General features: G+C 35.5%; 3 protein-coding genes across 3 annotated transcripts in view; 1 reads left to right on the forward strand and 2 right to left on the reverse strand.

Annotated features, from left to right (window-relative positions):
- Window positions 1–16,880: 16,880 nt before the first annotated feature.
- LOC129397890 (uncharacterized) lies at window positions 16,881–41,226 on the reverse strand. The gene is made up of 4 exons (XM_055113103.2): window positions 40,992–41,226; window positions 39,234–39,301; window positions 33,570–33,928; window positions 16,881–18,661 (listed from the first exon to the last, which is right to left on the reverse strand). Exons 1-4 carry the CDS (start codon window positions 41,224–41,226, stop codon window positions 18,655–18,657), a joined length of 669 nt encoding a protein of 222 aa, XP_054969078.1. The 3' UTR covers window positions 16,881–18,654.
- SRFBP1 (serum response factor binding protein 1) lies at window positions 41,019–113,419 on the forward strand. The gene is made up of 8 exons (XM_003826702.5): window positions 41,019–41,277; window positions 53,424–53,512; window positions 54,542–54,614; window positions 73,859–73,930; window positions 94,431–94,512; window positions 95,259–95,970; window positions 97,531–97,568; window positions 102,114–113,419. Exons 1-8 carry the CDS (start codon window positions 41,242–41,244, stop codon window positions 102,296–102,298), a joined length of 1,287 nt encoding a protein of 428 aa, XP_003826750.1. The 5' UTR covers window positions 41,019–41,241; the 3' UTR covers window positions 102,299–113,419.
- A 27,546-nt stretch (window positions 113,420–140,965) lies between these two features.
- The window catches only part of LOX (lysyl oxidase), a 13,870-nt gene continuing 10,656 nt past the window's right edge, over window positions 140,966–144,179 (reverse strand). The window contains exon 7 of the mRNA XM_003826701.6: window positions 140,966–143,211. Within this exon, the coding sequence (XP_003826749.1) occupies window positions 143,205–143,211 (7 nt within the window). The 3' untranslated portion in view covers window positions 140,966–143,204. The remainder of the gene's footprint in view (window positions 143,212–144,179) is intronic.

The raw sequence follows: 144,179 nt of genomic DNA on the forward strand, positions 1-144,179 counted from the left end.
CATCCCACACTTCTCTTGGAAAACCATTCTCCTCCTTGTGGTTTTAGCAGAACTATAAACCATCCTATTGCTGCTAGCCTTATCTAAGGTATAACCACATGACTCACATTAAAGCAATCATATTCTCCCAACCAGGAATTTGAATATTGAGTGGAGAGACATAAAGGTAGAAGACAGATGAATTTGGGCAATTTCCAGTGGAAATAATTGTGAGTTTTTGCTACTGAGATCCCTGAAGTTACAGTGGGTTTCTGTTCTTTCCTGAATCCTTCTTGAGCCTATCATTTTATATCATGAGTAATGCACTATCCTTCTTATAAATTCTTTTTCTTCTCTTTTCTTTTATTTGTGCTTAAGTTGATCAGTTGGTTTATTTTGGTTACCACCAAGAATCCTAACCAATGCAGTAATCTAAACAAAACTAACCCAAAGTCACACAAAATTCAGAGGAGAATTTGAGAAATTGAGAAAAAGTATTCAAGAGCTTACAGAAAGATAAGGAAGATGAAAGAAAGACCATGTATAACAGTTTCTTTCCTTCTCTGTCTGGTTTATAAGTTTTGAATTCACTTATTAATACATTTTGAAACTGATATTCTGCTCCATAATGTTTCACACCTGACCAAATGTTTCTTGAAAGCAAGAAGTAATTCATATTCATGTGATATCCTAGCATCTCACAGAAGGCTTGGCAAGCATAATAGGCAGTCAATAAATATACTTTGAACTGATAAGTTTCATCTCCAAGGTTTACAGTTATACCAGTAGGTCAGTAAAGAAACAGTTTTTAAAATTTATCAAGTTTCTTGTAAAAAGAGGCACAGGTGAGTTTTCCAGTTACTGGAGAATGATCTTTAGTATTACTGCCATAAACATCCTCCAGTCTACAGTAGGCTGCTTTAAGTTAGAAAACGGTGTTTACCTTTGTACCTCCACAAGCCAAAAAGTGCCTGGTACTTAGCTGTCACCTCAATCACTGTTCAGTCAATTACTGTAGACTGAGATTAGATCTGTCATTCCAGAATTTATTTTCAGGATATAAATCAATGTGACTTGAATTTGAAGACAATGTTTACATCATATTCTAGTTTACACATGTTGTTGTTCTGCTGAAATTGATATCAAACTATCTCTGTTGCTTACCAAATTTCCTCCTTTAAACTAGCATGCCATACAGCAACGCCAGTTCTTCCAATTGTCTATACTAGGTCTGTTGAGGTCTAAGGTGAGAACCACTGAGCATTGAACAGTAAGTTAATTGGTAATACTAACTCTTTTGGGTGTACCATCATTGCCAACATCTTTACTAAAAGATTTAAGTCATTTTTGCTGAAGTACATGATACAGAAGAGATCACTTTCACCTGCGCACTGGTGACCTAGCTAGTTTTTCATAGAGCATTAAGCATGAGCTAGCCATGCCCTTACCTCTCCCCACTCCATCCCCATTCCACTCCCCTCAGCCCAAAAGTGTCATTTTTATTGGCCACTAAGCAGAGATAAGGCTTGGTCTTATGCAGATTCTGCTTCATTTAAGGATGAATGCTGGTGAGAAGAGTTTAAAGGAAGTCATCCTAAAGACTGAACAAAGATGTGACAAGTTCCATATGAAATTTAAAGTAATTTTTTCTAATTCTGTGAAGAAAGTCAATGGTAGCTTGATGGGGATAGCATTGAATCTGTAAATTACTTTGGGCAGTATGGCCATTTTCACAATATTGATTCTTCCTATCCATGAGCATGGAATATTTTTTCATTTGTGTCCTCTCTTATTTCCATGAGCAGCGGTTTGTAGTTCTCCTTGAAGAGGTCCTTTACATCCCTTGTAAGTTGGATTGCTAGGTATTTTATTCTCTTTGTAGCAATTGTGAATGGGAGTTCACTTATGATTTGGCTCTCTGTTTGTCTATTATTGATGTATAGGAATGCTTATGATTTTTGCACATTGATTTTATATCCTGAGACTTTACTGAAGTTGCTTATCAGCTTAAGAGATTTTGGGCTGAGACGATGGGGTTTTCTAAATATACAATCATGTCTTCTACAAACAGTGACAATTTGACTTCATCTCGTTCTATTTGAATACCCTTATATTTCTTTCCCTTGCCTGACTGCCCTGGCCAGAACTTCCAATACTATGTTGAATAGGAGTGGTGAGAGAGAGCATCCTTGTCTTGTGATGGTTTTCAAAGGGAATGCTTCCAGCGTTTGCACATTCAGTATGATATTGGCTATGAGTTTGTCAGAAATAGCTCTTATTATTTTGAGGACATTCCATCAATACCTAGATTACTGAGAGGTTTTAGCATGAATGGGTGTTGAATTTTATCAAAGACCTTTTCTGCATCTATTGAGATAATCATGTGGTTTTTGTCATTGGTTTTCTTTATGTGATGCATTGTTTATTGATTTGCATATGTTGAACCAGCCTTGCATCCCAGGGATGAAGCCGACTTGATCATGGTGGATAAGCTTTTTCATGTGCTGCTGGATTCAGTTTGCCAGTATTTTACTGAGGATTTTTGCATCGATATTCATTAGGGATATTGGCCTGAAATTTTCTTTTCTTGTTGTGTCTCTGCCAGGTTTTGAAAGCAGAATAATGCTGGCCTCATAAAATGAGTTAGGGAGAAGTCCCTCTTTTTCTATTGTTTGGAATAGTTTCCGAAGGAATGGTACCAGCTCATCTGGTAGAATTTGGCTGTGAATCTATCTGGTCCTGGACTTTTCTTGGTTGCCAGGCTATTAATTATTGCCTCAATTTCAGAACTTGTTATTGGTCTATTTATGGAAAACAACCTGTATAGCCAAGACAATCCTAAGCAAAAACAACAAAGTTGGAGGCATCATGCTACCTGACTTCAAACTATAATACAAGGCTACAGTAACCATAACAGCATGGTACTGGTACCAAAACAGATATATAGAACAATGGAACAGAACAGAGGCTTCAGAAATAATGCCACACATCTACAACCATCTGATCTTTGACAAACCTGACAAAAACAAGCGATGGGGAAAGGATTCCCTACTTAATAAGTGGCATTAGGAAAGCTGGCTATCCATATGCAGAAAACTGAAACTGGACCCCTTCCTTACACCTTATACAAAAATTAACTCATGATGGATTAAAGACTTAAACATGAGACCTAAAACCATAAAAACCCTAGAAGAAAACCTAGGCAATACCATTCAGGATATAGGCATGGGCAAAGACTTCATGATTAAAACACCAAAAACAATGGCAACAAAAGCCAAAATTGACACATGGGGTATAATTAAACTAAAGAGCTTCTGCACAGCAAAAGAAACTATAATCAGAGTGAACAGGCAACCAACAGAATGGGAGAAAATTTTTGCAATCTATGCATCTGCCAAAGGTCTAATATCCAGAATCTACAAGGAACTTAAACAAGTTTACAAGAAAAAAAACAACCCCATCAAAAAGTGGGCAAAGGATATGAACAGCCACTTCTCAAAAGAAGACATTTATGCAGCCAACAAGCATAAGAAAAAAAGCTCATTATCACTGGTCATTACAGAAATGCAAATCAAAACCCTAATGAGATGCCATCTCACACCAATTAGAATGGCAATCCTTAAAAAGTCAGGAAACAACAGATGCCGGAGAGGATGTGGAGCAACAGGAATGCTTTTACACTCTTAGTGGGAGTGTAAATTAGTTCAACCATTGTGGAAGACAGTGTGGCAATTCCTCAAGGATCTAGAACAAGAAATACCGTTTGACCCAGCAATCCCATTGCTGGGTATATACCCAAAGGAATATAAATCATTCTACTCTAAAGACACATGCACACGTTGTTTATTGCAGCACTATTCACAATAGCAAAGACTGGGAACCAACCCAAATGCTCATCAATGATAGACTGGATGAAGAAAATGCGGCACATATACACCATGGAATACTATGCATCCATGAAAAAACGATGAGTTCGGCTAGGCGTGGTGGCTCACGCCTGTAATCCCAGCACTTTGGGAGGCCTAGGCGGGCAGAGTACAAGGTCAGGAGATCAAGACCTGGCTAACATGGTGAAACCCCGTTTCTACTAAAAATACAAAAAAATTCGCCAGGCGTGGTGGCGGGCGTCTGTAGTCCCAGCTACTTGGGAGGCTGAGGCAGGAGAATGGCGTGTACCCGGGAGGCGGAGCTTGCAGTGAGCCGACATCGCGCCACTGCACTCCAGCCTGGGCGACAGAGCAAGATCCCTCTCAAAAAACAAAAAAAGATGAGTTGATATCCTTTGCAGGGACATGGATGAAGCTGGAAACCATAATTCTCAGCAAACTAACACAGGAACAGAAAACCAAACACCACATGTTCTCACTCTTAAGTGGGAGTTGAACAATGAGAACACATGGACACACGGAGGGGAACATCACACACTGGGGCCTGTTGGGAATTGGGGCCTAGTGGAGGGATAGCATTAGGAGAAATACCTAAGGTAGATGACGGGTTGATGGGTGCAGTGAACCACCATGGCACATGCATACCTATGTAACAAACCTGCACATTCTGCACATGTAACCCAGAACTTAAAGTATAAATAAATTTTTAAAAAAAGATGTGGCAAGCACACTGCCCTTCTGAACTCAGTGATGTTGTTATAACTTTGAGAGCTGTGGAATTTGAAATTCATGAGTGGAAACTGAATTAAAGACTCCTTGTCCTGAGGTATTAGATTTCCCCTAAAACAAAAAACCTGTTTTGTTTTTGTTTGTTTTTTAAAAAAACCTGTTTTGTTTGTTCTAGTTCTTTCTCTACCATTAACTAGCTCTATTACCTTAATTAAGTTATTTAATCTGTCTGAACCTGGCTGTCATATCTATCCATCTATCCATCTATCCACTTTCAGATGGAACTTTTTTCTTTGAACATATAAGGCTCTTTATGCCTTTGTACATTTGTATATGTTGGAAACATGCTCGCCTCCTGTAGACTGTCTGGATAAATTTTTATTTAGTTAGCTAACACTGGCTCAATCCACACTTCCTCCTAGAAGCCTCCAAGACTGCTCTAGTGGCTTCTCTCTGTGCTCCCCATCCTGAACACATGGTAACTCTGATCACACCACATCCTTAGTGCTTTTGTTGATCCATCCATCTCTAATCTCGGATTAAGAACTCTTTGAGAGTACAGACTATGTGTATTCCTAATGCTATTTTTATCACTTAACAGTGACTGTGAATATTTGGAGCTCAGTACATTAACTAATAGAAGGATGAATGAATAAGTAAACAGATTCTCTTATAATATTTGTGTCTTTTCGTTATTCGTTGGAATAGTTTGGCCTCATTAAAATGTAAAAGAAGGATAGGAATTTAGCTGCATACCTTTCTGACAGAATAGGATTACACACAAGATTTATTGTTTTCGTGGCCCTTAGATTAGCTTCATTACAATGCAGTTATCCATGTAAGCACAATTATGCCATTTGTAGTCAATTCATTATTAATGATTTCTTTTGATTGAATTCACCATTAATGTTTTCTTTTGATGATTGCAGAAGTTAAAGAAAAAATGAGCATCATTACCAGCACAGCAATTATTATAACTGAGTTTTGAATAATAAACAAACAATATACAAAAGTATACTTTAAGAGTAGTTTATTAGGCACATTGTTTCTCTTGATATATTAATTTTCAATGTTTTATTGCTAAAATGGTATCAAATGTTGTGTAACCAAGATGTCAATATTTGCAATATCACTAAATTTTAGTTTTAAAATATAATTTCATAAAATTATATTTAAAATATTCTTTACTGTCAGTGTAGCAAAATAAAAATATATATTATTTGAAGCCTGAGAAGAAACCACTTACCAAGAAGGCTTTAAATGTTTGTTGTGTTTGGGATTTTGCGCCATAACAAATAAACAAGTCATATCATTCATATTAATGTTTGTTTGGTTGGTTGTATCATCCCTGTATATTTCATTTTACAATAGAAAGATAAGCCTGAAATTCAGGCTTAGACTAGGAAGTATAGTCTAAGCCTGAATTGCACTGTTTCCAATATATCAAAGACATATATATCTGAAAACTAAGAATGTGTCAAAAAGATAAAATTTTATTTTTGACGATGGTTATAAATGGAAGAAAAAAAGAGCTGAAAATTTAAGAATCTAAATGATTTTCTTATTTATCAAAATAGTTAACATTATGATGAACAATGTTCTAAAAGTAAGGTAGACTATAAGTTTCCAAAAAACAATGCATAAGCAGGGAAAAAAAGGGAGGAAATACATAGCCAAAAAGTTTCTTTCTCCCAATCACCACAGTTTTCCTGGAGCAGCTGAATAATATAGATGCTACCATCTGGAAAACCTCTAAAATGCATTCTATGTAAATAATTTTTCAATTACCATTTATTCCTTTGCCTTGTATACTATCTTGCATATGTGTATATTTGTGGTTATTTATTTTCACTGCTCCATACCTGTCCCTTAAAATTTACCCTAAGAATGAGTAGATTTAGGAATTAAATATATTTTTTCTCTAAAATTTAGAACAGCTCAGGGTGACTATAAGTTTGAAGAGAGATATGAAGGCAGCAAATCTGATCGTACATATTATGCAAAAATAAAATGTCAGAATGAACTAGTAAGCAAACAGTGAGTCATCATTTTATAGCAGAATTTAATTGACCAGTGCAGCTCAAAATATCATGGAGTTGGTACCTAAAGAAAGTCATGGCATCAATTTTTAAATTAAAAGCTCATTTTACATCTTCTAAGCAATTATCAAAGGATGTTGATAAGTTACAGAAATTATAGCATCACCATTTGGCATTCACAGTTCTGATAGCTATCTTTGTGGCTTCCCAATAAGAGAGCTGGTTAACATAATGAGTGGATGCTTGAAATCCATTGTTCATAGTTTTATCAACATGGTAATGATAATAATAACCAGGAATCCCTCATCAGTTATGTATATACAAATTTTATGTATTCTTGAATTATATAATGTTTTGTTTTTACTATTTCTATATTATTATTTAAAATAATAGTTGCTATCTATGGACTACTTACTATATTCCCATCACTATGCCAAGAACTTTATGGAAATCATCTCATTTAATGCTTACAGTGACCAAATTAAATAGATGCTATTATTATTTTCATTTTATAATTAAGAGAACTGAGACTTTGACATGACTTTTTGACCTAATTATTGGCAGAACCTGAACGCTTCCCAGATCTGTCTGATTCCTGAATCCGCATTCTTAGCCACAAACTTACACTGCTTGAGTAAAGAAATATTCAAAACCATACCATTCAAAAATCTCATTTTCATGAGCAACGTGGTTCATAATTTTTTAATTTTGTCTTAACTAAAAACAGGAAAAAATGAAATTCTTGAAATGCAAATAGAAGACACTTGCTTTATTGAGCAAATCTGCTGTTAAACCTTGATCTTGAATTCTGCTGACTCTTCATAGCATTACCACTAGCAATGCCAGATTGATAACATTGTGTACCAAGAACTAGAGCAAGTTTTTCTCTTCAACTCAGTCTATTTTACCAAAATAGAATGTTTTATTCAAACAGATGCGCAAAATAATCACTAAACATTAGTTTCTAAATTATAGGTATGTAATTTAGAGTAAGAAAAAAAGAATATTATACCTATATAATCAAATCTCAACAAAAACGTTAACAGGAATCAAATCCTGCATAGTTCCGCACAGTATTCTCTAAGCTTGATGATATTCAATATATTAGAAATCTCTTAAATCATACACAGCACATCCCATGGGCTTCCCTGAATTGTGTAACTTACAGATTTTTTAAAGATGGCTTTACGTCAAAAGCATTTTCAGTTTTCCTCCTCAGGACCTTCAAATTTTATCTAGATACTTTTTTACAACTTAGGGGAGAATATAACCTTGGTTGTTTGTATGGTATCCCATTTACCCACCACTTTCACATCCACAGAAGTAGAAAATTAACAAGTGCCATGAAAATCTGGTGTTCGTAAGAACCCTTTGATGGCCTTTTCTTTAGTTATTAATATCCAAGGTCACCATTCTTCCCATTTTGAGAAACTTTGTCTCCCTTTTTCTGATTCTTATTTCTGCCCACAAAGAGCTAAATATGACACTACTGTTAGTGGACTATATTTTATTCAGAATTTCCATAGAAATAATATATATTTTGTGGGATAATTTCCCATTTATTCAGACCATAGTATCTGAGTTTATATTTTAACCTAAAACATCATTTTTAAACAAAAATTTAAGTGACTTGTCTATATTTGTCTAAGATTCCAACCCACAATCCTTTTATCCGATTGTAGAAATCCCACAATTGCCAGGTTCCAAGACTGTAGTCTTTCATGGCAACATACACAGAGGTGTAGATATATTAAGTACCTTGTGCCCTCATAACAGAATAATGTATAATATAATACAGTCATTCCCAAAATGTGGAACACTCAACATTCAGAGTACTTGATATAATTTAGTTGGTACACCGATAAAACATTTTTAATTTTAGTGGTAGTGTGTTTATTGAACATATATCAGAACATATTAATAATATATTAAAACTGTAATATTAAGTAAATAATAGGAAGGGTGATATATGAACGAGGCAAAACTTATGAAATTCCACAGGAATTACGGAGGTTTGAAAAACAGTGATATAATTGTAATATAATTGAAACTTGACTATTCTCCAAAGAACATCAAAATTAGGCCAAGCTAAGGTATGATAACTAATTCATAGTTTGTACTTAAAGTAGAAAATACAGGAATAATTTCTTGCTATATTAATGAATAATATCTTCAGGCATTCTCAAAGCTAATGTTTTATTAAATGTGACATTATAAACATTAACTTTTACAAACCTAGCCAAGAAGTAAAATATGCTGCATTTTAAATAATGTGTAATATTTATAGATTTTTCTCTCGCTCAAATTTGTAATTTACCCTGTAAGGACGATAAATAACAATGGCTTGAAAAAATTTGTAAGTACTTCTTATAAGGCTCTCCAGACATTTATTTGAGACAGAAATATTAAGAATCATGTAAAATCAAGCAAAACTGATGGTAAGTTCTATTCCTAACGGCACGCCTAATAAGCAAGTTTTATTTATTTGAATGTGAAGGAGAACACAGTAGAATTTCTGTTCAATTAGGTGAAGGTTTGAGCTTTGCCCATTCTTAGCTCCCTCAAATTGTGTGAATTTGTGGCTTTAAAAAAAAGTTTAAATGAAAGTTGAGTTATTTCTTTTATTTTGAACATAGGCTTCGCTTTGAGCTATTATTTTCAGGAATAATGCCAAATCACAAATACCATAAACATTGCAGGAAAAGGAAACCAAATATACCATGTTCTCGCATTTAAATGGGAGCTAAACATTGAGACACATGGACATAAAGATGTGAAAAACAGACACTGGAGACTGCTAGAGAAGGGAACAAAAGAGGTGGGGGTTGAAAAACTACTTATGAGATACCGTGCTTACTACCTGAGTGACGGGATCATTTGAACACTAAACCTCAGCAACACACAATTTATCCATGTAACAAACCTGCACATGCACACCATGAAACTAAAAGTTAAAAAGTATATAAATATAAAATACATTACACTAGAGTATTCTAAACACAAGTGGTTCAATACCAAAGGTCGGTAGTATCACAATCCAGAAGCAAATAACAGATACATAATTCTGCAATTAAAAGTTTAATGTATAATTTACTGTATATAAATGATATCTCAATAAACAAAGCTTAGTGGGAAAAACACAGGAAGACCTATGTAGTGAAACTGATAAAAGAATTACAGAATTAACCAGCACCTGGTAATAATGAGTGCTGACTGACAATTATTTCATGGAATAACACAAACATATAAAATTATACTATGCAAAGCTTTGTCATAAAAATTATGACAGACAATAGCTCGGAGGTAAATTAGACAGCTGAGCCTGAAGCACTCTAGGCAGCTTGTAAGAAATCAAATATATGTCCAGTGAGACTAAAATATATACAGCTTCAACACAGTAAAGGGACTGGCAAAGTCACTAAGAATTATTGTTAGAGGTACACAGCATCTGCACAAAATAATAATCATAATCAGAAATCCATCATGTTGACTGACCTTCCTCTCCACTATCTACCCAGAGGAAGAGAAAGTGTTTGTTTAGGGTGCGGGAATTAAGAAAAAAATTCTCTCTCGGTTGGGGGTTTTGTGGCTCACACCTGTAATTCCAGCACTTTGGGAGGCCAAGGCGGGTGGATTGCTTGAGCTCAGGAATTCTAGACCAGCCTGAGCAACATGGCGAAACCCCATCTCTACACACACACACACACACACACACACACACACACACACACACACACACACACACAATTAGCCAGGGGCGGTGGCACACACCTGTAGTTCCAAGTTCCAGTTACTTGTGAGGATGAGGAGGGAGGATCACCTGAGCCTGGGGAGGTTGAGGCTACAGAGAACCATGATCATGGCACTGCACTCCAGCCTTGGTGACAGAGTAAGACTCTGTCTAAAAAGAGAAAAAACAAAAATCTGTCTGCCTCCAAATTTAGAAAGGATTTACATTGAGTACTCATTCTTACCACACTGATTTTTTTCTTTTTTTTTTTTTTAGCTTTTTGGTTCAGGGGTACATGTGCAGATTTGTTACATAGGTAAACTTGTGTCATGGGAGTTTGTAGTACTGATTATTTCATCACCCAGATATAAGCCTAGTACACATTAAATATTTTCCCTGATGTCTGTTGTTCCCCTCTATGTGTCCATGTGCTCTCACCACTCTGATTTTGTATTTGTAAGTATTTATTTCTCCTTCTCACATGTTTTTTTCAGTCTGCCTTTTCCTCCCTTTTCTCTTTCCAGTTTAGTTCTGACTATATTCAGTTATTTACAGTATAGTGTTCATGACTATCATGATAATCACTGGTCCTTATGAGTCTCCTTAGTTTCTGTATCTGTTATATCTGTATCAATTATTTCCAGCACCATTCATTTATTCCCTTCAACTAAACTTCCAAGTTGCATATAGATTTATCTATGATATATAGTAGCGTTATATGTGACCATAACTTGCCAATTTAAAACAATGGTGTTCAACAAATTTTCTCTTTTGTACTCTTTCCATTCACATTATGTTTCTTGATATCCATGTTGCTATACAATCTAAGTCTATTCCTTCTGTCCTGTACATAGTATCCCAAAGCATGCAGATGGCGCATTTGCTTATCCAATACACCTAGCAGCAACAAACATCTGCATATCAGCCTCCTTGCACACCATAGGAATGTGTCCCAGGAGTAGATATCCAATAGCAAAATGACTATGCTTTGCAATATGCACATATATCAACTGATTTTTTTGACTTAATATTACTCTCACTCTCACAAATAACTGTACAAATTTAAACTCCTACTAGTTACACATGAAGTCTTATTTTTCCTGCATCCTAACCTGTCCCTGATTTTTACTTGATTTTTAATTTTTACTGAACAGACAGATGTGTACTGATATATTACTGCTTTTTAATTAGCATTTTCTGATGACCATTGATGTTAAAATGCTCATTAAGTATTTAATTTTTCCCTTCTAAAAATTGTGTCTTTACATTCTTTGCCCAGTTTTGAACTGACTTTCCTGACATTTACTGATGTGAAGTAGTTCTATGTACATAATAAATATTGTATTTGTTGAACATCAACTTTTCCATCACCTTTGTGAGCCTGTTAACCTTTGCTTTGATTGATCAAAATGTTAAATTACATTGTAAATATTTATACTGTTAATAATTCTGATTATTGGTTTAGGTCTTATTTAAGAAATTATTTCCCAATCTCAAAATATTCCCTGACATTTTTTTCATTAACATCATAGTTACATTTAGAACTTTAATTGATTTTAAATTTATTTTTGTATCAGTTTGAAGTTGGGATCCAACTCCAACTCAATTTTTCTTCATATAGCTTGCCAACATTCCCTCTTTTTCCCTTTTATAGTAATTTATCCTTTCACACAAGTTTGTAATCCTATACTCTTTTTATTGAAATTGTATATCCTTTAGCAGAGTTTATAAAAGTTAATCAGTTTATAAACGTCCTATATAGAAGTTATGTTTCTTGCTATATTAATTCCTGGATACTATATAATCTTGTTTTCTATTCTATGTAGCACTTTCTAATTGGTTCTTGTTGATATAAAGAATGTTGCTGCTCTCCATATAGTATTTTTAAAACTGGAAATTTTTTTTAAAAAATCTTAGTTTTGGCCGGTCGTGGTGGCTCACACCTGTAATCCCAGCACTTTGGGAGGCCGACGCGGGCGGATCACCGGGTCAGGAGATCGAGACCATCCTGGCTAACACGGTGAAACCCCGTCTCTACTAAAAATACAAAAAAAATTAGCCAGGCTTGGTGGCGGTCTCCTATAGTCCCAGCTACTACAGGGGGCTGAGGCAGGAGAATGGCGTGAACCCGGGAGGCGGAGCTTGCAGTGAGCCAAGATCGCGCCACTGCACTCCAGCCTGGGCGACAGAGTGAGACTCCCTCTCAAAAAAAGAAAAAAAAAAATCTTATTTTTTTCATAAGAAGTACTTGGATTATTTTGATTTTTCAGTGTAAGTAATCAAATGACATATAATTTGAAAATAAATTGTCCCTTCCTCTCAAATATTGTGGGTTTTTAAAATTTCTTCCTGTTGTTTTGCAGGACCCATCTAAAATCTCTCCATTTATTATTATGCTTGCTATAGGGTTTTAGTTTATAGCTTTTCTTAAAGAATTTCCCTTTCTGCCTTTTTGGGGGTGGAGGGTGGAACGATCAGGAAAAATAACTAATGGGTACTAGGCTTAATACCTGAGTGATGAAATAATCTATACAACAAAGCCCCGTGACACAAGTTTACCTATGTAACAAACCTACACGTGTACCCCTGAACTTAAAAGTTAAAAAATAAAAAATAAAAGAATTTCCCTTTCTAATCCCAGCTTTCCAAGAGCTTTCTATCATCTATAATTTTTTTATTTTATTGTGGTTTTATTCATCTATGGACTTGATTATAAAGAGGTTTTTTAGTCTTTTATGATTAATTGCATTGATAGTTTATATAAATATTTATTATTTTTGCTGATAACACAAATGCTCATGGTAGAAAATGTATAACATATAGCCAATTTTAAAAAGAAAATAGTCACTAATAATCTCAACACTCAGAGAAAATGTCTTAATAAATTTGTATATTTCCTTCCAGTTTTTTTTTCTTATTTACACACATATACATATTTTTTAGATAAAATTTGAAATACATGTGGCCTGGGAAGCTTGTACTCCTTTGTCCATTTAACATTGTATTGTGAAAATTTTGCAGAATCATTACTGGCATTATACTTGTGTAGCCTGTATCAAAGATATTTCAACAATTGCTTATATTAAATATTTAGGTTACTTCCAATGCTGATAGTTAATGCTCTTTACATAAATGCTTATTTAAACAAATCTGTTGTTCAAAAACCCTGGCTAGGGAACATATTTATTGAGACCATGTCATATGAGTTTTCAAAAATTTCTTTAGAAATACTACCAAGTTCCTTTTCAAAAAGATAATAGCAAATACAGCATTTAGCTGGGCATGATGGCATGCACCTGTGGTCCCAGCTACTCAGGAGGCTAAGGCAAGAGGCTCACCTGAGCCTGGGAGGTCGAGGCTGCAGTGAGCCATGATCATGCCACTGCACTCCAGCCTGAGCGACAGAGTGAGACTGTGTCTCAAAAAATTTTTTAATGTTATATGTGTATAATATATATTATATATTTATAATAGCAGTTAACAATGATTCCAGCCAAATACAAGAGTGCTTATGTAATCATACTTGTCAAATTTGAGTTAGAGCAATAAAGAAGTTATTAACCAAAATCCTACCCATAAATATGACACTATTTTACATTTTGAAAGAATGCTTAAAACAGAATTACATATTCATAAATGCAGAAAAGAAATTCAATGCTAAATAGCCTAAATGATGCAGTACTTTGAAAACTATTAATATATTTGTGGTCTCAGAAAAAACATATATCAACAATAACTAGTTAATACATTGCCAATTGTGTTTAATATTCAGTAACCTGGCTCTCTCCCTCTAGCTCTACATAATCTGAGTTTTGGCCCTTTTTTAAATAGCTGTTATCTTTCACTTGTGTCTTCACCAGTACTGTCTATATTTTCAGTTGTTCAAAGACCTAACTTTTGGCTGTATTTATCATCTGTATTTCGTGTTTGCTTCCTGTTACATTAGTTTCTGCATTTCTCTTCATCATTTTCTTCCTTCTACTTATTTTGGCTTTATTCCTTGAGTCTTTTTTCACTTTTTAAGATACTTAGCTTATTAATGTTAAATCTTTTACTCCGATATAGGTATTTAAGACTATAGACACCCTTCTAAATATGACATTAATAGCAACCTACAAAATTTTAATGATAAATACTACTAAAAACACACTGTTTTAGATTATAGACTGGGGGCTACTAATGCTCAGAAATTTAATGAGGTTCGCTTTATACCCTATGTGAAACATGAACTATCTTAATAAATTTTCTGCATAGGCTTGAAACTAGTACATTCTCTAATTCTTCAATTTAATATTATGCATGTCAGTCTGAACAAGTTTAGTAAGTATGCTGTTCAAATTATCTGTAGTTTTATTGGTTTTATTACACACCTAGTTGAGTAGTTACTGAGGTGTTTTAAAATATTATAATATGATGGTAGATAGTCCTTGTGAGTTTGCAAATATAGGCTTTATGTATTATTAGACTAAGTTATTTAGTGTACACCAGGTTAGGACTGTTGCATCTTCCTGGACTATATAACTTTTTACTATTTTCTAATGATTTTTGTCATATATACATATACATGTATATATTATCTGTGTCTGTGTGTGTGTATAAACAGAGAGAAAAATTTAGATGTCTCTTAGGAAAAAAAATTGTATTCTTGATCCTACTTGACAAACCTTGTATGTTACTTTCATCCTTTTACATTTATTGCAACTAACAACATATTTTAGTGTAGTGCTGCCATTCATATTGTACTATTTGCCTTCCTATTTCAATTTATTTTTCTCTGTTTCTGACTATTTATAGATTGATTGAGAGGTTCTATCCTTTCTTTTATTCCACTCCTACAAATTAATAAAATATATTCTCTAAACATTTTTTTGTGAGTGTGCCTTAGATGTTTTAACAGACACACTTAATACATAAATTTAATGATCTTTACCTTTCCTTCAAGCAACAGATAGATCTTTAATGATTTAACTCTGTTCATTCTTTGCCAATTTATGTTATTTTTTCCAGTATTTTAGCTTCATCTTTTACTTAAACCCCATAAGTCAGACATTATTTTATTATTTTATAAGGTCATGGCTAATTTAGATGTACCCATATATTTTTCAACATCTTTGCTTATCATTTTTTCCTCTATTTTTAGCATCTTTAGATTATTTTCTTTTGTATCAGGCCAGTGATGTATTTTTAAAACTTATTTTTATGTTTAATCTAGCATTTTTTAATTAACGGATCTCCCAGAGTAATTAGACTCTTGTTTTATCTGAAATTATTTGTAATCTTTACTTTTTTACATTATTCAGATAAGTGTTACTTGAAAACCAGATGCTAATTTTTAAATACACTATTTGATTCAATTAGCTAATATGTTATTGAAGACTATTGCATCTATGTTCTTAAGTGAAATTGGCTACTACCATATCCAGTTTTGCTACCAAATTCTACTATCCTCAAAAAATACTTTCTTCTTGTCTTTCACTGAGCCTATTATTTAATTGAACTGTGAGAAAACATGCAAACCTAAAATATGAAGCCAAGTGAGAGATAGATAGAAACTTGAGGGAGTTTAGGAGTTTAAACAGTGCTTGACAAAAAAATGAGCCAATATTTGCAAAGAGAAATTTTACTGACATTCCCAATTTACTGTTCTTCATTATGAAATACGACTCTACTATATACCAACTTTTCAGGAATATCAAATATTCAATAGGAGACACACACTTGTCTGAAACATTTACTCTTTCATAAACTAGGAAAGATTATCAAAATTTATATGTTCATATAAATATAAACATAAATTTATATATTTAATATGTTAAAATTATATATTTAATATGTTAAATATTAATATAATTTATTAGTATTTATAAACATAAATTATAAAATTTATATATTTAGATGAATGTAGTCAAACATTCATCTAAATAGAAATACAAATTTGGGAAAAGAGATACTACAGAGTATAGCTTTTCCATTTCTTAAAAAAAAGTATCAAACTAGCTCTTAGAAGAGTTTTTAAATTCCCAGCTGATATTCACAAAGGCATGATTTAGCACAGTATTCTCTTTTCCTGTGTTGGCACAGTATCTGGCACGTGGAAGTTACTACGCATTCATATACTGTTATTGTGATAGCATCCCTCACCTTTTCCCCAGCCTTAGAATAACAGTCAAGAAACTATTGTATATTTCCTATCATTTAACTATTCCAGACATACTGGTACTTGTTCAATCTCTCTCTCTTTCACTCACAAATCACGAAAATGTCTTCTTAACCTCAGTTTTTCTTCTTGACAATAAAAAAAGCTAATTGTAGTATGACATAATATATTGACTCACTAATTAGCCTTAATTGATCACAATTGATTAGTTTGACAAGCATGTGACTTAATAGAAACAATTCTATAAGCAGTGATAAGTAGAACTAAAGTTACAAAATTATGAATGTGATTAAAAATGCTTTCACCATGATCAAAAAAAAAATCAAATGAGAATACAGTAGGTGTTTAGTTTTAAGGTCTCTGTGTAATAAGTGGATTTAAAATATTTTCTTTCTTTCTTTGTTTTGTTTCTGATGCCAGGGCTGCAGTGCAATGGCAGAATCACAGCTTATTCCATCCTCAAATTCCTGGGCTCAAGCCTTCTTCTCAAGCCTTCTTCTGCCTCTGCCTACTGAGTAGTTGGGACTACAAATGTGCACCACCATGCCCAGCTAATTTTTAAATTTTTTGTAGAGACCGGGTCTCACTATATTGCCCAGGCTGGTCTCAATTTCCTGGACCCAAGCAATTCTCTCTCTCCACTTCCCAAAGTGCTGGGATTACAGGTGTGAGCCACCACGTCCAGTAAAATATATTTTCTTATTGTTCTACAACAGGTAGATGGACCATTAAATTGTGTGATTAATTTTATGAGAAGCAAAGTAAAACTACAACAAATAGATAGCTGCTGAAGTAGTAAATAGAAAACTCATACTCACTTACAAGAGAATTCTGGAAACCAACTAATAACTTTAACTCTGATTTCTTTTCCTAGATAACTTTTATTCAATACATGGAAAATGAAACAATTCAGGTGGAAACAAATCAAAACATTTGAAGAAAGTAGTGTCAGGGAATTTATGAGAAAGGAGCGCTGAATAGTGAGAGGGAAAAGAAGAAGAAAACTGAAGAATTACGTGCCTAAATACTTCACCCTGAATACTAATCATGTTATACAATGGAAAACTGTGGATGAATCTTGACGTTATTTATCTGGCTTGATATCTCTCTCAATACAACAGATTTTGAAAGCCAACTTCTGTTTGAGGATATAAATACATATTCTTCCTTTTTGTCCCAGTCAAGGAAGCATCAAGCACTTAAATAAGAGACACTGAAAATTGTCACTGACCATACCACACAATATAAGCACCAACCCTTTGATAAACTAACTTGTAAATTTTAAAATTTTTAAAAAATTACAGGTAGAAGCATGGATCCAAAGTAATACCAATGTATTACAGATGTCGATTGTTCTAAGTATAGTATAATGAATATCCCATCATTGTCATCATCTTCTATTCTCTAGGTACCATAGAAAACCAGAATTAAGCAATCTCTTACATTCCATATGTATTTGTGTTGGAATTATTTTGATATAATAGAATTTGGTGGTTAAGGGTATGGCTTGACCCACATTATCCCTGTTCAAATAGTGGCTTCAACATTTCCTCACTGTGTGACATGCTCTGATGAATTAATTTGCTCACTGTGCTTCAGTTGTTGAAACAATTGGGAAACTTTTTTTCTTAATAATGGTACCACACTTAAAGGGTCATTTTGAGGGTAAAATAAAGCACCTCAAGTGCTTAGAGACATATGGCACGTAGAAAACAAATTTTGCTGTTTTATTATTGTGAATGCTAGAATTCATTATTATTTTTTATTACTATTAACATTGTTCTTAATCCTTAACTTTTCTCCCTTTTTGTCCTTCCTGGGAGATAGAAATATTAACAATTTGAGGTTGTTATAACTGTGGCATAACTACACAACTTGCTGATTCTGAAATAATGTATTCTTTCTCACTTTCTACCCCTGGAGCCTATAACAAGTTAAAGTCTCTTGTTTTTGAAAGTAAAAAAAAAAAGATATACATAATGAATAAATAAAGCATATAGTTAATATTTCACAACTAACCTTTAGCAGAAAAAGATTGTCAAATTATCTTCCATGTAATTCATCACTGTCCTTTATGTTCTGAAAAAATGGAGCGATGTCCTTGATCCAGACAGCTTCACAGGACATATTTGATTAGTTCCTAAGGATACATATGAAATGTCAAGGAAATATTACCACTAGGCATTTTAATACCTTAATGAGATCCTTTTATTCTCCCTTCCTCTGCTCTATTACCTTTCCTTATAGACTCCAGTTGCTTATTACTTTGGCAACAATAGATGATGTTACTGATACGACTACAGAGTCTCTAGACTAAAATTTAAGTTCTTTAGCTGATGATAAAATTGTCAGAAATTCATTGTAATAAAGATGTTCATTTTTTCTCCCACTTCTTTGTTCTAAGGACCTTTGCAAAGGCTTACTCTACCATCTCCAAGTCCCACCAGAAACTTGAATTCAGAAATATGAGAAAAGAGTATGCACTTGGGAACCATACAGGCTGAGCTAACTTAATGCTGTGGTGGGTAAATAAAACATATTTGAATAGTTCCTAGTATAATGTTCAGTTTAAAAAAATTACTCAATTAACCTTAATTTCTTTTTCTGCTTCTTTTCTTTCGAAGTCTCACTTTTTTGCCCTTAATTATGCTCTGTATTTTAGATGTCTTCCAACTGTCAAAAGTCTTATCTATCCTTCTTACCCAACTCACCTTTCCCCTTCTTAACTAAGCCTCCTAATATCACTATTAAAGAATTTTAATTTTTTAGTTCTTTGAGAGTAGTAACAATATCTCCTGTCAGAATTTCTAAAAGAGTAAGTGGCTTGAACACAATGAAAAAGTAAATTCCTTTGAATGAACTATTTGAAACTGGAATGTGAGTTTGGGTGTGAGGTCAAGAATACTGGCATGCATAAGGATACAACTTGTGCTGCGTATAAATCAAATAGGCTGTATCAAAAGTAAACCAAGATGCAGCTGGAAGCCATTACCCTAAGCAAATTAACGCAGAAATAGAAAACCAAATACCACATGCTCTCACTGATAAGTGGGAGCTAAGCATTGAGTACACATGGACATACAGATGAGGATGATAGAAACTGGGACTACAAGGGAGAGATAAAAAGGGGAAAGGGGCTAGAAAACTACTTATTAGCTAATTGAGTACTATGCTCACTACTGGGGTACTGGGATCATCTGTATTCCAAACTTCAGCGTCACAAAATATTCCCATGTGACAAACCCACACATATACCCTTAATCTAAAATAAAAGTTGAAATTTATTTTATTTTATTTTAAGTTCTGGAACACATGTGTAGAATGTGCAGGTTTGTTACATAGGTATATGTGTGCCATGGTGGTTTGCTGCACCTATTGATCTGTACTTTAAGTTCCTTCCCCTCGTCCCCCACACCGCAACAGGCCCTGGTGTGTGTTGTTCTCCTACCTGTGTCCATGTGTTCTCATTGTTCGACTTCCACTTAAGCAAACATGCGGTGTTTGCTTTTCTGTTCCTGTGTTAGTTTGCTGAGGATGATGGCTTCCAGCTTCATCCATATCCTGGCAAAAATATGTTCTCACTCCTTTTTATGGCTGCGTAGTATTCTATAGTGTATATGTTCCACATTTTCTTCATCCAGTCTATCATTGATGGGGATTTGGGTTTTTTTTTAAGTAAACCAAGGTTCTAATATCAGGGGGCAACCACATAATAAAAGCACAAACTTTTAACTATTAACTGGGAGTCTCAACATGGACCTTTAGCCTTAGAGAGCAAAACCAGTGCAGGGAAATTTTCTTAAACTTGAATAGCACATGGTTCATATACTATGACTCTGCTCTTTCTACTAAATCTTTCTATTGCTCTGCAGCTAGAAGGTACTTATTTAGACTTTATGTAAATAATATTATTTCTACTTACTGAACTCCTGCTAGAATGGCCTGCTAGCATTTGTAGTTCTATATTCACATAATTATAGTACTCATACATTCCAGTTTGCATGACAAATAAATCCTACAGTTTTCTTAGCAGGGGCTTCTAAGATAAGGGGGGAAAATACCTAGGGATTTGACTGAAATAACTACATTGCAGAAATAACTAAAAATGAGACCACCAAAACTATGAACATTGATTCTATACAGGAAATAAATTATTCTGAAACAAAAATAAATTTTCAGAAATATGTACAATGAATATCAGGGTAATAATAAATAACAGAAAAATCATAATGCAATTATGTAAAATGTTGTTTTGGCACTGAAAGATTAAACAACAGCTATATTATGAGAAGGATTGGATTTGCAAAGAGTGAAATGTAGGGAAGATTTCAAAAGTAGTAGGATATTCAAAAGTTAACAATTGTTGCATGCAGGAGTAAGGGAGATGAAGAAATTAAAATCACTTCAAGTATCCATGCAACCACTGAAAGGATTCATTTTATTATTTGTCAATTTATGAGTGTTGGTTGTAAAATACGTAAGCAAGCCAAAAATAAAAAAAATCAAATTTTTGAAAGCATACAGACCCATTGTTAACAGTGTTTTGAGATTTTCTGTGTTTGTTTTTCCTTGTTTTGTTTGTTTTTAGGCATTTATAACTGTTTGATAGTTTCAGGTTCCTTTCAACAAAAAGATAAGCATAAATGGGACATTTTTTCAACTTTTTTTATGGTGCAATAATTATTTTATTTTCAATTTTTCACAATTTGCAAACAAGATTAGAGTACAATAAATAACTTGGAACATATATGACTATATATATGTCTATGTACATTTGCGAAGTTTACCTATAGTTTTAGGAATAAAACTGCTGAAATAAAAGGTAAAAACATTTTACATTTTAATATATTTCACAAAATTTCTGTAAAAATTATTAGAATACTAGAGTATTACACACCTACTAGAGTAGTGGCCCTCTGCTCATATTTTCAGTAACCCAATAAATATTTTTGAAGGTTGATTTTAAGTGTTGTTAAAACATTCCAATGGAAGCATTTCCTCGCTCTCCAGTAGAGCAAAAGTGAAAGGATTATTTCTATAACAAGGCCAGCAAGAGAGAAGACATACATGCAAATGTAAATCCCAACTAAGAAAACAGTTCAAACTCTCACAGGAGAAGGGTTATTGCGAAAAACGTAGTCCACATAATAATTGAAATAATATTCTATTATGCATAAATTCTTTGTAGGTTTTCTCCAACTAGTCCAAAGATGAACTTTTCCTCACTTTAGACAAAAATTGTGCCGGATCAGAAAATAATTTCCAACTCAAATATTAGTCTTATTAAAAATATAATAAGTTATCTGATGTCTGTGATAGTAAAAATTAACAATGTCTTCTGAGTATAGACTAAGTTTTTGTGTGCCTTTCTTAATATGTTTTAATTTAGAATCCACTGACTAGTGTTCATTAATTTGCCAATTTAATTTTTCCAGTTTTTTCAAACAAAATATCGTATGATATAATGATTGAAATAAGGACTCTAGGGATGTTGTATTTTCTTTAAATTTAATGTAAAGGAGTGATTAACTAGAAATAAAATTATATTGAACTTACAAAATTAAATTTAAGACCACCACTTACCTGAGTCCTTCAAACACTCATTTAATCAATATGTGTTTTTAATGCTAACAGTTACATGCTTACTCACAGGGCTTAATTAAGAAATACAATGATGAAATTAGCAAAGGTACTAAAAGAGGCCATCTGGACATTTAGTCTTTCAGCCCATAGACTATCTGTATTGATTTTATGTTTTTAAAATTCATCTAGGAACAATTTAGAGAACCAATATAGCAATACCAGATGTACTTTGCAAGACGATTATGAAGCAGATGGTTTTATGATCACATTTGTGTTTTAAAAGGTGTTATTCTATTATATAAGGTTCACATTTACGACACATGCTTCTTGTTTAATATCATGGATGGTGTCATCCCACCAGAGCTTATCACACATTTCTCTTCCTTGTATCTGTTCACTAAGTATGCAGACTGATTCTCTTAGCAGGGGGTATAAATTATCTCATTACATTGTTGGAAGAATGGTATATTATACAGTCCTAATTTTCTTATTAACATGATAATATCAGTAAAACTTATATGATAGGCAACCATGGAAAATCAACATGGATGCCTAAAAGCCAACTTGAGTTGTGTCCAGTTAGATTTGATGTGACATTTCACTCCTTGGTGATATCTTTCTGCTATGTACAATAGAGTTTTATTTAACTAAGCTCAAAGGTACAACATACTCTGAAAGTAATTCTATATTAAGAGACTATAACTGTGATTATTCTTGGCATACTCAACTAATAATAAAAATATTAGGCTTTAGTTAACCATGATAGAGAATAAACGTGATTATAGTAATAGGCGTGCCCTAGCGAAGAAAGCAATTAAGTATTATGCCCTTTGTCATGTACTAAATTTTGATTTTTCTCACTTTTTTAGGATATAGTTAAATGTAAGAAAAGCATTTCAGAAAAAAGCTTGCATTGGCTATAAACTCAGTCTGTGTCCTGACATCCTGTCATTGTTCCCTGCCTGACTTGTGTAAGTAACCTAATTTTGGATCTGAATGATCCAGTGGGAATGATCCTATTACCTAAACTGACTAGATTAGTGCTACTGTGAGAAGGTAACTTCATTCATTCTACCATTTATTTATCACCTGCTAAATTGTCCTAGGCTAGCCATTGGGAATGCAGATATATGTAGATCATTGCACGTGCCCTCAAGGGGATCATAGTCCAGTGGTCAAGTAGGCATGCAAGTAATCACATGGATATGTATGTATTCAGAAATATGTATTTCAGAGAGAATAACATATTGCACGTATATATTCTATAATTACACAATTATTATGTACAATAATTGTTTTAATATAATAATTTTAAAATATACAAATAATTACATGTATCAGAGAGAATTACTATTATTGTAATAATATTACAATAATATTAAAGTTTGGTTAATGACATTCATTCTGAGGTATTAAAGGGGAAGTTTACGGACATCTGAAATTTACTTTAAAACGTACCTAAAGTAAGATGGATTAATGGTGGACAGATAAATAGATAGATGATAGATAGATAGAGAGATAGACAATGTTATAAAGCAAATATAGTACAATGTTAATGATAGAATCCAGGTGGTGGGTTACATGTATTTACTCTCAACTTTTCAGTATGTTTGAAAATTTTTTCATAATAAAATGCTAGAAAGGAAAAGAAAGTAGGATGGCTGATAGTGATCAGATGTTTGAGAGTGAAAAATATGGTAAATGGAATCAAGAAACAGTTTGCTGAATGTATTAGTCCGTTTTCATGCTGCTGATAAAGACATACCTGAGACTGGGAAGAAACAGAGGTTTAATGGACTTATAGTTCCACATAAGGGAGGCCTCAGAATCATGGCAGAAGGCAAGGAGGATCAAGTTATGTCTTACATGGATGGCAACAGGCAAAGAGAGAGAGCTTGTGCAAAGAAACTCCCGTTTTTAAAACCATCAGCTCTCATGAGACCCATTCACTGTCATGAGAATAGCATGGGAAAGACCCACCCCCATGATTCAAACATCTTCCACTGTGTCCCTCCCACAACACATGGGAATTATGGGAGTTACAAGATGAGATTTGGGTGGGGACACAGAGCCAAACCATATCACTGAAGCTTTCGCAAAGTCTCCTAGTTCCTCTAGCACATTTGCCCTTGCCTCACGGTATTCTGAATTCCTTCTTTTATCTGGTCCTGCACTCTATTTATACAGTTTGTCCAAGCAAGAAGATTAACATTTCCATGTGTATTCTAGGACTTCTGAATTCTGCTTTGACCAGTGGCCTTTTTATTTTCTTGCCACATGTGCATGTGTGTGTGTGTGTGTTTAATACTTTCTGTAGCCTTTATCCGTGTTCTTTGATTTTTGGCCTTTTGGCTGGGGAAGAGAAGAGACTCTCAGCATCCAGGTGTAAGTATTACATGGGATGTGAAAAGGAGGCAGATATTCTTTTTATTTTTATGTAAATTTGCTATTTCATAATATTATCTCGCCAAACTGCATTGAGTGCTTTTGAGTAGATAGGTAATTGTCTGGGAGGAAAAGTGACCAGTTGCTAGGCAAATCAGCAGAAACTTTTTAAAAAGATGGTTACCATTATCATTATATCAGAGAAATTTAGGTTGACCCAACTGTTACAGAAAATAAAAATCAACAATGGCTTAAACACATAAATTTTTTTGTTTATTTGGTTGGTTGGTTATTGTTTTCTTCAAGGAAAAGCCAAAAGTTGGTATGATAGTTTGACAAAGTAATCAAGGTCCCAAGCTCCTTCGAAACTTTACTTTGCAATTTTTATATGTGGACTCATCTGTATGTTTGCAAATATTGCTGAAGTTCATACCATTGTATCAACATTCCTGTCACCAGGAAGGAGGAAGACTTGGAGGCACATTCACTTCAACATAAGTTGTACCTACCAATTCACTTATATTCCTCTAAAGGATTCAAAATGAGTAAGCATGCCAACCTTTCTGTATAGGAGGCTAACCTGTAGTCTATACTCTGGGCAGGTGAATATATTTTTAGTTGTCCCAGCTTTTTAAAAAAATCAATGATTCTCTTAAAATATCACATGAGGAGAACAAGGAGTAGAAAAAACTATCAATCACAGTTACAGAATTATCAATAGAATAATATATAATAAAATAGAGAACTTGAGAGTCCTGCAATCAATATTTCAAAGAATTTAAAAAATGAAACCAACTAGAAGTAAAATATAGAGGGAGACAGTAGAGTTTAGTGGCCCAGGAGCTAATTCAATGTATGCTGAATCCTCAAGGACATACTGGTGTTTCATTGTACTAGATTTGGTCTGAAACAGAATAAGCAGAAATGCAAAGTAGGAAACACCTTGAATTATCCTTGACGAATATTTCTTTTTGATTAATTAGAAGATAATGATGGTAAGTGGTAATTTGCCATTTCCTCACATTGGGAATTGGACAGAGAAAGCATAACTTCAATTTGTCAAAAAAAATCAGAAGTAAATTTATGAAGCCTTTGGGGCAGGGAGTGCTGCTGTACCTTTTGTCTTGTGGAATTAAGATAGTCTATGTAGAGATCTATCTACCACCCTAGTTTTACAGGTGACGATCCTGAAGTTCAGGAAGATGAAGTGACTCTCCCAGGGCCACAGCAGTAATAAGTTTTCATATTGGCACTAGACACAGAAGCATTCTGATTCATAGTCCCTGGTTCTTAAATCTCTTTAAAATTTTCTTGGCAGCATCTAGCTATTCATCAAATTCTCAATCTTGGAAAGGTATCAGCATGTCAATGTAGAATTATTTTCAGATCTTTGTAACATGGAGTCAAAAAACCAGTTTAACTCAGAGTCCCTTTATAATTATCTAAATTCTGCATTTTTATGAGGATTCATTTAATCCATTGCTTAGCCTGCCTTTATGTTCATACTGATGTAGCTTTTTATTCATCTTAGTGACTACTAGCAGTAGTCTTGAATATTAAGAAAATCTGACTTTGCTATTTTTATTAATAATATTCTCAATTTAACAAAGTACTCAATCCCACCATGCGCAAAATACATGTAGTAGTCCCTGTTAATAGCACAGATATTCGGCTAGATGCAGGGAATAAGATGGTGAGCAAAATCAGACATGGTTCCAATTAATACTGGGCTTAGAGTTTAGTGGGGAGACAGACATTTAACAAGCACAGTAGTGGTCACGTAATTTTAAAAATTACAGAAAATAACATGGCCCAATAAAAGCACATAATAAAGACCTTCAACAAATATTTGTTGAATGAATTATTGGACACTGACCATATATGGGAAATGGTAGACTGATCTGAAGTGAGATGGTAATGTTAAGATGCACCAAATTGTTAAGGGCTTTGAATGGCAGGATAGGACTTTAGACCTTGTGCAATAAAATGTATGGATAAAGAGAGTCATTAAAGATTATAAAATGAAGAAACAAAATGATCCTTTTATGTTTTGGGAAGAAGGTTTTGATATTAATTAGAGAATGGGATTGTAGGGTGTAAAACAAGAAACATGGAGACCAGTTTGCTGGCAATTTTGACAGTTTAGGTAAGAGATAATGAGAGACTGAACAAAGGTAGTGAGATAGAGGACGAGGAATGAATTTAAAAGACATTTCATGGATACTTATGACAGAAATTGGGGACAAATAATCCTTTAAGGTGTCAGGGGTAAGATAAATGAGATATTAAAATTAATCAAATGTTTCTGGTTTAGATGACTAAGATTACATCCGTAAATAAGATAGAACAAAGAATAAGTTTTGTAAATAGAGCTGAGGAGGAAAAACAGCTGCTCCTGATACTGGAGAACTGATCTAAAACAGTGTTGTTACAAGTTGGTTTGATGCTCTAAACTAGGCCATATTGTTATGCTCTTGAACATAAACAGTCTCACAGAATATCAACATCAAATGAGATAACTCTGAGACCATGACTAAGTGAAACTAAAAAATGGTCATTGTTCAACCACAAAATACCAAATATTCCTTTCCCCAGCTAAAATGAGTGACTGTTTTATAAAGCAATTTCAACTTTATCTTCACTGTAGTCAGCCTTCCCCTATACATAAGGTTTATTGATATTCATGGATTTTCCTTCTGCTTTCTGAAAGCACCTAATTTAGATCTAACCCCTGCTTCATCAGATCCTCTCCAAAATTACTCAAGCAAACCCCTAATTCTACAGATGCTTTCAAACACCTTCTTACCGAGACCCTATAGTGTGCATTCTCCCTCATTGAAACAAGTAATAAATCTAACTCATTTAACTACAGCTGTGCTTCTGGTGGTCTTTGGCTCAAGGTCATTGCATGGCAATAGGCCTAATATTAGACAATGTAATCTTGAAGTGTTTCTTGGGGTATAAGATACCATGGAAATACAGTTGCTGTGTTGTGTCATTCATTTTCTTTTGGTTCATTAAGTTCTTAGAGATACACTTTTCTGAGAAAAATCATTCTGCAGGAACCTAAAAAGGAATCAAAAATTTCAGAATTGCTTAAGAATCTACTGTCAGTGTCTTTTGATAAATTCTGTGTATCCAAACAGAAAGCAACCATGTAAAAGGCTAACTTAGATAAAAGTAATGTAAATATCTTTGCGTATTAACATACTATGAAAGGTACCATTCAAGACAAAAAATAAATAGGAGGAAAAGAGGTAATTTTTATAAAAAATTGGAGCAGTGAGGTCTGCTTTTTATTAAAAAGATTTTCTAAGCTTTATCATAAATATTGTCATTTTTGCAATTACAGTATGATATTATTTGGTAACTGGTCATATATAACAATCTACTGCATAAATAGAATGACTTGGATTAATCTGGTATGTCATGTAGCATACATACAGTTAAAATCTAGCATGAAAGGTTAAATAGGAAATTTTGCCCAATATTTCTTAAAAGTGAAATGCTCCATTGTGATGAGATTATTTGGTTTAGTATCACATTACTCTCTGATATCTTTTAAACTTTTCGGGAACAGGGATAATTCGTAGAAAAATCTTGATTTAGGTTAAATATAAGTTTTTAAAACTATTAATGTTGTCCTTTTTATACTTTAATAAGAATGTACAAGGAAATTACTTTAGAAGAAAATGAGCTTCTATTTAAATGTTGAAATATTTGTATGCTGTGAGTTTAAGAAGGCTTTAATTACCTGTAAGTTTTAGAGAACCATCTGCTTTCTATGATTGTAAAAAAAAAAAAACTATGAAAGCATCATTTTAAAGGCTCCCTACAGATTATATTGATTTTCAAGTATATTTAATAAATTATTAATCAAACACAAAAAGTAGAGACATTCCTACATATTGGTGTGTCACATAACTCCCTAACACCATTATTGTCTTTGTTTTTAAGTCCAAACTTCTGCAGATTTTATCCTCTCCCACAGCCCAGCCCTTGGTACTTCATTGCACTATACAGTTGGTTGTTATGGACATAAACATAGATCAGGGGTTTTCAACCTCAGCACTATTGACATTTGGGCTGGATAATTTTTTGTTGAATTAATAGTGCCCATGTGGCTAGGTTAGGTATGAAAAAGTCTGGTGTGAAGCAACCACTACCTGATGAGGCTCATAGCTTAGATAGTGATACATGTTGGGAGGCAAGAGAGGAAGCGGTCACTGGCTCAGCCAACACAGTCAAGTCTGTCAATCAATGGCAAAGGACTGGGATGATGATCTTATACTAAAGCGCTCTGAAATCCAGCTTAGTGCCTAGGAGGTCACTGGTGACATTGAGAAGTAGACTTGCAGTAGAGTGGTAACAAGTAGTTACTAAAGTTCAGTGAGCACACTGAGGAATCTCTGTAAAATAATGAAGCAGAGATATCATGCTTGACTATGAATTGGGCAAAATAACAGAGCTTCTCTCTCTTACTCTTCTTCTTACTAGAGAAACAGCATTTGATTTCTTCAAGGAGAGGCTAGGTGACCTGCTAATTTTACCTCTCCAGGCCATATATCTTGCCTCTCTCGGTCTTGATGGAGAAGTGGACCAATAAATTTGTTACAAATACTTTATTCCTTGATGGACAAATTAAAAAAGTTTTCTCTGAACAGGCTTACATTATAAACCTTAAGTAAAACTATTTATAGTTGAATTTCCAAATAAACAATTTATTTGGGAATAATATACAAGGATTAAAATTGCAATTCAATGCACACAATCCAGAGTAGCTCTTAGATGTGTCTGAAAAACAAAAAGAAAGGCTGGAATTTTATTGAGAAAAAGAGAAAAGTTATGTACATTGTTTTGAAAGAAAGTTCATTGGCACTAGCAGTGTTGAACTGAGTGAGTGTAGGAGCTTCTGAGCTCTAAGCAGTAAGTGGCAGCAGTTACTATGTAAGATGTAATCTTAAAATGATGTTTGTTTTTCTCTTGAATTGCAAAAATAGTTCCTGGAAGGGATTTGGGTGTCCTTCCCCATGGCTTCCCAATTCCATTTTAGTTGGGTATGACAGGAATGTCTCCATTTTGAATAATTAACTTTCACAATATCATTCACTTTACTTTCTTTCGAACTTCTATCTTTATGTTTAAGTATAATGCAGCAAAATTTCCTTCAGAGATTACTCAATCATTTACAGATCCATAAATTTCCAGGTATTCTGAAACCTACTTCTATCAGTCTATTAAGATTCATGTATTTTGTTTTTTGCCTTAAAACACCATACTTCAGTTTTTTCAAATGTTTAATAACTTAAGAAAACTATCATTTTTTAGGAGGGACGTGTGTAGAAAATATATTTAAGAAATTAAAAAGGTTTTCATTGCTAGGCCTAACAATGTTTTTGGAGATTTTAGGGGTTTATGAAAAATCCTTTGGAAGCTTTATTCTATTTGTGAAATAGTTTGTCTTCTATTACCTACTTTTATCTAACTAATGTCCTCCAGTGGAAACTTTCTCTTCCTATTCTTCAGCTTCCTATTAAAGTGCTTCCTTCCTTGAAAATGAAACTCAAATTCCACCTCTTGTAGGAAGCATTCTCGTCAAACTGCTTGTTCACTGCCCCGTTAGACTCCAATAGTGCCTCACACTCTTACTACAGTACTTAATGTAGTCTATCTTGGTATTAGAATCATTTAAGTTACTACTCTGTAAGTCCACGGTGGACATGGACAATGTCTTCATCATTTTTGTATCTCCTACTGAACCTAGTACAATACTTTGCAAAATAGACACTCAAAAACGTTTATTAAAATGAATCAAAGCCAATCACTATGTTGAAAAGAATCTGAACTGGGTTTTAATAATGTTTTCTGAACTTAACTTTAAATTATTACAGGCTTTGTTGCAATAATCTTGAGCCTATTTTGGGCTAATTGGCAAATAATTAAAAGAAGTAAATTGTATATGTGAAGGAATGTATAGTTTATAAATTATATTACCTCATTAATTATGATAATAAATAATTAGATGAATGGGAATTAATGATATGGTGGCTACAAACTATTAATGTAATTTTACATTCATATCATAGAGCTGTTATAAAATTGCTACCAGTGATTTTATGTCAAAAGACTTGGACTGCCCCCTTATTACCTCTATGACCTTAGGTATATTTGTTATTCATAAGACATGAATCCCTCTTATGTACCATGCCTATCTCACAAAGTTACTGTTAAGATCAAATGAAATAATAAAAATAACAGTAAATTATTTAGAGGTAAATATTCATCAAGAACTCTATACTGTGTTTTCATTTAAACATCACAACAATCCTGTGAGATAGATTATCACTCCTATTTTCACAAATAAAGACGCCTTGGCACAGAGATCTTACATAATTTCCCCAAGATCATATAGCTATTAAGAGGTAGAATTAGAATTTAGTATCAGATAGTCTGATTCCAGAGCCAAAGCTCTTAGCCAAAATGTTAAATTGCTAAGTACATGTTAGCTCTATCACTTTGAATTTTATAAAACTTGGCTTCATGACATTAACTAGCTACTGAAATTTTTAAGATATAAAATTTCTAGAATAAAACTTTCTTAGATTTCCTACAGACATAAAGTAACAAATCTAATCAAAATTCTCCATAAAAATTAAAATGCAATTTATGCCAGAAATATGTTAGAAGATTGATTTAGTAAAGCTATTAGCTTAGTGACTTCTGAACTACCTGCCTCTTATACAGTAGCTGTTTACACTCTTCAGTTTGTTATATATTTTTAAAAAACAGAATCTTAAATGAATCCATTAATGTTTCACTTAGACACTTTATTATTGTTTAGTGACTTACTTAAAATCAAAGTTTGAAACCTTAAGCTGTTAATACTAAGCATTAAATAAATACAAGACCTGGTATATCCATCTATTTTCTTTCTAATTCAGAAAATGCTATCACATATCATATTTAGATTGCTTTCCTCAACATCTGCAATTTGGATTACAATGTGCAATTTGGAGAACAACACTGCCACCCAGGGGATAGACGACTGAAAGTGCAGAGTCAAAATAAAATTTTAGAGCAGTGGTACTGGATTGTGGATCAAACACTCAGTTGTGTTGCAATCTGTTGTGAGCTGAATTACTAACACTAGTTCACATGCTAAAGGTTGTAAACAATATGCTATAAAAAAGATAGGATTCTCAATAATAACTTCTCTTTTATCTATTCATTTAAGTAAAAGAAAAAAATATAGAGCTACATCTACTTTCTTAGTAATGGCCCATAAGTTTCTGACAGCTGCGATACAATCAGAACACATATGGGGAAAATGCCTTAAAAAGAAAAACAACATATCAAAGCAATTAAGGCCTCTAGCAAAGTAGAAAAAAATACCTGAATTTGATTAAATTATTCACCATGAAAAACACCAAATATCATTTTAAGTTGTGAAATGTTAAAGCTCTTCCCATTAAAGTCAGGACAAAGTAAGGGATATTCACTATCACTGTTATTACTTACACTGTTAATATATTTGTTTGGAAATTCTAATAAATATAATCATCCAAAACAAAATAATTGTTATAAATACTGAAAGAGGTAACTATCTTTCTAATAATATGATTGCAAACTTAAAAATCCTTCTCACTTCCAAAAAATACTTGAAAAGTGATTGGATAACATACACAAAAAAATTCATGATTTATAGTTTGCATCTATATTGGCAATAACCAGCTAAAGTATATGGAAATGAGAGAACATATTCCTTTCACAATTGCAACAACTATGAGACTATGTTTTAAATTTTATTCGGTTTAAAAGTTAATAACACATGGTGCAAAATTTATAAGATACAAAAGGAAACATGGTAGAATTTACCTACATTTACCCAGCTCCTGACTTCCCCTATAAAGAACAAAGATACTATACAAACAAGTAATTGTGGTTTGTGTGTGTGTGTGTGTACACATATCTCCCTCCTAACACACACAAACAATAGCATACTATTGCGTAGTGATACTTGATTTATTCATTATGCAATATATCATGAAAAGCCTTTCATTCCAATAAAGAGCTTATTATTCTTTTTAATGGACTATTAGTCAGTTACAGGTTGATGGACAAGTTCCCTCCAATCTTCTATTATTACAAACACTTATATACTGAATAGCTTTTTACATGCATCAATAATTTGTACCAATGTAATGTTACTATATTTTTCTAGAAGTAGAATTGCTAGTCCAAGGGTAAATATTTATTTAAGAGCTTTATTAAGCTTTAATTGACACACAATTTGCTACATATATATATACAAAGTATACACTTTGATAAGTTTTGACATACGTATCAACTGTGATACCATCACAAATTGATACGAGGAACATATCAATTACCGTCCAAAACTTCCTCATGACCATTTGCAATTTTTTTTCTGGCATCCTTCTATCCCCTCTCTCTCACTTCTGCAGGCAACCATTGATCTATTTTTGTAACTATACATTAGTTTGCATTTCCTAGAATTTTATATGAATGAAATAATGCAGTATGTACTCTTTTTGTCTTGATTCTGCCACCCAGCATAATTATTTTAAAATTCATCCATGTTATAGTGTGTGCCATTGCTTTCTTTTACTGAATGATGTTCGTGTGTGTGCATGTGTGTGTATGTGTATGTGTATCATAGTTTATTCATTTGCCTGTTGAATAAAGTTTTGTATTATCATTTGGCTATTAAAATTAAAACTTCTCTGAACATTTAAGCACAAGATTCTGTATGTACACGTACTTCCATTTCTCTATTAATCTAGAAGAGAAGGCCTAGGTCATATACTAGAAACTTCTTAAGAAACTCTAAATTGTACCGCGTTACATTCCCACTAGTGATGTTTGAGAGTTCCAGGTACTCCACATCCTACTTGGTATGATCAGACTTTTTATTTTAGCCATTCTAATAGGTATAGAAAGAAATCACATTGTGGTTTTAATTTGCATTTCCCTGATGTCTAACTGTGTCCGGAATTTTTTGTATTTTTATTAGAGATGGGGTTTCACCGTGTTAGCCAGGATGGTCTCCATCTCCTTACCTCGTGATCCGTCCGCCTCGGCCTCCCAAAGTGCTGGGATTACAGGAGTGAGCCACCGCGCCCTGACCCGCAGGGAGGAGGCTGAGGCCTGGAGAGAATTCCAGCGCCGCGCGGGTGGGCCGGCAGTGCTGGGGCACCGGGGCGCACCGTCCGCAGCTGCTGGCCCGGGTGCTAAGCCCTTCGCTGCCCGGGACCAGCGGCGCCGGCGCGGGCGCGTGCCGGCCGCTCCAAGTGTGAAGCCCGCCAAGCCTGCGCCCACCCGGAACTAGCGCTGGCCCGCGAGCGCTGTGCGCAGCCTCGGTTCCCGCCCGCGCCTCTCCCTCCACACCTCCACGCAAGCAGAGGAAGCCTGCTCCGGCCTCCGGCAGCCCAGAGAGGAGCTCCCACAGTGCAGCGGCCGGGCTGAAGACCTCCTCAAGTGCGGCCAGAGTGGGCGCCGAGGCCGAGCGAGGGCTGCCAGCACGTTGTCACCTCTCATAAAGATGCTGAACATATTTTTATGTGTTTCTTTGCTATTCACATATCTTTTAAGAGTGAAATATCTGTTCAAATATTTTGCCTGTTTTCTTAACTTTTGTGTTTGGAGAGTTCTTTATATAGTCAAGGTTAAAGTGCTTTATAAAATATGTAATTTTCAAAATTTTTCTCTCCATGTGTGGTTTCTCTTTTGGCTATCCTCCCAGTGTCTTTTGAAGAGTAGAAGTTCTATTGTTGATTCAGTCCAATTTTCAATGTATTTTTATATGGATTCTGCTTTTTGTCTAATATCCTAGAAACTTTTGCCTAACCCAGGGTCACAATATTTTTTTCAATTGTAAAGAGTTTTTTCTTAATTTTTTGTATTGTTAATTTTTATGGATACATAGTAGGTGTATATATTTATGGGGTACATGAGATATCTTGATGCAGGTATACAATGTGTAATAATCACATCAGGGTAAATGGGGTATCCATCACCTCCAGCATTTATTATTTCTTTGTTTTATGAATGTTCCAATTATACTCTTTTAGTTATTTTTAAATGCACAATAAAATATTCTTGACCGTAGTCACCCTGTTGTGCTATCATATACTAGATCACATTCATTCTATCTACCTATATTTTTGTACCCATTAACCACCCCACTTCCCCCATCCACTACCCTTCTCAGCCTCTGGTAACCATCATTCTATTCTCTATCTTCATGAGTTCAATCGTTTTAATTTTTAGATCCCACAAGTAACTGAGGACATGTGAACTTTGTTTTTTCTATGCCTGGCTTATTTCACTTAACATCATGTCCTACATTTCCTTCCATGTTACTGAAGGTAACAGGATCTCATTTTTATGGCTGAATGTATTTCATTGCATGTATGCATCACATTTTCTTTATCCATTTATCTGTTGATGAACATTAGGTTGATTCCAAATCTTGGCTATTGTGAATAGCGCTACAATAAATATGGAAATGCAGGCATCTCTCTGATAGTCTGATTTCCTTTCTTTTGAGTATATACCTAGCAGCGGGATTGCTGTAACATATGGTAGTTCTATTGTTAGTTTTTTGAGGAACCTCCATACTGTTCTCCATAGTGGATGTACTAATTTACATTCCCACCAACAGTGTGCAGGGGTTTCCTTTTCTTCCCATTCTCACCAGCATTTGTTATTGCCTGTCTTCTGGATAAAAATCATTGTAACTGGAATGAGAAGACATCTCATTGTAGTTTTCATTTGCATTTCTCTGACGATCAAGATATTGAGCATCTTCTTATACTTGTTTGCCATTTTTATGTCTTTTTTGAGAAATATCTATTCAGATATTTTGCTCATTTTTAAATCAGATTATTAGATTTTTTCTACTAAGTTGTTGGGGCTTATATAGTCTGATTATTAATCCTTTGTCAGATGAATAGTTCCCAAATATTTTCTCCCATTCTGTGAGTTTTCTTTTCACTGTGTTGATTGTTTCCTTTGTTGTGTGGAAGCATTTTAACTTGATATGATCCCATTTGTCCACTTTTGCTTTGGTTGACTGTGCTTGTTGACTATGACTCAATAAATCTTCGTTCAGACCAATGTCCTGGAGAGCTTCCCCAAAGTTTTCTTTTAATAGTTTCATAGATTCAGGTCTTAGATTTAAGTCTTTAATCCATTTTTATTTGATTTTTATATATGGTGAGAGAAGGGGGTCTAGTTTCATTATTCTGCATATAAATATCCAGTTTCCCAGCACATTTATTCAAGAAAATGTCCTTTTCCTAATGCATGTGCTTGGCACCTTTGTAAAAATTGAGTTCACTGTAAATGTGTGAATTACTTCTGGGTTCTCTACTCTATTCCATTGGTCTGTGTGTCTATTTCTGTGCCAGTACCATGTTATTTTGCTTTCTATCGCTCTGTAGAATAATTTGAAGCCAGATAATGTGATTCCTCCAGTTTTGGTCTTTTGCTTAGGCTAGCTATGGCTATTCTGGGTCTTTTGTGGTTCCATATAAATTTTAGGATGTTTTTTCTATTTCTGTGAAAAATGCCATTGATATTTTGGTAGGACTGCATTGGATCTGTAGGTTGCTTTGGGTAGTATGGACATTTAAAAAATATTGATACTTCCAATTCATAAACATGGAATATCTTTCCATTTTTGTGTGTGTCCTCTTCAATTTCTTGCATCATAGTTTTTTTTGCATTATAGTTTTCACTGTAGAGATCTTTCACTTCTTTGGTTAAGTTTATACCTAGGTATTTAATTTTATTTGTAGCTATTATAAGTGGTATTACTTTCTTGATTTTTCACATGGTTCACTGAACACAGAAATGCTGCTGATTTTTGTATGCTGATTTTGTATCCTGCAACTTTAATCAATTTATCAGTTCTAATAGCTTTTTGGTGGAGATGTTGTTTTTTCAAATATAAGATCATATAATCTGCAAAACTAGGATAATTTTACTTTCTTTCCAATTTAGATGCCCTTTATTTCTTTCTCTTGTCTGATTGCTCTAGCTAAGACTTTCATCACTATGTTTAATAACAGTGGTTAAAGTGAGCATTCTTGTCTTGTTCTAGATCTTAGCAGAAAGGCTTTCAGGTTTTCACCAATCATGATACTGTTTCTGTCATATGTGGCTTTAATTATGTTGAGATATGTTCTTTGTATACTCTGTTGAGTTTTTATTGTGAATGAATGTTAAATTTTATCAAATGTTTCCTCAGCATCAGTTAAAATTATATTTTTTTCATTTATTCTGTTGATATGATGTGTCATATCAATTGATTTGCATATGGTGAACCATCCTTGCATCCCAGGGATAAATCTCACTTTGTCACGATGGATAATGTTTTAATGTGTTGTTGAATTCAGTTTACTAGTGTTTTGTTGAGAATTTTTGCATCAATGTTCATCAGAGATATTGGTCTGTAGTTTTCTTTTCTAGATGTGTCTTTGCCTTTAGTATTAGGGTAATACTGGCTTCCTAGAATGACTTTGGAAGTATTCTCTTCTTTATTTCTCAGAATAGTTTCAGTAGGGCTGTTCTTAGTTCTTTAAGTGCACAGTAAAATTCAGCAGTGAAGCCGTCAAGCCCCAGGCTTTTCTTTGCTGGAAAACTTTTTATTAAGGCTTCTATTTTATCACTTACTGGTTTATTCAGGTTTTGGGTTTCTTCATGGTTCAATCTTGGTACACTGTATGTGTCTAGGAATTTATCCTTTCTTCAAAGTTTTCCAATTTGTTAGCATGTAGTTGCTCACAGTACAAAGTTTTTGTCCTGTGATTTCTTCTTGAAGTTTTGTAGGTTTTACATTTAGATATAACTCAACCATTTCGAGTTGTTTTTCTAGGTGGTGTTACATGTGGGTGAAAGTGGTGTGTGTGAACATGTGTGTGTTCCATATAGATATCCAATAATTCAGGCACAGTTTGTTGAGAAAACTAACTTTTCCTCACAGAATTGCCTTGAAACTTTCTCAAAAATCATTTGTTCATATATGTGTGAGTATGCGTTTCTTAATTCTGTTTGCTAAACATCCATGTTTAGTTGTAATCTAGAATTGTATGAATAAAACTTAAGAAAAATGCAAAATGAGAATAATGGCAGTAATCCAGCATGTTAGATAAGAGATTACTTTGACATAATCACAGAAGATTTCTCAAGGAAAGTGGGTGTTGTGAAATGAATTGTTTTCCCTGCCCTTCAAATTCATATGTTGAAGACCTAACCCCCAATATGATGCTATTCAGAGATAAAAATCTGTAGGGATGTAATTAAGTTTAAATAAGGTCATAATGGTAGGACTCTAATCCAATAGGATTGGTGCCACTATAAGAAGAGGAAAACACCAGAGAGCTCTCTCTCCACATGTGCACAGCAGAAAGGTTACATGGGGTTGTGGCCACAAAAAGGTGGCTATCTGCAAGCAAAGAAGAGAGCTCTTACCAGAAACTAATCCTGATGGTACCTTGATCTTGGACTTCAAGTATGCTAAATAAATTTGTGTTGTGTAAGTTATCCAGATTGCAGTATTTTATTATGGCACCCCAAACCAACTAACACAGTGGGACTAATACAAGTTCCTCTTGAGGAACTTGACACTGAAAAACTTGAGTCTCTATTGAATGTGTTTGTGGACCCTTAGTTCCACTAATTGGAGCACTGTAATAAAAAGAAAAAAAGTCTCAAACTAGGTGCTTTTGATTATTATAGCTTTGTCATTTCATACATCTGACAGCAGTTAATTGATCCAGTTCAGCCCTCCATGAATAAAACAGGGAGACAGTTTGCTTTCTAGAGAAACTTTCAACCTAATTATCACAAATGCATTGTTATTACTGGATAAATTGGGCATTGCTTAATGAAAGCCAGCTAGTAGAACTTCCTTTGTTATCAAACAAAATAATTTTTGAGATTGTGGCATCAAAAGAGGTAGGAAGATTGACTTGGAGGTGATATATCTGGAACAAATGATTTCACATTAATATTGTGAAAATGGAACAATACTAGTCTCTTTAAAAACAGGAGTATCTAAGGTTGTTGAGAGCTTTTAATATAAAAGAATAACCAGTACACAAATGATTTCAAATTAAAGTAGACTATCATAAATACTATAAGTATGACCCACTGGTAGACTATCATAAATACTATAAATATGACCCACTGGTGGGCAAAATTAAACTTATCTTTGGGGATGTGGAAATAATTATTAAAAGAGATGGATGGAATTTGACCTGGTCTTGAGAAATAGCACTTGAGCAAGCTGATGTAGCAGAGGAAGCATCATAGCTAAGGGAGACAGCATGGGCTAAGGAGGAAAACTAAGCAAGTGCTGATCCTGAGGAGACTGGTGGTTTAAGAACTGAGATTTTAGGGAGCAAAAGAAGTAGTCAAGAGAAAACACTGCAAAGCTTTTCAGAGTTACAGGCAAATTTTGTATTAGTAATACATTTTCTGAAGCATTGTGGGATCATAATAACTCCTTTCTCCCAAATTCGAAGACAGATTTTCAATAAAGCTCTCTATTTATCTTGATTATTTGACATTCCTTCGTACGTATTTATATGCAAAGTGAACACTACCCACCTGGAGCTGAAAAAGCTCCTACACTCCAGGAGTTCAGCTTTGATGACAGAAGGTAGACAAAGGAAACAATTACAATTCAGCATACTATTTAGTAGTGGCAAATCTACCTTCATGTAACACTGGTCCAACAGGAAGTCATCTGTTAAATCCATTTGTGTCCAAATAATGCACCAAACTAAAAGAATACCAATTTCTTTTACCAAGTCAGAGCTATTCAAAGTGGAGTTCAGTTTTATGAGATAACAGCATGGGTTCTGGACAAGGCTGGTTTCTTGGGCAAAGGCTCAGAAGTGGGCCTTGGTTAACTAAGCTTTGGGCACAGTCTTGAAATTATTAGTGATTTCATTTTGGAATTTGAGTTTTGTAAGTGAAGTCTAGTGGGATAATGGAACATGTGCCAAGGCCTTGTTGTCTCAGGTCATGTGTGGTCCTGTCCCCAACAGCTCCTCAGGTGGATTCTCTGGTTTCCTGCTCTCCTGTCTCCACCCAGCAACTGCTGCCACCTTGCTCCAGTGTATACACTCCTACCTGAGTCTTGGGGCAGGGGTCTCAGGCACCTTTGAGGGTCTGCCCTGACAACCTAATGTCTCTGTGCTTTAGGGAGCATCGTATTAAATAGTAAATTAACAAACACCATGAAGAGTCAAGAGACGCTATGGAAGAAACTTTTTTTTTTTTTTTGAGACAAAGTTTCACTCTTGTTGCCCAGTCTGGAGTGATCTTGGCTCACCGCAACCTCCGCCTCCCAGGTTCAAGTGATTCTCCTGCCTCAGCCTCCCGAGTAGCTGGGATTACAAGCATGAGTCACCAGGCTCGGCTAATTTTGTATTTTTAGTAGAGACAGGGTTTCTCCATGTTGGTCAGGCTGGTCTCGAACTCCCGACCTCAGGTGATCCGCCCGCCTAGGCTTCCCAAAGTACTGGGATTACAGGCGTGAGCCACCACCCTCCGCCGGAAGAAACGTTTTTCCTGCATTTTGAATAAAGGGGCCTGGATTTTCATTTTGCACTGTACCCCAGGTATTATGTAGCTGGACTTGAAGTCCTGTAGCAGTGGACAGTCCCAGGCAAGTGACTCTGGGCGAGGCACTTGGTGCCTCTGAAGTCACTTTCCACATCTGTGAAATAATAGTTCAGAGCAGAGTAGGGTGGCTCACTCCTGTAGTCCTAGTTATTTGGAAGGCTGAGGTGAGAGGATGGCTTGAGCCCAAGAGTTTGAGGCTGCAGTGAGCTATGACTGTGCCACTGCACACCAGCCTGGATGACAAAGAGAGACTGGGTCTCTAACAAAATAATATTAATAAAAGGATAATAATTTCTATCTTGTTGGATTTCTGTGGAGATTTGGAGCTAATTTATGTAAAGCTCTTGGACCACCATTTGACACATTTTAATGGTCAGTACTAGAAGGTGTTGACAATTACACATTACCTAATTCAAACACACTCCCTTACGTCTCCTATGCCTGCCGGCTAATAAACAGCCATTCCCACAGGCAGTACCAAATGTGTATCCTGGTTTTGCTTCAAATGTTCATTCCCTAAATTTAAACCCTTCTATAGTGTGCAGGAAAAAAATGTCCGCACCTCAGCTATAATGCGAGGTTGGAACAAAAAACTGCGAGGATTTAAAAAGGTGTGCTTGTTAGAAAAGCAGAAATCTTCACAAATACTAGATTTAAAAAAATGGAAGCAAAAAATCGTTCATTCAAGTGATCATTTCAGAAGAGCTCTTTCACCGCCGTTCAGAGCCCCCCTAGCCATTAGAGAGAAAAACCAAGGCCGGTACAATGCGAGCGCAGTGTACCAAGGGAACACACACACAAACAAAAACCGAATCTTGAAAAACTAGACGTTGCCCAGCTACCAGCCCCCATCTGGTTTCCATAGGAACGCGCAATTCCGTTGCGTAGTGCTCTGCGCCGGTAGTTGTTCTGTCTCAGTTCCGGTTTTCCCTTCCAAGAGTCAATATTTCTTGTTCCCAGGCGGCAGCTAGAGCAGAAGGCGGATGAGTTTTGGACAGAAGAGGCTTCCGTTGAGGGGCGTGGCGACGCAGCCGCGGTCTGAGAGACCCGGTTCACGTGCAGGCAGCGGCGGATCATATTCCTTCATCTACCATGGCTCAGCCGGGAACTCTGAACCTCAATAACGAGGTGAGCGCCGAGGAACCTATGGGGCTGACTTTAAGGGTCCTCAAAACCAGCTCTTTTGAGACGCGTGGTTGGAGGCGGGCATAGAGGGTGCGGTTGGAGGAACTTTCGTGGTGGGCCCAGGCGGGTTTCCCGCAACTTGGAGTTTGGCAACCGGTAATTTCCCTTTTCGGTCTCCAGGTGACTGAAGTGAGAGACATGTGTCTGGCCCCACGAATTTATGTCTGTGGGACTTTGGGAAGACCCTTTAGCCTGTATGTTCAATATTCTCGTCTGTAAAGCGGAGCTCAAGATAGTTCGTCCCAGGGTTGTGAGATTAACTGAGATACGTAAAGTATTTGCAAGTGCCTGACCCTTAATAAACTTAGTACACAGTACCTGCTCTTTATTGCCTGTCGAAAATGAAGAGAGAAAGTAAGAGCTGTAGCTTCTAAGAAATTGGTGGTCTTGAATGAGACTGTATGCTCAGTACTTCGTTTCCTCTTCCAGTTAGTGTCCTATTTCTTTGCTTCCGTTTACAGCAGAACTTCAATAAAGAGCTGTTTATACTTGCTATCCTCAATTCTTTTTTCTGCTTTTTCAGTCCATTCTCATCAGACATTTGTTCTCACCACCGTCACTTCCATAGTGTGCGGTGTCGACAAAATACCATTTCTACCACTTATCCCCCTTTGGTTTCTGCTTCTATTCAACAAAGTAATGTCATCCAAAGTCTTAAAGTAAGCTGGAAACATAAGGATCGAGTAAGGACCTCACAGTTAGATACAGAAAGGAAATTCTTTATCCCGTTTATGAGCAAGTCACTGTTTAGATTATACACAGTAGTGTAAGGGATATTTCATATTTTCTAGTAACCTATACTCAAGTAAGACAGCTAAGCAACACTCACCTGTGTTACAGAACAATGTGTGAAGAATGCCCCCAAAACCTAGTAATGCAGAAAAGTTTCCAAAGGCGGCAAAATGAAGTGGGTGATACTTGTCCTTGGTCTTTAGGGATCTTGCACAGGAATTGCAGTCAGTGATTCAGGAAAGGGGAAGAAGTCATTCCAGGCAGAGGGACTGGTATAAACAGGAAAGGGCTAGTAGCAGAAGAACCCGTGGGTAATACAGGGATAGGTAACTCTTCACTGATGGGAACTTGTGAGATGAAGAAGGAAATAAAACTGAAATATATTCTCTGCTGCCAGATTAACGAGTCAGGATTTCAGTTGACAGTGGACTACAGGATATGCTGAAGAGGGAAGCTGAAAGCAGTCACTATTTACTCATAAACATACATTAAGCTTATGCTTTGTGCCAGAAAGCGTTTGGTGGGCTATTTTGCATTAGGTTACCTGTGATGTATGAAAGATCAGAGTAATGTCCCTGGGATTTCAACCCCAGGGAGCTTCATATCAAATTTTGTAATGACTTTGATGATGGAAATGACAGGAGATGAGTCATTAAAGAGTCTTTTAACACTTAGCTAACTTTTGTTCTTCTTCAAAACAGTTAAAATTTGACCTTTAGGAAACCTTCATTAACTCCTCTCGGTCTGGGTTAGGTGTCTATTCTTTGTGCACCCAGATTGCTTTCTCCTCTGGAAACACTTATGTAACTGTTTCTGTCTTCCTGTGTTTATGTGTCTATCATGTGTAGCACATATGTTTACTAGGTGATTAAATGAATTTATGAAAGCAGGAACTACACACATCCACCACTGAAGTCTAGTGTGTTCTAATGTGAAGGAGATAAAAAGGACAGAAAAAAGTGGAGATGATGGAGGATATTATAATTTAAAATTAGTGGGAAAAAAAACCCACAAAAGGAAAGAGAGATTTATCTACATAAAAATTGAATAACCTACCAAAGAAAAGAAAAATGACAACAACTAGAAAAAAAATACAGCAAATATGACAAAGGGCTAATGCCCTTAATAGGAAATACCTCATAGAAATTAAAAGAAACTATCTCAGAAAATAGGCAGAAGAAATGAATTAACTTCTTCAAGGAGGAAATGTATCTGAAAAATAATTTGAATTCGCTTTCAATCTTTTCACTTCTTTTCCATCACCACTAGAATCCTAGTACAGCTACTGTACTAGCTTCCCAACTACTTACATTGACTCTTCTCAAACTTTAATCTTTTTTTTTTTATATGTATACTTTAAGTTCTGGGGTACATGTGCAGAACGTGCAAGTTTGTTACATAGGTATACATGTGCCATGGTGGTTTACTGCACCCATTAACCTGTCGTCTACATTAGGTATTTCTCCTAATGCTTTCCCTCCCCCTTTCCCCCCACCCGACAGGCCTTGGTGTGTGATGTTCCCTTCCCTGTGTCCATGTGTTCTCATTGTTCAACTCCAACTTGTGAGTGAGAACATGCAGTGTTTGGTTTTCTGTTCTTGTGTTGCTTTGCAGAGAATGATGGTTTCCAGCATCATCCATGTCCCTGCAAAGGACATGAACTCATCATTTTTTATGGCTGCATAGTATTCCATGGTGTATGTGTGCCACATTTTCATTATCCAGTCTATCATTGATGGGCATTTGGGTTGGTTCAAAGTCTTTGCTGTTGTAAACAGTGCCACAATAAACATACATGTGCATGTGCCTTTGTAGTAGAATGATTTATAATCCTTGGGTATATAGCCAATAATGGGATTGCTGGGTCAAATGGTATTTCTATTGCTAGATCCTTGAGGAATCACCACACTGTCTTCCACTATGGTTGAACTAATTTACACTCCCACCAACAGTGTAAAAGCGTTCCTGTTTCTTCACATCCTCTCCAGCATCTGTTGTTTCCTGACTTTTTAATGATCGCCATTCTAACTGGCGTGAGATGGTATCTCATTGTGGTTTGGATTTGCATATCTCTAATGACCAGTGATGATGAGCATTTTTTCATATATTTGTTGGCTGCATAAATGACTTCTTTTGAGAAATGTCTGTTCATATCCTTTGCCCACTTTTTGATGGGGTTGTTTTTTTCTTGTAAATTTGTTTAAGTTCTTTGTAGATTTTGGACATTAACCCTTTGTCCGATGGATAGATTGCAAAAATTTTCTCCCATTCTGTAGGTTGCATGTTCACTCTGATGATAGTTGCTTTTGCTGTGAAGAAGCTCTTTAGTTTAATTAGATCCCATTTGTCATTTTTGGCTTTTGTTGCCATTGCTTTTGGTGTTTTAGTCATGTAGTCTTTGTCCATGCCTATGTCCTGAATGGTATTGCCTAGGTTTTCTTCTAGGGTTTTTATGGTTTTAGGTCTTATGTTTAAGTCTTTAATCCATCTTGAGTTAATTTTTGTATAAGGTGTAAGGAAGGGGTCCAGTTTCAGTTTTCTGCATATGGCTACCCAGTTTTCCCAACACCATCTATTAAATAGGGAATCATTTCCCCATTGCTTGTTTTTGTCAGGTCTGTCAAAGATCAGATGTTTGTAGATGTGTGGTGTTGTTTCTGAGGCCTCTGTTCTGTTCCATTGGTCTATATGTCTGTTTTGGTACCAGTACCATGCTGTTTGGGTTACTATAGCCTTGTATTATAGTTTGAAGTCAGGTAGCATGATGCCTCCAGCTTTGTCCCTTTTACTTAGGATTGTCTTGGCTATGCAGGCTCTTTTTTGATTCAATATGAACTTTAAAGTAGTTTTTTCCAATCCTGTGAAGAAAGTCAATGGTAGCTTGATGGGGATAGCTTTAAATCTATAAATTACTTTGGGCAGTATGGCTGTTTTCACGATATTGATTCTTCCTATCTATGAGCATGGAATGTTTTTCCATTTGTATGTGTCCTCTCTTATTTCCTTGAGCAGTGGTTTGTAGTTCTTGAAGAGGTCCTTCACATCCCTGTAAGTTGTATTTCTAGGCATTTTATTCTCTTTGTGCAATTGTGAATCGGGAGTTCACTCATGATTTGGCTCTCTGTTTGTCTATTATTGGTGTATGGGAATGCTTGTGATTTTTGCACATTGATTTTGTATCCTGAGACTTTGCTGAAGTTGCTTATCAGCTTAAGGAGATTTGGGGCTGAAACAATGGGGTTTTCTAGATATACAGTCATGTCATCTGCAAATAGAGACAGTTTGACTTCCTCTCTTCCTATTTGAATACCTTTATTTCTTTCTCTTGCCTGATTACCCCGGCCAGAACTTCCAATACTAAGTATGTTGGAAAGAGATTAAGATTAAAGTTTGTTGTTATTCTTGCGAAGTAAAGTAAAAATTTATCTTTACTCTTCTAAAAAATAAACCATCACTTTTTACTCTATCTTGATGATTACTTATTGCATATTTTTGGTACTTTGAAGAGAGAATTTTTAATTGCTTTTATAGCAGCTTCCCTAACCTCCAGCACAGTACCTTGTCTACAGGTAATAAGAAGTAGGTATATAATGGGCAGATGAAAGCATGGATAGCATAACTGTCAACTAATGTTCAAATGAGAGGGAAAATCTCCTAAATGCTTTTTTTCCTCCCTTTCCATTAGAACTAGAGGAGAAATGCACAATTGAAAACAACAGTGCCATAGCATTTAGTGCGTAAATAATTTGCAAAACTAGAGCTAGATTTTCTCAAGTCATCTGTTTTCTAAAATTTAGGCAGCAGTGATATGTAAAAATCAGATTTAGGAGGTGTAGCAATCTGATGGAGTGCTTTAATTTCATAGGAAGGCCAAAGGCCTATATGTACAACTGACATTTTATTTTTATTTTTTATTTTTTATTTTTTATTTTTTTTTGAGATGGAGTCTCGCTCTGTCGCCCAGGCTGGAGTGCAGTGGCAGGATCTCGGCTCACTGAAAGCTCCACCTCCTGGGTTCACGCCATTCTTCTGCCTCAGCCTCCCGACTAACTGGGACTACAGGCGTCCACCATCACGCCCAGCTAATTTTTTTTTTTTTTTTTTGTATTTTTAGTAGAGACAGGGTTTCACCGTGTTAGTCAGGATGGTCTTGATCTCCTGACCTCGTGATCCGCCTGCCTCAGCCTCCCAGAGTGCTGGGATTGCAGGCATGAGCCACCACGCCCGGCCTATTTTATTGTTTGATAGCACATTACCATTAAGCCCATTAGAAAATTGCTTTTCATTTCATGTAAGACAGTAAAGGTAGAAACTAAAGTGCCAAAGAACAAAATGAGTTTCCTCCACATATTGTAAAACATAAGAATGTCAAGAACCACGTTTGTATGCGCTTATGAAGTTACAAAACACTTGTGTCATGATTAGGTGCATAGTACTTTTTAATAATTTTTTTCTGAAATATTAAATTAGGGCCTTTCCGTAAGAACCAATTTGTGTTTAGTTATTAAACTATTCTGGGAAGTTTTGCTAGGTGGCAGCATATGCCCAATAATGGTTAAATCGTAGATAATCACTGAGCACTCTAGGTATTTTAAAAAATTGTTGCTCATCAGAAATAAAAAGTAAAATCAACAATAAGTTATCATCCATATGATAAAATTAGGGTCCTCTTTATACAAAAATAATTTTGGCCAGGTGCAGTGCCTCACTCTGTAATCCCAGCACTTTGGGAGGCTGAGGCCGGCAGATCACTTGAGCTCATGAGTTTGAGACCAGCCTGGGCGATGTGGTGAAACCCCGTCTCTACAAAAAATACAGAAAAATTAGCCAAACATGGTAGTACGTGCCTGTAGTCCCAGCTACTTGGGAGGCTAAGGTGGGAAGATGGCTTGAGCCCGGGAGGGGGATGGAGGTTGTGATGAGTCGAGATCACTCAACTGCTCTCCAGCCTGGGCAATAGAGCCAGACCTTGTTTCGAACAAAGACAAGAAACCCAATAATTTTGTTAACTATGAATTACTTCAAACGTATGGAAAATAATGTAACAGATCTTCTTATAATCTACTTCCTATGTTTAGGAAATGTCAGTGTTTTGCTATATCTTAATGTTTAATTCCACCCATCTTCTTTTCTACCTCAGAGGTAATTATTCCTCTTGGTGTGTGTTTTTCTCTTCTATATTTTTCACAATTTTAGTAACATACATATCTATACCCAGTGTATAGTATTGTGTTGTATACTTTTAAACTGCATATCGTTTTACAAATTATAAATTGTGGTAGTCTCCCTTTATCCATGGGGGTTATGTTCCAAGAGCCCCAGTGTATGCTTAAAACCTCAGATAGTACCAAACTCTGTTATTATTATTATTATTATTATTTTCTGTACAGTAATGGGCAGGTAACGGATACAGCAGAAATACACTGGATGTATGATTTACATCCCGTGTGGGATGGAGTAGTATAGTGAGAGATTTCATTATGCTACTCAGAGTGGTGCACAATTTAAAATTTATGAGTTATTTATATTTGGAATTTTGGCTAACCGCGGGTAACTGAAACTGCTGACAACAAAATTGTTGGTAGGGGGGGACTACTGTATTTTATTCACCAAATGTTACTTTTCAGGTTTTATCCATGTAATACCTACAGATCTTTTGCATTGATTTAAAATACTACATTGCTATATGCTTTATTTATATATGTTATTTTCTCTCTCATGCTACATTTTGTTAAAATGATGCAATGAATAATCTTGTGTGTAGCCTTTTCCTATTGTTGAGAATGTGTCTTCTGAATAGATTCCTAGAAGTAGGACTTTTGTTAAAGTACAGCATGGTTTCCCCCAAAGGAGTAAATCAGTTTGCATTTCTACCAGCAGTGTATTTGTCTGTTTCCTCACAACTTCATACAAAGAATGTGTTGTCATAGTTTTTTTGTATTTACTAATCTGATAGGTAATTAATGAATAAGCAGAAGTATTAGTATTCTTAGAAACACAGATATACTTAGATTTTTCTTAACACTGCAAGTTCCCCTGGAACAATACTAGCTCTTAGAATAACTATTTTCTAATAACTATAGATTTTTGTTACAGGCTAACTCAAAATCATGGTAAAGTTGGTGAATTATCAGAGGCTAACTGGTTAGCCAGCTATCCCATAGCCAGCCAAAAGTCAATTCAAGTAGCATTTAATTTTGTCTTTGGACCAAAGTCTCCTGTCTGCTTTGTATATCAGAAACTTGCTGTCATTGTTACCCCAGAAATAGAGCTCATTCTCTAAAAAGCGAATTCATGTTAAACCTAAGTGTATAAGAGATTGTGTGAATGAGAAAGCTAGTTTATTAAAAAACGTGTCTAATATACATAATAAATGCTCACACTGTAAAACACATTCTTTTCCTGTATACTGACCATCAGCTGCTTGTTATGTAGAAATACAGAAAGGGGTTTTAGTTGCATGATTCATGTTGAACTGTGATGCGTCTGTTCCCATAATTGAGTTATTCCAGAACAGATTAGATTTCTCAAGTCTCTGAGCTGGGGAACCCTTTCTTTGGAATTTCCTTGAGCTGGACACTGCCAACTTTTGCCTCTCTGTGGTTTCCTTTCCTGTGTTTATGTTGACTCTTCTGAGTCATCTCACATGGTCTTTTCTCAAATAGCTATATTAGACTTCCACTTTATTTATAGTATTTTTATACTGTCTATGCAAGAGATGCCCTATGTTTAGATTTTGCCAGGTTAACTTTAAAGGCTTCTGTATGTCTAATTTCTAGGCGATACTTCACTGTCAGTACATATATATTCACTGGGTATGTAAGTCTTAATTCTTTTTCTTCAGATCTTATAGATTGTCTTAAATGCGTTCTCTTGCTGTTTGGAAGACCCTCGGCTTGGCTTAATCAGTCTTGTTGGTGATGGCCTCAGATTTTCCCTTCAATTTCTGTCTTCAGACCCATTCCTTCTACTTCTTTTTCATTTTCTTTCTTCTGTGTCAGCATATTTTATTTACATTTCTATGCCTCTGTTTTCTCTGTGCTCACACTATTCCTCTGTTCTTTCTGTCCCAAACAATAATCATACTGTTTTTACAAATCTAACAATGATAGTTCTTGCTTTTGGTTAGAGTTTTGCCAAAATGTACTGCCATTAAGCAGTGCACTTGGACTTCTGGCAGTATTGGTGTGTTAGGCCTGTTCATTGACTTCTGGGTTGTCAGCCAACTTTACAATTCCTGGGTGACAAATAAATTGGCAGCCTTTTAAATCCTAACTTAAAGATTATATTTGTCATCATATTGCAAAAATCTAAGTGCTTGGGGAAACCTAAGTCTTAAGTATATGAGGTATTCCTTTTGCTTTTAGAATTCCCTTATCCATTAATGACAAACATAGTATTTCTTAAATTGGAATTTTAAAATTGGAGACGAGCTTTGTTATGATTGGAATGTAACCAAGGACCAACTCTGCCCACTGCAGTTTATTAGTTTAGTTAACAGTGGTTAGCAAATGGTATATTATCATTTCATGCACCTGCAAAGTTCAGCAATTAGAAACATTTGTTAATATATTTTAATGTGCAGTTCATCGCTTGCTATTAGTTTATTTTATGAATAACTTAACTTTAAAAAATGTATCATGACACTGTATAATTCTGTTTATGCAACGTGGCAGTTCTTTTTTTTTTTCCTTAAGCCTTGTCTGTGTGCCTTTTCATTTATGCAAAGTATGATTTTTTTTTCTAAATGGGTCTTTGAAACAAATTCCTAAGAGGTTAACTTATCTAGCGGGAAAGAAACCTGATTACTGTGCATTTTTAAAATATATTATGCATTTGAAACAGTGAATAGACAGTGTGTATTGCTACATTTCTGGTCATTTATTTAACCAATATTTATTGGACACATACTGTGTGCCATGCACTATGTTAGGTGTTAAGATGCAGTGTTGAATAAAACCAGATACTTGATCAACTTCACAGAATTTATAACCTACTGGGGAAAGACACATTAAAAATAATCAGATTAAAAGTAAAGTATTAAGTTACCAATTAAAGGTACTTGTGACCCTCTCAGGGAAGCCAAAAAAGACTTCACAGAAATGACAATTGGTCCAAAATCAGGATGAATAGATGTTAACAAGTTGACATGGGTAAAAAGAACATTCTGACCAGTGGAAATGGTAGGTGTAAAGGCTTTGTAGTAGACGTGAGCATGGTGAGGACAGGGGACTGAAAGGCCAATGTGATTCTTCTGAGAGCAATTGGAGACCGTTAAAGAGAGTTACATAAAGGTGCGACATTGGATATATACTTTAAAAAATTTTATTGTGATGGCATTGTGGATAACTGATTGGAGAGAGGCAAGAAGAACAGGTGTGGAGAAACCGGTTAACAGTAACTCAGCCAAGATTGCAAAAAGGTCAAGATAGGGAAAAAAGTGGTACAATTTGAAAGATAATTAGGATTTAAGATTAATAGGACTTGGAGATTCATTGTGAAGGATTAAGAGAGCTACCTCTAAAGACCTTTAGGTGTGTAACTAAAAGGATTGTTCCATTCTCTGACATATGAAACCCCTCCTCCCCACAAAAGAAGGGAAGGGTTTTATTGGAGGTGAAAAACATGAATTTAGGTGTGAATTTGAGGTGATTTTGAGCGCACTCAGAAAGAAATGTCAAGCAGGAAGTTGCACATTTGGGCTTGAAGCTAAAAGGAGTGATCTCAGCTGAAGGCAAAATGTTTGACTCCTCTTTGTTTAGGTGGCAAATTAAATATGCACACATAAGATCTCTTAAGGCTAAATAATGTATTGTGAAAAGAAACACTGGCTTGGGACTGCCCCTTCAACTCTTAACATTTTATGACTGGGTAGAGGTGGATGAATTTTCAAAGAAGATCAAAATAGAGTGAGTAGAAAGGAAAGAATAAAACTAGAGTGAGTAGAAAGGAAAGAAGAAAACTATCTTGGAAAACCAAGGGAAGAATGTTTGAAGAAAGAGAAAGTGGTCAAAAATGTCAAATTTTTATTGGATTTCAGGGGCTTTTTTGGAATTCATTGGTGTCCTTAGTGACATCTTTTAGTAGACCGATGAGGATGAAAATCAAACTGGATTTGTGTGGCATGCAGAAATAGAGATACTGAGTTTGGACGTCTCTTTCTAAAAGCTTAGTTCTCCACACAACTGAAGAGGGAGTGGTCCTAGTGAACTATGTAATGAGGATGTTTATTTAGTCTCTAATGAAAATGACTCAATCATGTTTAAAAATCAGTGGGAAACAAGTGCATTAAAAGGAAGAGAATGACAATGCTATGGTAAAGGGATAATCCATAGTAGAGGTTCTAGGAAGGCAGAAGAGAATGGGCTCTAAAAGACAGTTAAAAGATAAACTCAGATATGTGTAGTGGTATTTCTTATATTGTAACTTTATTCATAAAGGAAGATGGGTCATGGAAGTACATTTGCATTCATGGTAGAAGAAAAATGATGGTTCCCAACTGATAATTATTTTCTCCACACGATTGAAAGAGAGAAAGGAGGACGGAGACTAGAGGATTTAGGAGAGTAGGCAAAAGCTTAAAACAGGCATTGTAGAGTGAACTGAACAGAAAAATATAGGATGGCTAGGAAGAATGGGGGTCCACTTGAGGTTAATTATGATGAATTTATAGTAGACAGAATGTTACAAGTATTTGCTGTTGGCATATGACAATGAAGAACTCAGAGTGTTTTTTTCATTCAGGACTATGGTTTCCTCACCAGAAGGACAGGAGTTTAAGAAATTGGCAGATGTTATCATGTATCTAAACTGCATAAAAAGAGGAACATTAAGTGTAGGAGTCAGTGGATTGGTGGTCCTAATGAAGTCAAAGATGGTTGTGGTGGGTGGAGTTGAACAAGCAAGCTGATAGAGGTTGTGATCACAGTGTGGAATATTTGAATTAATGGTTTTAGAAATTGAATATTATGAGTGATGACAAGGTTGACAGTGTGGCCATGGAAGTGGATGGCTGAGATAGAATAGATTAGGTCTTTAGAAAATAAGTAAAGAAGTGAAGATATAATTATCAGATGGGCTATTCAAGTGGACATGTAAGTTACACAGAATGATGGCAGAACTTAGGGTGTAAAGAAATTGTAAGTTGGTTGCTAATATCTTCAGTGAATAAGGGAGTGAATGACATGAAGGGTAAGAGAAGATATTAATTAAATGGAAGAGCCTTAAAGAAACAGGATGATGTTGATAATGTTATTTTGGCAAGAAGAATTTGAGGAATTTTGTGTGCCAGGCACTCTTGCAGGACAAAGAAAACACTATATAAATATTACAAGACTCCTGTTTTCTAGGAGCTTGCTGTCTATAGAAAAAGACAGCCACATGAGCCATTAGTAACAGTGCAGTGAGGTAGATGCTTTAATGACAGAATCTGTATAGTGGGGACCCCAGGGATGGAGTGGTTATCCTTAACTGAAGAAGTCATTGAAGGTTTCACTGGAATGACTATATCTGAACCTGAATTTTATGTAGTTCCTAAAGTGAAGAAGGGGAAGAAGGACATTCCAGGAGTAATTTTTAAGATGTATGCCTCCTAACTGATAGATGAAATATAAACTCCGTAATTACATGCCATTGCACTGAAAGCTGTTATAATGTGTATTTTTTATAACTATAATTTCCATTTCTTGGCCTATAGCTCTGCTTTTTGTTCTTAGAGTTAAACATTGTTCTCTAGTAGGGTGATTTAAATTATGTATTTGTATGTGTGTGCATGTGTGTGGGGGGGGCATTTATGTTTACATGCACATATGCTTGCACACAATGCCCTTGTGTTTGTGGATCTTCTTTTAAAATTATACTTGAAATAATTTGTTACTAAAAATAATGAAAGATTTGTTTTATAAATATGTAAAATAAATTGCTAGTTAAAAGCTAATTTCCTAATTAAAATAGTCATTCAACAAATTAAATTCCTACCATTATGAGTGAGGCTTTGTTTTAACGGTGGGAATACAAAGATGAATATGACAGGCTGTGATTTCAGGGAACTCACTGTTTATTATATTCCAAGCCCAGCAAGATATAAGTGTAACATTAAAATACTTATTTCGGGTAATACTGTGACTTTTTAAAAAATTATAACTTGTTTTTCTTAAGCTCTCAGACACATTTTTAGACTGTTGATTTATTCCTTCACTATTTATGGAAGAGGTTTGATTTCATCAAGCTACGAATATAGTTAGACAAAAAAAGTAGTTAAAGTGGTAGACTAAGTCTCAAATATTAAGACTCAAAATAAAGTGTGTTTGTTCCTGAAGTAAGTGCCTTTCTTCTAATTATTGCTTTATTCTTCAAAGGTTGTGAAGATGAGAAAAGAAGTGAAGAGAATTCGAGTTTTAGTTATCCGAAAACTTGTCAGGAGTGTTGGCCGACTGAAGTCAAAAAAGTTAGTCATTTAAAGTAATGATCTTGTGACTAATAAAATGTCAAAAGTTGTTTTTATTTGATACTTTAAAATGTTTAGGGTGGGATATAGAGAAGTAATTAAATGTCTTACTTATACACCATTTTTGTTTTGTATGCGGAGATGATGTGAGTGAGATAGAATGTGCTGTGTCAGCATGCCCTTCTATGGTTTGGACCATTATTGCTCAAGATACAGGATGAATTTTTTTGCTGCTTTTGCAAAACTCTCTTTTGGTCTTTTTAGAATGCAATTCCCTTGGGCTTGTGTGTTTTGTGTTATCAGAAGTTATTTTAAGATACTGATACAGCTTAACAAATCTAGTAATACCTTAAGAATCAGTTTTGAAGATTTTATATCACATTTTTTCTTGAATTGCTAAGTAATTTGAAATCTTCAGTACCTTATGAAAGTGTTTATTAGAACATTGTGTTCCATGTAATTTTTTGGAAAAATACAATATTTTGTATTTTCAGTATCACTAGTGTTAGTGAAAAAGTATTTTATTTATAGTTCTTCTTATGATGTAAGCATGAATACTTAGCCTTCAAGTATGTTTTGTTCCTGATTAATTTCCTTTCATAAATATGTCAAAATATAGCCCTTCTTTATTTTTTCCTTAAATGCCAGAGAGCAAATTTTCATTTGATAAAATTATAGTCAAACTCTAATTGTAAATTATGACATTTATATTACATTAAATACAATGTACGATTGATTGATTTAAAAAAGTGTTATTAAGGAACTAGAGAAGGCAAACTATCAAAAGTAATAGTCATTAGTACAATGGCAAGACAGTACTTATTTTTGCCATTTTCCAACATAGGGGTTTGGTTAGTAAATTGAGGTGTGTTTTGGGAGTGGGGGAAATGGACAGTGTAGGATAGTGGCGTGTTTGTTATTTAGAGATTTATTACGCTTTTCTAAAAAGAAATGAAGTGATTATCCATTACACTATGACTCTAAAATTAATGCTTTGCCTGGCTACATATCGTAATGTATTTTTTGCAGGGGTACTGAAGATGCACTGTTAAAAAACCAAAGACGGGCGCAACGATTGCTGGAAGAAATCCATGCCATGAAGGTAAGGACTTGTGTGGGTGTGTATGTGTGTATGTTTCTGAGTATCCTGTTATCCTGCATTTTGTTTGTGTGTGGTATTGCTTATTTGAATATTCCCGAGAGTTGCCTAAGACATCTTGTATCAGTCTGTTTGGTGAAGAATGTAGCACATTTAGAAAATTGTAACATTTAAGCTTGCATTTTTCTGTTTTTGACTGAATTTGTTAAAGTGCTAGGCTAATTTGAGTCAAAATTGTGCCAAACTAAATTCATCTATGTTTAATAATGCCTCATGCCTCAGGTTTTTATTTTTACTGTAACTTTAGCACGAAGTCAGTTCAAGAATTAAAGTCTTCATGCTATTTGGGAATGTGGATGGTGATATTGGTAGCTGACATCATGCTTTCCTTGTTGCCAGCTCAATAAATTTTTATGTATTGGTATCAGCATTTTATTCAGTTCTGTAGTAACTTCAAATAAAATTAGTGTTAGACCAATGTGATCCCATATTTTTGGGTTTTTTTTCAGTCAGACTCTTCACTAGCATAATTTTTAGGTCTTCTTGCTGCTCTTACTTTGAGGAAACTTTCATTTACCAAATGACATGACATTAAATGTCTGGGAGACTGTTTTACTGTAGAACTTAAAAACAACATTTGGTCCCAGCAATTTTCTTAATTGCAGGGTCATTTTGCATGCATGTTTGCCTATTATATTTTGGTATAACTTTCAAGTTTTGAATTAAGTAAAAGAGAAAGAAAACTCTCTAACAATATTTTAATTGAGTTAGGTTATCAAAGATTCTCAGCCTTTCTTCCTTTTAAAGGGATAGTAAAGTGTTTAATAGGACAAAGTTATCCCAGTTAATCTGAATAAAAACATCTAGGAAACGACTCTTTGATATGAAGTATATTTGTTTCTTGTGTTCTTCCTTCCCTCTGCTGCACACTATTATAAAATTCATGGAATCCATCTGATATAACTTTTATTTCTCAAAGTTATAATTCCCTTTTTATTCAGTCCTTCAGGAAAAAAAAGTCTTCTGTATTTGACTGTCAGTGATCATTTGTGTCTCTGTGGTTTGCAGATTATTTAGTTTTTTCATATACCTTTTTAAAATGATATTCCTATGAGAAATAAAATCTTTAGAGATTTTGTCTTGAGAATAGCAATAAAATAGGAAGTTACAATTTATCTCTTTCACTTTCTCTTAACCAAGGTTCTTACTAAATTACATTGCCTACCTAAATTTTTCCCTGTAATTTCTTCTGAATAGTCATTTTTGTAGTCTTAAATTATTCAGAGGCTTTGAGCTACTATATAATTGCTGATTTTATTTTACCATGGAAAGAATGCAGTGTGTGTGTGTATGCATGTGTATATATGTGTATATATATATATATATATACACACACACACACATACAATGTATAGTTGGCTACTCTGACTTTAACTTCTTTTGTAATACTGTTTAAAAACTGGAATAAACTGGAATTTGTAAAATTTTTTATATATATAAAAAATATATACATACACACACACTACATTCTTTCCATGGTTTGTTATATATAATAACTTGTATGTGGTATATGAAGAGTTTGAGAACAAAAGATACTCAATCTTTAGAATACTTCCCTTTTGTAAATTTCAATGATACATTTGATTAATTAGAAAGAAAAGTTGTCCTTTTTGATCTAAATGTAAAGCCTGTTTTCTGTTTCTTGTTTTGAATCTCATCAGCAAAGGGAAATCTGATTCAGTGATAAAGTTTGTAGGTTTACAAGATTACCACATCACTACCGTGGTTTGGTTTGGTTTGGTTTGATTTGTGTTCTATTTTTCCCTGTGATTACGCAATGGAATGGTTGCATCATAGAAAGCCAAATTCATAGCCTATGTATTCCTTGAATTCATAAAATTCATAAAATTCATAGTATATATATGTCTTGAGTTTGTGGCAGGAGTTAGGGCAGGCTGGGTTGGCTACTTTGACTTCAACTTCTTTTGTAATGCTTTTTAAAAACTGGAATGAATTTAAATATAAAATGAATACTAGAAAGACTATATATTTGCTGTTCTTACGTGTCAAATTTTGTTCCTTATTTATGGTTCTTTTACAGATTTTGTTGTCTTTTCTAAACAAAGCAAATAAAGCATTTTTCTTAATTAAAAGGTCATTTGTAATTTTCTTAGGAAATGGTTATTACCTACTTGGGAGTATCAAATAAATGATGACAAAACAAACTCTCAATCTCAATTAAATTTGGAGAAAAGACCTCTGCTCATTTATTTTTCCAGATAAATTTTTTGCTTGGCTCAGATACTGCTTCATTTTTATAGTCTTATTGATGACATACTATCCTGTTCTTGCTTTCTATAATAATAGGGTATTTTGTTGCAGGATGACTTCTTTGTGAAGAAATCATGAGTATTTTTAGAAATGAGAGTTTGCTTTTTCTGGCCAAGTAAGAAAAAAAATTGGCTTGATCTTTACACTATAAAATCATAGGTTCTAATTTTATAGACTATGGTGTATGAAACCCAAATCTTTGCTGCCTTTTCTATAATAATGTCCATACTTTTAACTTTGATATTAGTAGAAATATTGCCTTCTAAAACAGTTTCTTTTTCTTTGAAAGTTAGTTAAATTAGCCTATCAACATTTATAGATCAGTAAGTTACTTAACTGGAGAAGGAGATGGTAAAATTCAAGCATATACTGAAATTACTCAAAATGTGCAACAAGTCTCTTACTCAATAATAAAAGTAACAACTAGCTTTTACTGAGCATTTACTATGTGCCAGGCATTATATTATGTGTTTTATATTTACTGTCTCACTAGGTAGATATCATTTTTATCCCTGTCTTACAGAATAAGAAACTCAAGCTTAGAGAAACTGAGCAACTTATAACTGATTATAAAGCTAATTATGTTCTCCACTGTAGTATACTGCTTCAGTAAGTTGAGAACATCCTATGATATATCCAGACTCACTTTCCTAGATATTGGAGGAGATAATTTAGTAAACATGAAACTTGCCATCTAGGGAAAAAAAGACCGAAAGATGTGCAACGTGTTTTCAGATCCTTTAATTCCTCACAGGTAAATATACACAGTAGCCTATATCTGTATTTCTTTTTTTTTTTACTTGAGATGGAGTCTCTCTCTGTCACCCATGCTGGAGTGCAGTGACCCGATCTCTGCTCACTGTAACCTCCGCCTCCTGGGTTCAAATGATTCTCCTGCCACAGTCTCCTGAGTAACTGGGACTACAGTTGCCTGCCATCATGCCTGGCTAACTTTTGTATTTTTAGTAGAGACAAGGTGTTGCCATGTTGGCCAGGTGTTGCCATGTCGAACGCCTGACCTCAGGTGATCCGCCCACCTCAGCCTCCCATAGTACTGGGATTACAGGCGTGAGCAACCACTCCTGGCCTATCTGTATTCTTTTTTAACCTCTTCCTCTCTTAAGGCTGTTACTTCTTCCTATCCTGAATATTCTTTAAGATGAGAATTTATGTATTCTTCTTTGAGACCTTGTTCTGCCTGCTACCTCTTACTTCTCCTCTAGTTTAAAACTCTTTCTCCTTTTGTTCTATTCTTCCCCTAGTTTTACATTCTGAAATCTATTATTAAAATCATCCTTTGAGCTTGCAATCAGCAGTTAGGATCACTTTGTCTCAGGCTTCTGCACAGGTTGCTCCTAAGTGGTTGTCATTAGGAGATCACAAATAGAAAAAAATAGTATAGATTATAATCTGTAAAGGCATAAAAGTTAAGTAAAATGATACATCATCAAAATAATATAATAACTATATCATACCACTTGAACCTCACCACAACTCTAGGGAGAATCCCATTTTAGAGGACATGCTCAGAAGTATTCTAGGCTGTGTATACCCCTTAGATTGGAGGTTTATCATTGTATGTATTCATATACTGTTTAGAATTTTGTGATATTTCTGGTTATATATGCTTTTTTAAAAGTTACTGAGTTTTTTCTATAGTTTCACATACTGTGACTTTGGTAAGTTTTTTTTTCCTATGAATGCTTAAACAAGTTTCTCCGTAGGGTAAAAGATACCTTATTGAAGTCTGTAAGTACACTGTACTGTGTTAATTAGCTATGTCAACTTAACATTTTGTTCATTTATTCTATGAAACTAATTGTATTAAAAGTATCGTTAATCTTACACTATAATTATTTCTGAGAGTTTTATTTGTGAGCCAATACAAATAATCGTGTTATCAAATCAGACTCAACGTGTTAGAGATCTCACCTAGAATCAGCTTTAGTAATAATTGTAAGGGTGCAAGTAGTCAAAGGGGACAGGAGAAGCAAGGAGAGAGATCTGGGACACTATGTAATTCCACAGGGTCCTTCCTTTCCACATCAGACGTGTACTTTCCAGCCCAGAGTCTCCAAATGAGGAAGTCTGGTTATTACCTCATATCAGAGAGCGTTTACATTTTGAAACTTCTCCGTGTAATATCCTAAGGTTATATAGCTTACATGATGTTCTCCAGTGTGCCAGGCTTCATAAACCCATAAATTCTGGGTTTGTTTATTGTAAGCATCCTTAACAAGGGACAGCCTACTAAGAGCATTCTTCAGATAAGGACCCTCCTCCTAACAAAAACTCATTATCCTATCTACCAGAGGGACTGCTTACCAGCATGTTAACACGAAGACTAAACAGCATCACCTCCCTTTGCTAGAGTTTCCTCCTGGTAAAGGAAGTGAATAGATCCCAAGACAGCTACTTTAATTCTTCCCTCCCTGATGTGTAATAATCTTCCTTTTAGCCTTTCTTTTGTGTTTCATAATCTCTAATAATACTGTATTTATACTTTTCCTTCCAACTTTTTGGAAAACCCTTCAAACCTATAGAAAATTGTAATACTATAATATAATAATAGTGTTTTGTATCACATCCATGTTTGTACCTTTACTATCAGTGTTGAGTGCTGGCACTTGATTTAAGTGCCATATGCCAGATTTCTCCATTGTAAAGGTATCTTTTCTGTTTGCTGTTACTAAGTAATCTGTGAAATGATACTGTGAGACTATGTGAATATCCTGTAGTCTTTCACCCAGCGATTAATGTTCTGTGGGTACATCCGTTAAAACGTTTTTATTGTTTCTATTTCTCTGCTGCAATAATTTATTTCTCTGATAGTATTTTCATTTTTTGAGAGCAATTTTTTTGAACACCATCAAGGATAGTGATAATAGCCATTTTTGCTTATGGAGAAGAAAAATGTTCTGTTTCCTTTCCTGTTCATATGCTGGGTAATTTTGGACTGTACCCTGGACATTATGAAGTCGCAGAGATCCTGGATTTGGTTATTTTTTTCGAATAAGTGGTTGTTTGAATGAATTTTCTTGGCTAGGTTTTAACTTTAAACTATGTTTCTTAGCAGTTCCAGTCTCAGTTTACATCTTTTGTCTTTCAGCAAGATGCTTTGAATCTGCTACTTGTCTGAACACTTAAGATGTTTAGAGATATCTTCTCTCTCCCTTCTGGGCTTACCCTGCTCTCTCAGCGGACAAAGTATCCTGAATTCATTTTTTCAGGGGTAGCTCTGCCACTGTTTCTAAACCATGCTGATTGCAGTTGGCCTTAGGCTAAACTTTGAAGAAATGATAACTACTTGTGCTGTATAGCTTTCCATCTTCTTTCCTCCAAGTAAGCTTGGTGGACCCTCCATCAGAGTCTGTTTCCATTTACTCTCTAATATCTTCAGATAGGGCTTTTTGGTAGTATGTCCAGGTGTTATGGTTGTTTTCAGGGTTGGGGGGATGGGGATGATTAATCATGTTATCTTATTCTGAGGGCCTCAAGACACACTAAAATTTCGATTTTAGGAAGTTGAAGAAGAATAAGTAAAAGAGACTGAAAAATGTAGCCAGTGAAGGAGAAAAAGAACCAAGAGTATCTAGGAAACTGTGAAGAAACTCTTTCAAGAAGGGAATGATGAATTAGGTGTTTTTAAAATGAGCACGTTTAAAAACACATTCAAATCATAATAGACTTCCTGCCTCTGGTCTCGCCTTCAAATCATGTTCTGCACTCTAACCAGTGACCTTTCTGAAATGCATATCTAATGGGACTTCTTCCCTGAATGATATACAAGACCCTTTGTGATCTGTACTCTGGCTGCCTCTTTGTTGCTTCTGTATCTTCCACTTACCCTGTACCTTTTTTTTTTTTTTTTTTTTTTTTTTAACCAGCTAAACTGAATCCCAAACTTAGCAGTTTCAGGCCCCCTTGCCTACATCAGAGATTTTAAACATAGCACATCTCTGCCACCTGAATAAACATTTACTCTTCCTTCAACACCTAATTCTTATGTTACTTGCTCTAGGAAACTTTCCCTGGCACTTCTGCTCTAATCCCAGAAGAAGTACTTACCTACTCTATGCAGGCCCTTTTACTTTGTGTGTGTTTCTGCTATCATATGGTATAGCAGTCTGCTTTCTTGCCATTCTTGCTGCTTAGACAGAACTTCTTAAGAAAATGGGTTATTTTACTCAATTAATTGTTCCTAACACCTAGTAATGTGTCTGATACATAGTGAATGCTGCTTGGCTAGCTGACTGAGTGACTTCTACTGCAATTTTTTTTTTTTACATGTTGGCACGTTTACAGTGTTGAGGTTGTTCTGAGTCTCTAAAGATAAATGGAATACTATGGAACTGTTACTAAGAAGAATCTGTAATCAGAAGCTTTTCTTTTTGCTTATTAAGTATCAGAAACAGGAGGAAAAAGGTTCTTCATTTTATACAGTCACCTTAGCCAATGCCCTGAGACCATATAACTTCAAATTTAATGTTTTAAAAGGTAGAACTTTTGTTTCTAAAAGAGCAAGCAAGATGTCCTGGTTTGTTAGCCTTCTGTACTTAACTGTGACCTTTAAAATTATAAACAGGAAATCATAGCGCTATTTTAAAAGATCAGTATATAATGCTCTCCTCACACTCATGAAACAGCATTTAGTAACAGATCATCATACTGAAATCCCAGTTTGCTTTCTGGCATGTAGTTTCTACAGCTTGAAGTTACTATTTTGTATAGGTCATATTCCTGAAATTCTTAACACTGTTGCATTTTTAATATATAGGAGTCATGATTTTCATTGGAGGCCATGTTTATATAAAGTCTATGATTGCCTTAAAATATTTTTGTCTTCTAAATAAGAACATATGTGAAAAATAACGATAGTATGTATTGTCTGTTTTTGAACCGCTTGCTTCTGTTTGAAAACAAAGAGCAAGTTGCAGGCCTTTGTTGGCAAAAGAGATGAAAATGCTATTACTATTTACTGAGTCATAGTATACACCTAAGTTTTAAATAAGGAACTGATTCTAAGGAGCTGATTCTGGAATTCTTCACCTAGATAAGCCTACTTCAGAGGCTACTGAGTGTATAAACAAGATTCAGCAGTATGAAGGGAGAACGCAGTATAACATGGCTTTTTTTTTAATGTTTCCCATTTATTTTTGTTTTGTTTTGATTAGGTTTTTTTGTTTTGTAATTCTGGAAATTTGAACCTAAACCTTAGCCAAACATTTCCTAATAACTGTGAAAGTATCCAAAGCACTTTTAAATTATTAATTCAAAAATTTTGGACAACCAATACTACTATCATAATTCCAGTCTGAAATAATATGGTGCTTGAGAAAAGAGTTAAATATTACAACATATTTTGTTGGAAACACATAATAGGAGACAAAGGGCCCTAGAGAAAAGCAGCAATAAGATCAGTAAGTAACTGGTCTTACAAAATGTGATGTTCTTTTTGTTTTTTTTTCAACTGGATATCACCTCAATTTGGGATTAAATGGAGACAAATTATTTTCAAACAAAAAGCTTTTCTTCACAAGGCCATCCATTTTGTTAGAAGAGAAGGTCCAGAATGAAAAAGGCTGTCTGTTCAATTTATTTCTTAGAATACAGAAGTGTTCTATGTAGAATCTTCAGACTAATGTAATTGCTGGGTGTCATTTTCTCTGTCTACCTCTTTGTACCTGACAGAAGTGAGTAATTTTATATGCCAGGAAGAATTTTGATGTTTTTATTTGGCATAAAAAATGTGATCATGTTTAATCACTTACATTAAACAAGCTATTTTGCCTTATTTTCTAAAAAGTATTTCACTGTGAGAGATAGGACTGTATGGTAAAACAGAAGTTTTTGGAGCTTCATTTGACTGCTTTATCTGGTAATGTTTATGTTTAATTAATATTTTTTGGTAAGATGCAGATCATTGTACAATTGAATTATACAAGTTTTTTAAGCTTTTGTTCACTGAAACAATTATTTTTATATATTGATGAAAATAATTTATAGGCAAAAAATGCATTCAGCTTAATTTTTAGAATATGAAGATTCAACTTTTGACATGAAATTCAGCTTGGAACTAAAGTGAGACAGTACTATTTGTAGACATTTAGTAATTCTTTAACTGACTGCCAGCAAAAACCTGACACTAATAAAATTTCTTAGTAGTAAACTTACTTTGTTTTATTATATTCTCCTGTTCAAGACCCTAAAATTAGCTTCCTATTGTCTGCCAGATGGGATCTAATTTCTCATGAGTATTAAAAGCATTTTCATCACTTGACCCCTGTCATCGTGCACAACTGTATTAACCTCATTTGTATCTAATACTACAGTCAACATTATATTCCCTATACATTGCTCATTCTTACCTATGGTTTTGTGTGATAACAAGGCAGGATTTTCCACCACATCACACATACTTTTGCAAAATCAGAATGCATCATTTTCACAGCTTTCACCAACCTCTAAAGTAGTGATTTTATTGGGAAAGATGGAGGATGTATGCATAAGGCTTCATGCCTTAGGGCGTATGTCATAATGGATGGGAGTTTTGTGTGATTGGAGAAAGCTCCCCTAGTAATTTGGTTATATTTTTATTGTTCCCACCAACTGCGCTAAACAGAAATTACCCCACTTACTTAAAATTACCCTGCTTACTTCATCTTCATACATACAGTACTTAGGTAATCAGTTTTTAGAAATCTATTATTAACACATCTTTCTTTTTGTTACTATGACAGGTTATTGGCATGTTATTTCAAACATGAAACTGTTTGGATTGCCTTTTTACGCAATGTTCAGCACATAGAAGGCTTTCTGTGAAATTTCTGTGACATGTTTCAAATATAAATGGGCACATCTATGAATAGATTTTTAAGAGGTTATAGCAGTATATAATTTTTGTTTGACTTATTTGCTGTGGTGAGTAAATAACATATACAGCATCAACATTCCTAGCCATAGTACACTTTAATTTTTAAGAATTTGAATTTCTATAGTCTTTTAATGCATATAAATGTCATGAATGAAATGTTATTTAAGATGACCATTGCCTTCAACACGATTTTGAAAAGTTACGCTAAAACTAATAATGACAGAGGGATCCAGAACAGAGATATTTTCCAGATCAGCTATACCACACAATCCATTATCATTGTCCAGATTGCATTGTGACTTTAGACCAGAAGCTAAAGTACCTGTCTTTATTTCAGTTAGCACTGTAGGATTCCAAAGACAGAAGTTTTACCTGATATTTTTTAGTCTGGTACTTTGCCAGAAAAGTTCAAATACTTATTTATAATGTCATCTCAGAACCATCCTCATGACCAAAACACTTTATTTTGGCTCAACAAAAATATATGTCTATACTTTGTGTGTGCCATGTTTGGCTAGTTTATAAAAATATAGAAATTAATATGGTGTCTGCCTTTGAGAAGCTTAAAGTCTAATGAAAAAAATGGAGAGAGCTTCACTGTGATGTACTGAAAGATGCTGATAGGCACATTGGAGGAGGGACACTTAACACTGCTTGAGGATACAAGGAAGTCTTTCTGTAACAGTGAGTCTTAAAAGTTGAATGAAACTTTACAAATTATAGGGTGAAAAACTTTAATTTGTATTGCTTCATTGTTTTGTTTTGGTGTTGGGTTTTGTTTTTTTTTTTCTTTTTTACATTGTAAAGGAAGTATGTGTAGAATCAAGAAATACAAAGCTTTTAGATTATTTTGTTAGTTTCTATTCATGAAGTCTGTGTAAAGGAAGATAGTGATTTAAACTCAGATATCAACATGGTCAAGAGAGATTAACTGGTGTGTTTTTTTAATCTAGGTAATAGAAAATAATAAACTTGAATGAAAGACATAGTTATTAAATACACTCTCTGCCATTGTTCCTGTACAGGGGCAGTGTTTACTGACATGTCTGGTTTATGTTATATCTAATACTGCGATAACTGAGATATTTAGTGTAACAATTTATAATACCTAACAAGTAAAAATAACTTCAGTATCCATTCTTTCAACAAGCACTTATTGAGCATTTACCAAATGCCATGTACTTTTCTAGACACTTATGGTATACCTGAGACGAGTAGACAAAGGTTCCTGATCTTTTGTAATTTATTTTTGTGGGGGGTTGGGGGATTAGGGTAGACAACATAATAAATTTAAGTTAATTGTATATCATGTTAGTAGATTATGTACTGTGGAAGAAATAGAGCAGAGTGGGAAGGATTAGGAATGATGATGTAAAGTAGATACTTGGATATGTAAGTCTGCAGTTCAGAGAAATTATCTTGGCTACAGATGGAGATTTTGGGGAGATGTTCACATATATATGATATTTAAAATAATGAAACTGGATGAAATCAGTGAGGTATTATTAGATAATAGTAAAAGGAAGAGTACCAAGGACAGAGTCCTGGTCCATTCTTAAGTTAGAAGAGAAAGAACTAGCAAAGGAGACAAAGAAAAAATAACCAAGAATATGGGTCCAACCTAAGTCAAATGAAGACAGCGTATCAAGAAGAAAGGAAGAATTAACTTAACAAAAATTGATAGGCCAAGAAGGGGACAATGCTGCTGATACGTTGAGTAAGAGGAGTACTGAGACTTATTCATTAGATTTAGCAGCGTGGAGATCATCACGGGCTTAAAATAATGGGATTGATGTAATTGGGACAAAAGCCAATGAAGTGAGTTGGAGAGAAAATAAAGAGCATTTGGAGATGGCAAGTGTTGACAAGTGTTATAATTAGGTTGATCATATAACCAAATTTCCCTGGGATTGTCCAGGTATTCATTCACCATGTGGCCCAGCATGTTTATTAATAGGGCTTTATTTTATTCTCAAATGGGCCCTAGTCTGAACAACAAATACATGATCAATGTGGTTGCAATTCATTGCTGTCAGTATTCTTTTTGACACCCAAATTTAGCCAGTGGTAGCCCCTTTAAGCCAGCCTACATAGCTTGTTTGAGACCCTAATTTGAATCCCATTTGTCCTTTTCTGGCATAAGAAATTATCACAGGGTTTATACTTTTTCTGCCTCATATCCGTAATCAGCCATTTCTCTAAGAAGTCCTGCTTCATTATTAGTGGTATTTAAAAACCAAAATCCAAAACATGGATAGTTTTTGATTGGAAGGAAAGGGAGTGAGAAAGTTTTTAGAATGACAGAATTTTAAAAAGCAAACATATTACAAAGATATTGAGGTAGAAAATTTTTTCAGGTGATTCTATGTAGAACTGAATGTTAAACATGGAAGTGCATTATTAAATTAGAGCAGTTAGAGCAGAAAGATACATTAAGGCCGAGTACTGAAAGAATTTAAATACCAAACTGAAAGTTTGACTTCATTCCGTATTCCGGATGGTGATATAATGGGCCTTGGAGTTACTCATCCTCGAGTCTGGAAAACCAATTAGGCTATTATAATCCACACAATCCATAAAGAAGTCTTGAACCTAGGAGTAGGATAATGGTAATACAATGGAGGGAACAGATACAACTGACAGTACCAAAGAGAAAGCAGAAAGGGTGATAGGAGCATAACAGAAGCATAGTGAAGGGACTCCCAGTATCACATGACTCTGAGCTGTCTAATCCTAGCAGCAGAGGATTGAGATGCAATTGGTTTCTTATAGAGAACACAGGATTAGGTGTAGGAAGAAGATCTGATATTTTATTTGGAAAAAAAATCTATTGGCAATATGATGATAGAGTATAACTTTATTGAAGTTTCATCTAGAACTGTATTTAAAAAGCAGAACAGTATTTAGGAAATAAAGTTTTTGTTGTCACTGAAAGGTAATCATAATGAAATTCTCAACTGTAGAAAAGTATGAAGATTTTGATGTCTCTCACTCTTACAAGTTATTTCAGATTCTTTATTTCAGAGAAATGACTCATTTTCAAATAGACCAAAAATTTAGAACCCAGACATTTCTTGGCACCTTCTAATTTTTTGTATTGGGGCATAATCCCTTATAACCCAAATATACTATTCCAATTTTGATCACACTTTGGAAAATACAAACATGTTTTATATTTTATTAAGTTAAAAGCCTGACTCTGATAAGATTCTCTTGAAATTAAAAATGTCAACATGGTTATTGCCTCCAAGTTGCTTTTTGTGTTTACCCAATCTCCCTTCCCACAGCACAATACAGAATAGTTTGGTTACAAATGTTTACTTTCCCTGCTTAACCAGAGGCAACACTGCACTGCTTATACACTTACGAGTCACTATATTAGGTTGTTCAAACAAAGTCCCTGGAAAGAAGAAAGACAAGGTTGTAGCCAAATAACCAAAATTGGGATTACCTAATTTTGACTTAATTTGATATTTTGTGTAAAAGCAAAAAGTGGCATCTAGCACTGTGTGGAATAAGAGAACTAGAATAATTCTGATGGATCTGGCTATTAGGGGATGACGTCTTTAATGTAGAAAACATGAATAATATTAGTTTAACATAATTAGGAAGGAATTCAAACAATTTTTAATTGACCATCACTGACAACAGAATATAGCCACAAAGCAGAATACAAGGATTCTAGTCCTAGCCCTGCTTTGATTCTTTGAATGAGTTTCTTAAAGTTTCTTGGGTCATGATTTCCTCTTCTATAAAATGAGTGGGTCAGGAGTCCCCAAGACCACTCTTGAGCCTTGATGATTCTCTAGAAAGATTCACAGGACTCATAAAAGGCTGTTATACTCACAAAAAGTTTATTACTCTTCAAGGATTCAGATTAAAATCAGCAAAAGGAAGAGCACATGGGGTGAAGTCCAGGAAAAAATAGGCATAATTCTAGGTGGCATCTCTCAGTGGAGTCATATGGCCACATTCCCATCATAATGTAACAACATGTTCAAAGTGTTGTCAACCAGGAAAGCTCACCTGAGCCTAGGTGTTGAGGGTTTTTATTGGCTGTTAGTCACGTAAGCATGAATTGCCTGCATGGCTGACCTCAGCTATTCAGACTGAAGCCACCCAAAGTGAAAACACATTCACCGTAAATCACATTGTTAACATAAACTCTCTGATCAGATTGGTACCTTGTGGCCCACAGGCTCAGAGGTCATCTCCTAGGAGCTGGCCAAGGTCCAGTCCTGATGACAGGCCTTCCTCAAGTATGTACAAAGTTGAGCAACCTAAATTTTCTTTTTCCAAATTGAAATGTATCTAGGTATTTTTTTTCTCCTAAGTTCATAATGTATAACTTTTACATAAAATTTGCATATTACTATGTAGAAAAATGCATTATATTCTGCATTCGAAATTGCAGAATATTTAGAGTATTTGCAGTTATATTCAATTTAGAGAAAAATCTAAATTCAAGAGAACTACATTTATCTGAAAAAAAAAGATATTGGAATTTGTTTGTTTGTTTGTTTGTTTGAGACGGAGTCTAGCTCTATTGCCAGGCTGGAGTGCAGTGGCATGATCTCGGCTCACTGCAACCTCCACCTCCCAGGTTCAAGCGATTCTCCTACCTCAGCCTCCTGAGTAGCTGGGATTACAGGCACATGCCACTACACCCAGCTAATTTTTGTATTTTTTTTTAGTAGAGACGGGGTTTCACCATGTTGTCCAGGATGGTCTCGATCTCCTGACATCGTGATCCGCCCACCTCAGCCTCCCAAAGTGCTGGGATTACAGGTGTGAGCCACCGCGCCCTGCCTGGAATTAGTTTTAGATGAAGGAAAGCTAAGTGTCGCTGTCTGGTTAATCATTTTACTTAGCATTAACAATATACACTAGGAAGAGCATGGTGTAACAGTATCATATAAGCACAAACTAGTTTCTTTCACAATTTTAAGTGACATTAACCACGATTAAGTGTGGTGCATGAGGGACTAGGTGATCTTTAAACACTGAATACATATAAAATGCCCTTGGAATAGGTATATAACTCCTGTCTAAAATGTCTATTACTGGGTCTAGAAATGGATCTTAGTTTTCCATTTGGCATGAAACCTTTCCTCAGAAAGAGCAAGGTTGTATCTGGCACCTGCCTGGCTAAATACCTAATGTAGTTTCTCAGCCATTCACAATTATAAATCTGTATATTTCAGTGAGTCTTCTAAGTAGTGCTTTACCTTCTCCCATTATAAGTAAAACAAGAGTAATTTAGAATACTTATGAGCAGTAAGTACTCTTCTTTGCAACACTCTAGTAGTCCTCTTGGCTGATTTTTTTTCCCAGTATTTGTCCTCTTTCAACTTTGTTTCTCTAAAGAAAAAGCTTAGATTGGCAACTGAAAATTTTTTGGCAAATCTTGGCTTTGAATTTTTTCCTAATAAGAGACTTTACTGATTTTTTTTTTTCCTCTCTCACTAAGAAATAGACTTAAAACAGAGCTACCATTCAACCCAGGAATACCACTACTGGGTATATACCCGAAAAATTAAGTCATTCTACCAAAGACACATGGACGTCTGTGTTCACGGCTGCACTATTTACAATAGCAAAGACATGGAGTCAGTGCAGGTGCCCATCAATGGTGGATTGAATAAAGAAAATGTGGTCCATATATACTATGGAATACTGTGCAGCCATAAAAAAAGAATGAAATCGTGTCATTTGCAGCAACATGGTTGGAGCTGCAGGCTATATTCTAAAGCAAATTAACAGAGGAAGAGAAAGGCAAATACTGCATGTTCTCATTTTCACTTACAAGTAGGAGCTAATCGTTGAGTACCTGTGGACTTAAAATGGGAGCAGGAGACACCATGGACTACTAGAGGGTGGAGTGGGGAGAAGTCTGGGTTAAAAAATTCCAATGGGGTACTATCCTCACTATCAGCATGACGGGATCTTTACTGCAAACCTAAGCATCACACAATATTCCCATGTAACAAATCTGTACATGTACCCTTGTATCTAAAATAAAAGTTGGGAAAAAAAGGAAATAGACATTTAAAATGTTTCTACTCTGGTCCAATTCTGTTCAACATGTGTCATTGTGCTTGAGTCTCATAGTCAAAGGTGAATAAGACACCATTCTTACCCTTGAAGAGCTTACACTCTAGGCTCTTCGTTCCATTTTTCTGTCAAGAATATGGAGAACAAAGGTTATTGTAAGCATAAGTTGTTTGTTTTATGTATGTCCTCAACGCATTTTCTTTTGACTACATGTCTTATTGCCTGACCACGTTCTCACTTGAAGCAGAATTGTTCCCAACAAGCTGGTTAGACTATATGTACACTTCTGAATAGTTAGCCAGAAAGCTATAATGATTCTTTAGTGCCCAAGCCTCTGCATATCATTTGTCTTTCAGAGTTTGCTACTTTTTAGCCAAATTAGGGCTTACCTGCTTTCCAGTGCACTTGTAGAAAGCAATTTATAATGAAGAGAGTTGATGTATTGTCAGGTAAGGGACCCCAGCCTCAAATCCAGGGAAGTTGTCCATCATCCCAGGCATTCTTTGTAAATAGTGAATTACTTCAGATCTTGAAAACTCAATTCTGCATGTCTCCTCCAGTTTTAATTACTGATCTTCTGGATTCTACTGAGTTTTGCTATGACTGGCTTCCATAATCAATTTGATATGTAATTTATATGTTCTTAAAACATAAGTAAATTTTGTGGCCAAATTATAATGTATTATTGACACTATTAAATTCAGTACTACAGTGATAAAAAAAAAAGTTGTTTAAAATTCTCCCTTAAAAAATAGATATTTTGAGTTAAAATATATGTAAATCTAGGTTTCAGAGCAGTTAGAGAAATAATTTGCGAGTCCTGACAATTTAGCATGAACTTCCCAAGCAGACTTCGCAGCAGACTCTTAGGAGGATTCAGAAAAGCTATGTGTGAAATTTTCTGTAATCTTTTAATAGGAACACTAATATTTAAGGTGCTATCTGTGCAATTGTAATAGTACATCAAAAGGAGCCTTATTCTGAAAGTCAGTACCTGATTTCTTCTGAATAAGAAGTATAGGAAGATAAGAATAACTTCATAATATATCATTTATTGCAGTTTTTGTGTTGTCTAAAAAAAGTCTTAGTTTCTCATTGTTTACTTAAAATAGTACCTGACAATTCCAGTTATGGCACAGCTTTCCTATCCATCCATATTTGCTAAACACAATTTTTACATTTTATATGAACCATGTTTTAGGAGACAGTATTCCCTTTTAATGACACATATAGCTGTATTTAAAACTAAGGTAATAAACGAGTTGGTCCAAAATACCGAAGTATAAATGGTATAATACAAAAAGTTTAAGCCATCCAAATGCATCTATATTTTACTTAGTTTTAAGGTAAATGTTTAATTATTGGCATTATTTATGGCACGTAGTGTTTGTCCGAATAATATGGTATAATGAATTATTTTATAATATGAAGACTGGTAGGAGATGGAAAATACATTAGTTTCCTAGTGCTTCTGTATCAAATTATGACAAATTTAGTGGCATAAAACAACACAAATGTATTGTCTTACAGTGCTGAAGGTTAGAAGTCCTAACAGTAACAGGACTGTATTATTTCTGTAGACTTTCAGTGGGGCCATATTCTCTCTGTAGGCTCTAGGGGAGAATTTTTCCTGCCTTTTCAGCTTCTGTAGGCCAACTGCATTCCTTGATTCATGGTGTCTTTCTCCATCTTCAAGGCAAGCAGCATAGTATCTTCTCTTCCCTCTTTCTTTCTCTTCTCCCCCCTCCACCTCCACCATTTCCCACACTTTCGTTTTTTTTTTGTTGTTGTTGTTGTTTTGTTTTGTTTCTCTGCATCTCCCTCTCTGACCTTTCTGCTACCCTCTTGTAAGGAAGATTGTGATTACATTCGGCTTACCTGGATAATCCAGGATAATAACTCCATCTTAAAAAATTCTTAACTTAATTACATCAGCAAAGTCACTTCTGCCATGTAAAATAACATGTTCATAGGCTCATGGACGTCTTCCAGGAGCTATTCAGCCTAGCACACAATGTGTAATTAATCGCTACTTAGGTTCTAGTAGTAGAGGTTATTGTAATCATGCTTTGTGTTTGCGTATCATACTACTAGAGCTACAAATGGTTTTCCCTTTCTCAATCAAATAACATGTTTTCCACTTATTAGCCCATTTTAGAGGTATTATTCCTAAATTATTCCCTTTAGTTTTTATTACATGGATTTTTTAATGTCTTAAGTTTAATATCTACCATGTATCTGGGGCTTTGGGTTTCTGGGGCAAAAAAAGTAAAACAGTGAATGAGCTTTTTAAAAATTTTGATACTCTGGCTCCTGCTATTGCTATGAGTAATAAATTGCCCCTTGTCTCCGACCCAGGAGCCTCGTGTCTTCTACCGACATCTGTGATACTGTATTTGGCTAACTTGTTAGCTTGCAAATCTTGACATTGGGTATTGCTAATAATTAGTCCAACAAATTCACAGCCTTAGTGGCAAACATATTTCTTTAAATATACCCAACCTGATTAAATTCATATCAACTTCACTTTCTATATATCTTTTAAATATATTTTGTTGATTTTGAACCTTCACATCATTCTCCCTGTAATATTTCTGAAAGACTACAAAAGTCGCCAAAATTACCTGCCTGGGTTGCTCAGTCCCTCACATTTATGAAAAAACATATGTATATATTCCTTTCTGCTGAAAGGGTTACAATAACACTCAGCTCATATAAATCATGCTTCATTTTAAAACCTGTGTTTCTCATACCTAGAAGATTCTGATGGTCTTGTTTAAATGGTCATATGACATCATCACAAACCATGAAATATAAATTGATTTTGTGTTAGTTTTTCATGAATGCTTTTGACCGTGGTAGAGATTTTTTGAATTTATCATAGAGGCAGTAGGCCAGAAAGATGATGATCTAATAAAGGTACTAGTTAAGGTCAGCCTTTCTACCACCCAGTTATAGGACCTTGGACAAATCACGATTTGAGTCTTACTTTTCACTTGTTAAATGAAGAATTGACAGAGGTAATTTCGGTTACTTTTAGTTGAGTAATTTAATTCACTTACTTTCATTAATTTTATTTACCAATAGTTGTTTTAAGGCTAATAACCACTTTAAATGCTTTTCATAAGTTTTGATATGTAGCATTTTCTTATTGTTAGACTGACATATCTGTTTATCTTTCCCCTTTCTCAAGACTTGTTTAGTTGAGGTGGTTTTATTTATTTATTGTTTTAATTCCAGGTGGAAGGGCCTTTTTTAATTTTTCTTTTATTGATTAGTTGATTTTCTTTCATTTCTACTTTTTCATTGTGATCGGAGATTGTTGCTAATAATATTTTACTTGATGGAGCTTACTGTTACTGTACTTTCTTTGACTTAATATGTGATAATTTTTATCAATATTCCATGTGTACTTGAGAAGAAGATACAATTGTTGTTAAGATCTTGTAATTTTATTTCCCGATTTTGTTCTTTCTTGACTGGAAGTTGTGTGTCAGAGTCTTGAGCTAATAAATAGTATTTCTATTTCCTTTATTTCATGAAGTTTCTGCTTTATGTAATAGTTGTGTTTTATTTGACGCATAGTCATAAATGTTATCTTCTTTGTCTTCATTTTGTTTTCTTTGCCTCAGCTTTGTCTGAAACACAGTCTCAGCACCTGCTTTCTAATTTTTCCTGTTTGCCTGGTAAATCTTTGAACCTTTTTAAATAACTGTTCTTTGTGAGTCTTTATTATATACAGTATAGAGTTAGGTTTTGCTTTGATTCCATTTGAAAATATTTTTCTTTTAATAGGCACATTACACTAATTCACATTCCGTTATATTCCTGATGTTTCCTTTCAACTCTCATATTTTATGGGAGTTAATTCTTTTCTCAAAATTAAGATGTTATTTAATATTAAGTTTCTTAAGATATGGAAAGGAACTTAATAATAGTGATAAAAATAGACACATAACTAAAATTAATTTGTTTTATTCTTTCACAGGAATTGAAACCTGACATAGTAACTAAATCTGCTCTTGGTGATGATATCAACTTTGAAAAAATCTGCAAAAAGGTATATCTGCAATAGATTATATTTGTCTTATGAAAAGTTTCTCATCTATATTGCTTACTTTTTTCTTGAAGAGAAAACTTACCAAGAAGTCATGCTATTAGTTTGTAATTACTTTTCCTAACTGAACTCCATTACTGCCACCACAAAAAAAATTTATACTAATTTATACATTTTGTTTTGCTGTAATATCATACCTTCGAGGTCCTTAAAGGTATGTTGAACTTAATATGACATTTCATGTATTATATAAAAATTAGTCTGCTGATCATACTACTTAAAACTAAGATGCTTTATTACTTTTCCAAATATTTTTTATGAATATCTCATTTAATCTGTACATTTACTCTTTGAAAGATGTTTTTTCACCCTCTTTTTACAAATGAGGAAACTGGAACCCAAAAAGAATTAAATTAGGTGATTAAGAACACACCACTGTTAGGTGGCATCATCATTACATTTTTCTACATCTTCCACTCTTTGGATTTTCTACTCCTGCTTCTTCCTTACTAATTCCCTTTTATAATTTGTACCCATGTTGCTCCACTTGAGAACAGATTTTGTATTAATTGATTTTTCTGTATTGCGTTTGTTTTTACTTTCATTGATTTTTGCTCCATTCTACATTCTTTCCATCTTCTTGATTTGTGTTTTTTTCTGGTTTCTTAATGTGGAAGCTTAAATTACTGGTTTTAGACCTTTTCTAATAAAAGCATTTAATGCTATGCATTTATCTGTAAGCAGTACTTTAGCTGCATCTCATAAATTTTGTTATGCTGTATTTTCTTTTCTTAGTTTAAAATGTTTTAAATTTCCTTTGAACCCTCTTTGATTCATGGTTTAATTCGAAATGTGTTGCTTAATTTCCAGACCGTTAGGGGTTTTCCAGTATCTTTTTGCAATTTTTTTTATTTAATTCCTTTGTGATCCATGAACATAAACTTTGTGATTTCTATTCTTTTGAATGTTGTACTATTTGTTATAGTCCAGAGTATAGCATATCTTGGTAAATATTTCATGTGCGCTTGAAGACAACATATATTCTGTTGGGATATCTGTAAATGTTAAGTCAAATTGGTTGATGGTATTCAGATTATCCATATTTTTACTGTTTTTTTTTCTGCCTACTTTATTAAGAGGTGCGTTGGAACCTCCATCTATGAATGTCAGTTTGCCTATTTGATCTTTCAGTTTTGTCACTTTTTGCCATATGCATTTCGAAACATGTATGTTAGATATGTAAACTTTTAGGATTTATGTTCTTGGGGCGCTGATCCTTTATAATTATGTAATGGCCCTCCTTAACCCCGATAATATTTATTGTGCTGAAGTCTATCTTGTCTGAAATTTATATCACTGCTTTAGCTTTCTTTTGGTTAGTGTTTACATTCAATATCTTTCTCCATCATTTTACTTTTAACCTGCCTGTGTCTGTGTACTTAAGGTGATTTTTTAAAAATCAATAGCATATACTTGGATCATGCTTTTTATCCAATCTGATAATCTCTCTTTTAAGTGGTATGTTTAAGCCATTTCTATTCAATGTGATTATTGATGTGGTTGAATTAAAATCTACCAGTTAGCAGTTGTTTTCTATTTGCTTCATATCTTTTTTGCTTTGTTTTTCTTCTTTTTTGGTCTCCTGTGAGTTAATTGAGCATCTTATCTCTTCTATTGACCTATTCATTACATGTACATATTTTATTATTGTTTTTTAGTGTTCACTCTACAGTTCATAATATACACCTTTAATTAACCAAATTCTGCTTTCACATAATTTTATGCTGTTTTATATGCAGTGTAATGATCTAAGAACAGTAAATGCCAATTACTCTATGCCTTCTATTGTGCCATTGTTGTTAAACATTTTACATATGCTATAAGTATATAATAGATTTTTCTATTTTTGCTTTGAATATTTGAACATTCAGTTCAGTTTTGACATAATTAAACATAAAAATAAATCATTTTTATACTTTCACTTATTCAGTTTTGATTGCTCTTTATTTCCTTGTTTAAATCCAAGTTTTCTGCTGGTGTATTTGTTTTTCCTGAAGACTCTTAAAATATCTTGAAGTGTAGATCTGCTGGCAGTAAGTTTCTACAATTTTTTTGGCAAGAAAGTTTTTCGTTTGTCCTTTATTTTAAAAAATATTTTTACTAAGTATAGAATTCTGTGTTGATAGCTCTTGTCTTTCTGCACTTTGTCATCTAGCTTCTTTAATTTTGTAAAAGTCTGCCATAATTCTTATCTTTGGTCCTCTGTATATAATGCCCCATCTCATCCCACTCCAAATTGACTAAAAGATGTTCACTCTGACTGGTTCAGTGTGAATTTGCTATTTGTCCATCTTTTTTGTTTTTTGCTCTTTCTGGTTCTCTAACTCTCCAGATAGGAACCAGAAATTCACAAGTCTCAACATCTGAATTTTAGAAGAAAAGGAACCAGAAATCTAAATTTTGCATTAATTTTTATGATAAACTATAAGACTACCAAATTTTGGGTTATCTAGAGTGTAACCTTGAACTGTGTGTTCCCAGAGGATACATTATCATTCTCTCTGCCTTCAGGGTACTTGAATAGAAAAATTTGACATACACTGACTCTGGATGTCATGTTTTTAATCAATAAAATACTTCAATGAGATCACCATTAAAGGCCCCTTCTCCAAGCTCTTAAGTTTTTCTCTTTTTTCTAAACCTCCATAAAGTTTTGCTTTTGAGAATCACTATTCTCAAAAAGTGGTGGGATAATTCAAATGTAATAAATCAGAGCATACTTTAAAATATACTATGATAATTATATAAAAGTTTCTAATCATAACTACTTGAGTAAAATGAATAAAAGTTTGTGTAATGTTAAGATCTCTCAAATTGTTGGAAATTTTGCTATAACAGATTGGTAGCTAAATACTCATTCAGTCGATGTTTATGTGCAAATCAGCATGCTAGATGATTTAGGGCCATGATTTCCAAAACTTATTTTTCTCAGAACCTTTTGTTACAAATTTTACCCCACACTAAGTGTTGTATATTAAATAAATGAAAACAGCTACTGTGGGGATTGGGGCTGGCAGTTAAGAAGCCAAGTCATCCTTTGGTATCTTAAAAGCATTGCTAAGGACAGTACAAGAAAATATAAGAGATAATCTTAACCACAGAGTTTATTTCTAAAAGAGAATTTATACTTTAACTATAAGGTGTGTGTAAGAAAAAGATTTAAAAACACTCATTCTTATATTACATATTGATTTGTCTTTAGAATTGAATTATGTATTAAATACAACCTATATTCAGTGCTTATAGTTTTCACTAAAGTATGTTAGATACAATCACATTTAATTTTTAATATTCGCAACTCTAGTGGAGGAGTTTTGATTGGGAGAGAGTTACACCCCCATTGTATAAAGTAGGAAACTAGAGCTCATGGAGATTAGTTTGTCCAGATTAACACAATCAGCAAGTTAACTAAACAAGAATGTAAATCCATGTCTTCTGAAGGTTTCATTAACATAGCAGGGTTTTGATCTGGATTTCATTCTTATTCATTCTTCTGCATAATCTGATTTTCATCATTAATTATGACAAATACTGGATTTTCCTATGTTTACTTTTCTTCAGGGTTGCTGTGGAATCCATGTAATGGGCTTACTCTTTTTGAATTTTTAAATATAGTATAACTTCAAAAACTAAATTCTTACCAATGACTTTTATTTGAGGTCCTGATTACATTTAGATTTAGAATTACGTATTGTGAAAGGATGTTTGGAACAGATACTGTGTAGTTTTTACTTTTCTTCCTCTCCATCGTTCCTAAGGAGGAATCATCAGTCCACTGGCATCATTAGTAGTTCATGGCAGTAATTATGTGAGATGTGAGAAATTGTTGAATATTAGAGTTTCAAAGTGTTGAGAATATTGTGAATATTGAGAATATTGAGAATTATGTGAGAAATTGTTGTAATTATGTGAGATGTGAGAAATTGTTGAATATTAGAGTCTCAAAGTGTTGAGAATATTTTTCAGGGAAAATCCGAAGATTAAAAAGTTCTTTGAACTGGATGATGTTAAGGTTTTTTCCCAGCCTTAAGAAAAAAAGCACTCTGATGCTACATTTATGTAGACTCTCACTCATTTCTCTACAATTAATTGATGTTAGTCATATTAAATTTTAAGGCATTTTATGGCTAGAAAAGCTGTCCTTGTCAGAAAAGCAACACCAAAGTTATGAGTGCAGTTTTGCAGTGAGTATTTTTATTCTATATAATTCATTCATAAAGAGAAGAAAGGCTGGGCATGGCGGCTCACCCTGTAGTCCCAGTGCTTTGGGAGGCCAAGACAGGTGGATCACTTGAGCCCCGGAGTTCAAGACTAGCCTGGGCAACTTGGTGAAACCCCATCTCTACAAAAACATCCAAAAAATAAGCTGGTCATGGTGACACACAGCTGTAGTCTCAACTACTCAGGAGGCTACACTGGGAGAACCACATGAGCCTGGAAGGTGGAGGTTGTAGTGAGCTGTGATCATGCCACTGCACTCCAGCATGGGCAAAAGAGTGAGACCCTGTCTCAGAGAAAAAAAAAAAAAAAAAGAAAAATGTTATCCCTAAAATGGTTTTAAATGTGTGCTCAGGTCTTACTGAGACAAAATAATGACACGTTGAACAGAATAGTGCTAATTAAATCAAAATATGGCACAATATATTTGTTTTTATTTTTTGAGATGTCAAAATACAATAATTGGTTTTTTGCCATATATGTCATTAGCATACTGATTTCCTTTCCTTTAGATATATACCCATACCCAGTAATGGAATTGCTGAATCTTATGGTAGTTCTATTTTTCATTTTGTTTTAGAAGCTCCATACTATTCCTCATAATGGTGGTATTAATTTACATTGCCATCCAATAATGTACAGGAGTTCCCTTCTCTCCACATCCTCTCCATCACTTGTTATCTTTAGGCTTTTTTGTAATAGCCATTCTTATGGGTTAGAGGTGATATCTCGTTACGGTTTTAATTTGCATTTCCCTAATGATTAGTGATAGAACATTTTTTATATATCTGTTGGCCATTTGAATGTGTCCTTTTGGGAAATGTCTGTTTAGGTCCTTTGCCTATTTTTAATTGGGTTGTTTACTTGCTAGTGAGTTTCCTTTTGTTTGTTTCTATGTTTTATTTGAGACAGGATCTCGCTCTGTCACCCACACTGGAGTGCAGTGGCAGGATCTCAGCTCACTGCCACCTCTACCTCCCGAGTTCAAGCGATCCTCCCACCTCAGCCTCCCAAGGTGGGAGGTGCCAGCCTAGAGGCTGGTGTGCAAGTTCTGGTGTAGCAAGTGTAGCTGGGACTACAGTCATGCGCCACCATGCCCGGCTAATTTGCTTGTGAGTTTCTTGGGTTCCTTTAATAAGATTGATATTAGACTCTTACCAGATGTATGGTTTGCATATATCTTATGTTTTCATCTAGCAGTTTTACAGTTTCCAGCCTTATGTTTTGGCCTTTAATCCATTTTGAGTTGAGGTTTGTGTATGGTGTGACATAGTGGTCTAATTTTTTTTTCATGTGGATATCCAGTTGTCCCAGTACTGTTTATTGAACAGACTGTCCTTTCCTTATCGTATGTTCTTGGCAGCTTTGATGAAAATCAGTTGGCCATAAATGCGTGGATTTATTTCAGGTGTCTCTATTCTGTTCTTTTGGTCAGTATGATTGGTGTTTCTATGGTCATCAGTTGTAATATTTCCTCTTTCATTTCTCATTTTATTTATTTGAGTCTTCTCATTTTTGTAGTCTAGCTATATAGGTTTATAGTTTTATATCTTCAAAAACCAACTCTTGGTTTTGTTGATCTCCTCTTGTTTTTCTCACGTCTCTCTCTGTTTCTGCTCTAATCTTTATTTTCTTCTGCTCACTTTGGGTTTAGTTTGTTCTTATTTTTCTAATTCTTTGAGGTGTAACTTGAAGTTATTTATTTGAGATCTCTTTTGATGTATGCATTTATTGCTATGAACTTCTCTCTTAGAACTGTTTTTGCTGTGTCCCATAAGTTTTGGTATGTTGTGTTTGCATTATCATTTGTCTCAAGATACTTTTTAATTTTCTCTTCAATTTCTTCTTTGACTCAGTTGTACAGGAGCATGATGTTTAATTTTCATGGATGTGTGAATTTTTCAAAAATTCCTTCTGTTATTGATTTTTAGTTTAATATCATTGTGGTCAGAAAAGATACTTAATATGTTTTCTGTTTTCTTAAATGTGTTAGGCCTAATTTTGTGGCCCAGCATATCATCTGTTTGGGAGAATGTTCCTTGTGTTCTTGAGAAGAAGTATTCTGTTGCTGTTGGATGAAATGTTCTGTAGATGTCTATTAGGTCTATACAGTCTAAGGTATACTATTAACCTGATGTTTCCTTATTGATTTTCTGCCTCGATGACCTGTGCATTGCTGAAAGTGGAGTATTGAAGTCCTCTATTATTATTGTATTACAATCTGTCTCTTCCTTCAGCTCCGTTAACATTTTATTTATATATTTGGGTCCTCTGATACGGGATGCTTATATATTTACAAGTGTTATATCCGTCTGATGAATTGACCCCTTTATCTATATAATGACTCTTGTCTCATTGTACAATTTTTGATTTTGTCTTTTTTAACTGAGTATAGTTACTCCTACTGTCTTTTTATTTCCATTTGCATGGAATATCTTACTTCATTTCTTCGCTTTTAGTCTGTGAGTCCTTACAGATAAAATAAGTCTCTTATAGGCAGCATATGGTTGGGTCTTATTTTTGTTTTTGTTTATTGTTTTTTAAATTCATTCAGCCACTATGTGTTATGATTGGAGAATTTAATCTATTGACATTCAAGGTAATTATTTCTGCATATGGACTTACTACTGCCATTTTGCTAATTGTTTTCTGGCTGTTTTGTAGCTCCTTTGTTCCTTTCTTTCTCTCTTGCTGTGTTTCTCATTAAATGATTTTCCCTAGTGGCTACTTTGATCGTATTTAAAAACTGTATACTTTTATTCCTCCTTCTCCTGCATTTAGGTGTTATAATTTACATGTATATTCTTTGACAAACTGTTGTAGCTAACAATATTTTAATAGTTTTGTCTTCTGATCTTCATATTAAAGATACAAGTGATTTGCGCACCCCCATTTAGAGTATTAGGAGATTCTAAATTTGACTATGTACTTACTTTTAGCAGTGAGTTTTATCATTTATTTTAGTGTTAAAATTAGTGTTCTTTTCTTTCAACTCAAAGAACTCCCTTTATCATTTCTTCTTGTAAGACAGGTCTGGTGGTAATGAGCTCTCTCAGCTTTTGTCTGGGAATGTTTTTATTTCTCTTCTTTTCTGAAAGACAACTTTGCCAAGTACAGTATTCTTCATTGGCATTTTTTTTTCATCAACACTTTGAATATATCATCCCACTCTTTCCTGGCTTATAAGGTAGGCCTTTACTGAGAAATTTGCTGCTAGTCTTATTGGAACTCTCTTACATGTTATTTGCTTCTTTTCTCTTGCTACTTTCAAGATGCTGTCTTTGTCCTTGATTTTTGACAGTTTGATTATGTGTCTAAGTGTAGTCTTCTTTGGATTGAATCTCACTGGAGACCTTTGACCTCCCTGTACCTGAGTATTTATGTCTTTCCTCAAATTTGAAATTTTTTCTGATATTATTTCTTTATGTAAGCATTCTGCCCCTTTGTTTTTCTCTTCCCCTTCACAAACTCCTGTAATTCAAACATTTGTTCTTTTGATGCTGTTCCGTAAATCTCATAAATTTAGTTCATTCCTTTTCATTCTTTTTTCTAATTTCTCTTCTGACTATATATTTTCACATAACCTATTTTCATGTTCACAGATTCTTCTGTTTGATCAGTTCTGCTGTTGGTGTTCTCCATTAAATTTTTATTTCAGTGTATTTTTCACCTCTAGAATTTAAATTTTTCATATATGTAATTTTAGTCATTCTGTTAATTTTCTCATTTTGGTATTTTATTGTTTTCTTTATATTATTAATTTGTTTCTGAATGTATTTTGAAATTCCTTAAGCTTTCTGAAAATAATTATTTGAATATTTGAATTCTTTGTCATTCTGTTCTATATCTTCATTTATTAGGGGTCAGCTACTAGGATATTATCCCGTTATTTTTGTCATGTTGTATCTCTTAGGTTTTTTCTGTCTCTTGTTGCCTTATGTTGATTTTTGCATATTTACAGAAGTAGGGACTTATTCTAGTGTTTGCATACTTGCTTTGTCTGGGAGAACCGTTCTCCAGTCAGTGCATCCAGAGATTTTGGGCAGAGTGTCTGGCGTGATTTGAGGGCAGGCTTGCTGCTGGAATCTTTGGGCATGCCGGCCTGGTGACCAGGTCACCATATGGGCTGGCCTGGCATCTGGGTTCATGTGATAGGGCCTGAAGACTGGATCAATAAGGGCTGGGCTGGAGACACAGTCTACACGGGTGGTCTTGGGGCCTCAGTCCATGGCATTCAGCCTGGCACTGGTGAATGCTGAGATGGACCTGGACCCTGGGTCTGCTGGAGTAGGCCTGGACTCTGGATCCTCTAGAGCCTGGTACCATGGGGGCTGGCTGGGTATCAAGGCCAGCATGGAGCCTAGGTCCACGGTGCTGGTCGAAACTTAATATTGCTGGTGCTGGCATGGTGTCTGGAGCCACTGGGACTGGTCTGGATCCTGGGGCCATGGGGACCAGCCTGGAGCCTCGGTCTGTTGGTGCCAGCCTAGAAGCTGGTGTGCAAGTGCTGGTTTAGAGGCTAGGTCCACAAAAGCTGGCCTGTATCCTACAGCCTCAGGGGCAGGCCCGGGACCTGTGTAGACAGGAACGGTCCTGCACCCTGGGTCTGTGTTGGCTGGTCCAGTGGGAGTTTTCTGGGACAGACCTGGACCCTGGGTCTGCTGGAGAATGGAGCATCAGAGGCCATCCTGGAGCGTGGGGCCTTGGGGACTCAGCCTGGCACTGGGCAGGTTTGGAGCCTGTCTCTGCACGTGCCTGCCTGGTGTTTGTGTCCAAGGGTGCCAACCTGGTCATGGGGCAGGTCTGAAACCTGGGGCCACAGGGACAGACTTAGTGCTGCATAGGCCTGTATCCTCAGTCACAGGGCCTGGCCTGGTGCTTGGGTGGGCTTGAAGCCTAGAGTTGTAAGAACCACTTCGGTACTGGGGTCGGTATATATCCTGAAGCCACTGAGGCAGACCTGGACCCTGGGGTTTGTAGGATCCTGCCTGGTGCCAAGACAGGCTTGGAGGCTTAGTCTGAATGTACCAGCCTGGAGCCTGGGACCTGACAGGTCTGACAGGGGCTGACCTAAATGCTGAGACCACAAGTGCTGACCTGATACTGGGCTGCCCTGAAGCCTAGGGCTGGCCCGAAGCCTGGGGCCATGGGGACCATCCTCAGCTTAGGGCAGTTCAGAACCTGGGGCCACTGATGTTGGCCTGTCTTGGGACAACCGAGAGACACAATTTGCTGTGTAGGCCTGGAGCCTGGGACTGCGGCTTTCAACCTAGCACTGGGGTGGGCCTGGAGTCTCAGTCCTTGGTTATCAGCCTGGAGTCGGGGCCTGTGACGACCTTCTTGGTGCTGGTTTTACTGGAGTAGGTTGTGTTTTGGGTTCCCAGGCAAAGTATAGTGCTCACCTCTCCCTCCCATCACCACATGGAAAGTATTTCTCTCCATGGTTTACTGCCTGGGGTTGGGGAAGGGGTAACTTGAGTAGTATAAAACTGTCCTTCCTACTCTCTTCAATGTGTTTTTGTTGTTGTTGTTGTTTTTCTTTTTTTCTTATTTCTGTGCTATACCTAGGTGCTGTAATCTCTCATCTGGTTTCATTAGCTCTTATAAAGGTATTTTTTTGTGTGTAGATAGTCATTCAAATTGATGTTTCTGTGCAGGTATGAGCCCTAGAGAGTCCTGTTCTGCCATCTTGCTGACATCTATCCCTATGAACATTGTTACACATTTCTTTTAGGGCACATACCTGAAAGTGGAGTTACTTGGTTATGGAATATGGCATATTTCAGAAACTAGGACCAAAAATAAGATATTATAATAAAATATGTTCCTTTCACCTTTATTTTCTTATTGCTTATGAAATAACATGAGTTTTGGGAGCTCTGGCTAGGAACCAAGATAAAGACCAAATATATATTTCTTATTCTATAATAGTATCACACATATGTTCAATTTAGGAGATATGCTGGTTTTCCAAAGTAGATGCACTAATGTATACTCCCACCTTCAGTATATGAGAGTTCTAGTTAAAGTTGTATTGCTAGTCTTTTTCATTTTAGACATCCTAGTGCATGTATAATACCTAAATTTAATTTGCATTTTTCCATTGACATGTCATCATTTTGTTTGGTCATTTGCATATCCACTTTTATGTAGCGCCTGGTTTTATCTTTTTTTAAATATTTAATTGGTTTGTTTTCTTAATGATTTATACGAGTTCTTTAGATATTTTGGAGTGAGCTCTTTGTCAGGTTGGAAATAGCTGCCTTTATTATTTGGCTTCCTTTTACTTTGTTAATAGTGTCTTTGATGGATACAATTTCCTCATTTTAATTAGTCTCTTCCATTATGATAATATTTTCTCTTTCTTTTCCCCCCTTTTCATGTTTTCTGCCTACTTTTATTTGGTATTTTCTTACTATATGTTATATCTGTGATCTTTTAAGTTCTTTTTGAAACTGGGAGGTGGAAAATAAACATAAAGATGTGATATTTTAAAGCTCACAGGAAGTATTCCATTCTTCAGATGAGTAGAAGGATAGATTCATGCATAGTTCTTGGTAAGTTTTCCGAGTAGGGTGACCACAAATAGTTAAAATGACTGTCCTGTGTATGTGTAGCTCTTTGTAGTATGTAGATGAGCATGGTCCTGAAAGGATTACCTTACCTATTTCTTGTCTATCTGCTATTCTTGCAAGCAAGTCAAGTTGATGAAAGTGGTTCATGTTCTGCAGTAATGGCAAGGATAATTCCCATAATCTCTCAAGGGAAAATATTCTGGGCCAAGTTTGTCTTTGGAATTTTTGCTTTCTATATGTCATCAATCTTTTTCCATTTTTCTTTTAGAAGCTAGTGCCATAGTGGAACATCCCATCCTGATCTGTTCAGCTTGTTCTATGCTTCTTTTCTGGCACTCAACTCCATCCTCCCCTTTAACCTTCCCTTCCCACTAACTCTGCCACCAGTACCAAACTGTAAGATCCAAAGACCCATAAAATAGTAATAAGTATAAGCACTGTTTGATTCAGTTGTATCACATCACTACTGAAAATTTTTTTAAATTAATTTCTACACTTTTGATTTTCTCCAGCATTCATTTCCTTCTGTCATATTATTAACTCCCTATGGCTTTCCAGTGTTAAAAGGGCAAATTAGAGGAAGGTTCATTTTTTGGCCTCTGCTTGCCTAGAATTCGTTATAAGTACATGGAGTTCTACATAGTTTTCCTTTTTGTTCTTGTTGTTTTGTCCTATTTTTATGTGTTCGTTCTTCCTTAGTTGACCATAGGACATATACATATGGTGCTCTGGGACCAAATACATTTAGAAATTGATCCACTGCTGGAAATAGGAACCAAGGAAGGCTGTAATTGGTATTTAATGTAAGTTTTAATTGAAGATTAACATCACTGTCACTTAAAAGCAGACCCAGTGGCTTAGGGGAAATAGAGCAGTGATTATGTCCTCTCACTTTTCATGCAGAAAAGAAATAATAGCTGCAGATACCCCTACTACAAAGCTATTACTTCCTCCAGTTGATTGATAAATGATTAGCTTGAATGATTAAATGACTGGCTTTATCACTTACACTTATGTTCCTTCCCTCACAGTAATGTTCACATATAACATTCTGTATGTATGTATGTGTGTGTATCAAATTAAATTTCCCATAAAATTTTATTTAATTTTCACAAAAAAACTGTATTTATATATGACCAGTTTTCAGTGTTTTTATTAAATGTCTTCAAAGACAGGAACATACAGTAGACAGAATATTGGAGAGTATTTTTCCAAAGAATTCTTTTTCCTTCCTATGGAAAAGATTTCATTTGTCTATTTTCAGCATTTATTTTAAAAATCTTAGTTGAGTTTATATTTGATAATATAATTGAGACTTTTTTCATCACTACCTAAATATCCATGTTTAGTTTAGCCCCAATTCTCGTGATACAGCCAAATGGACTGTTTGCTGTTATTTTGCTAAATGTTTTTGATAAGTACAAATATGAATATATGGATTTATGTCATCAGATAAAATCTATAATTGAAATTAAGTCCATCTGGTATTCAAAGTACTGCTACTAGCATTCTACCTCCACCAGTTTATTTATAGTCACTTTATTTTAGGTAGCATTTCAAAGAAGAGATCTTTTTCATTTTTGGGTTATTTACATTCTGAGATACATCCAAATGCTTTTCTGTTTACAATAAATACCCATATACCCAAATAAAAATTTTCCATTAAAAGGTAAGGTGTTTTCCCTTTTTTATTTAATTTATTTGAAATGGAAGAAACTGGAGGTACATGAAAACCACAGTTTCCAGAGAATTTTCCATGGCAAACATTATGTCAGCTTTAAATAAGGAAAGCTGTGGTTTCCTTCATACCTCCCGATATTGGGAAGACTTTTTCATGCAGGTGTAAAAACTGTTTGTTCATTGAGATTACTTAGTAGCCTTTTAAGCTTCAAAATAAATTTATTTAAGATGCATCAGTGTATTTTTATTCCCTCTATAAATCTCCATTTTCTATCTCACCTATGAAGCCTATCACATTCTGCCTTGTATTAGTTATTTGTGCATTTGTCTTAGCCTTTTAAATTAGAGCAACATTGTGAGCTTCAAAAGTTGATCTGTGTGTCCTCGTGTGTAAGACAGTGTCTTCACATAATAATAAGAGTTCAGTAAATATAAAGAGGGAAGAAGTTAAGTGAGGAAGGAAGATGGGCAAGAGAGAAATGAGGAGGGAAAGAGTCTGTTCTACTCATTCTTGTGAGTTTCTGCACTAACTCAGTGCAGTAAGCAAGGTGCAAATATTATCTCAGTGCAGCAGAGACCCAAAACACTGCCAAGGGAATAAACCTGAGCCCATCTGCTTCACCAGCTTTCTTTTTTAATGCTTATATTTCATTTATTTTCAAAAACACATGAAGGGAGCTTTACGCAATTTATAGTGTAAAAAACATCTGGAGTTGGGTCATGAAATGTGAAAGTTATCTCAGAGTTGAAAACTTGTTGAGAATACTAGACCGAATTCAGAAAACAGATTTTGAGTTCTAGCTTGTTCCTAATTGGCTAGGTAATCTTGAAATCAAGCCTAGAAGGTTAGTCTAATTGATTGATAAAATCTTTGGTCCATTTCCCCTTTAGATCTTGTTGAAATTTGAATTTTAAAAGTTAAATGTAGGATTTTCTAAGAATAAAATTCTTAAGAATAAAATTAAAGATTTAAAATGAAAATTAGGAATAAAATTAAAAGCTAAAAATATTAAATTTGACTTTCTCTTAGAAAGAATAAAAATCCTTAAATAATTGCTATGGTTTAGTAAATTGGTATGTCAAAGACTCTTTAAAACAAACATTTCAAATACAAGTGTAATATTTGTATTGGTCTTTTAAGAATGGAAAACTAAATTTAGTATTTATGAAACATATAACTAATGTGTATGTTAATTAGTTTTTCATTTGCACAGTTTTTTCCCGTTAGAACATTTTTTCTACTCCCGTAATTGCAAGCAACTGAGATTTGCAAATTACTAACATGTCATCAAGACGAAATACAAATTAGTTAAAAATAGCTGGCAGCTAAATATAAGGAATAGTGAAGGACCAGATATATACTAAGGAGATATATGTCTCTCCTACAATACGTTCTGATGTTTAGGAATGCCTTGATTAAATAATTTTTAATTCAATGAAAGCCTCAATTCTAATTATTATGATTTCTTATAGTGTTATAATACCAGTATTCTAATTAGTACTTGAACATAACTTGTGCCTTTTCCTTTGAGGCTGACAATTCAGATACACTTCTAGGAAGTAATTGGTAATATCCTCATTATCAGTTGTGAACTCACCCTCTGCAAAGATTCTTGTTTAGCAAAAGTTAGAGGTTTAAATTTCTAGGAGTTTTTGCATTTCAACTAGTGTTGCCTTCTCCCTAGCTTTGTGACTTTTGTCAGGTTACTTACCACCTCTGACTCTTGTTGCTTCTCATTTCTGTAATAAAGAGATCTTCCAGATCAAAAGTCCTGATGTTGCATTTTAGTCCCTCTTCAAAGTTGTTATGGCATCACATAAAAATGACAAAGCTCATCCTCCCAGTGTTTACATTTATTTTGCCCCAAAACTTCACTGTGTCAAGCACTCACTATGTCTGTATTGTAATTTTTGAATATATTTTGTTAAGTATTCTTAACTCTAACATTTTTCATATTTCAATATAACAAGTAGTTCATTCTCTAAGATGTTTGGCTATGGTATTGGGTAGGCAACTTTATCAAAATTTCATTTATAAAAATTAGAAGCACTGAGTACATTTTCAAATGTATATACACCATAAAATTACGGTACGAAGTAGATACAGCACATACTTCAAAGACATTTTTGTTAAAAAATTCAACTCAGAAGTATGAAAGTTTGACTCATGAAAATTTTAAATTTCTCACCCAGAAAATTTTCCAAAAAAAGATTTTAAAAAATACTAACATTGCAAATACGTGTGAAAGGACACAGCTAATTTTCTAAATCTATGAAGATTACTTATGATGAACAAACCAGCAGAAAAAGAACAAAGCAAGATTTATGGACAGATGTTTATAGAAAGGGACGTACAAGTGGTTTAGTAACATAATGAATAAAAAATAACATTTTAATGACTTACTGTTTTTAGTTCAGGATTACAAAGAACAAAAAGTCTGCTAACATTCTGCATGGGAAAACTGCCTAGAAAAACATACTTTAATATATTGCTAATGGAAGTCAAATTTGGTAAATCTCACTTGTATGTGGAATCTAAAAATGTCAAACTCATAGAAATAGAGAGTAGAATGGTCGTTACCAGAGGCTGGGGGCAGGAGTAGTACAAACTGGAAAAGGGAGAATCGGTCAACAGATAGAAAGTTACAGTTAGAAAGAAGGACCAAGTTCTGGTGCTCTGTAGCACAGCAAGGTGACTACAGTTAACAGTATATTTCAAAATAGCCAAAAGAGAGGATTTAAAATGTTCCCATCACAAAGAAATGATAAATGTTTAAAGTGGTAGATATGCTAATTACTCTGATTTGATGATTCTACAATGTATGCATGTGTCAATATCACTTTGTACTCTATAAGTATCTAAAATTATTGTCAAAATAAAACAGAAAACACATCTTAGAGTTTTATAACAATATTTATATATTTATAACATTTTATCAGCTGATAGCATTAACTGTTATTCAGAAACACAAATTGCATATAATTATAGAACCTAAAGCTGTAGTATACATAATTCTACATAACTACTCATTTTATATACCTACATACCCTGTAGACCCAAACTTTTATGTTCTCCTTTGACTCACTGCTGCTACATATGGCTGCAGAGCTCCAGTTTGACAACTACAATGTGAGTGACTCTCCGGGGATTATGCAACACGGTGGCCCTTTTCGTATCAGTCTCATTTTGTATAAACTTGATATTCTTCCACAAATAAGTGCTCCACAAAGATTGCAACATAAAAACACAGTTATAGAAGAAGACATTAGAAAAAAAATAATTAAAAAAATCTTCATTCATGAGATTCGTACATAATTATAGAATTGTAAATCTTTTTCTAGAGCCTTTCAGAAAAAAATGAAATTCACTGAAATCAGATTACTAAATCAGGGTTAGTCTGGGATATCTTCCAGGGCAGAGAAACAGCTTTGCTAAATAAAATTAATGATAAAATGATTCTTAACAAAATAGCATTTACCCCGGAGTCCACACTAGACATGCAAGTATTACCACTGCTCTTCTAAAACTTGTTATAACTAAGATGGGAAGATATAGCTAACTCTGGAAAGAAATACCCAGTTCAGCAAGATTTTAGCAAGTTGTCAAAACAGGGATTTGGAAACAGCAGTAGATGTGTTTTTCAACAATTGTTTGAATACATTTTAATCAAAATCTGGTTAGGATTCCCAGAATTTCTTATGTCTGTTTTATATCTGTTCATATATTGGGAATTACCTTTGAAGTGGATTTTTAGAAACTATAAGAGGTAAACATGCTGAAAGAAGCAGTAAAAGGTAAAAAGCTGCTCCTGGAATATCTTCTTTTTTCCTGTAACCTGAAGGGCAGTTTCCTGGGGAATATATTTCTCAGGATTAGTCATTTTTGTTGTCATTGTTTTTACATACCAACCTTCTGTAATTAATCCTGAGGATTAAAATATACTGCTTCTTCATTGAATACCAAATTGTTTCTACCAAGCCAGAATCTCAAATTGTGTTACCAATCTGGAAGCACACTTACTGCTATAATCTGTTGCTTTAATTTGGCAACAGAAGTCTGTCATGGTAGTATTTTTATTTTAAATTTTTAAACATCACGGGCCTACTACACAGTTTTTTCTTTCTTCCTGATTTTTTAGTTCTGCCCCACCAAGGATTCTACTTGCATGTAATTTAGAGCAGGCATCACGCTTTTTCTGTAAAGGACCTGAAATGAATGCCTTTGTAAGACACACAGCTTCTGTCACAACTACTTCGCTTTACCATTGTGTCATGAGTGCAGACATAGGCAGTATATAAATGAATGACTTTGGCTTTGTTCCATAAAACTTTGTTAAATAAAAGAAAGTTCCAGCGGCAGGCTGGAACAGCCCCCATGGGCCAGTTTGCCAATTCCTGGTTTTGAAAATCAAATACTTCTACAAGAATTTTTTTATAAAAATGGCAGTACTCTATTATTCCTTTCCTGCTTCAATTGCAGTTAGTTCGCATAGAGTTTACCCCTACAGTAAGATGTTTATGTACTGTATTAGCTTTTTTATTTTAAGCACTAGCTATTAACTTTATGTTGTGGTAGGTAAGAATTTAGATCTCTTTTCTCCTTCAGGCTCTAAGTCATATATCCCCTCCATCCTCCTCATATACTTATCTCCTGATATCCCCCGTTCATCCTCCTTATATACTTGAATCAGATTAGATGAACATTTATTGATTATGTTATTGTGACTGTGAGTCATGTACTGAGTTATTACTACTTTTCTGCATAATATTTCTGTTTCCTACAGTTTGTGATAGGTTTATTTTGTTAGTTTTCTGTCTTATCTGTAGTGTAACACCAAACTCTCCATCTGCTATTGATATGTCCTCTCCAGATATTCAGCACACCAAGTATCCCAAACCTAAGTCTCCTGTCACCATCATCCTGGGAAGTTCCTTCTGCCTGAGTCTTCTGTTTCTTGTCTCCTATGCCATTCTTATTATTTGTATCCTTCCTCATTTTAGGGGAGCCAGTAGCTTCTTGGACAGAAATGTACAAGGGATGTAAATTTTTTTGAATAAACTGCATGTGTGGAAGTATTTTTCTTCTTCCCTAGGTTGGAAATTCTTTTCCTTCATAATTTTAGAAGCATTAGCTGCTCTATAGTTTGACTTCCAGAATTAAAGTCTGAAACCATTGTGATCTGTGTGTCTTTTCTTTTTAGTTTATTATTTGGTGACTTGTTTTATTATCTGAAATCTTGTAGGTCCCAATATACTAATGTGACTATTTTCATATATTGTTTTCAGTCTTCTTAGCCTGAAAAATCATGTTTTTTATTGGGGTTTCTATATTCTAGCTTTTAATACTCAAGCAAGCATGTTTGACCTATGCCTTCAGCAGCTCAGCTTGTCACTAAGTGACTCAGGATACTAGCAATAACCTTCCTTCCTAAATTATCTTTTTTCTATCTTTCCTCTATTGTATCAGGAAACTCAGCAGCAGGTTGAAGAAACAGGTTCACTTTGCGCTGTACTTAAATGAATGGTCCATGAGTAGACGACATTTCTTGGAAAAGGTTGAACAGAAGCTGTGTCTAATAGTCAGAATAGATGCGTATCAGTTTCCTAAGGCTGCCATAACAAAGTATCACAAATTGAGTGGTTTAAAACTATGTAAATTGGCCGGGCGCGGTGACTCACACCTGTAATCCCAGCACTTTGGGAGGCCGAGGCAGGTGGATCACAAGGTCAGGAGTTCGACACCAGCCTGGCCAACGTGGTGAAACCCCATCTCTACTAAAAATACAAAAATCAGCTGAGCGTGGTGGCGGGTGCCTGTAGTCCCAGCTACTCGGGAGGCTGAGACAGGAGAATCGCTTGAACCCGGGAGGCGGAGGTTGCAGTAAGCCAAGATCACGCTACTGCAACTCCAGCCTGGGTGACAGAGTGAGACTCCCAACAACAACAACAAAAAAGTAAATTTATTTTCTCACAGTTGAGGAGGGTGAAAGCTTGAAATTAAGGTGTCAGTGAGGCCACACTTTCTCTGGAAGCTCCAGAGGGGAAACTTTCCTGTGTCTTTCAGCTACTGGTGGCTGATGCCAGGATAACTCCAATCTTTGCCCTTAGTGTTCACGTAGTCTTTACTGTGTCTCTCTGTGCCCCTATATCAAAATATTCTTCTCCTTATAAGGAAACCAGTATTACTGGGCTTAAGACCACCCTGATCCACTGTGATTCCACATAATTTAATCTGCAAAGACTTTGTTTCCAAATAAGTTCACATTCTGAGTTTCCAGGTGGATGTGAATTTTGAGGGGACGCGATTCAACCTAGTACACAAGGTAATTAAATAGCAGATGGTCCTGGCACAGGATTTGCACCAGGTGTAATTTAAATAAATTATTCTTTGAGTGACATTACTCAGATAAATCCTACAAACAGAATAGCTTGCATACTGCCATCATCTTGTTTTTATTTTGGTATTCGTACATTTATAATACTGGGTTGGAAATGTCTTATATTTGACTGTTCACAATGAAGGGTAAATTTAGGATAAAGACATTTGAAACTGGTTGTTTTACTTTCACACACTAGTGAAATTTATTCACTTGCTTTATTAAATGTGTATTGGGTGCCTACTATTATTACCAGTCACTATTCTAGGCACTGAATCTACAGCAATGAGGCAAACAAAGTCTCTGCTTTGCAGATATGAAAACATCTACACTGCCATGCAGTGGTAAGTGATGTGAAGTAAATAGTGATGGGAAGTGTTGTGCTAGTTGAGATGACATTTAAGCAGAGACCTGAATACAGTGAGATGATCAGCCGTGTATATATTTGGGAGTAGAGTATTCCAGGTAAAGAAGAGATTGCAATGTTATGGGCTAAGCATCAGAAAGCAATAAAGCTTAAAGAAGAACAGATATGGAAATAGCATGATTTGATTACATTTTTAAAAATCACCGTGGCTGTTGTGTGGAAAATTGACTGTTGAGAGAGCAAGTTGCAAAGGAGAGTGACCAGGCATAAGTTTAATTATGTTGGTCCAGGTGAGAGGTGTTGGTGATTTAGTCAAAGGTAGTAAGAATAGAAATGGTGAGAAGCGACTGGTTCTGGATATATTTTACATTTGGAACCACGGGGTGTATTGTGAGTTTTGAGGGAAAGACAAATAGTGGGAAAGAATCCTTAGAGTTTTAGGCCTGAGCAACCAGAACAATGGAAATTACATACAATAAAATGGAAAAGCTACAGGAGAAGCAGATTTGTGAGGAAAAATCAAAGAATTCTGTTTTGACAATGTCAAATAGTTGTCAAGTTAGGTGGTTTGATGTATCAGCTTAGAGCTCCGATTGGAGCTGGAGGTCGAAATTTAGATGTTGTCAGCCTTCATACGGCATTTCAAGTCATTAGCCGGCATTATGATTTTTCCAAATTTATAAATATATTCAATATTGTATATAATGTTCCCATTCAGTCTAGGCCCTGAGAACGTGTCAGTGATAGTAGACATTTAAAATAGAAATATAGAGCGTTAGATAATTTCTAGGTCTCTGTTAAATGGGACTTCAAGTATTACAGTAGTCTCACCCAGTTTAGCACTAATATGTTATTTGATTCTTTGATATTAATTTAGTCTTCTTAATTAGATTGTTTAAGCTCTTTGATAGTAAAAACTATGTTCTTTTTTTAATGTTACACATGGTGCTTATCACAATTCTGAGAATATTAAGTATCGTATCCAAAGAATATTTATTAATGATTAAGTGATAATTTTAGTTGTTCAAAGGCAGTAATATTTTTGTCAGGATGATCTTTGTCTTTAGCATGGATTGATTATACACATATCTTATCTAAGGAGAATATTAACTAGTTCTATTCTCCAACTCTAATTTTAAAGACTATGATAGATTTTATTTTATTCACTTTCAATAGTGTCATTTTTATTTCATTCCCATACATTTATTATATTTTTAAATTTGCAGCCAGATTCTACTGCAACTGAAAGAGCAATTGCCAGACTAGCAGTACATCCTCTTCTGAAGAAAAAGATAGATGTGCTAAAAGGTATGAATTAAATGACTTTTAAGCCATGTACTTAATGTATTTGTAGACTTTGGATAATGGCTATTCACTTATTTTAACTCTTGAGGTTCTATTATAAATATAAGTTTCTTTCAAATATTTACCAGTGTGGAAGGTGTCTGAAAATACAGAAAGTGTGATCTCTGAAGAAAAACCAAATCTGTATTGTTTAATAAATTCTAGTATGTGAACGTATAATACGTAATATATATCTTTTTATATATAATATATACAAGATAAAGTTGAATAGTTTTTTTTAAATATTGACATAACTCATTAGTTTTGGTTTTGCCACTTAGGAACATAACTTTATATATGTTTATTATAAAGTATATTTATAAAATGAAATGTTTTTGTCACATGATACTGAATTTTATGTCTGAAAGCACAGTTTATAATAATGCATTATTATTATATAAATTAAAGTTGCCATTTCCTTTTATTTGTATTCTGTGATGTTTTTACTGTTCTTCATAACTCCAAGACATGAAGAAAACATTTTCTTTTCATTTTCACAATTTAAAATGAATACGTCTGAGCATATCTTATGTTTGGTTTTTAAGAAGTCAAAAGATTTCTTTGTGAATTCAGACCGAGTATATGTATTTAATATCAATTCCAACTGCCCTCTTAAATCTTTTCAAATACTTTTTAAAAATACTGTCCTAAAACAGTCATGTTTTATATGTTTCAGTGCTAAAATGAGTGATGCACTGTTTCTCTTGCAGCTGCTGTACAAGCCTTTAAAGAAGCAAGACAAAATGTTGCTGAAGTTGAGTCATCAAAGAATGCTTCAGAGGACAATCATTCTGAGAATACTTTGTATTCAAATGATAATGGAAGTAATTTACAGCGTGAAGGAACTGTCATCAGTGAGCAAAAAGTCAAAGAAACCAAAATATTGGCGAAGAAACCAATACATAATTCAAAGGAAAAAATAGCCAACATGGAACATGGACCTAAAGCAGTGACTATTGCAAATTCTCCATCAAAGCCTTCAGAAAAGGATTCTGTAGTTTCCCTTGAGTCCCAGAAGACACCTGCTGACCCAAAACTGAAAACTCTAAGTCAAACCAAAAAAAACAAAGGATCTGATAGCTCACTCTCTGGTAACAGTGATGGCGGAGAAGAATTATGTGAAGAAGAGAAGGAATATTTTGATGATAGCACAGAAGAAAGGTTTTACAAGCAGTCTTCCATGTCTGAAGATAGTGATAGCGGTGACGACTTCTTCATTGGGAAAGTCAGACGGACACGAAAGAAGGAAAGTAGTTGTCATTCTTCAGTTAAGGAACAAAAACCACTCGAAAAAGTGTTTCTTGACGATACAGGTGAAACTCATGGGGATACAAGAAATGACAAAACCAAGCCAAGTGCAGAAACCAGAAAGTTAGAATCAGTGTTTTTCCACTCTTTATCTGAATCTAAAAGCTCTAGAAGGTAAGATTCTTTTTCTATTCTGAAATAATCATTAGTTTTTTTTAAAAAAGCTATAAATGTCTACTTGTCCATACATGAAGAGACTATAATTCTAGTTTGTACAACCCATCCTGTTTTTAGACATGGCCCTCTCCAAGGTTGTAGTGGGATATTAGGTACAGATACACATATGGCAATGCCACATTTGCCTAGTTTCATCAGAAAATGAGATGTTATAGCCAAATAATATGCCAGCTAATTTAAATTTTATTCCTTCACTTATCAAAGTTTTGAAACTTTGAAATCTTTTTTGATGAAAAACTTTTGAAAATGTTTCATGTATCTTTCTAAACAGAACTTTCTGAAAAGAATATGGTGTTTTTTCTTGATGATCCAGGACCATTATTGTAAACATCAGTCATTTTACTGTCTAGTACCATTTCAGTATATAAGGCTGCTTGCCCTTAAACTGAGTTTCTCCAGACTGCTTTTTATTTGATGATGTTGCTGTCTCCATCTCTGTTGCTCACCACTTTTCATAGCTGTTCTGTTATAAAACAGTAAGTTTAACTTTATTTGTAATTCCAATTTGATAAAGGATATCTTCACATTTTAGAGTGAAGGTTATGGTTAGCTAATTTCTTCAGTAACAGCTATTAACTGTTTTTGCATATATTTACAAGTCAGGGATAGTCTTTAATGAAATAGAAAAATGTGATGTAAAAATTTTTCAAAAATGTCACAGTATGGCAAAGACATAAAAACGTGTGGAGTGTGGAAATAATTAAAATATTTACTTATATTTTCCAAACTTGCCTCAAAAAGCTGCACTTTTTTCCTCATTTGAAAATGGCACACCACTATCCCTTTACCACAAAATATAAATCTTTTTTTTTTTTTTTTTTTTGAGACGGAGTCTCACTCTATCACCCAGGCTGGAGTGCAGTGGTGTGATCTTGGCTCACTGTAACCTCTGCCTCTCAGGTTCAAGCAATTCTCCTGCCTCAGCCTCCTGAGTAGCTGGGATTATAGGCGCATGCCACCACGCCTAGCTAATTTTTGTTTTTTTTTTGTTTGTTTTTTTTTCTAGTAGAGACGGGTTTCACCATATTGGCCCGGTTAGTGTCGAACTCCTGACCTTGTGATCCACCTGCCTCGGCCTCCCAAAGTGCTGGGATTACAGGCGTGAGCCACCGTGCCCCGCCAAAATGTAAATCTTAATTTTTGTTATATGAGAGTCATTCTTCCTGTGAGAAGACTTTAGAAATTCTTTATCTAGATAATCCCGAAGTGTAAAGGCAAGGTAACCAAGACAAGATATTTCCCATTACAAACAAAATTCTCTTTAAAGGTGGTGAGGGAAATAGGTCCTCATGTGTCTGTAGTAACACTGGATTCTAACAAACCTTTGTTTGATATAGCTACAACCTGGGACTTTCATAATTATTTTATTGTTTGCTGGTGTGACTAAGGAGTATAGTGGCCCTTTGAATTAGTTTTATCATCAATTTTGTTATGTTATTTTCTTAAGATCAGAGGATTTATCTTTAAAAAGTCATAATGGTGTTTTTCTTCTTTTAGAAATTTCAAAGAACAGGCTCCAAAAACAAGATCCCTAGGTATGTATTCACAGTTGCCTGACCTTCATATGCAGTTAAGCTATGTTTTACCAGAGTAAAAGAATGAGAAATTGTTGTTGCTTAATATAGACTGAATGAATTATGTACCCACAGAAATGTTAACAGAGCATCTTATAATTATCAATATAATTTTTTGTTGTTGGTTTTCTTTTTTTCTGTGTCCTGCCAGAGGGAAAGATATAGACAAAATTTATCAGGAAATATTATGTCTATTTAACTTATCTCGAATTAAACCAACACTTTTTTTAAGTAAATTATGTAAGTTATATCTTAATTATTAGTGATCCTAAACACTAACGCCATGCCGTTAAACATTGAATAACAAGTATATTACTTTCTTGGGCAAGAGTATAATCAGAATATTTTCAGATTAATTCATAACAAATCTAAGTTTCATGTATTTGGGTAGAGTGACTTCTTACACAATCCTAGACTTTCACTAACTTAACATAGCAAAAATTCATTTCTCATTTACATCACAGTCCACTGTGATGAATTAGCAGAGAGGCTGTGTTCCATATAGTCATTCAAGGATCAGGCTTCTTCCATCTTTTGGCGTTTTCCTCCTCCAGGTTCCAAATATTCTCCATTTGCCAATAGAAGGGAATGGAGTACATGGAGAATTTTGCAGGTGTTTGTGAGCAAGGCCTGAAAGTAGCAGAAACCAGTTCTGCTCACATATCATTAGCCAGAATTCAGTCACATGACCCCATCTAGCCACAGGGGAGCTAAGAAATGCAGTCTTACTATATATCTAGGAGAAAAGAGGAAGTGGAATTTCGTGAACACATAACTTTTTCTGCCAGTGACCAGACTTTCTATCACCAGATGGCCATTTCACTTTTCCTCCTACACAGAGCACACTTACCTCCTTCCCAAGTCAGCCAACCCAAAGTCACATCCAGTCACTGCATCTAGCTCAAAGTCCAGGATCACTGGTCATGGAGTATTTTCCATCAAATCTCATGGATGAGATTCTTCAAAGTCTGGTGACCTTTGTACCAAAAAGAAATTCATACCATGATATACCATGTATCGAGTAGCAGAACAGGGACAAAGCAATGACAATAAAAACTCTTGATTGCTTAAGGAAAAAATGGAAGGCACACAACAGGTCTACTATCTGAAATTCTGCTGAGCAAAGATTATGAAGGCTCTGAGAGGAACTTCTTTATCCATTGTTCTTCATGGTCCGTGTCTAGGGAGGGTCTTTGTTTCATGGCCACATCTGAGGTGGGTATTTAACATGATCTCTTTGGAGTTTGCCCCAAGTCACTGGTACAAATATAAAATGATGAAGATTGTACAAAGTTCAGCAGAGGTTTTTTCCATCCCAGGCTTGTGATTTCTTTCACTATACACCTCCTCAAAAACTCAGTGGATTTCTGACCTCTGTTTCCTTCAGTCCATCTGTGGGCTAGTTACCGTACTGAAAATTCTTTCTTTGAGCTAGTTCTCAAACTTGTCTTATTTGTTTGTGTTTTGTTTTGTTTTTCCCACTTCCCACTCTCATTCAGCATCTACTGCATTGAAAATTAATCAGATTTGGATGGGAATGCCATACATTTAGTCTTATCTCTGCTCTAGGGCTGAGTTGCTGTGGGCCTTTTATTGCTTAAAACTTTTCTTAGACTTACAGGTTACTGTTTGGGAGTCAAAGGCTTTTCTGAACCTTAAGTTCCCAAATATCTAGATTCTTTTGTTCTCTCTGTTCTCTTTTGTGTAGTGCATTGTCAAGGACAGCCAGTAATACACTGATCTTTTTATTCTTTCCAGCCAGTTACCTTTGTACAGCAAACTCCATAGGCTTGTGACCTGCTTGCCAAGTTATCACTGACAACAGTTTTACCTGTTTCTTTGGCACATAGGTTGCTTACTTCTCATTCTCAGTTATCTGTTTCCTTGCTACCCACCACCGAACTGCTAAGCCAATGCCAAATTTTTATGTTATTGTAATGGTACTTCAGAGTACCAATTTTAGTATTATTCATAGTAGACTACCTGCTAAATCTCAGTGGTTTGTCATCTATCAGTCTGTCTGCTTCTAGGAATTTTATTCTGTCTTGTGCCTCTTGCCTCCTCTGGATCCTAGGAGTTCTCTTCATTCATCAGCGATAGAAAAGTAATGGAAGATTGAATGTGAGGATTTTATGGTCCAGGCCTTTTACTCACATTTTATTGGCCATAACTCAATTAGCCATATGACCTCACCTAACTGCGGCAGGAATGGAAACTATATTCTGATTGTATGCCTAAAAGGAAGATAATACAGGATTTGGCAGAAACATGTCAGTATGCCCCATTTATACCATATATTCACAAACACAGGATAACTGTAAATATAAGACATACCTACATTTTCACAATGAGACTATCCAAATAAAGGGTTTTTTGTGCTTAGCTTGTATGCTTAAAATATTTACCAGTTTATTTACATATACAACTCTATGTAATATATAAAATAATACATTCATTTAGAAATACTGCCTTATTCAAATCTCAGTTTTTATGAAACAGGTTTTTGTTTTGTTTTGTTTTGTTTTATTTTTATTATTATTACACTTTAAGTTTTAGAGTACGTGTGCACAACGTGCAGATTTGTTACATATGTATACATGTGCCATGTTGGTGTGCTGCACCCATTAACTCGTCATTTACCATTAGGTATATCTCCTAATGCTATCCCTCCCCCTTCCCCCCACCCCACAACAGTCCCCGGTGTGTGATGTTCCCCTTCCTGTGTCCATGTGTTCTCATTGTTCAATTCCCACCTATGAGTGAGGACATGCGGTGTTTGGTTTTTTGTCCTTGCGATAGTTTGCTGAGAATGATGGTTTCCAGTTTCATCCATGTCCCTACAAAGGGCATGAACTCATCAGTTTTTATGTCTGCATAGTATTCCATGGTGTATATGTGCCACATTTTCTTAATCCAGTCTATCATTGTTGGACATTTGGGTTGGTTCCAAGTCTTTGCTATTGTGAATAATGCCGCAATAAACACACGTGTGCATGTGTCTTTATAGTAGCATGATTTATAATCCTTTGGGTATATACCCAATAATAGGATGGCTGGGTCAAATGGTATTTCTAGTTCTAGATCCCTGAGGAATCACCACACCGACTTCCACAATGGTTGAACTAGTTTACAGTCCCACCAACAGTGTAAAAGTGTTCCTATTTCTCCACATCCTCTACAGTTTTTTTTTAAACTTTTCATCTCTACAGCCACTCTTTGAATATTGTAACAGACTTCTAGAGCACATGTGATTTGTATAAGATAAGGGTTGTTTTGATTTCTGTCTAGATAATGTTTTGTAAATATTATCCCAAACAGTGTACTGGTTTATATAACATTTTTACATTTGTTTTCTTAAAGAGGTCTTTAAAAGGCTTCTGACAGGCCGAGCACGGTGGCTCATGCCTGTAATCCCAGCACTTTGGGAGGCTGAGGCGGGTGGATCGTCTGAGGTCAGGAGTTCGAGATCAGCCTGACCAATATGTCTCTACTAAAAATACATAAATTAGCCAGGCGTAGTGGCACACGCCTGTAATCCCAGCTACTTAGGAGGCTGAGGCAGGAGAATTGCTTGAACCTGGGAGGCGGAGGTTGCAGTGAGCCAAAATCACACCACTGCACTCCATCCTGGGCAACAGAGCAAGACTCTGTCTTAAAAAAAAGAAGTCTTTTGACAATGATTCCTAACTTGCAATGGAGAAATTACATAGTCATAGGACTGATTAATAAGTCTATATTAATTTTTTTTGTCTCTCTTTTTCTTTCTGATTCTGTCTCCTAAGTTCTGTAAGCAACTAAAATGTGCATTGATGCATATCTTTTCATACTAGTGTATCTTCGCCAAATAAGACTTGGTTCAAAATCATGTAAAATGTTAAGATACTATATGGACTAGAATACAAGTTGCCACCTTCATATCTGGAGATTAACATTACAACTAAAAAAGAACTTTGTCTTATATTCTTGAGTAGACTTAGTACTATTTGCCTTGTAATAACCACTTTTGGTTCAATAACACACGGGAGTGGAATCAACTTATAGCCTTTAAAAATGAGTAAGCACTATCAGTATTGTCAGACTCAGTGGAGTGTCTTAGCTAAGATGTGAATTTTCTGGCTACATCTGCTTCATGTACACAGATATCATAAGCTAATGATGTTCCTTTGAAAATACATGATGCCCTTCTTTTTTGCCTTCCATGCTAGTACAACAGAGTGATTCCTTTCTTTATGTTATTATAAATAAGACAGCACAGCATAAATTAAGAGGCACTCAATAAACATCTACTTATAAGTGTTAGAAAGCATGTGTGTCAAAATCGACTACTTGTATATAAATTTTCAACTTCAAACTATTCCCTGTTAGACTTCAGTTTTAAATTGTGAAATATTCCATTTAAGAAAACAAAACTTCTTTTTTTAACATTGGTTTGAAAAAGATGAACTTTACTTCTCCTATATGCTCTTTAAGTATATAGTTATTATTATTTTTGCTTTCTCTTCCTAGATTTTCCACAGAATGAGCCTCAGATCAAGAATCAGTTTAATAAGAAGCTATCAGGAAGACTTGAAAATACAAAACAGCAATTGCAGCTGCCTCTTCATCCTTCATGGGAAGCAAGCAGAAGGCGAAAAGAACAGCAATCTAATATTGCTGTGTTTCAGGGGAAAAAAATTACGTTTGATGATTGATTAGTGCCTCTTTCTGCAAACTTTTCCATCTAAAAAAAAAAAAATGTTTTTTTTAAGACAGGATCTCATTCTGTTGCCCAGACTAGAGTACAATATTGCAATCACAGCTCACTGCAGCCTCAAACTCCTGGGCTCAAGTGATCCTCCCACCTCTGCCTCCCAAAGGGCTGGGACTGCAGGTGCATGCACTACCATGCCCAGCTTTCTCACCCCAGGCCCTGCAGCTATTACTTAAACTCATATTTGAATAAGTCTCTTGGGGAGAATTATAGAATGTTTGTTTTTGTATTTTTTTTTAAAGTAAATTCAACTTACGCTTATATAAGCCTTTCACAAATCCAATATGTACTTAAATTGATTTTTAATAATATCCCTCAGACTGTTTCCCTTATGAAGTAATTTGGGGATTTTAGTGATCTCATATTTTCTCTTTAGTGCTTATCATGAAATGTACTTCACTGGCTCAGCTCTGTTGTTTCCTTAAACATAAATGTCAATATATATTTAAAATAATAATGGAAACATAGGAAATCAGCTATTTAAACCAGATCACCCTTCTTAAAAATCATTCTTGCTAGCAAACTAAAATAGTAACTTATTATGGATGTACAGATAAATATTAATTTTATTATAGTTTTAAGTACTTGTGATCATGTACTTTTTGATTCTAAAATAGTTGTCTAGGACAATTTTGGGATTCTTAATTATATTTTAGTTAAGAAAATTGTTTAAATATAGCAATACAACCAATAATTCGTTTTATGTTTCACTGCATATAAATATTTCCATTAAATCAAGAATGTATATTATCTAGTTTTTACTAATTTTAAAAATTTTGAGGAATCATAGATTCTAATTTTTAAGAACAAATTCTGAAGGTGGTAAGATTAAAAGAATATTTCCACTAAGCAAAGAAGTTGTAAGATGACTCACTGAGGAAAGGACTGCTTTATACATCACAGTACTGCTATTTAAAAGGAAAACAGAAATTTTTAAATCCCTTCAAATGTTTCACTTTTGCTATGCTGGGAAAAATTTTGAAGTTCTTGGTAAACTGAATAATGCTAATCCATGTTTCCTGCACATTAGTTCCTTTAATGGCAGGGAAGGCCATCTGGTTAACCTGTATTCACAAACTCTCAAGAGTTTCTACTTATTTCAGGAGCTTAAGAATTTAGATAACTCAGCCGGGCGTGGTGACTCATGCCTATAATCCCAGCACTTTGGGAGGCTGAGGCGGGTAGATCGCTAGAGGCAAGGAGTTCAAAACCAGCCTGGGCAACATGGTGAAACCCTGTCTCTACTAAAAATACAAAAAATTATCCAGGCGTGGTGGCCAGCATCTGTAATTCCAGCTACTTGGAAGGCTGAGGCATGAGAATTGCTTGAACCTGGGAGGTGGAGGTTGCAGTGAGCCAAGATTGCACCACTGCACTCCAGCCTGGGTGACAGAGTATGATTGTCTCAAAAAAAAAAAAAAAATTGATAAATAGAATAATGGAATTCAAGAGATTATGCAGAGAGAAAATTATTTTTGCTGTGTCAGATGCATACATTGTTTTTGTACTTCTTTCTTTTAAATTTTATTTTGATATAATTTCAGACTGACAAAAAAGTAAAAGGAAAATGTCTCTGTACCTACCCAGAGTTTGCCAGACTGTGAAGTTGGGGTCACTATCCTCCACACTGCTGAGTCTGTCCAAGACTTTTTACCTCAACTGGAAGGAGTTATGGTCCAAGTAAAAAGTTAAGAGGGAAGAGTTTTAAATTTGTTAGCTGTTAGCTATTAGATTTTGTTACAAGTACTGTTGGACTTTTTCTGGCATGCAGTGAAGTTACTTAGAATCAGATGGTCATTTTGAGGTTTGTGCTTTGTTAGAATGGGTCTACAAGAGCCATTAGTCTAGGGCATTGATTCTCGACTTGGAGTGATTTTCCCCCCAGGGAACATTTGGCAACATCATCTGGAGATATTTTGCATAGTCAAGGGTTGGGGGTGGGAGGGGGCTACATCTAGCAGATACAGGCCTGGGATGCTGCTAAGCTGTCTGTAATATATACACACACACAAAAAGAATTTTATAGCCCAAAATGTTAACAGTGCTAAGGTTGAGAAACCCTGGTCTAGGGTTCATCTGACTCCACTACGAGGCATTACCATTTTAGGAACTCTACCTGATACTGTGACTATCAGGAAATCTTTCTACAATGGCTGGTCAGAACACAAACTATACCTGGGCTTGTGGAAGGCATAGTTCCACCTACTCCTTTCTAGTGTTTAGTTTTTTTCCTGGTCTTAGTTATATTCTTTATACACCTCATGCAGGTTGATCTTCCACTAAAGACTTGAAAGAACCCTTCTACAGAGCTTTGGAGCACTTTTTCTGTGTATTTCCTTCCTCTAGTATTTTGCCTCACAAATTCTAATCACATTGACTTTTCTGAACTCTGAAGTCTGTCTCTAATTTCAGTAAGGCCACTGAGCTCTTTTGGGGTTCTTCTGTCTGCACTATGGTTTGGAAACTTCAGGCAGTGAGCTGGTATACTTGTAGCACTCAAACTCATTTGTTTTTCTTCTGTCAGTTATGGTTATCCTTTGCCACCTGTTCTCCATTGTCTGAAAACTGTTGTTTGGTGTACTTTGTGCAATTTCCTAGTTGTTTAATATAGAAGGGCAAATCCAGTCCATGGATTTTAAATTAAGTCCTTCATTATTTTAGTGCTCAAATTCTACTTAATTTGGCCAGTGGGAGCCTCCACAAGCTGTCTCCTATGTCCTTTTAACATGTAAGTTCTTTAATAGTGAGAAAATTGATTACCATTATCGAGGATATATTTACATATTTGAAAGTTCAACCCTAGAATACATACACAAGCTAGTTTCAGAATTGCTAAGTGATAGCTCTGCAAAACAGAAGCCTACTAGCCAGAGTTCAATATTTGTTTAGAGCTCTTTAAAAGTTACCTGGGGTAATAACAGCTAAAATGGCAGGGTAAGAACATCCAAAAAATGTTTCTCTCTATGAAAGCAATAAGAAAACTGTCCAAACTATCAGAATCAACCTTTCAGAACTCTAGAATTAACCAAAGGCTTGCAGCAATCCAAGAAGTATTTACTAAAGAAAAAATATCTGAATCTTGAATCTAAATCTTGATAAGAACAGGGATCATTGTGAAACCTTGCCTTATTCTAATCTGCTTCCCAGATTCATGATAGCTGTGAAAACCAACAGCCCATGATCATAGTGCAAACCAGCAGCCTGGCAGCCACTGGAGGGAGTTCAGAACAGGGTTGGAGTTTCTTCAGACACATTCCCTGAGTACTGTCATTATTTGACCTGACCGATGGTTAACTGGAAGGCTTAACTTGCAATGCTATATTTGTTTCATCTGAGTTAGAGCTTGCCCAGTGAGATAAGCTTTTTCCCAGAGATTGTTTTTCAAAAACAATTAGAGGCTTTTTTTTTTTTTTTAACATCAAGACTGCCTTAGGCAGTGAGTAACAGTTGGGGTAAACAGTAAATTAACCAAAAACTAAGTACGTTAAAATAGCGTCTTTAATGTCTTTTTTGAGTAAGTCTGAAGTCTGGGCTTCCTCAGGGAATTTCTATTGCTTTTTTTCTATTACTCTTTTTAACCAAAAGTAACCACACTACTAAGCTTAATGAATCAGAGATTTCAACGACCATACACAACAAAGAATATAGACCTTACACATAAATAGTTCAGAAAGGTTGAACAACTAAAAGATAGGGACTTTGATAAGTTATGACATATTTTTTTGGAATCAAGGAGATTATGTACATGCATAAAGCTGTGTGCATACTCAGGAAAAAGCTGAGAAGGCCCTAAACTCTCACCAATGGCTGACCTTGAGGCACTGCATAAGTAGGTGAAGGCTAAGGAGAAGCTGTTAACTTGTGGCTAAGTATTAAAGGTGTGCCACAACACGCAGAGTCCCCAATACAAAGAGAAGTATTGATTCCAGGCATTTAAGGAAATCTGTCCAATTATTAGCACACTACTAAGCATATGAATCAGATATTTCATACCCAACAAAGAATATAGACTTTACAAATATATAGTTCAGAAAGGTCAGTAAACAGCAAAATATAACAACAACAGCAAAACCTGGTGAGGAAAGGGAGTCTGATTTACAGAGTTGTAACATGTTATTTAAAATGTCCAATTTTCACCAAAAAATTATGAGACATGCACAAAAACAAGCAAGAATGGTCCATGCACTGATGGGGAAAAAAGCAATAGAAATTCCCTGAGGAAGCCCAGACTCCAGACTTACTCAAAAAAGACATTGAAAATGCTATTTTAAATATGTTCAAAGAACCAAAGTAAACTATGCCTAAAGATCTAAGAGGAAGCCTGAGAACAATGTCTCACCAAATAGAGAAAATCAATAATGAGATAGAAATTACGAAGAAAAGCCAAAAAGGAACGGACAGATTCTCAGAGACCTGTGGGACACTGTCAAATGTACCAACATAGGCATGATGAAAGTCTCATGTCAACCAGAATTTTCACCCATAGCCATACATGCCCAAGAGAATTGAAAACATGTAATACTTGAATGTGAATGTTCATAGTGGCATAATAGCTAAAAAAAAAGAATCCAAATATCCATCATCTGATGATGAGTAAACAGTGTGGTTTATACGTACAGTGGACTGGATTCAGGCATAAAAAGGAATGAAGTATTGATACAGACTACAACGTGAATGGATGAGCCTTAAGAATATCATGCTAACAAAGAAGCTAAACACACAATATGGTTCCACTTATATGCAATGTCCAAAATAAGTAAATCCATAGAGACTGAAAATAGATCAGTGATTGCTAGGAGCTGGGAGAGGGAAGAATAGCGGGTGCATGCTAATGAGTCTGACATTTATTTTTAGAAAGATGAATGTATTCTGGAATTGGATAGCGCTGATTATACGACCTTGTGAATATACAAGATCCACTGAACTGCACTTTAAAAGGGTGAATATTGTGTGAATCATATCTCAATTTAAAAATATATATATAAAGTTCCCTGGGTGAATACTGGTTTCCCTCCTCCCTTCAGTATATGTAGTACTTCATTTGAAATGTAGTGAAATTTATATGGTTCTGACAGTATTTTATTTTAATGATTTTTCCTCCATCCTTTGTAGTTTTTTTTTTTTCCTTTATGTATATGAAACGGCAACACTGTTCGTGAAGTCAGAGCTACACAAAATACTATAATCGGAGGAGTGACTACTCTCCCCTTTCCCATTGTTTGTTCTTTCCACCCCATTCCCGCCCATCCCCTGTAAACAATAAATCTCATTAATCCCTGATAAATTCTTCCTGTGTTCCTGTTTGCACAGATGAACAAATATATGTCTATTTTTCTTACCTCATATTCTTTCTTATGCAAAAATTAGCAGTCTCTACATGATTACGTGAACTTTGCCTTTTTCATTTAAAATATATCCTGGCAATCACTGCAGATTTGTTCATAGAGATCTTCCTCATTTAAAAAATTGTCTTATAGTACTCCACTGGGTAAATGTATAAGAATTTACTAAACCACTCTTCTATCTATGGGTATGTGGATTATTTTCACATTGTGCAATTACAAACAATGTTGCAAAGGAAATATATGAAAAAACAGTATGTATTTCATGTTGTTGCAGGTCTGTCTTCAGGGTAAATTTCTGGAAGTGGGAATGTTGTGTCAGAATGTAAATGCATGTGTAGTTTTGTTGAAAATTGCTAAGTTCCCCTCCATGAAGGTATGTATGCCCACTGCAGTGTATGACAGAGGCCTATTTTCCCATCACCTCTTTGTTTTTTTATTTGTTTCTTTGTTTTTGTTTTTGTTTTTCTTTTGTTTGTTTTGAGATGGAGTCTGGCTCTGTTGCCTCCCATGACCTCTTTGTGACAGTAAGATGGGTAAGAAATATTACCTCTGTGTAATTTGGCTATGTATTGCTTACTCTTTGGGAGGATAGTTGAATGCTTTTTAATGTTTAAGGACCACTTTTGTATCAATTTTTTGATTTTTTTTTTTTTTTTGCCCATTTTTCCACTGGTGAGGGTTTTTTTTTCCTTTTTCCCCCTAATTTTTAAGGTTTATTTATTATATATTAGGGATAGTAGCCCTTTACCTGTTTTATGTACTGCAAATATTTTTCCCAATTTGTCAATTGTCTTGATTTTATGTTGTTTTTCTATCATGTTATTTCTTTTTCTGCCATTTATTTCTGCCATATAATCAGGTGCATGAGTTTCTCTTTTAATTTCCTTTTATTCCATTTTTACAAATGTGTTGAGAAAAATAGTTCAAAAATCTTTCCTTACAACAGTTTGCTTGCTTTGCTTGCTACTTCATCCAATATCAGTATTGTGTCAATATTGTGCTTTTGCTTTTTTTTTTTTTTTGAGGTAAAGTCTCACTGGAGTGCACTGGTGCCATCTTGGCTCACTGCAACCTCTGGCTCTCGGGTTCACGCAGTTCTCCCTGCCTCAGCCTCCCCGTTAGCTGGGATTACAGGCACCTGTCACCACGCCTGGTTTTTTATAGTTTTAGTAGAGATGGCATTTCACCGTGTTGGCCAGGCTGGTCTCGAAATCCTGACCTCAGGTGATCTACCTGCCTCAGCCTCCCAGAGCGCTGGGATTACATGTGTGAGCCCCCACGCCCAGCCGGTGCTTCTGCTTTCTTGTTTCCATTTGCCTGGAAGACCTTAGATATTCTTTTATTTTCAATCTTTTTTTGTTGTTGTTGTTTTTTTTTTTTGAGACAGAGTCTTGCTTCATTGCCCAGGCTGGAGTGCAGTGGCACGATCTCGGCTCACTGCAGCCTCTGCCTCCTGGGTTCCAGCAATTCTCGGTAGCTGGGATTACAGGTGCACGCCACCACGCTCAGCTAATTTTTGTGTTTTTAGTAGAGATGGTGTTTTGCCATGTGGGCCAGGCTGGTCTGGAACTCCTGACCTCAGGTGATCCACCCGCCTCAGCCTCCCATGGTGCTGGGATTACAGGCGTGAACCACCGCGCCCGGCCTATTTTTAGCCTTTCTAAATAATTGTTTTAGGTGTTTCTCTTGAATAGAGCATATAGTTGGTTCTTTATGAAGCCAAATGAAGATCTTTTCCATTTAATAAATGAAGTAAGCCCTTTCACATGTGTTAAGATGAATATGTTTGCTGTCAACCCTGCCAGATTTTATGCTGTAATTATTATATTTATTACATTTAGTCTGTTTTTTGTTATAATGTGTTTACTGTGCTCTCCTTTAAAAACAAAATCTTAAATTTGGTATTTAGGAAGGTTTATGTTTCTGTTGTCCTTTTGCTTATACTTTTTTTAATGCCCTTAGCGCCCCCCCATTTTTTATTTAGAATCTGTATTGTCCATCTTTAATGACATTCTTTAACTTTCACATGTTGCTTAAATACCAGTTATTGAGTTTTCCTACTTTCCTTTTTTCATCTACCTTCTCTTCCTATTTTTAGTTGCATCATTTTTTATTCATCAGAACATACAGCACAAAACAAATAGCATTATCGTATAACCTATTATTATTATACCCTGTTCTCACCTTAATTTTGATCTGAGATTTGCAATTAAGTATATTTAATGCAAAATTGCTGAAGTTTCTCTAGTCATTTTTTTGTTTGAATAAAGTTTATTTTCTAGCAGATTTCTTAAAAAAAAAAGACTCATGGAAAGAATTTTTTGAGCTCTTGATGTTTAAAAGTTTTTCTGTAGTTTTGATACTTAAAGAACCATGGCTAAATCTTGGGATTGTTACTCTTAGTGATCCTGCCACTCTTCCTTGTGACAGCAAAACTCTTCACTGTATCTTTGATAAATCTTTTCCAGGAGTGTCTCTTGCCCCTTTCCCAATTAGGAGATGTATCTATTTGTCTGGGCACAGGATAGCTTTCTGTCCCTTTCCAGGGATACAGGGTTTTTTGTTGTCGTTGTTGTTGTTTTTTCTATTACCCTTTCACAAGTCACAGTGAGTCTTCACCTGTGTCCTGGGTGACAGTGTTTGATGTCCTTCCTTCCAGTGGCTTAAGTTTTTGTTGTTGTTTGTTTGTTTGTTCCAGTAGGGAAAAAGGGTCCTAGTGGAGATTTGTATCTTTCCTACAGCAGCAGCCCCTCCTCTTTCAGGCCTACATCCTCAACAGTTTTATCTGCCCTGTCTCCCATCTTTCTCCTGAGTGTCCAGTGTAGGCTCATATCTATGAGCCTAAGATTAGATGCAAATTCCCCTTATGTCAGCAGCTCTCAGGGCTTCATAGTCTCAAGTTAGCCCACATTCAGCTGCAGCAATTCGTCAAAAACTTTAATCAAATACTTCTTACCTTTATGGCAACCCCATCTTCCTTCTGTGCTCTGTCACAAGTGAGGCAGTGCTCTTAAATCTTGTTCCTAGGAGGTGCTTGTACTTCCCTAGATCTCTGGCTGCTTGGTTTTCTGACTACCACATCTCTTTGTTGGATTCAAGAAAAGTTATGATTTTGTAATTTTTTCTATTAGAATTTTTAGAGTGGAAATAATGATCATTCCAGCTTACTATATTCTATGCCCCAGTTTCATTTTTATGGTATCTTTTGTGCTGTATAAGTGTTTTTATGTAACCAAATTTATCAATCACTTCAATTTGCCATCTGTTTTTTATCTTATGTAAGAGAGCCTACCCTTGTTGGACAATGCAATCTACCATAAGCCTTGAGCTTCCACAGGTTCTCGCAAAGTATACCAAGAGCTCAAAGCCCTGTTCACCTTTTACCTGGGTCATTTTTCAGGATTTTATTTGCACTGAGCAAGCTTGAGGAATGAGTAGCATCTCCTCCAGGACAAAAATCAGTCAAGTTCAATACTCCTCTCCTGCAGTGAATCTACAGGTATCAAACAAATGATGGTCCTTTGTGTTTTCCCCATAGGACTTGGGAGCATACAAGTATACAGGAAGGGGTTAACTCAGCTGGCCAGGGTTGCTCAAACTCTGCACATTCCCAAGATATGCTTGTCTTCCAGACTGGTTCTTGGTCAGCTCCTGGGAGATGAGCTCTGAACTAACAATTCTTTGTGATAAGAGCATTTTTGTATGCATAAGGCCTTGGACCTTCTAATACCACTTTGATCAGCTAGTTTTATCTAAGTGATTTATGGTGAGTACTGATCTGTGCTCTGGGAGACTGGAGTCTGAGTAGCTGAGGTCAATCATACAGGTGATTTATATCTATGTGACTGACCCCCCCATTAAAAACCATAGACCCCAAGCATCAGGTGAGCATCCTAGTTGGCAACACTTTGCACAAGTTGTCACACATTGTGCTGGGAGAAATAAGTACATCCTGAGAAAGGCCTGTCTTTGGGACTGGCTCTTGGACAGCTCCTGGAAGATGACCTCTGAGCCTTTTGCGAACGTGGTACCGATTTGATCAGACAGTTTATGTTAACAATGTGATTTATGGTGAACATTTCTTTCTCTGGGAGGCTAGAGATGGAGTAGCTGAGTTCAGTCCTGTAAGTGATTTACGCCTATGTGATTGACGCTGTGTAAAAACCTTGAACACCAAGGCTCAATGTGAGCTGCCCTGGTTGACAACATTAGTACATGTTTTCACACATCATTTTTGGAGTGTGTCCATATGACTCAACTGGGAGAGGACACCTGGAAGCTTGCCCCTGCCCCTGTTTTGTCCTAGGTTTTGCCCCATGTACATTTTCCCTTTGCTGATTGTAATCTATATCCTTTAATCTGTGATAAACGATGACTATGAGTATAGCAGCATTTTCTGACTCCTGTGAGTTTTTTTTTTTTTAAGAGACGGAGTTTCACTCTTGTTGCCCAGGCTGGAGTGCAATGGCGTGATCTCGGCTCACTGCAACCTCTGCCTCCCTCCCGGGTTCAAGCAATTCTCCTGCCTCAGCCTCCCGAGTAGCTGGGATTACAGGCATGCACCACCATGCCTGGCTAATTTTGTATTTTTAGGAGAAACGGGGTTTCTCCATATTGATCAGGCTGGTCTCCAACTCCCGACCTCAGGTGATCCGCCCGCCTTGGCCTCCCAAAGTGCTGGGATTATAGGCGTGAGCCACTGTGCCCAGCCTCCTGTGAGTCTAGTGAATCATTGAGCCTCAGGGTGGTCTTAGGGACCCCCAACCCAATGGGGAGACTGACACAAACATCATGCTCACACTCTGCCTCTTGTTTTTGCCATGACTAATAAAATTATTTGTCTCTAATCCAGGACCACGTGTCTTCTGCCGGCATCCCTAAAATTGTTGCAGGCTAACTTAGTAGCTTGCAGGTAGGGTAAACTCCCATTCCTCATAGAATTCTTATCATCTTCAAATTATTCCATGTTTTCCTCTTGTATTTTTATAGCTATATGTTTAAATGTAGCTCTCTCTTTTTTATTTTATTTTTTTCATTTTTTAGAGTCTTACTCTGTCGCTATGTTGAAGAGCAGTGGCGTAATCATAGCTCACTGCAGCCTTGGACTCCTGGACTCAAGGAATCCTCCTAAGTAGCCAGGATTACAGCCACATGCTAACACACCTGGCTATTCAGTTTTTATTTTGTATTCTTTTTTTTTTTTTTTGGTAGAGATGGAGCCTCACCACGTTGCCACGTTGCCCAGGCTGATCTCAAACGCCTGGCTTCAAGTGATTCTTCCACCTTGATTTCCCAAGGTACTGGGATTATACGCATGAGCCACAGTGCTTGGCCTGAATGTAGCTCTTAATCCATCTGGATTTACCCCTGTGTGTTCTGGCAGAGATTGGCAAACTAATTGATCAAACCAATAATTGATTGGTATACTAATTGATCAAACCAATTAGTATACAGCTAATCTACATTTTCCAACCCCTCTTGATGTTAGGTTTGGGTCATGTGACTTAGGAATTGCTTAATCCTTAAGTGGAATGTGGATGAAAACTATCTGAGCCATTTCCAGGTGTGGCCCATCAAATCTCATATCTCCCACTCATTTTTTATGTCTTAGATGGATGCCTACCTTTTTAAGATGAAGGAATAATTATCACAATTATCAGCCTAAATAATGCTATTTGGACTTAAGTGATCATCAAATAAACATCCGTTTTGTTAAACCAATGAGAGTGGAATTTTTTGTTATAGTACAGGTAGCACTATTCTGATAGAGAAATTGGTGCTAGAAAAATGATACTCCTATAGGGGTGGGGGATGGGGAAGAAGCCCAAAATATAGGCTCTGGCACAGGGTCGGGAGGAAAATGACTAGCCAGGGCTAAAAAATGAGATTCATGTCATACAGTGACAAAACAGTTATTAAAATGGTCATCTGCAATTTTTTAGAAGGTGGGCCACATGGTTCCTAACCCTATAGCTCTAGGAAAAAAGACTGGAAAATGAAATGTTATTAGTGAGTGTTGGGCTGTGGGAATCATTTACTAGTTTGCAAGCAAAACAAAAATGAAAAGCAAAGGATGGAAAATCACTGCTTCCAGTCCCAAGTGATAAGAGATTGTGTACAAAGATCCACTGAGACTCCTGGCTCCAGCATAGACCTGAGTAAGGGTGTGCAATTTCCTTCCAAACATGATAGCCTTTAAGGCTTAAGGGCAAAGGAAGGAAAATGCAAGGCAGGCTTGAAAACTTTATTTAGGAAAGAACTTTAAGAGATGCTACCAATGTATGTAATAGAATAGACACCCTCCTCTCAAAAACTATAGTCATTTGCCTGTTTTTGGTGCCAAAGTAATTGCAAGACTGGACTCCATCAGCCTTTGAATGTTCTATCGTTAAATGTACTTTGGGGCTCCCAAACTTTGTCAGGGAAGAGATGGGATGCAAAAACTATAAAAACCCCCAAGGAGGGTACACTCTCCATCATTTATTTCAAATGCGGCATACGGTAATCATGAAAAAAAAAATCTCCAAGAGGATGGCTCTAGTGCTTTGAAAAACAATGAACAAGTACTTCCTTCCGGATAGCAAAATTAAAATCAAAGAAATGCCCTTACTCCTGGATCAGAGGACTTCAAAATGCTTGCTAGTGAGATATCATAACTATAACAGAACTGTGTGTCCTCTGTATCTCTCATATTCCGTAATGGGAATGGCAGCTTCTATTATAAATTTGTCCTTACTCATCCTAGTATGCTGGGCCTGGTGGCAGGGGAGAAATTTCTATAACTGGTGTTTAAGAAGGTATATCCAGAATTGATGGAAAGAACCATGCTTCATTCAGAGATCTTGGACTTTGAGCTGGTTATAGTAACTGGATGGAACTTTGAATTGCCTCTGTTGAGGAAGGAGGGTGTATGTTCTGGGTGTGGTAGGATATTTGGTAACCAGAATGACATAGTATGTTAAAAACTGGCTAAGTGCTTACTGAATCTATTTCTTCTTTCCTTAGGCACCTGGGCAAATAATATTTCCCAGCCTCCGTAAAGTTAGGCAAATTCTGGCCAGTGGAATACAGGTAAAATGATTGCATGATTTTCACCTTCCCCACAAAACTTTCCAGGTAATCTTCCCCACTTCTTCCATTATTTCCCAGACAGACGTTGATATACTGGGCAATTTTCAAGATAGAGTTTGAAGATGGTGAAGTTTCTGTTTGCTGGGTTCTCTGAATAATTGCATTGAGCAGATCCTCCCAAGTCCATCCAGTCTTTACACAAGCAAAAAATGAATGAGTATTGAAGTGACTGAGATTTAGGGAGTTTATCTGTTACTGTGGTTAGGATTATCCTTACACATATATGATATATGGTTGAGATCTAACTATTCTATTTTGTCCAAAATGAATAATGTTCTAATGCTATATTTGAGTAATTGGGTTATCCTTATTTGAAATGTCACCATATAATCATGTAAATGTTCCTGGAGACTCTTTTAGCTTATCTCTTTATCTGATCCAGTATTACATTTTAAACTATTATACCTTTATATTTTATTCAGATAACCAGTAGCTTGGTTTATCCATAAATCTTTTCCCCCAAATTTCCTTAGCTATTCTTATACCTTTTCTTTACAAATAATTTTTTAATCAATTTGTGAAATTTTATTTTTTTAATAATGTTGGGTCATTACTTTTGATTAATTTTAGGAATTATTTGTAACCTGGGAAGTATTTGTATTTCAAACATCTCTTTTTGTTATTCTCTAATTAGTTGCATAAAATCATGGATTTGTCTGTGTGAATTGGGCCTATACTATAGAATTGTAGAACAAATTATATGTACGGGAACATATTCAGTAGCCTAAGTATGATATCATCCTGCAAAAATTAAGTAGCCTTTAGCTGAATACTGGAATGTTGTTTGTACTTTGAACATGTGTTTCTCTTCAAGGGAAAACTTGTTTTGAAAGAAAGTCATTCTCCATGTTGTTTTCAGGATAAAATTAAAAGGATGTTTTTCAGTAAAGACAGCCAAAGCTTAGAGGGTCAATAAAGGGAGGAGGGTATTTGTGTTTATTTTTCAACTGACTACGGTATGAATACTCAATGCTTAGCTTTGCTGTCTCTATCTGGACAGAAGTTCACAGCCTTCACATACACCAACAAACAAGCAATTTAGCTCGTATTTGAAATAGGTGTGAATTAGTTGATATCGTAGGCACCAGCTGTGGTAAAGGAGAGGTTGTCAGGCCCTATCAAATTTTTAAAGATTTACAAGCACTAAAATTGCACAATTAATATACCTAAAGTGTATGTTCTTGAGTGCTTGAATTTATGTTCTGCACTTTAATACCTGCAAGCCTCCCTCCCTCAATTTTTCAGATCTCTGTTCAAAGGTCATCTTGTTAGAGTGAACTTCTCCGACTTCAGTTAGAAAGTATCAACTGGTTATTTCCTCCTTTTTGCTTTTTCTTCTATGACATTCATCACCTAACATATATAAGTTTATATAGTTTTCAGCCTCCTCCATCTAGAATATAGATTTGTGGATTAGGGACAATTTTGAACAGTGGTTGATACATAGTAAGTGCTCAGTTAAATATTTGCTTTTCAAAAATATGCATAAGTTTTTCAGTTTATCAATGACTCATATGGTTGAATAGCTGTAGTCACCAGTTAGGAGGCTATTAGAATAATCTAAATGAGAGATAGGGTGGCTTGGGCTTGAGTAGTAGCAGTGGAGAATGAGAATGGGAGAGAGAGTGGTGGATATTTGATTATATAGAAAGGAATGAATCAATCCCCTAAGGAAAGTATGGTAGAGTAATTGAAATAAGAAACAGTATGATTACTGGGCAGCATTTGGGGCCCATTTGAACTTTACCATAATTGATTTAAAGTGAAAGCAATCAGTATAGGCATTTGTATTTTTATTTCTGTGATATGCTTTTTTTTTTAACCATATCTATTTTGGGCTCTTGGTCTTTTTCGTTATTGGTTTGTGGGAGCTCCTCATATGTTAAAGGAATTAGCCCTTTGCCTACCATGACTTGCAAAGAATTTTCATTTTCTCATTTGCCTTTTAGCTTTAATTTTTTTTCAAACAGAATATTTCATTTTATTCATGTTATAAATGTGGTCTGATCTTTTACATTCTAATTGGCTGTTGGTGGTATATGTGAAGGTTATGAACTCCTATATACTGATAATTTTCTCAGCCACCTTACAAAACTCTCACTATTTTTAATAGTTTCTCTGTTGTTTCTCTTGTATTTTTCCAGGTTCAGAATTATATCATCTAAAGATATTAATAGTTTTACTTATTCCTTTCTAATTTTCATAATTCTTTATCTTGCCTAATTAGAATTGCTAGTACCTCCAGTAAAACATACAATAATAGCAATGATATTAGAACACCTTGTTTATTTCTGACTTTAATGGGAATAATTCTAGTGTTTGCTTTTAGCATGAAATTCACTTTTAAATTTAGACAGATATGGTGTTAAGATCTATTCCTCTTACTGAAATGTTTTTTTTTTCAGTTCAAGAATAGACATTGAGCTTTATCAGATACCTTTTAAACATTTATGAAAATGAAGATATGATTTTTTGTTGTTCTTTAAACATTTCTTGGAATAACTCTGAAAGAACATTTGTGCCTGGTGCCTTTTGACAACTCTATTTTTTCTGTATTAAGTTATCTGTTTCTATTTTAATCTGAATTCAATTTAAATTTCTCTTTAAAAGTAACCATTTTTGTCCCTGTTTTATATGTTATTTGCAGAACTAAACAATGTAACCTCTTGATTTTTTAAAATTTTATTTTTTATTTTCTGAGACAGGGTCTCACTGTGTCACCCAGGTGAGTGCTGTAACACGATCATGGCTCACTGCAGCCTTGAGCTCCAGGGCTCAAGCGATCCTCCTACCTCAGCCTCCTAAGTAGCTGTGACTACAGATACATGCCACCACACCTGGCTTTGTAGAGACAACATCTTGCTATGTTGCCCAGGCTATTCTTGAACTCCTGAGCTCAACTGATCCTCTTGCCTTGGCTTCCCAAAGTGCTGGAATTACAGGCATGAACCACCACACTTGGCACCTCTTGATTTTTAAAATAACTTCTGCTAGTTTGAACTATTTTGCCCTTTTTCTTATTTTGCATATTTGTGTTTTATACTTCTTTTCTAGATTAGTTAGTTAACAATTTTCCTAAGGAAGGTATGTATTTTTTCTTTGTGTGCTCTTTTTGCCATATCCCATAGGTTCCAATGCATTGTGATTTTTAAGATACTGTTTTTCTCTTTTCTACCTTTTCAAAATTTCATTTCAACTGTTTTCTCGATTTTCCTTCTCTGCTATTTTAGAATTTCTTTTGGTATTAACCTTTAAAGTTAAAGGTATGTATTTTCTTAAAATCTAAATGAATCTCACTCTATAGGCCTACCAAATAATATATAGGCCTCAGAAGTCTTTCACCACTCTTATCTTGCATGCATTTTTGTCAAATATTTTAATTACTATAGATTATTGCTTAAAACAGTCAATGTTCATGTAGATTTACCCACGTTTACCAGTTTCTGTGTTCATCAATTTTTCTTGTCTCCATCCTTCTTTCTAATATTATTTTTCTACTTTCTTAAGTACATATGTTTTCAGCATTGTATAGTGATAGTCTCATTCTTAAATAATAGTCTAATAGGGTCATAATACTTACTTCCTTCTGTTACTATGAAAATATCTGTCTATTTTCTTTTCTTTTTTTTCTTTTTTTTTTTCTCTTTTTCGAGACAGAGTCTCCCTCTGTCGCCCAAGCTGGAGTGCAGTGGTGCGATTTTGGCTCACTGCAACCTCTGCTTCCTGGGTTCAACCAATTCTCCTGCCTCAGCCTCCTGAGTAGCTGGGATCACAAGCATGCCTTGCTACACCTGGCTAGGTTTTGTATTTTTAGCAGAGACAAGGTTTCACTCTGTTGGCCAGGCTGGTCTCAAACTCCTCACCTCAAGTGATCCGCCCACTTCAGCATCCCAAAGTGCTAGGATTACAGGCGTGAGCCACCATGCCCAGCCTGTCACTGTTTTCTGACTTTCTTTTGTTTCTGTCAAGTCAGCTCTCAGTCACATTGTCATTTTATAGGCAACTTTTGTGTGTGTCACTGATTCTTTTACAATATGAAATAATTGCATTTCTTAACAGAGGCTCTCTTTACAGTTGTAATTTTGTATACTATACTTAATAATACTCCATGACTTTAGAATAAGGGTCAGCAAACTTTTTTTGTAACAGATGAGGTTGTAAATATTCTAGACTTTGCAGGCCATAAGGTCTCTGTGGCAGCTACTCAACTCTGGTATTGTAGCACAAAAGCAGCTATGGATAATATGGAAACAAATTATTCATTAAATTTTTTTTATTTAACTTTTAAGTCTTAGGGGTGGATGTGCAGGTTTGTTATATAGTTAGTCTCCTTGTCACAGGAGGTTGGTGTACCGATAGTCTTGTCTCCCTGATAATGAGCATGATACCTCATAGGTAGTTTTTCTGATCCTCTCCCTCCACCCACCCTCCACCCTTAAGTAGGACCCAGTGTCTGCTGTTCCTCTCCTAGTAGCCACATGTTCTCATTGTTTAGTTCCCACTTGCAGGTGAGAATGTGCAGTATTGGATTTTCTGTTCCTGTGTTAGTTTGCTTAGGATAATGGCCTCCAGCTCCATCCACATTGCTTCAAAGGACTTGATCTCATTTTCTTTTTAATGGCATCATATGGGGCATATGTACCACATTTTCTTTATCGAGTCTAACATTGGTGATCATTTAGATTGATTCTATGTCTTTGCTATTGTGAATAGGGCTGCAGTGAACATACATGTGCATGAGTGTTTATGGTAGAACAATTAATATTCCTTTGGATATATACCCAATAATGAGATTGCTGAGTCAAATAATAATTCTCTTTCAAGTTCTTTGAGGAATTGTCACAACTACTTTCCACAATGGCTGAACTAATTTACACTTCAACCAGTAGTGTAAGTATTCCCTTTTCTCCACAACTTTGCCAGCATCTATTTTTTTTTTTACTTTTTAATAATAGCCATTCTCACTGGTGTGAGATGGTATTGCATTGTGGTTTTGATTGACATTTCTCAAATGATTAGTGATGTTGAGCATTTTTTCATATGCTTGTTGGCTGCATGTATGTCTTCTTTTGAAAAGTGTCTGTTCATGTCTCTGACCCATTTTCTAATGGAGGTTTTTAGGTTTTTTTCTTGTAACTTTGTTTAAATTCCTTATAGATTCTGGATATTAGATCTTTGTTGGATGCATTGTTTGTTAAATATTTTCTCCCATTCCATAGATTTTCTCTTTATTCTGTTGATAGTTTCTTTTGCTGTGCAAAAGCTCTTTAATTTAACTAGGTGCTACTTGTCAATTTTTGTTTTTCTTGCAATTACTTTCAGTATCTTCGTCATGAAACCTTTGCCAAGTCCTGTGTTCAGAATGGTATTTTCTGGGTTGTCTTTCAGGGTTTTTATAGTTTTAGTTTTTACATTTAAGTCTTTAATCCATCTTGAGTTAATTTTTGTATCTGGTGTAAGGTAGGGGTCCAATTTCAATCTTCTGCATATGGCTAGCCCATTATCCTAGCACTATTTATGAACAGAGAGTCCTATCCACATTGCTTGTTTTTGTCAACTTTGTCAAAGACCAGATGGTTGTACATTTGTGGCACTATTTCCAGACTCTCTATTCTGTTTTGGTCTATGTGTCTGTTTTTGTACCAGGACCATGCTCTTTTGGTTACTGTAGATCTGTAGTATAGTTTGAAGTCAGTTAGTGTGATGCCTCCATCTTTGTTCTTTTTGTTTAAGATTGCCTTGGCTATTTGGGCTCTTTTTTGGTTTCATATGAATTTTAAAATAGATTTTTCTAATCCTGCCAAAAATGTCATTGGTAGTTTCATAAGAATAGTACTGAATCTGTAAATTGCTTCAGGCAGTATGGCCATTTTAACAATATTGATTCTTTCTATCCATGAGCATGGAATGTTTTTCCATATGTTTGTGTCATCTCTGTTTTCATTGAGAAATGTTTTATAATTCTCATTGTAGAGATCTTTCACCTCAATAGTTAGCTGTATTCCTAGGTATTTTATTCTTTTTGTGGTAATTGTGAATGGGATTCTGTTCCTGATTTGGCTCTTGGCTTGTATGTCGCTGGTGTATCGGAATGCTACTGATTTTTATACATTGATTTTGTATCTTGAAACTTTCCTGAAGCTCTTTATCATATTGAGGAGCTTTTGGGCAGAGATGGTGGGGTTTTCTAGATATAGAATCATGTCATCTGCAAACAGAAATCTTTTAACTTTCTCTCTTCCTATTTGGAGGCCTTTTATTTCTTATTCTTGCCTGATTGCACTGGCTATGACTTCCAATACTATGTTGAATAGGAGTGGTGAGAGAGGACATCCTTGTCTTTGCCTGCTTTCAAGGGGAATGCTTCCAGCTTTTGCTTATTCAGTATGATGTTGGCTGTGGGTTTGTCATAGATGACTCTTATTATTTAAAAATATGATCCTTCAATGCCTAGTATATTGAGGATTTTTTAAATTATACTTTAAGTTTTAGGGTACATGTGCACAACATGCAGGTTAGTTACATATGTATACATGTGCCATGTTGGTGTGCTGCACCCATTAACTCATTATTTAATATTAGGTATATCTCCTAATGCTATCCCTCCGCCCCCCCTCACCCCACAACAGGCCCTGATGTGTGATGTTCCCCTTCCTGTGTCCATGCGTTCTCATTGTTCAATTCCCACCTATGAGTGAGAACAGCCGGTGTTTGGTTTTTTGTCCTTGCGATAGTTTGCTGAGAATGATGGTTTCCAGTTTCATCCATGTCCCTACAAAGGACATGAACTCATCAGTTTTTATGGCTGCATAGTATTCCATGGTGTATATGTGCCACATTTTCTTAATCCAGTCTATCATTGTTGGACATTTGGGTTGGTTCCAAGTCTTTGCTATTGTGAATAGTGCTGCAATAAACATACGTGTGCATGTGTCTTTATAGCAGCATGATTTATAATCCTTTGGGTATATACCCAGTAATGGGATGGCTGGGTCAAATGGTATTTCTAGTTCTAGATCCCTGAGGAATCGCCACACTGACTTCCACAATGGTTGAACTAGTTTACAGTCCCACCAACAGTGTAAAAGTGTTCCGATTTCTCCACATCCTCTCCAGCACCTGTTGTTTCCTGACTTTTTAATGTTCGCCATTCTAACTGGTGTGAGATGGTATCTCATTGTGGTTTTGATTTGCACTTCTCTGATGGCCAGTGATGATGAGCATTTTTTCATGTGTCTTTTGGCTGCATAAATGTCTTCTTTTGAGAACTGTCTGTTCATTCCTTCGCCCACTTTTTGATGGAGCTGTTTGTTTTTTTCTTGTAAATTTGTTTGAGTTCATTGTAGATTCTGGATATTAGCCCTTTGTCAGATGAGTAGGTTGCAAACATTTTCTCCCATTCTGTAGGTTGCCTGTTCACTCTGATGGTAGTTTCTTTTGCTGTGCAGAAGCTCTTTAGTTTAATTAGATCCCATTTGTCAATTTTGGCTTTTGTTGCCATTGCTTTTGATGTTTTAGACATGAAGTCCTTGCCCATGCCTATGTCCTGAATGGTATTGCCTAGGTCCTCTTCTAGGGATTTTATGGTTTTAGGTCTAACATTTAAGTCTTTAATCCATTTTGAATTAATCTTTGTATAAGGTGTAAGGAAGGGATCCAGTTTCAGCTTTCTACATATGGCTAGCCAGTTTTCCCAGCACCATTTATTAAGTAGGGAATCGTTTCCCCATTGCTTGTTTTTGTCAGGTTTTTCAAAGATCAGGTGGTTGTAGATATGTGGCATTATTTCTGAGGGCTCTGTTCTGTTCCATTGGTCTATATCTCTGTTTTGGTACCAGTACCATGCTGTTTTGGTTACTGTAGCCTTGTAGTATAGTTTGAAGTCAGGTAGCGTGATGTCTCCAGCTTTGTTCTTTTGGCTTAGGATTGACTTGGCAATGCGGGCTCTTTTTTGGTTTCATATGAACTTTAAAGTAGTTTTTTTCCAATTCTGTGAAGAAAGTCATTGGTAGCTTGATGGGGATAGCATTGAATCTATAAATTACCTTGGGCAGTATGGCCATTTTCATGATATTGATTCTTCCTATCCATGAGCATGGAATGTTCTTCCATTTGTTTGTGTCGACTTTTATTTCATTGAGCAGTGGTTTGTAGTTCTCCTTGAAGAGGTCCTTCACGTCCCTTGTAAGTTGGATTCCTAGGTATTTTATTCTCTTTGAAGCAATTGTGAATGGGAGTTCACTCATGATTTGGCTCTGTTTGTCTGTTATTGGTGTATAAGAATGCTTGTGATTTTTGCACATCGATTGTGTATCCTGAGACTTTGCTGAAGTTGCCTATCAGCTTAAGGAGATTTTGGGCTGAGATGATGGAGTTTTCTAGATATACAATCATGTCATCTGCAAACAGGGACAATTTGACTTCCTCTTTTCCTAATTGAGTACCCTTTATTTCCTTCTCCTGCCTGATTGCCCTGCCCAGAACTTCCGACACTATATTGAATAGGAGTGGTGAGAGAGGGCATCCCTGTCTTGTGCCAGTTTTCAAAGGGAATGCTTCCAGTTTTTGCCCATTCAGTATGATATTGGCTGTGGGTTTGTCATAGATAGCTCTTATTATTTTGAGATACATCCTATCAATACCTAATTTATTGAGAGTTTTTCGCATGAGGGTTGTTGAATTTTCTCAAAGGCCTTTTCTGCATCTATTGAGATAATCATATAGTTTTTGTCGTTGGTTCTGTTTATATGCTGGATTCCGTTTATTGATTTGTGTATGTTGAACCAGCCTTGCATCCCAGGGATGAAGCCCACTTGATCATGGTGGATAAGCTTTTTGATGTGCTGCTGGATTCGGTTTGCCAGTATTTTATTGAGGATTTTTGCATCAATGTTCTTCAAGGATATTGGCCTAAAATTCTCTTTTTTTGTTGTGTCTGTGCCAGGCTTTGGTATCAGGATGATGCTGGCCTCATAAAATGAGTTAGGGAGGATTCCCTCTTTTTCTATTGATTGGAATAGTTTCAGAAGGAATGGTACCAGCTCCGCTTTGTACCTATTGTAGAATTCGGCTGTGAATCCATCTGGTCCTGGACTTTTTTTGATTGGTAAGCTATTAATTATTGCCTCAATTTCAGAGCCTGTTATTGGTCTATTCAGAGATTCAGCTTCTTCCTGGTTTAGTCTTGGGAGGGTATATGTGTCGAGGAATTTATCCATTTCTTCTAGATTTTCTAGTTTATTTGCATAGAGATGTTTATAGTATTCTCTGATGGTAGTTTGTCTTTCTGTGGGATCGGTGATGATATCCCCTTCATCGTTTTTTATTGCATCTATTTGATTCTTCTCGCTTTTCTTCTTTATTAGTCTTGCTAGCGGTCTATCAATTTTGTTGATCTTTTCAAAAAATGAGCTCCTGGATTCATTGATTTTTTGAAGGGTTTTTTTGTGTCTCTATTTCCTTCAGTTCTGCTCTGATCTTAGTTATTTCTTGTCTTCTGCTAGCTTTTGAATGTGTTTGCTCTTGCTTCTCTAGTTCTTTTAATTGTGATGTTAGGGTGTCAATACATAGGCTCAAAATAAAGTGATGGAGGAAGATCTACCAAGCAAATGGAAAACAAAAAAATGCAGGGGTTGCAAGCCTAGTCTCTGATAAAACAGACTTTAAACCAACAAAGATCAAAAGAGACAAAGAAGGCCATTACATAATGGTAAAGGGATCAATTCAACAAGAAGAGCTAAGTATCCTAAATATGTATGCACCCAATACAGGAGTACCCAGATTCATAAAGCAAGTCCTTAGAGACCTAGAAAGTGACTTAGACTCCCACACAATAATAATAGGAGACTTTAACACTCCACTGTCAACATTAGACAGATCAACGAGACAGAAAGTTAACAAGGATATCCAGGAATTGAACTCAGCTCTGCACTAAGCAGACCTAATAGACATCTACAGAACTCTCCACCCCAAATCAACAGAATATACATTCTTCTCAGCACCACATCGCACTTATGCCAATATTGACCACAAAGTTGGAAGTAAAGCACTCCCCAGCAAATGTAAAAGAACAGAAATTATAACAAACTGTCTCTCAGACCACAGTGCAATCAAGCTAGAACTCAGGATTAAGAAACTCACTCAAAACCGCCAACTACATGGAAACTGAACAACCTGCTCCTGAATGACTACTGGGTACATAACGAAATGAAGGCAGAAATAAAGATGTTCTTTGAAACCAATGAGAACAAAGACACAACATACCAGAATCTCTGGGACGCATTCAAAGCAGTGTGTAGAGGGAAATTTATAGCACTAAATGCTCACAAGAGAAAGCAGGAAAGATCTGTTGAGGGTTTTTAACATGAAGGAGTGTTGAATTTAGTTGAAAGCCTTTTCTGCATCTATTTAGATAATCACGTGGTTATTATTTGTAGTTCTGCTTATGTGATTAATCATATTTATTGATTTGCATATGTTGAACCAATCTTGCATCCCAGGGATGAAACCCACTTCATTGGGCTGGATTAGCTTTTTGCTGTGCTGCTGGATTCAGTTTGCTAGTATTTTCTTGAGGATTTTTCCATCTATGTTCATCAAGGATATTGGCCTGAAGTTTTCTTTCTTTGTTTTTTCTCTGCCACGTTTTGATATCAGGATGATCTTGGCCTCATATAATGAGCTCAGGAGGAGTTCCTCATGCTCAATTTTTTGGAATAGTTTCAGCAGGAATGCACCAGCTCTTATTTATACATCTGGTAGAATCTGGCTGTGGATCCATCTGGTCTTGGGATTTATTTGGTTGGTTAGTTTTTATTACCGATTTAATTTCAGAACTTATTATTGGTCTATTCAGGGATTCAGCTTCTCCTGATACAATTTTAGGAGGTTGTATGTGTCCAGGAATTTATCCATTTCTTCTATATTTTCTAGTTTGGGTGCATAGAGGTGTTCATAGTAGTCACTGTTGGGTTTTATTTGTTTGTTTGTATTTCTGTGGGGTCAGTGGTAAAGTCCTCTTTGTTGTTTCTAATTGTGTTTATTTGGATCTTTTTTTTTTATTAGTCCAGCCAGTGGTCTATTTCTCTTATTAATTTTATCAAAGAACCAAAACCTGGATTCATTGATCTTTTTGTATGATTTTTTAATGTCTCAATTTCCTTCAGCTCACTTCTGATTTTGGTTATTTCTTGTCTTCCATAAGCTTTGGGATTGGCATGCTCTTGTTTCTCTGTTTCTTCCAGTTGTAATGTTAGGTTGTTAATTTGAGATCTTTCTTACTTTTTAATGTGGGCATTTAGTACTATAAACTTCCCTGTTAACGCTGTCTTAGCTGTGTCCTAGAGATTCTAGTATGTTGTATCTTCGTTCAAATTAGTTTCTAAGAATTTCTTGGTTGCTGCCTTAATTTCATTGTTTCCCCAAACATTATTCAGGAGCAGGTTATTTATTTCTAGGTAATTGTATGATTTTGAGTGATTTTCTTAGTATTGATTCCTATTTTTATTGCACTGTTATTCTGAGAGTATGGTTAGTATGATTCTAGTCTTTTTTAATTTGCTGAGTATTGTGTTTTATGTTTGATTGTATGGTTGATTTCAGAATGAGAAGAATATGCCATGTGGCAATGAGAAGAATGTATATTCTGTTGTTTTGGGGTGTAGAGTTCTGTCTGTTAGGTCCATTTGGTCAAGTGTTAAGTTCAGGCCCTGAATATCTTTGTTATTTTTCTGCCTCAATAATCTGTCTAATACTGTCAGTGGAGTGTTGAAGTCTCCCACTACTATTGTGTGGGAATCTAAGTCTTTGTAGGCCTCTAAGAACTTGCTTTATGAGTCTGTGTGGTCCTGTTTGGCTCCCTATATATTTAGGATAGTTAGGTCTTCTTGTTGAATTAAACGCTTTATCGTTATGCAATACCCTTCTTTATCTTTTTTTTTTAATCATTGTTGGTTTAAAGTCTGTTTTGTCTGAAATTAGGATTGCAACCCCTGCTTTTTCTGTTTTCCATTTACTTGGTAGGTTTTTTTCCATCCCTTTGTTTTGAGCCTGTGGATATCATTGCATGTGAGATTGGTTTCTTGAAAACCCTTCTTGGGTCTTACTTCATTATCTAGCTTGCCACTCCATGCCTTTTAATTGGGGCATTTAGCACATTTACATTCAAGGTGAGTATTGATATGTGTGGATTTGATCCTGTCATCATATTGTTAGCTGGTTATTATGCAGACTTTTTGTGTGGTTGCTTTGTAGTGTCACTTGTATGTATACTTAAGTGTGATTTTGTAGTAGCTGGTAACAGTCCTTTCTGTATCGAGCACTCCTTTTATAAGCTCTTGTAAGGCAGGTCTGATGATAATGAATTCCCTCAGCATTTGGTTGTCTGAAAAGGATCTTATTTCTCCTCCACTCACGAAACCTAGTTTGGCCACATATGAAATTTTTGGTTGGAAATTTTTTTCTTTAAGAATGCTGAATTAGACTACCAGTCTCTTCTGAGTTGTAGCGTTTCTGCTGAAAGGTCCACTGTTAGCTTGATGGGATTCCCTTTATAGGTGACCTGCCTCTTCTCTCTAGTTGGCTTTAACATTTTTTCTTTCATTTGGACCTTGTAGAATCTGATTATAATGGTGTTTTGGAGATGGTCTTGTGTAATGTCTCACAGAGGTTCTCTGCATTTCCTGGATTTGAATGTTTACCTCTCTAGAGAGGTGGGGGAAGTTTTCATGCATGATATTCTGAAATATGTTTTTCAAGTTGTTTGCATTCTCCCCATCTCTTTCAGGGATGCCAGTGAGTTGTAGATTATGTGTCTTTACAAAATCCTATATTTCTTGGAGGTTTTGCTTTTTACTTTTTTATTCTTTTTTCTTTATTTTTGTCTGACTGAATTATTTCAGAGTGCCAGTCTTCGAGCCCTGAGATTCCTCCCTCAGCTTGGTCTATTCTGCTGTTAACACTGTGTTTGCATTATGCAATTCTTGCAGTGTGTTTTTCAGCTATATCAGGTCAGTTTAGTTCTCTTTTATAATGGCGATTTCATCTGTCAGCTCCTGTATCATTTTACAGTGATTCTTAGCTTCCTTGGATTGAGTTTCAACATTCTCCTCAACCTCAGTGATCTTCATTACTATCCATATTCTTAATTCAATTTCTGCCATTTCAGTAATTTCGACTCGGTTAAGAACCTTGCTGGGCAAATAGTGCAGTCATTTGGAGGAAAGAGGCTTTTTGAGTGCTCAGAGGTCTCGTGCTGGTTATTTCTCATTTGTGTGGGCTGATGTTCCTTTAGTCTTTGAAGCTGCTGTCCTTTCGATGGATTTTTTGCTTTTTTTTTTCTTTGATTCCCTTGGGGATTTGATTGTGGTATAAGGTGGGTTTGGCTGGCTTGCTTTGATTCTAGTCAGCTCCTGGGCCTTGGAGGAGCCCCCTCCAATTGCTGTCTCCATGCCCATGTTTCTTTTGTTGGGTATCCTGCTCCATGGGGCTGCTTAGGCAGGGCCCACAGTTGGCAGACAAGCTATGTCCTTGCCCAGTCAGCCCTCATATGTTGTTCCTGTGCTTCCTGGGAAAACACAGGGTTGCGCCTGGTCACAGAGTTCAGGTGGAAGCAAGACCGTTGAGTTGGAAGCTTTAGCAGGTGTGTCCTGTCTGGCTATAGGAGGCAGGGCTGGATGGAGTTGCCTGCCTTGCCCTCTGGATGTTTCCAGGGTAAGAAGAAGCTTCACCCCTTGGCAAACTCATGCAGAAGTAGGACTTCTGAGCCGGAAGCTTTAGCAGGTGTTGCCTGCCTGGCTGCCAGTGGTGGAAGTGAGTGGGTTCCTGTGCTCTGCCATTGGGGTGTTTCCCAGGACAACAGGAAGCTGCACCCTCCAACTGAGTTCATGCAGAAGTGGGTCCACTGGGCCAGAAGCTCTAGCAGGCATTGCCTACCTGGCTATCAGTGGCAGGGGTGGGTGGGCTGGCCTGCCCTGACACATGGGTGCTTCCTGGGGCAATAGGAGGCTGCACCCACCAGCTGAGTTCACACAGAAGTGGGGCCGCTGGGCTGGAAGCTCTAGCAGGTGTTGCCCACCTGACTACCAGTGGTGAGGATGGGTGGACTGTCATGCACCCTGCTGTCCAAGTGTTTCCAGAACAACAGGAAGCTGTATCCTCCAGTTGAGTTCACACAGAAGCAGGACCCCTGGGCCAGAAACCCTAGCAAGCATTGTCCTCCTGGCTGTCAGTGGTGGGGGTAGGTGGAGTCACATGCCCTGCCACCCAAGTGTTTCCTGGTACATCAGGAAGCTGTATCCTCCAGCTGAGTTCACACAAAAACAGGACCACTGGGCTGGAAGCTCTAGCAAGCATCACCCACTTGACTTCAAGTGGCGGGGTAGTTGGAGTGGCCAGCCAAGTTCAGGCTGAATCAGAACTGCTGGGCCAGAAGCTGGCAGCAAGCCCCATCCAGCAGTGTGAGATGGAGCAATCTTACTGCTTCCAGGCACCACAACTGCAGCCTCTGTTGGGGCTATTAAGCTGATACTGATCTGCTCCAGGGCCCAAAGCTTGTAGAGGTCCCTTTGGACTTGACTGTTGCCCCCACAAAACATCTGAGTGGCTCCCTGCCTCAGTCTGGAAGTGTGGTAGGGGTTTCTGGGAGGTCCAGGGGGATTCTCCTGATCCATCTTGCACAGTTCCTGTGGAGAGCATGAATCCCCCTAGGGGCTCTCATTCTCTCACCTTTCCTGTATTGGAGAGGTTCTCCTGGCTCCAAGCTAAGCCCAGACAGGCTGGTGCCCAGCTTCGCTCTTCTCTGCTGTTTGTGTTCCCCTGCTGACTTGCTGGGTCCCCAGTGTGGTTTCTCAGATCATCAGCCTGCAGGGTCCGTGTTCACTAGCTCTTTTGTTTCCTGTCCATGAGTGTGGCATACATGAGCTGTTTGTAGTTTGCCATCTTGGCTTGAAAGACACTGTAACTGTGTTTCAGTGAACTTTATCTACAAAATCAGGTGGTAAGCCTGATTTGGCTCATGGTTCATATTTATTGATGCCTGCTATAGATAGTACCTTTTACTGCCTTTTCTGAGTAATGCTTAAATTAATATATTTATCTTTCTCTCAGCTTCCTTTCCTCCACTACTATTAGTTGGCAGCATTATGTTTCTTAGATTTTATTTTTATATTCATAAATGTAAGAATAGGCAAATGGATATATTTATTTGCTTTAAATTGCATATTTTGACCCCAGCTACAAAAATATGAAGAAATAGAACACACCTTTTCATTTTTTCCCCTCAAATTTGTTAGTTATGTCATTTCTACCTTATGAAGGCTTATGACATTCACATTCTGTAATACCACCCAAATCGTTGTGGGTCAGGTGACTTATTGAAGATCACACAGCCAGTAAGTGATGAAGCTAGGATATAAACTTGAATAAACTTTGCTGTTGACAATTGTTATTGTCTTAGCCTGTTCAGGCTGCTGTATCAAAATACCATAGACTGAGTGGCTTGTAAATGACATACATTTCTTTTTCACAGTTCTGGAGGCTGGGAAGTACAAGACCAAGTTTCTGGCAGATTTAGTGTCTGGTAAGGGCCCAGTCCTCACTCATGATGCCTTCTTGCTGAGTCCTCACATGGTGGAAGGGGCAAACAGGCTCCCTTGGACCTCATTTTAAAGGCACTTATCCCACTCATGAGCACTCCACCCTTGTCATCTAATCACCTCCCAACGATCTCTTAATATCATCACCTTGGGAGTGAGGATTTCAGCATATAAGCTTGAGGAGAGAAACACATTCAGACCGTAGCAACTACACTTTTCTGAAGCTAGGATAATCCCAATACTAAAACCTGACAAAGATTGTGGGGGTGGGAGGAGCCCAATCATTTGTAAATGTAGATGTAAATAATACAGCAAACCAAATTCTATACAATTTTAAAAGTTGTCTAGCATTGTCATGTTAGTTACATTTTAGAAATTAAATTTGATTAAATATATCATTCCAGTAAAACCAATAAAATATATTTTTTCATCCCAATAAAAAAACAAGACATATTTAGTAAAATCTGTTTTTATTTCTAAGAAAAGCATTAAAAATCTAGGGAAAGAAGGATGATTTCTCAACATGAAAATGGATGTCTTAGACAAATAGCAAATATTGTATTTAATGGCGACATGTTGGAAATTAAAAACACAATGAGGATGGTTGCTATTACCATTTTCACTTAATGGTGTTGTGAAAGTTGAAACCAGTGAAAGGAAGAAATAAAATTAACATTGAAGTTACCTCTCTTTATTTGTAGGGGAACTTCCCACTAATTTTATTTGTTTCCTGTTTGGTCAAGGAGTAAGAGTTTTGTTTTGTTTATGCCTTCATCTTTATTTAAGGTATCCAAATTCCCTAACCACTTTCTTCAGGACTCAAACTGCCCAAGAGTGTTGAATAACAGGTTTCTCATAGATGAAAAAATTAGAGAACCTTTCACTCCGGTCCCCAAACCTCTGAACGTTCTTGTCCGTTTTCTTTCTGTCCATTCTCCCTCTCTCATTTGACTGCCCGTTCTATCTTCTCTCTCTTTTTCCCAGTTTTAGTTTTAGAGACAGAAAAAACAGCCCTACAAGTATGTCATAAGAACTTGTCTGGCAATTTGGGGCTGATCTTTTTTGAATCTTTGTTCTTGAGTGGTTATGAACTTACTTAGGGTAGAACAATGACCAGCTGAATATAAATAAGGAAGGAAGAGAGGATGGGAAACAGCTAGAAAACAATCAAATAAATACTAAAATGTAGCCCTGATACATTTGCAAGTAGAATTTTATGGTTAGAGCAATTTGACAAGCACTCAGTAAATATCAGCCACTAATTCTTGAGAAACGCATCTGGCTGCCAATAAACATTCCTAACCATTATCAATCTTTTAGTCACTTACATAGAATTAAAAGTTTAGGGAGAAAGCACTATTCAATTTTTCTAGTTTTGAACCTGGAGCTATTTATTGCTTGGTGTGGAACATCATGATTAACAATTCCATGTGTGGGATATGTCTTCCCAAAAGGAAATTAAGGTCCTAATTTTGTTTAAAATGTAAGAAGACAAGGTGTTAGCCAAGTAACACTTTGTCTTGTTAGACTTGTAGCTGTCCCTTACAAGTCAAATAAGAGAAGATGCATCAATGTGAATCTATAAAAAGGAATCAAGCACCTTCAGAGATAGAAAGGTAAAGTCCCTCTGTGTCCACAGGGCATGTACTTTACTCCTGGGGAAATAAGAGGTCTAAAGGAAATAGTCAGTTGTCTAGAATAGCCAGAGGAAAGAATACATGAAAATCAATGGGATATGAAACCAGCAAAGAGGACAATTGGGACCAGATAAAGGAAGGCCTTAAATGTCAGCTAGGGTGCTTGAAATTTAGTTACAGGAAATTGAGAAACCAAATTTAAAATTGAAAAATCTGAGGAAGAAGAATGTTATGTAAAGCATGTAATATAACCACCTTGCCAAGTGTCCTTAGCTTTCTTGTCTTTCCAGTAACCTCTTTGAAAATGTTCTAGGTCAAAGTTTTCCCATGATATTTCAAGTCAACAGATCATTTGTATAAGGTTAAAATTACACTTGACCATAATGGGAGAAAAATACACATGCACATGACAAAAACAGCTCCAAAAACAATGTTTTGGCTTTTCTCATGAAAGAGCACAGCACCTTGAATATCTTTCATGAGATTCCAAAACTATCTCGAATTACTATCAGAAGAAAAGGAAAGGTTTATTATCAAGTTTTCAGGTTATTATTTAATGAAGCTCATTAATGAGAGAAACAAATAGTCCAGCTCAAATGAAAAAACATATATGCCATTTGGATTGTTCTCAGTTCTGTGTGTGTGTGTGTGTGTGTGTGTGTGTGTGTGTACAAATGAGGGTCTCGCTATTCTGCCCAGGCTGGTCTCAAACTCCTGTCCTCAAGTGATCCTCCCTCCTCAGTCTCCCAAAGTGTTGAGATTGCTGGTGTGTGCCACCACTCCTGGACTGCTCTCAGTTCTTTAAAAAAAAAAAAAATACTGATTTTGATAATGAATCTAGCAGTGTTCGTTAATGGCTGCTAAAATGATTAAGTGAAACTCTGATGGAGAATTTTATAGTAGATGGATCGGACTGACAACATTGAACCTACTGGTCATTCTTAACATCACAAAAAGATAGCCAGAGACATCATGGGCTTCCTCATGTGATATAATTATGAGGGCACAACACCACACCACCAAGTCTCATTGCTTCCTAAAATCAAACCTAATCTACATCTGGTCAAGCCTCTAAATATGACTTTTTAAACTAGTAAACACAGAGAATAGAAGAATGTGTTAAATGACATCACAGGATATAACAGCAAAATCCAGAATGTGGAGAATTCTATAAGATATAATGCCTATTTTTTCCCCACACATTAATAGGAAGGAAAAAAATCATAAAAGGAAAACATCTGTTTATATGTTTTAAAGAGTCTTAATATACATGATAACCAAATTCAATGTGTAGAACTTGTTGGAGCCTGATTCAAGCAAACCACCTTTTTTTAAAAAGAAAATGATTTTGAGACAATTAGTGAAATTTAAATACTAACCAGAAATTTGATGATATCAAGGAATTACGACTTTTTTTAGGTGAGATGAGGATATGGGGTTTCTGTTACAAAGATTCCTCCTCTTTTAGAGATACCAAGGAATTTAGATAAAATTACATGATATCTTGGATTTGCTTTAAAATAACAGAATGAGCATGGGGCTTGAGAAGTAGTGGATAAGGAATAATCAGCTGATAACTACTGATGATTAACTGCTGATGCTGAGTGATATGTACATGAAGTTTCAACAGATTATTATAATGTTTATATGTTTGAAAATTTCCATTAGAAAATAATGCATGCTATCCAGAGAAAATTCATAATATGCAGAAAAAATATGAAGGAGAAAATAAAATCTTTCATTATCCAAGGCTTCAAACTTAAACACTACTAAACTTTTGTTGCATTGTCTGTGAGTCTCTTTTTTGATATGAATGCATTCAAAACACACATGTAGAAAAATGTAAGCCAATACTATTTTTATATTACAGCAGAGCATTTTCTCGTAACACCAAATTTAAAACAGAGTTTTTAGAGGCTGCACCGTAATTCTTACGATAGGATTGAAAATTAACAATTATTTACATGGGTTGTTTCTAATGATTAAACTGGTTTGATTATGCTTCATAAATCTTTATCTGTGTAGAAATAAAGATTATCTGTATATTTGATTATATTATAAAATGTTATATGTATACATATAAAAAATTTTTTGAGACAAGATCTTGCTCTGTCACCCAGGCTGGAGTGCAGTGGCACAATCACAGTTCACTGCAGCCTCCAACTCCTGGACTCAAGCAATCCTCCCACCTCAGCCTCCTGAGCAGCTGGGACTACAGGCATGCACCACTACTCCTGACTAATTTTTAAATTTTTGTAGAGACAGAGTCTTTTCAGAGTTGCCCATGCTGGTCTCTAACTCCTCAACTCAAGCAATTCTCCCTCCTCAGCCTCCCCCAAGTGCTAAGATTACAGGTATGAACCACCATGTCTGCTGGCCTTGATTATATTCTTAAGAGAAGTTCCTCAAAGTGTAATTATTGCCCAAGAGGAATTATTTAAGGTTCTTGATATATATTGTCAAATTATTTACATAAAAAATGATGTCCATTTAACCTCAAGCAGTTTATTAAAGTGTTATTCTCTCACTTTCTTGATAGCATTATAGGGTAATATTATTTAAATCATGATTTATTTGCAATGTTCAGTCTTCCTATAGAATGACATAGTACACTTCTCTATTCAACAAATATTTGGGGTTTTCTTCACATGAGCACCATGTCAAGATTATTTCTAGTTATAAACAAAATCTTTTGAAAAGTACAGTTTTTAATTGGTTATTACTGGCTTAAGAAAATTTTTCTATCTTTTACATAATTAGTTTTTTGGATTTATATTCATTCTAAGATATTTGATTGATTTCCTTGGGTTTTCTTTGGAATTGTCATAACTTGGGCAATGGCTTAGCTTCTTGAAGCCTCCTAGTCATCTGTAGAATGAAGAAAATAATAGATCCTACTTCAGAGCCGTGAGAAGACAATGAGATAGTGTGTGTGTGTGTGTGTGTGTGTGTGTGTGTGTGTGTGTGTGTGTGTGTATATAAAGCCCTATGTCTAGAACATAGCAACAACTCATTAAATATTTAATACCTATCGTTATATATCTGGGCTTTCTCACAAAAGCTAACACACTTCCCCTTAACTAGCTTCTAAAAATGTTGTCATTGTTATTTTATATGGGACTGCAATGTAGAAATTTGGCCTCTCATGTTGTTGGGGCATTTGATTTAATATTTTTTAGATAAGCCCCAAAACAGTGGTAAATTTGTGATTCTGTGAACTGACTGTGTTTGTGAAGCACTGGTAGCATGGTACTTCAGTGAAATGAGCATTATTTATTTATGCCAACCAACTAAAATTATTTCAGTGAAACCAGGATGAAGATCTGAAATATTCTGATGGGGAAAATCCAATTCTTAGATTTTTCTAGAAAATTCAAATAGACCAACATTGAGGTTAAAGCGTTCCCACTGGCCTCATGTTGTCAGGTCATTGAAAGAGAAAGAATGCCAGAGGATCCCCTGTAGTTAAATTGTGAAACCCTAAACATGAGGACAGAGAAAAGAAGAGTATGTCATTTTTTTCCAAGTCTCTTTTACTCAGAAGTATTCCCCCAGAGAAAATGGTAGGAGATGGGGCAACAAGGTTTTGTGAGACTCACTCCTGACAAGCCTTCTCAAACTCTGAAAGAATAACAGGGTAACTCCCTGTGGACTAAAAGGCATCTCTGGTCAGTCTAGACCTTGGAGAAAGTTATTTTCTTGAGGTTGGAGGTCTGTTATTTCCCAGAGAGCAGGTTGCCTAAATTAGTGAGGAAACTGTACCATGTATGTGTTTTTTATCCCATCCCTCTGACCTCATCCCCTTACATCTCTGATCTGCAATGCAAATTTAATGTAGTCACAGATATTCTTGGACTCAGGTTTAGGAACCCCTGGGATGAGCTGTCACTCCTGCACACATCTCCCACCTTACCCCAGCAAAATCTATGTGTAAATTTTTCCATACCCCTAATTAAAAGGAATGGTGAGAGTAGCAAGAGATAATATTGGGAGAGGGATGGATATAGCTGACTACTTGTTACTCTCATTCAAGCTTCCCATGTTACTCTCATTCAACTTCTCTGCAGTTCTTGAAGAACATGGGTATTTTGCTGCACTATTCTCTGAAGTTTTCCCTTCCCCTCTACCCGGCCTTTGGACTGTAATCATTCTATAGTGTCTGTAACTGTGTTAAAAGTACACTATAACTAACAGAAGTAAAGAGCGCAACGTACCCTAATGTGCTCCTTCCAGAGGGAGACTCGCACTAATGGTCAAAGACCAAGAACAGGATAGAGGGATGGTGAAGGTGGTCAGTGGGAAAGCGTAGCAATTGTAGAAGCAAAAGCTTGAAAGAATGGTTCTCTCTTGCTCTTATTCTTTTTCTGTTTGCCTTGACCCTCCTTTTTGGAACTCCAGTGTGACATGTTGAATAAGAAGGAACTTGGATCTTCTCTCACTTGTTAAGAATGGGCTTTCCTCCTAAAATGCCCTACTAAGACTTCATGAAACACAGAAGACGAGGTGGGAATGAGCAGACTAGTTAGATCTGCAAACAGGGAGGAAAGTAATATGGAAGTAGAGAAGATGGTGGCATTAGTTCTTTCTGGAGAGAAAGTCAGGCCTTAGATACTATGAATAAGGGGGTTCTTAACAGAAATCAGGTAGGTGAGCAGCCTGGAAGGAAATATTTTGAGTTGGATTGTGTAGATGTTGATTTTATTAATCTTTTTGCTGGATGTAAACATGGTGGCTTGATGGTCCTGGTAATTTTCTCATTGGCAATATCCATAATAACTCACCCTCATCTGGGGAATCATTTTCCTTTCCTCCACTTTCCCATCACACCCACACATAAGCCAAAATGCAGTCATGTGGTTTGGATTGAAGCATCCTCTTACTTGACCTCACCTTTTTTACTTCAGTGATTAATAAGAGCAATTGACTCCATTTGTATCAGCTGTAGTATCTACAACGACTGGGTCAAGGATTGGTAAATGACACAAACTGAGCTCATGAAATACCTTCCCCTGAGCTTTTCAAATTGGAGCACAGGTTAATGCCGCTTTTTTCTGGTCAATAAGCTGTGTACATATGTAACCCGGTCTGCAGGCAACCAGGGTTGCATCTTCATGAAACCTCAATGAAACCAAGAAAATAAAGTTGATTCACAAAGAAACAGAGAATAGACAGCAAGAATGTGATCTTGCTGGTGTTTGATTTCCTGGTTCCATCTGCTCCTGCAGCAAACTCCACCCTTGTCCTTTGGTTACATGAACCCAGAATTGCTCTTTTGACCAGGCAAGCTTAAGATATATGCCTGTCGGCAGAAACCAGAATCCTAAAACAAATGTGAAGTGATCACAACTACCAGGTTGTTTTTCATTCATGAATCTTAGCCCCAGCACCAACCCAACTATAAATCAGTTTAAAAGGGTTTTTTCTAATATCATCATTCTAAAAAATAATGTCAAAAATAATTGAAAATTCTTGACTCCAATGTTAGCTGTATGGCAATGGTTTAGCTCATCAGTTTGCAGATGACTAGCTGGTAATATTGGCTCCAAATTGTCAGACTCAAGATTCATGCATTAATTCACTAAAGACATATATATGAAGACCCAACATTATTTGATTCATTTTTTTCAAACGATCTCTTATCAGACTCTATCGTTAAATTTGTCTTTAGCCCCTACTTATACAATTGTGTTAGGAGCTCTGGTTCGACTTGGTATGTAAATTGAGAACTAGCAATATTGTTTCTAACAGTGACACAGGCATATTCTTGGTAATTGTTTTAATGGTTCTCTTTTTGGTTATATAGCTCTATTTTTTTCTCTCTCCAAATTTTGTGCCTACTTCCCATAATTAAGAAACAAACAAATTATTTGTAGCAAATTGTAAATATATGAATACATCCTTCCAAGTCATTTATTTCCAGTCCCATTTTTCTCTGCCCACAATGGGAAGTACAAAACTTTAACTGAAAATTACTTAAGTTATGCAATTATGCATAACATAATTTTAAGTATACAAAATGAATGAACCATGAAGAAAATGATTGTTTCACCCTAGTGTTATAAACAACTAAGATTTGTGAGGGAAGAGATTTTAATAAGCGGTACCTAAAAGCATTCAAGTTATCTAACAAATAGGAAAGACATATTTTTTTCTAAAATAGAACATGGTTTAGAGAGTTAAATAATCCTTTCCACTGAAAAGGTCCTATTTCACCATGTTCTGTAGTTTTTTAGAAAGTGAAGCAGGCAGTAAATTAGTGAGTTTTGGATATCCAGTATCCTTATGTCCTATAGCTCAAATGCTGCCACATTTATTTTAAATACATTCCAAATGATCTCATTTCTACAAATTTAAAATTACTTAAGATGGTGTATCCCAGTTTTCCAAGCAAAAATTGTATACTAGGATAATAAGTGCTATTTAAAAAAAGACTCGTGACAAAACAAATTTAAGAAACACTAGATAGCAAAGTGGTTTCGTTACTGCAGGATTTCTCAGACACTTATATATGCTAAAAAGTATTGTGAATCTCCCAAAGTATGGGAAAGATAACATTTCCCATACTTACTTAATATTGGATTCTTTTTGAGTATCTTGTGAAACTGGAACTCTTTAGTACATGCTTTAGGAAATCAATATTGTCCTAATTCTATATAAATATTATTTGCTCTCCAAATTAAAAAGGAGTATGGGGAAAGGTCTCTGATTTTAAGCTACAAATTACTATGATGAAAGTGATTTATTCAACCTGTGTGTTAATCCTCTACTAATATCTGTGGTAAGGAGTGGAAGTATTAACAAATGAGTCACATAAAGGCAGACAAGTTTTCAGACAAAAAGGAAAGATCTACACACCCCTATCTTTGATTACTGAGCTAATTAATGAACAGTGCTTGAAACACTGTACGCTGATGAGACAAAGGAAATCATCTTTGATTTAATAACAAAAGCATATTCAGATGCTTTGCCTTGAGCAGGAGATAGAAGCAGGACATTTGTGGTTTCCAGTATCACTGATATTCTACAACTCAAATCTGCAAATTGCCAGCCACAAGTCTACATCTGTTTTACCTGCAAGACTCCTTAAGGATGAATTGTTTTTGTGGGTTAATTTTGTGAGTTGTTCCCCCAAAACACTTGCCCAAAGTTTGGGCCTGTTTGCCCTCTCATGTTACCAGATTTCAGGCTAATCTGGTGCATATTTAAATAAGGATTACTATGATAGCAATGTGTCTCTTTATATAAATAATTTGTAGCTAGAATTAGATGTGTGTGTGTATATGTGTGTGTTTATATCTATAGTCAGATATATTTCTTGTAAACCTTAATTAAAGCAGTGTGATTGTTCTTGCAATGCCTGCTCTGTGTCCTTATAAGTAGCTGGTACTGGTGATAAAAGTTTATGTATGACAGTGTCTACTTAAAACATCAGCTAGATTTTTATCCATCATAGACAAATTTCCAGTGTGACCTAATTAAACAATTTGTTAGTACAAAAGGCAATTAAGAGAAACTACCAACCATATCCATGGCTTATAACATTTCAACTAAAATGAAAATCAGATGATTTATTTATATAACAACAAATGACTACTATAGACACTTGAAATCATTTATTCAAGGCATTTTTATATAATCTTGCAATCATAGTATAGATGTATAATAAAAGAATATGAGAATGCAAAGAAGAATATAAAGCCAATGTCTGAGCATTTAAAATAAGAGTTCTTCGAAAAAGTTACACGTCTTACAAATAACATTCCTGAAAAATTTGGGAGAAGCTAAAACTTCATTAAAAACCTAACACCAAATGACATGTTACTTAGTTTATAGCAAGCAGTTTTATATTAATTAAATGTTTATATACCACAAGCTAAGATTTAATGCATTTTACATTCAGATTTAAATAACTCAGCACCATTTTAGCTTAGAGGATAAATGAAATGTTTAGTGTTTAAAAGTGGCCCAGGAATTTTGGTAGCTAGGAATGAGACTTAACTCACTGATTGACTATGTTGATTGTGAATATGAGTTCAAAAGAAAAAATATATATAGAAAAAAGAGTACTTTTTAGTTATCAGTTAATACACTGATTAGTATCAAAACACATTATTTTTAAAACAAAATATCTCCTTACCAGGAATTCAGTATTTTCATGCAATCTGCTAAAGATTAACTCTCAGTGCCAGGAAAATTTTAATGAATTGCATTTCTTCTAGAATCTGAATATTGGGAATGTTTATAAGTGTGACTATCCTATGAGATTTCAAAGAGCAAAAAAGTACTACAAATAATGCCTAGTGAGTAATTGGATGATAGAAATTGTAAATAAAGTTATTCTATAAAAATATACAGATTTTCTGGAAATAGGCAAGTTGTATACTCATATATGTTATGCTAGCCTCAGAGGTCAAGACATCTTTAACCCAGACTGTAGTCTGAATCATTATGAGATCACTAGTATGGCATATTGTAAACTGACTCATAAACTCCGAAATTATGTTCCTATTTAGTCCATTTTCTGTCTTTTTTAGTGTAAAAGCCAATCTCCTGTCAGTACTCAACATTCTTTTTATCATTGCCAGTTCCTATTTTTTAAAATGTATTTAGAGTTTGGTAAGACTGGTCTGTGTTATTTTATTAATTGATAACCTTCATCAACTAATTATTTGAGTTTCGGCAGCTATTCAGAGAAGAGATTCAAAGTTCAAAATAGTTCAAAGAAGTTCAATAATACTGAGTGTTAAATCAGTACTTGTGAGTTATTTGGGTGTGTTTAGAGGTGCCAGGAGGGGGATGAATGTTCATATAAGGAATAAAGTAGTATTTTTAGCTTCCTAATTGAAAAAAAAAAATCGTCAAAATTAACCAAATAGTAGGTGTTATATTTAAAAGGCAGACATTTCAGGGATTGAACACATTTTTAATTATTAGAAATACATACATGCATATAATTAACCTTTAATTTATTTTTTAAAATAAATTATGGTCATGAAAAGCAATAGTGCTTAAAATTGAAATTTCATAGACATGTAATTTTATTCCCTAAAAATGAAATAAGATGAACCTTATGGGTAATAATGGGATTTTTAATACTTATTGAGGTTATAGACAGTCTTTTTTATGTCTCAATGCATACCATGTGAGTACTTGGCATATATTAGGCCTTCAAATGATGATGGATGGATAGACAGATAAAAGGCCCAATGAATGATTGTAAATGTGTCTTCTCGTATGTATCCATGATGATATTGCCTAGTTTTTAATACAAGCTTAAGAATCAATAAAATGATAGATCTGAAATCTGTAGATGCCAGTCTGGCTCAGTATTAATACTGACAGTAGTTTTTTTGTTTTTTAAGAAAGCAAGTATATTAAAATATCTCTGTTAGAAAAGATTACAATTTGAAAGGATCATTCTACAATCTTAGAACTAAAAAGCAATTTAAGGCAAAGAGGTACATCAAAGAAGCTATTCCATAGCTCAGTTACAGCTCAACAAAAGCTCTGTCTGTATTGTCTACTGGTAAGCTTGTGCCCTGGTGGCTAAGGATCATATGTACCGCTATATCCGCCAGTTGATGACTGTCCATCTCTAGCCCCTCTAACCATGCTATGCACCCAGTGAGTGCAGAATGATTACTAGTAATTGATGTTGACTTTACAGTTCTATGACATGTAATACAGGATGCCGAGGCACTTTTAAAATTCCACCTAACATGTTCTGGCACTGGAAAATCTTACTTGAGATTTTAATACTGGTTAATGTAGGAAAAATTCTGCTTAAGCACCACTAACTTAAAAGTGTAATTTCATTTTCTTGAATTTAGGTAAAAGCAAAATTCTCAAAATTCTATTATGGCACATGGTTTCACAGTTTCAAATGAAATCACAGCTGTCTCATTACGCAGCACAGTCCTTGGTTTTGCAGAAAGTATATTTTTCCTTTGTTCACCAACCCCTCAAGTATGTAATACTATGTGCTTTGCTAATTTAGACTATATCTCAGACACTCACACATGTGTGACTGATTCCTGAATAACCCAGGATGATGTTCCTGTGTTCTAGATAATATAAAATTTTTAACATTCCTCTAATAGCTGAATATCTTTTTAAAATCTAGAAAACTTGAAAAATCCTAAAATGTTTTTCAATTTTTTTAAGTTATTTGAGAGACAGTTGTGGTTTGGGGGGGAATTGTTTGTATGATTTTTATGTCAGCAAGAAAATTGTATCTTTGGCAAATACTTTAATATGTTTAAATGCATTTTACCTCTGGATGTATCACATCAGTCATCAAAATGACTTCCCAGTTTCACGGCTGCCTTACGTATACCAGTCCCAAGAATGGTGATATTAAGAATCCCACTTACAACATCTCTGCCCATGGGAAAGATAAAATGATAGAGGGCAGCCTCAAGAAATATCAGACAGGATTGGGCAGCTCCCTTACTTAATTTGTTCCAAAACAAAAGTTGACTCAAGTCAAAATGAAATTGTGCACTTGAAAGAAAGAAAGTTATCTACTAATTTTTTAAATGTAAACATACTTTTTATATAGGGATGTAACTATCTGAGTACATGTATTGCCATTTCTCTGCTATATAGTAATATTTCTTGACACCAATGGTAATGTGTTTGTTTCTTTCTCAGCACCAGATGTGTCCATATGTATTTAAACAGTAGGAGCATTGTTTCTAAATTCATCTATGCTATGACATATATAAACCCATTATTATTATGTTTCACTAAAGTTCCAGCACTTTAGAAAAGTTTCAGTTCAAAGTCATTTTGGCTCATTCATTTAGATATTACTGACCATTTTGCACTATAATTTCAAAAGGAACATGAGAAATTTGGATTTCTTTGAAAGAGTCAAATATGTAATTACAGAATTGAAACACTGTGTTAATTCACAAAGTGATGTAAATAATAAACATTAAAAATTTCCCAAGTAATGATGACTTAAGCGTTCAAAATCCAGTTATGTGCTTTGTTATTGAAAACAGTCCAAACAAAAATTCTTTTGTTGTTTTCTGTTCTCTTTTTCAAAATACATAAATCCTACTGAAGTTAGTCTATTTTTTCCCACTTCAGAACACCAGGCACTGATTTATCCATCGGGAGTTTTGCTTTGCCTTCTAATACCTAGATTAAGAAGACAAAATAAGACAAATTATTAACCTGATAGTATAATGAATGAGTACAACAGACAAATTTAAAGTCAACCTTTTAAAAACTTTATGCAACAGTTTCCCTCCACCTAAGCAGCAATCATGTTGTGAAATTATGCAGTAGTATATCATTTTAATAATGGTTTGAAGAAAGTAACTATGTCAACAGCAGAGATGCCCGATGCCTACACTCTTCACATTTAGAGGCAAAGAAACCACTTCTGAAACACTCAAGAGTACAGCAGGACTTCTGGGACCAGCATCCCTGACCAGGGGAATTCATTCCATGGAACAAGGGTGGCATGTCTACCAAGAAGTAGAGTCAAGGCCTCTGCTCCATCTTGAATTAGTCCTTCTCCAGCATGGCTTTGGATGCAGAATAATACATTAATAGGCAGAAACTGGACCAAAGCTAATCAATCAAATATTACTGTCTTTAAATGTGACCATAGATCTTCATGTAAGGAAGTAAAAATTCACTTATTCAAATCATAAACTACCAATTTCCAAACAGTAAATTCTGTGAGGAGAAAAAAAAAAAAACTTACATAGTATCTTATAACTGAAAGGAGCCTCAGAGTCACCTGATCCGTACATTTTGTTTCAATGAGGAAAATGAAGGAGAGAGGGTACATTAACAGCACACACCTATTCACCTATTTACTGGGTGGCTTTTACACATCAACAGAATGCTCTTAAATATCTGGCAGGAAAAGCAACCAGTGAACTGATAAATGATATGTCTTCAGAGTCACACTTACTGCTACTTACACAGCCACCAGACTGACCTGATGGCCTTAGGCAAGTTACACTTCCTGCTCAAAAAGCTTCAGCCTCCCACTGCCTCCAGAATAAATTTTAGCCTGCTCTTCAGGGCTGTCTTCCATCTGGCCCCAACTTACTTTTCCATCCTTTTTGTCCAACTCGTAACTCCACAAAATT

Source organism: Pan paniscus, chromosome 4, assembly GCF_029289425.2.
Source record: "Pan paniscus chromosome 4, NHGRI_mPanPan1-v2.0_pri, whole genome shotgun sequence".
NCBI lineage: Eukaryota > Metazoa > Chordata > Mammalia > Primates > Hominidae > Pan > Pan paniscus.

Excerpts from the sequence above, each read along its gene's own strand:
- SRFBP1 (XM_003826702.5), top strand. The coding sequence starts at position 41,242 with ATGGCTCAGCCGGGAACTCTGAACCTCAATAACGAG. Across the intron at positions 95,971-97,530 it reads GAATCTAAAAGCTCTAGAAG|AAATTTCAAAGAACAGGCTC; the intron begins GTAAGATTCTTT and ends TTCTTCTTTTAG. Across the intron at positions 97,569-102,113 it reads TCCAAAAACAAGATCCCTAG|ATTTTCCACAGAATGAGCCT; the intron begins GTATGTATTCAC and ends TTCTCTTCCTAG.
- LOC129397890 (XM_055113103.2), bottom strand. The coding sequence starts at position 41,226 with ATGATCCGCCGCTGCCTGCACGTGAACCGGGTCTCTCAGACCGCGGCT. Across the intron at positions 39,302-40,991 it reads TGGAAACCAGATGGGGGCTG|TTTGGTGCATTATTTGGACA; the intron begins GTAGCTGGGCAA and ends GTATTCTTTTAG. Across the intron at positions 33,929-39,233 it reads TGGACCAGTGTTACATGAAG|GCCGGAGCAGGCTTCCTCTG; the intron begins GTAGATTTGCCA and ends GGGCTGCCGGAG.